The 144,179-nt window shown below is 39.8% G+C and overlaps 5 protein-coding genes across 5 annotated transcripts in view; 1 reads left to right on the top strand and 4 right to left on the bottom strand.

The window, feature by feature from the left end:
• The window catches only part of Gp6 (glycoprotein VI platelet), a 15,562-nt gene extending 13,652 nt beyond the window's left edge, over positions 1-1,910 (top strand). Inside the window, 4 exon segments of the mRNA XM_041654994.1 lie at positions 152-202; positions 1,009-1,010; positions 1,190-1,238; positions 1,738-1,910. Coding sequence (XP_041510928.1) covers positions 152-202; positions 1,009-1,010; positions 1,190-1,238; positions 1,738-1,910 — 275 coding nt within the window.
• A 26,194-nt stretch (positions 1,911-28,104) lies between these two features.
• On the bottom strand, positions 28,105-42,762 carry Ncr1 (natural cytotoxicity triggering receptor 1). The gene is made up of 7 exons (XM_041654504.1): positions 42,729-42,762; positions 42,617-42,652; positions 42,149-42,433; positions 30,837-31,115; positions 30,588-30,635; positions 28,485-28,535; positions 28,105-28,355 (listed from the first exon to the last, which is right to left on the bottom strand). The coding sequence occupies exons 1-7, from the start codon at positions 42,760-42,762 to the stop codon at positions 28,105-28,107; spliced, it is 984 nt and encodes a 327-aa protein (XP_041510438.1).
• An 8,989-nt stretch (positions 42,763-51,751) lies between these two features.
• On the bottom strand, positions 51,752-71,115 carry LOC121449831 (immunoglobulin alpha Fc receptor-like). Its single transcript, XM_041654502.1, has 5 exons — positions 71,082-71,115; positions 70,293-70,328; positions 67,399-67,680; positions 53,722-54,003; positions 51,752-51,936 (listed from the first exon to the last, which is right to left on the bottom strand). The coding sequence occupies exons 1-5, from the start codon at positions 71,113-71,115 to the stop codon at positions 51,752-51,754; spliced, it is 819 nt and encodes a 272-aa protein (XP_041510436.1).
• A 5,121-nt stretch (positions 71,116-76,236) lies between these two features.
• LOC121449830 (killer cell immunoglobulin-like receptor 3DL1) lies at positions 76,237-82,752 on the bottom strand. Its single transcript, XM_041654501.1, has 7 exons — positions 82,380-82,752; positions 81,753-82,058; positions 79,072-79,365; positions 78,329-78,367; positions 77,003-77,170; positions 76,483-76,529; positions 76,237-76,383 (listed from the first exon to the last, which is right to left on the bottom strand). The coding sequence occupies exons 1-7, from the start codon at positions 82,750-82,752 to the stop codon at positions 76,237-76,239; spliced, it is 1,374 nt and encodes a 457-aa protein (XP_041510435.1).
• A 155-nt stretch (positions 82,753-82,907) lies between these two features.
• LOC121449829 (killer cell immunoglobulin-like receptor 3DL1) lies at positions 82,908-121,563 on the bottom strand. The gene is made up of 6 exons (XM_041654500.1): positions 121,515-121,563; positions 121,190-121,474; positions 120,563-120,868; positions 118,062-118,355; positions 114,935-115,067; positions 82,908-83,112 (listed from the first exon to the last, which is right to left on the bottom strand). Exons 1-6 carry the CDS (start codon positions 121,561-121,563, stop codon positions 82,908-82,910), a joined length of 1,272 nt encoding a protein of 423 aa, XP_041510434.1.
• Between the last annotated feature and the right edge of the window lie 22,616 nt (positions 121,564-144,179).

Here is a 144,179-nt window from a genome sequence, read left to right as displayed (position 1 = left end):
GGCTGTGTAATCTCAGTAGTAGGGCAATGCATGTTAGTTGAGAGAACTTTAGAGAACTCAGTTATCTCAGAAGGGGTCTGGAGAGTGGGACCACTTGGGATGAACGGTTATTATTCTATTTCCTTATAACATTCCTGCTTATAACTCTTAGAATCCCCCAGGAGATCTTCTTCCTTACCCTCAACCAAGGTATCTACAGCTGGTAAGTAGCCTTTTAAAGCTTAATGCAAAAGGAGCATGAGGATGGGTTTTTGTTTCCCATCAGCAGAATCTATAGACATTTTTCTTTGATACAGAATTTTATGTAGCTAGTCTAACCTTAAGCCCACTATCTGGCAGAGGATGACCTTGAACTTCTGTTTCTCTTGCTTTCAACCCTTGAGTCCTGGGAGTAAAGGCATGTGCCATTACGCTCCTTTTATGTGGTGCTGCTTATGAAACTCAGGGCTTAATGTGTGCTAGGCAAAGCACTTAACCAGCTGAGTTATCTTTCTGACCCCCATATATATTTTTAATTTTTTTGTGGCAGAGGCCCACTATGTAACCCTGACTGGCTTCAAAGTTGCTATGTGGACCAGGGTGGCCCCAGATTCACAGATTTATAGGCCTCTGCTTCTTAAGAGCTGGGATTAAAGATGAGCACTACCACACCAGGCCCAAATTTATATTTTATATACACATTATATATAGCCTAAAGGCGATTTTACATAATAATTTTTTATCTAAAAATTGTATATACAGTATGTTATGATCATGCTCTTTTGTCTCCCCAATTCCTCTGGGTTTTGATTGCAATCTGTCCTATGAAGATTAGGTATGTATTTTCCTCACTTGTGGCATCATGTCAGTGCTTGGAAATGTAAAATTTTGTAGTATTTCATATTTTGGATTTCCAGATTAGCAATGCTGAACCTGTACTATTATGTATAAGTCAACCCATTGTATTATAGTATCGATTCCACTTGATAGATGATAAAATCGACTCACAGATGTTGAGATACTTTTTAGAGGTTCCTTATATAATAAGTGCTGTACAGGGAAGTCAAATCTGGGCAGCCTGACTCTATGGTTTATGTTCTTGTTAAATGTCACGAACTTCTGCCTCACAAGCACATGAGAACACATGTTTATATCCAACAGCGGCAATGCTTCCACTTCTTTATACTCGGCCCTTTCTTCATTCTTGAAGAAGTCTATGAATATCATTGTCTCTCCAGAGGAGTAAAGTCCTCCATTTGGTAAATGGTCCTGTCTATACCCACTTCACTTGTATCCCATCTCTTCATTAAGAGATTTTCCCTGTACATGGAATATATAGATCTATTATCTCAGGACCTGGTGCATAAAACATCAAGGGAAGTAGAATATTAGCATATAGAATTCAGAAATGATCAAGAAGGTTAAATGGGAAGGGTGAAAATTTCCCAATAGTCAAGTAAGGACATTCCCACTCTCCCTATTCTCTTAGAGTTTTCTTCTCTTATAAGCCATCAATATAACCAGGTGTTGATTGTCTGAGGAGGGATCATACTGGGATTCTAGGAAGGGATTGGTGAGAACATCACTCGATAGAGAACTGGGCTTCTTCACTTCTGACTCTTGATGGGGGATGGGGACCCTATGGGAATGTGATGAACATCATAGCTGATGGAAGATAATAGAATCTCAATCAGGGATATGGAGTTAGTCCTGGAGAAGAGCCTTTTTAGTCATTTTCAACTTTCTTCTTTTGTTTAGGGTTTTCCCACCAGCACTATGGCAATGGGAATCTGGTTCGGATATGCCTTGGTGCCATGATTATAATATTCCTGGTGGGGCTTCTGGCAGAGGATTGGCACAGTCGGAGGAAACGTCCATCACCCAGAATCAGAGCTGTGCAAAGACCACTCCCACCCCTCCCACTGGCCTAGAAATAACATGACTTGTAGGATAGAGGTTGATCAGATGTTCATAACCATGGACACCACCATTAGAACCTCAGACATGGATATAATCAAAAATGGGGAGGTTTTATAAAGAATGTGTATGGAGAATGACTCAGTTAACAAGGTAGGATGGAGGGCCATACACCTTCTTGGTGTTCAATCAAACAGTGGAGCCACTGTCTTCTTTGCTCTAAGAATTTGTTATGTTATGGGAAAATCTAGGGAAGGTCTATCTTTTTTATATCTTGCACATTGTAGACCTCATAATAGACCTTTGTAATGGCATTTCTTCAACTTTATCTAACATGGATTCTAGATTGATTTATCTATCTTATACAACTGACCTATTCCATTCTTTATATATCCAGTGTTCTCTGGCAGTCTGTGTTCCTCTATGGTAGTCCATAGATTTAGTCTTTACCCTAATCTCATCTTAAGTCACAGTTGGATAAATCTTTTACGTTTTAGAATGGAAACCTGTTCTCCAGAAAGTAGGCTAGCGTGTTACTTTTTGTTAATATATAATAATCTATATGATTTCCTTTTGTTTATAGCAGATATATTTCAAGACTCTAAATGGATACCTAAAAGTACCAAATCCTGTACACATCATGTTTTTCCTATATATATTACTACATTCTGAGACCATTAAATAAGAGGTGTGTGATCAGGATCTCTGTGACAGTTGATCTGTTAAACAATATGGCTATGACATCCTCATGAGAAGCCAGGCAGTGAATACACCTCCCAAAGTTTGATTAATCCTGGAATGTGATGGTGTAGGATGGCATGCGAGTGTATCCTGCTACACACAATTTAAATAGTATAATTTGTCTATTTTTAGAATTTCTCCACTTCATATTTTCAACCTAAGATTGATCACATGTGATGGAAACCATATAAATCAAAACCATACATCAGGAGACACTCCCTCCAACAACAACAACATCAACAAAATAAACCATGTCTGTGGCTCCCTTCATATTAGAAAGAGTCCTAACCTTATCTGAAAGGCTAGAATAGTTAAATCCAGAGAGACTGGAAATAATTATTTCTGGAAGCTGAGAAGGGTAGTGGAAGGGAATGCTGGGATTACTACTTGATGAGTTTAGGACAATAAATTTTTAGTGTCATTGTTTTGGAATTAGAGGTGATGGTTTCCCCACATTGTCAGTGTGCTAAGAGCCATGAAATGGTTCACTTAAAAAAATCCAGTAAGGCAGCTGAGCAAAGTAGGGAGCGTCTATAATCCTAGTACTTGAGAGGAGAGGTAGGAAGCCCTTGAGTTCAAGACCAGCTTGCACTAATATGAGTCCCTGTCTCTGAAACAGATGCAGTCTTGTGACCTCAGACAACCATAATGCACTGCGTATTAAAAGAGCACAGAATGATTTTAAATGTTGTCAACATAAAAGATATATTATTAAATGTACATATGTATACCTCATAAAATGTGAATTTTTCCTTTATGTTTGTCAAATGTTGATTTAGAAAGAGAATAATTTATATTATATGACTTATACACCCAAAAATATTAAAAGAAAAATCTTTCTCTTTGTGGGGTTATATTGGAAATGTTTACCACTTGGCTGTTATCAAGTCCTGACATCCAGCTAATAGCTGGTACCTTCCTGGAAACTGAAACTTTTATTTTGTTGGTATTTTCAGTCTTCAGATTATAGTATGTGTCACTTAGGGACAATGGAAAGGGTGTCTGGCTAGTTATTAGTGGATATATATATATATACACAAATATATATGGAATCTTTTGGGCTTGTTTGCATATTTATTTTGTGGTGTTTTAGTTGAAACTTGAGACATCCCACATGTTAGGCACATATTCTACCACTGAATTAGGGCATTCTGCTCTAGAATTGTTAAAGTAGGTTGATCTATATATTTATAATAAGATAAATTGATGAAAACACATCTTTTATGGGGTATATTCTGTTAGTAAGGAGAACTAAGGACAGAAAAATCCTTAAAAATTAGCTTCTAAAAGAGTTTTGAAAAAAGATTTGTTTTAAAAACAAGTGTTGTGTCTCATAGATGCCCAAAGTTAGGGCTTCAGTCATTCCCACCTGAGTAGCCAGTCCCTCCACCTAGAGGAAGGAAGTTGACCTGGCTCAAGCAGCTTCTGAGGGCCATGTTTGGGTCCGTGGTCCAGCTACAGCTGGGGTCTGTGTGGCTGTCTGTGTCACATCAGGAGGTCTTAGGAACCATGCAAGATGAAATCAGAGGGCCATTTTGACATGGCTATGCCCCTTGCAGGCTCTGGGAAGGCTGGACTTGCCTCTCACTGGACACTACAGCAATAGAGTTGGTCCCTGCATGCTGGAGATATGGCCCCAGCCATCATCACAGCAAGGATGAACCAACCCTGAGGGCATGTATATAGGGGAACTGTCTCTACCCCCTCTCCTAAGGCAGGTTGCCCCAGGGGTCTAGATTGACCATGTTGGCTACCATCGAAGTCCACAGCTGGGCTGTGGGTTGACCCACCTTAGCATCTATACCATCTAGTACCTAGTACCTGCTGGAGCTGATGAAGGAATTGACTGCTTCTGTGGAATAATACCCACAAGATCTCCAAGACTCATGGCTGTAGCAGGATATCCCAGAGGAGTTCCCTTGAAGACCAAGTGATGATGGTGTACTTGTGTGGAACAATTGTATTCTTTCAATTATATTTTAAATAAACTCTGATTGGTCAGTAGCCGGGTAGGAAGTATAGGCAGGACAACCAGACAGGAAATAGAGGTGGGTCAATGAGAATTCTGGGCAGAGGAAAGCTTGGTGTGCAGTTGTGAGCTGGCTACAGAAGAAGCAAGATGTGACTGTCTTGCTGAAAAAGGTACCAAGCCATGTGGCTAGCATAGACAAGAATAATGGGCTAATATAAGTTATAAGAGTTAATAAGAAGCCTGAGCTAATGGGCCAATCAGTTTATAGTTAATGTAGACCTCTGTTTGATTTCTTTGGGACTTGACTGCAGGAACTGGGTAACAACAGTGTACCAGAAACCAGAGGCCTTGAACCTGACCAGTGACTCTTTGCAATAAACATTTGCCAGTAAAAACTGATGGGACAAAGAGGTATACAGTATGGCACACTGAAACCTCCATTGCTACCAGGAGGAATGGAGAGGTGTTGGAGAAGCAGGAAAGGAAAAGCAAGGAGGTTTTTCTGTTGGTGTGGTTTTGTTTTGTTTTTATTCTTTGATTTGTTTCCTTTGCTAGGGGGCATGACAGGGATGAGGGGAGGATAGAGCAGAACTGGGAAGAGAGCAGAATTGGGGTTCATGATGTGAAGCTTCCAAAGAGTCAATAAAGAAGTTAAAAATGAAAAAAAAATATTTTAGGGGTTTTGGAAAAAATCTTCCTGAATATGGTCTGGCAAAGTTCTTTCTTAGCTGATTCTGATGTTTTAATAAAATATGTACTTAAAGACTTAAGAAAATCAAGTGTGTCTCTTTGTGAGTCTGTGCACATGTGTGCAGTGTCTACAGAGGCCAGAAGAGGGAGTAAGATACTCTGGAGCTAATGTTCATGCAGTTGTGAGCTACCTGATGTCCGTGTTGGGAGCTGAACTTGGGCCTTTTGGAAGAGCAGCACTTGCTCTTAAGTGCTCAGCCACCTCTCTAACCCTCTTTCTAGGACAGACAAAAATCTTAATATTATTTTCCTCAAGGGCAAGGACTTATCAATGGAGAAGAGTTCTACTGCACATGCTCGTTCTTACATCACACACCCACTTGTACTTAAAAAAGATTATATGCCAACTTCAAAGTATCCAAATAACTGTTATGATAACAAGTAAATATTACAATACAACAAAACTGTAGGTAATCTTGAGTGGAACCACTGAGGCTACAGGCATTTAGAGATTAATAGTCAAGTTACCAAATTACAACACAGTAATTCAGCCACTCAGTCTGGGGATCCCATCTTCACAAATAAAAGAATCAGTAAAGAAAGTGAAGAGGAGTTAAAAAGAGATTATTATTACCTCAGGACATCCCAAGACCAAGTTCTCAGCCCAAAAGAGATTTATTTGCCCCAGAGGGACAGATGGCAGGGAATAAGAGACAAAGACAGGAGACAGAGGACAAAAGGAAAGGGGAAGAAAAAAAAAGAGAGGGGTGGGGGTATCTGTTTCCCTGGGATTAATGACTGCCTCTGGATAGAGAGGAGACAGCCGTGGGCCATCAGCAAATGGTGGTTTTTTTTTTAAAGGTATAAGGTGAAACCCTATGTTAAGATGAGGTGTTTAATTGGACATGTGTGTTCTTCTTAAGGTCTTCCTTTTTTACCTAACTTCCCTGGGGCTGAGGACTGTAATCTTGTTATCCTTTGCTTTACATCTATGTTTGTCTTCCTGGGTCTGGGTTACCTCACTTGGGATTTTTTTTTCTAGTTCCATCCATTTGCCTGAAAATTTCAAGAGATCAAGGCAACTCTTGCTAAAGGAAGCATTTAATTAGGAGCTTACTTATAGTCTGAAGGGCTTAGTCCATTATCATTATGACAGAGACGATGGTACTGCAAAGAAAGTTAAGTGTTGGAGTATTACCTGAGATCTTTACATTCTGATCCAGAGAGAGAGAGAGAGAGAGAGAGAGAGAGAGAGAGAGAGAGAGAGAGAGAGAGGAGAGACCCTAGGCTTTATGTGAGCTTTTGAAACCTCAAAGCCCACCCCAATTGACACTTCCTCCAACAAAGCTACCCCTCTTAATCCTTCAAATCCTTTCAAATAGTTTCACTCCCTGGTGACTAGACATTTAAATATATGAATGAGCCTGTGGGGGCCATCCCACCAAGAGTGGTATCAGTAGATCTTGAGATAGATCAATTCTTAGGTTTTTAAGGAAACTCCACACTGATTTCTATAGTGTTTGTACCAGTTTGCATTCACACCGGCAATGAACAAATGTTCCCTTACTCTGCATCCTCACCAGCAATGAACAATTGTCCCCTTCCCCTGCATCCTTACCAGAACCTCCTGTCTTTTATTTTATTGATATTGGCCATTCTGACTTGGATGAAGTGAAATCTCAAAGTAGTGTAATTTGCAATTTCCTGATGGCTTAGGATGCTGAACATTTCTTTAAAGTGTTTCTCAGCCATTTTTGTTTTATCTGTTGAAAACTGTTTGGGTCAGTACCCCCTTTTTTAACTGGGTTATTTATTTTCTTTAGCTCTTTATTCTAGGTATGAACACTTATGTAATTGGTGAGATCTTTTCACACTCCGTAGCCTACTGTTTTGTCTGAATAATAGTGTCGTTTGCTGCACAGTAGTTTTTCGGCTTTGTGAAGTCACGTTTATTGTTAGTCTTATTCCCGTGCTGTCAGCGTTCTATTCAGAAAGTCCTTTTGTGTGCCAGTGAGGTCAAACCTATTCCCTACTTTTTCCAGTTATCTGGTCTTTTTTTTTTAACAATATCTTTTTATTTTACATACCAATCTCCCTCCTCTCCTTCCACCTTCCCCCACCCCACTCCCCATCCACTCCTCAGAGAGGGTGAGGTCTCTCATGGGGAGTCCACAAAGTCTGTCACATCGCTTGAGGCAGGACCAAGGCCCTCTGCCCTGAATGTAGATTGAACAAGGTAGCCCTCCTCAGGGAATGGGCTCCAAAAACCCAGTTTATGCCTTAGGGATAAATCCTGGTTCCACTGTTAGTGGCCCCACAAACTGCCCTCTAAGCTTTAAAGTTTATTCTTGTAGACCCAGGCTGCTCTTAACCTGGGTCAGAGAAGCTTCTTGGACAGCAAAAATAAAACAAAATCACAACTCGGTGGGCCTGCAACCTCAGTGCTGGAGTGGTGGAGACAGGCTCACAGGACAGTTAGTTTCATCAAATCGGGGAGTTCCAAGTTTAGTGAGAGACCCTGTTTTGATATGGTAAAGACACCAAACATTGACCTCTGGTCTCAACATGCACATGAATGAACACACATGCACACCCCTCCACACCAGGATCATAACTCAATGACAAAGTCCTTAGTTACTGTGACTTATATAGCCTGGATCTTAAAACTCTGACTGGGGTGGCAAGAGGATGAAGAAAGGACAGATACACACACATACAAAATATCTGGGATCACGTGAATGTCTGCTACCACTGGAGGGCAAAAATTACTTCCAGCCACCCCGGTCATCAGTACGGGGATAGGTTAGCAAGATTTGATAAGCAGTCTCTGTAGGCAAGCAGTCTATGGTTATAAATGCCATGGTTAACATTAGAGATTTTAGTAACTATGTTTGAGAAATGGCAAAATGCAAAAAATTTATCTAAAATGTAAGCCTATAGTTTGTACAAACTTGAATCTAGCAGCCCATCTCCTATTTTCCCAAGACATTAAAGACTGTTTTTAAAATTGACTGATCTGGTAAAATTGGTGTTCTTGCAAGACAGTAGGTCAGAAGGTTAACTGCTATTTCTGATTTTGTGATCAAGCTTGTTTACTCTGCAGAATACATGTAATCTTGTAGATTTTGCCCAAGGCCAAGGCTGATACAATTTAAGGCTACATTTTTAGAGCACTCTCAGGGGCATCAATCAGTCCAGGTACCAGTATCTAAATAAAAAGCCTTGTATGAAAATTTATTCTCTGAGCAATCCCAGCTTCATAACAGTAAAGACCCAGGAGGAGGAAACTGCAGCTTCTAGTCTCTACACACACTTGCCACCCAACTGCACTTGGATTCTATAGGAAAGCTTGGCCATCCTTCTTGCACCTAACCCGGGCAAGCCGTGACCAATCCTGTGGGGCTGAGGCACTGGAGTCCTGGACGTGGCCATGCTTAGGTCAATAATACACACTCAGTCAGGCCTTTAATCTCTCAGGGTCTCCTCTACTCCCTACACCTAGTTAGCTGTGCAAGGCCTTGGCTTGGTCCCAGAGCTGCACACTAAAGCATACACTGGCAGGTCTATAGAAGTAGGTGCAATCAAACAATTGCCTCTGCACTCTCTGTTGTAGAGCAATTTCTTCTGAGATAAAAATCCTTCCGTCTTGGAGGGAAGCTCTTTAAGGTCCAGGGTGTTCTAAAGGAGGTGAAACATTCTGCCCTGTGTGGCAGATCCTTAAGCCCAGAAAGTAAGCAACTCAGTGCTTCAGAAAGGCCCTGAAACTGACCAGATATACTAGGGCCCTTCCTCCCCAAGCATGCATAAGTAGTAAAGCTGCTAAGTGGTACTCTCAGACCAGACCAGACCAGACCAGATCAGACCAGCGACCTGGTGGAGAGTCTCCAACCTGTTGAACTATCAGCAAGTTGTGTAGCATGCTCCAGGTTGTCAGTTTTCTTGAGCAACACCCATTCTGGGGTGGACTTTGGTGATGCAACCGTCTTTGCAAGTAATCCCAACAAAGCTCATTGACTCACCAAGTTGGATTTTCCTGGTATTCATACTTTGGTCTGTTTTTGGTTCCCTATATGGGGTGTATATCTTGCATATACCTGGGAATAGTGTCACATTATAACCTAAGATCTCTTCAGTTTTGTGGGACTCCATTAGTAAACACAGCTGTTCATGAATGTTTTCATCATTATTTCTCAATATACCCGTGATTATAAACATTTCACACATAACATTTTTTTTTCAGTGACTTGTATGGTTTATACAGAGACATGGGTGGAATGAAGGATAAAACATTTATCCCAGCTACCAAAAGATCAGACAGGGTAGCCAGAGGGCCTTCACCCTCACCTTCAAGGCCCATTACTCCTTTGGAGAGTAATGATGCCAGGTGGCATCAAGAAATGAAATGAGGGAAAGAAAGTTCCTTTTTCTTAGGATCCGGTTGGTTACTGTTAATGGTCAATTGTGGATGGCTTGTCTTCATTTCTTGAATCAGATTTTGGATTCTGAGGTCAGTGTTATCAAATTTCAACCTAGGTAACAAACAGGGGAGAAAAATAGTTTCTTGTAGCTTACGGAAAATTCATTTAAATTTCCTACATACCTTAAATATTTTATGGGTCACTTTAACACTATACTGCAAAGTAGAATTGCATATTGATATTTTAGATTTTATTTGGTATATGGTACATGCATATGTGCCCGTGTGTGTTGGTAGAATACACTTCTGGACTACATATAGAGGCCAGATGTTGTTATAGGGATGGCTTTCTCAATCAATTCATTACCATACTGCTCCCACCTGAATTTTTGTGTGTGTGTCTATGAATGTTTTGCCTACATGTATGTATGTGCCCCACATGTGTGCCCGGTGACTGTGGGAGCTCAGAAGAGGGCATTAGAGCCCCAGAACTGGAGTTACAGATGGCTGTGAGCCACCATACCGGTGCTAAAAACAAAATCTAGGTCCCCTGCAAGAGAAGCAAGTACTTTTAACTGCTGAAACCTCTGTCCATACCCCCACTATCTTGCTTTTCTTAGTCAAGATCCCTCACTGACACCCTGGAACTCACCATTTTGGTTAAACTGACTGGCCAAAAGCTCCCTGAATCTTCCTGATTCTATTCCCAAATACTGGGTTTATAGACCTGTATGGTCTGTAGCTTTTATTTAGGTATTAGTGATTCAAACTAAAGTCCTCATGTTAGCACAGCAAGAGTTTTACACACTAAGCTAACTTCCTAGCCACAGCATATTGGGTCTCCTTAGCCTATGCCAACCTCAAACTCACTGTGTAGCTGGTGATGGCCTTGAATTTCTAATCTTCCTACCTCCGTCTTCCACATTCACCACCACACCCAGTTTTATGCAGTTCTTAGGATCAGATTCAAGACACACATTAGGTAAGCACACTACTGACTGAATCCCACACTTAGCCCTGCATATTGATTTAATAGGGCAAAGGTATCTGTAGTAATAGAGAACTGCATATCTGCACATCCTTCAGTCTTGATCACACTGTATTTTGAATCAGGGTTTCTGACTGCAACAAGAGCTCATTGATGGGCAAAGTTAAGTTGTGTATCAAGTATTTGGGACCTACCTGCCTCTGTAATTACAGCTTTCGAGAGGCAAAAAAAAAAACCCTATTTTTTTCCTCTCTTGCCTCCAGGATCCTGACCTGTTTGAGCTCCTGTCCCGACTTTTCTCAATAATAAAAAGCAATACAGAAGTATAAGTCAGATAAACCCTTTCCTCCCCTACTTGCTTTGTGGTCATTGCGTTTTGTCACAGCATTAGAAATCTTAAAATAGCATAACCTGTTAGCCAAATTAGCTATGAGAAAAGGGCCACATCTCAACTCAAGGGGACAGCTGCTTGATCATGGGAAAAGAACGTTGTTTCTAAGGCAGTCTACTGAAGATAGTGTGAAATGCAGCAAAAAAGACTAAAAGAACCAACATCTGATTTAAAGGAGACAGTTTTGGGGAATGGCTCCATAGAAGGGTATGTGGGACTGGTTAATATACCTGGGTCTGCTCTCTGGTATAGCTCTCCTTTCTTAAAACCTTAGCTTGCTTACTCTTCTGGATGATGGGTATCTCCCAGAATACAGGTCATTAAGCTACAGATGGGCAAACATATAAAGCCTGGCATTCATGTGCACGCTGGGGTTCTTGTGTTTGAGTTCAGTCACTTTACTAAGCAAGCTCTCTCCCTACCATTGTGAAAATTTGTGCTCTTTGAAAGAACACCTCTTGTTGAAGTCTAGGAATGCTTATGTGAGAGAACATGGAAGACCTATGCTCTCCTGCCATGTGTGGCAGCATTGGTCTGTAATGGAGGCAGGTGGATAATCGGAAGTCTGAGCCAACTTAGTCTATAGAGGAGTCATGGGAAAGCCATGGCTACACAGTGAGACCCTGTCTCTAAACCACCCTCTCCAACTCACCCCGACTCTTTTCAGCAAGGATGGACTATGTATCATGATATTGCCACTATAGTGACATTAGAGTAGATGCTACTTTCTAGACCTCATTCATCTCAACTAAAGCTTTCTTCCCATTGACCAAAAGTTCTCTTTAGGAACTATCTGAAATCCTGGTTTCTTAAGTCGTTTCCAACACCTACGAAAAGAGAGTTATCATCCACACAAAAGCCATCTCTCTCTCTCCTCTCTCTCTCTCTCTCTCTCTCTCTCTCTCTCTCTCTCTCTCTGATGGAGATGAATCAAAGAGCTAACATTGATTCTCTCTGAAGTGTTACCAGAGGGCACCTTTACACAGACACTGTGTCTTATGGAAGACTGTAAGGTGCTCTACTGTATTTAAAATAAGACTGCACATCCAATGCAATCCTTATTGGATGAGGGCTTTTATTCTGATACACCAAGAAAGAAGAAGAAATGTCAGAGAGATGGCTCAGTGGTTACGAAACTTGTCACTCTTGCAGAGGGCCCAGGTTTGGTTCCTAGTACTCACAGGGTGGCTCAGTACTGTCTGTCACTTTAGTTTCAGGGGATCTGACATCTTCTGAACTCCAATTGGCACCAGGCATGCACATGGTGCAGGGAAAAACTCTGTATGGACACAGAAAATTTTTCTGAAACCCTTGTGACTCACATCTTTCTAGATTTAAGCCTTCTAGCCATATAATCCACAGAAGAACATCAAGGAAGACCGAAAGTTTTCCACACTCTGCACTCATTCATTTACATTACATATTTATCTTTCTCCTGCTGTTATTTTTACCTGACACCTTTCATCCCAATCTCATTCATTTGTGTACATTTTCGGTCATGGATGTGCACACCTTGCCCAGTTGACTTTCCATGCTCAAGCCTTAGGCACACTGCTCTCAATCTCTACACCAGTGTTTTCCAGCCTGTTATGGTGCTACATTCCCTGGGGCATTAGATGATACTTGCAGATACTAAGGTATCTCATGACTGAAGGAAGGAAATGCTGTTGGTATCTGGCATGTGGAGGTCAGAGGCACCGCTCACTATTCTACAATGCACAGGCCAACATTTCTTTCTCCAACAAAAAATCCAAATAGCTCAAGTGTCCAAAGAGGTTGGGGGACTCTGTTCTATTTAAAGACCAATGGTTGCCACAGTAGGACTCAGGCTGCCTAGGGATCTTGATTATTTTTATTATGGTATTTGTGGACATCAGAAATGTATCCTGCATTATACTGAAGTTATTGTAGGATCCTTTTCAAGGTAAAATTAAGGTTAGGGTCAACTAAATTCCCTGTATCTTGGTACCTGGTTAGATTCTAGGATACAAGTCTGAGGATTTCTTCTAGTATTAAAATGTAAGTGCTTTGGTCAAAGGCTAGGGGGACCTTCTCCGGAGATCAGGTCCTACCTACACCACTTTCTGGAGATGACGGGGAGCAGAGGACAGTTTGTAATAAAGGATCTTCAGTGAGGAACTGCTGAAGTAGCTATCGCTGATGTCCAGAAAGACCATTTTCTCATTTGAATGAAACATGTCACAAAGGTCTGTCCAGAAAGGTAACAGGTGTTGGTTGTCTTGAGGTTGGTTGTCCTGAGACCTACAAAAATAAGAGAGAGGCTGATTTTAATTTCTACATGTATCCATGTATGCTCACATGCCTCTATAAATCCTCAGGCACTTTCTACCTTTTGCCTGAGGCAGAATTTTTCATAGGTTTGGCTTTTCACTGAGTAGACCAGGTCAGCAGGACGCAAACTTCCAGGAATCCACCTGTCTCCACTTTACCATCGCTGAGATTACAGGTATGCACTACCTTGGCTTTGGGTAAGCTCTGAGATCTGAGACTCAGGTCTTTCCCTTTGCCTCTATTTAAGTGATTTAAGGATTGAGCTCTAAGGACTGAGCCATCTCCACACTTTCTACAAATGGTTTTGAAACTCGTCTTTCATATCAGCCTCCAAAGGGACTGTTGTCATGGCATTTTCCTATTCTTCATTCTTGTCGGTCTACTCTACTCACCTGCCTGTTTCTTTTTGGTTCCTTTTGTTTCTAAATAGTTCCTTTATGTTTTCATGCAACATATATGACCTGCATTTCTTCTGATGAGATATCTGCCCATCTCATGGTATGTGGTGGTCTACTTTGCTTCTCTGCTGCTGTGATTAAACACCATGACCCATAGCAATTTGTGGAATGAAGCGTTTACCTGCCTTTTTCTTCCTTATCACAGTCCGTGACCGTGGGCAGGATCCCAAGGCAGGAGCAGGCCACAGAAGAACACTGCTTACCGTCTTGTGCAATCTGCTTTCTAATACCACCCAAGACCACCAGCTCAGTCATGAAACCACCCAAAGTGGGCTGTGCCCTCCCACAAATATCAACCAAAATAAAATGTCCCACAGACTGGCTTATAAAGCTTATAAAGCCAGTCTGATGGAGGCATTCCCTTAATTTTATGTTCTCTTTCCCCAGGTGACTATAATTTGTGTTCACTTGGCATAAAACAGTAGTCTTTGGTACTTCCATCACCTATGTGTATATACACACATAAAAATGAAAATCTAGCTGGGTGGTGGTGGCGCACGCCTTTAATCCGGAGGCAGAGGCAGGTGGATATCTATGAGTTCGAGGCCAGCCTTGTCTAGAAGAGTTAATTCCAGGACAGGAACCAAAAGCTATGGAGAAACCCTGTCTGGAAAAATCAAAAAAAAAAAAAAGTGAAAATCTAGAATTAGTTTGTTAGAGAGAACACAGTATTTGTCTGAATCTTGATTCTTGGCCTGGTAATTTTCAATTCCATTCATTTGCCTGCAGCTCTTATGATTTAATTTTTTTTTACAGAACAATACTATATAGTCATTTGCAGTAACACAAGGAACTAGAAGACATTATGTAAAGTGAAGTAAGATGATCCAGAAGGACAAATATTGAATGTTTTACATATATAGCAAGTTGAAAAAGGCAACTTTAGTAATGAAATAGTGCTTGATGCTGAAAAAGGTATAAGGTGAAGGCAATTAAGGCAAAACGTACGGATCTGAAGATTTATGATTCATGTGTGTGAATGTTCTGCCTACATTTATGTCTAGGCATGTCTATGTACATGCCTAGCACCCATGGAGGCCCAAAGAGGACACCAGATCCCCTGGAACTGGAGTTTTAGATAGCTGTAAGCACCATGAAGGTGTTACGGATTGAACTCAGTTCCTCTGGAAGTGCTCCTAACTGCAGAACCATCTCTCCAGGCCCTCAATATACCTTTCATTTCTGCTTCCATGATGGATAGTGATGTTGCATACTTAGGAAAACCACAAAAAGACCTATGAGTGGAGAAAACAAGAAAGGCTTTAAGAGAGAGGATAAGAGAGTACTTGTAATAGGAGGACAGGCAAGATGATTCACTGGGAAAGACAGTTTGCTGCCAAGCCTGATGATACTCATGGCTCAAGTAGAGAACTGGTCTCATTTAAGAAGCTGTCCTTTGACTTCTGCACAAAAATACATAGTAAGTTTAATAAAGACACATGTGCTATAAAAGTGGAAGTGGGGATACCCAGGAGGAAAAGGGCTTAAACACAGAGAGTGGACAGGGAGTTGAAGGGATCCAGGCAGGAGAATCAAGTAAAATTCTGTATGAATATGCCATGAGGAAATAATATGAGAATTGGTCACCAAAAGAGAGGAGACTATAGGTTTTATGATGTTTTCCTTTTAGCTTGGCATCCTTAATCATACAATTATTTTCACTTTTATTATTAAGTAGGAAGAAGTCCAGTAGGTATAAAATGTCCTACCTTGAGCTACAGAGAATGAGCGATTTCAACCTCTTACTGTCAAACATGCGGTGAGATGGAGGATACAAACATCATTAAGAAGCCTGAAAGGAAAATAGAGGTTTTGCCTTTGATCCTGAGCTGTGGATCCCAACGCAGCATCATTCTCTGGGAAGATCCCCTTTGCTACTTGTAGGGATATTGTTTGCAAATTTTGAGAATTCTTGAGGCAAAAGGAAGCATGTATGAGGTCTGTGTTGGTTTTCAAAGGCTAGGAGATTTCCTCAAAGAGGGCCATGACTTCCTTCACAAGCCCCTTCTCCTGAGATTCATAGAGACAGGACAAAATTTCTTGTAGATCCATCAGTAATAGGAACGGTTTATTTTCCCCTGACTCACACTCCAGGAATTTCCTCTTGGCTGCAATTCATATTTGGCAGTCAAAAACTGCCACCAACTCTTTAATTCGAGTCTCATTCAAGATGCCAAATGCAAATAGTAGCACTCCCGACAGGTTGGGTTTCTTTAACCTTGTCTCCCTAGAAAGCATATTCTGCATACTATATTTTGAGACACCCTTGTTCCTTCAAAAAGGGAATCAAAACCACTTTCAAGAAATTATGTACCCTGGCCGCTGATAGTCTGTTGGAACAACTGCCCATACTCTGTGTAGAAGACATCTTGAAATTACAACTGAACCTGAAAGAATTGCACCCTTTTGTGTGCAGGAACGTCCTGGATATGGACTGTTTCAGTGACTCTCCTCCACATGGCCCTCTTCCTCCTTGCCCTCTTCATCTTTAAATTTGCTCAGTGGCAGGATCTTGTTAAATCAGACTATTTTCAGGGAACTTGACTGACAGTTGGGATGCTTGCAAAGGTCTATTGTGGGATGTGGTATCTTTGAAGTTCAGCCAATAGAAATGCACGTGTATGTCAAACAGACGTCTGAGTGAACTCTGGGGACACACAACTTGGTCACCAAGGTATACGGTGATCGTTGGATGTTTTCCCTTTCTGAGACCTCATGACTTTTGACTAACATCTCCTTTCCTCACTCTAAAGAAGTTAAACTCATAGAATAATCTTCCATGCTAATTATATTATAAAGGTGGTCTGATTAGAAAAATTCCTGTCATATTCATATGAAATGTATGTCAACCTCTCCTGTTACTTTGAGGCAGGGTCTCAATAAATTTCCCTGACTGGCCTCAAACCTGCCTCTGCCTCTCTTGAGTGTTGAGATTAAAGGCAAACACCACCACACTTTGCCTTTTCAAACCTCTTAAAATTTCACAGACATGCTAGTTATTAGGTAAATTTCTTAATTTATTTTTGAGACTTTCATTCATACATAGAATATATATTTGTTCACACACATATTATGATGTGAGGTGAAAGGTTAGGATATTAAGTTCTAATTGATAGAGAAGCCTAGAATAGTAACAAAAAGGCTATTTTTAGGTATCAGGGTATTGTGAGGGTTAAGATTATTTTATATATATATAAAATTATATATAATTAAGATAATATATACATACACACATATAAAAATGATGATTATATTCACCATCAAGCTAACTCCTATCCCGCTTGACATGTTACCTTTCAATTAATGTAATTTTTATTTTTGATAATCCATGAAGTCCAATTAGTGTTGCCCATATATGTCCATGTATGGGTATGGGACATGGGGACTGGAGCCTGCTAGTGCCCACATCCTCAAAAAAGTTCCCCCTCAACAACTATGAACTGCTAATAACTTTTCAGTAAGAACTGTGGTCTGGAGATAATCTATCCCATCTAGGTTGTGATTTTGGCTGGCAGGTCTTGTGTAGGCCTTGTGCTGGTAACCACAGCTGCTGTGAGTTCACAGTTGTACAGTCATGCTGTGCCATGCCAAGTCCAGAAGATGGCACCCAACAGCACTTCCCATTCTTTGACTCTTACAGCCTTCCTACCTTTCTTTGTGATGTTTCCTGAGCTTTGGTGTGGTGGAGTTAATACAGATGCCGCATTCAGGGCCAAGCATCCAATTTTATTCTTAGTATTTTAACTCATTATGGAAAGGAAGTTTCTCTTACCAAAATTGTGAGCATCCCATATGAGAGCAAAATACAAACATAAAATATTTAGAAGGTAAGTTGACAGCATGATCATTTAGAAAAATAACAGTATCAGGTTATGACTTCCCCAACCATGGGCTTTTGACTAGGATTACAGTACCAGGCATGGCATTCTCTCCTATGAATAGACCTCAAATCCATTCTTTTTTTTTTAAACTTGTAAACAATTATTCATTTTAGTTAAACATCTTTAAATAATAGGCATTTCTCTGTATAGTCCACTAGACAGTACAAGGCACACTTCACACATCAGAACCCAGAGGGACAGAAACCACACAAGGTGCCTCCTTCACTCTGCCCATGGGAGTAACCAAGCCGGGGCTCTGGAGTCAGGTGCCCATCCTCTGCTCAGCTCCTGGAGAACTGGAAGTCCACAGGCATGCACTGCCAACGACGCCGCTCTGTGCTCTCTACTCACGTTATGAGATGGTACCCTTTCTTTTTTTTTTCTTTTTTTTTTTGAGAAAAGGAGAAAAAAAAACAAGTTTCCACCTCCTCCCAGCCTCCCATTTCCCTCCCCCTCCTCCCCCCCTACGCCCCCTCCTCCCACCCTTCTCCCCCTCCCCCCACTCCTTTCCCCCTCTCTCTCCAGTCCAAAGAGCAGTCAGGGTTTTCTGCCCTGTGGTAAGACCTAGGACCTCCCACCTCCGTCCATATCTAGGAAGGTGAACATCCAAACTGGCTGGGCTCCCACAAAGCCATCACATTACGTAGGATCAAACCCCCGTGCCATTGTCCTTTGCGTCTCATCAGCCCTCATAGTTCGCCATGTTCAGAGAGTCCAGTTTTATCCCATGCTTTTTCAGTCACAGTCCAGCTGGTCCTCAAATCCATTCTTACCCTAGAACACTACAATGGTGGACAGATTGTTATTGTGTCATGCAATGTTCAGCACTGGATAAGAGCATTGGTGTCTTTCCCTGCTAGTAGCCTACACAGCAACTTCTGTAGCTATGAAGGTGAACCAGCAGAGATGAGCCAGAAAGGATGATGTTTAGGGAAACTTTCTAATTAAACATTTTTATTAATGGGCCTGGAGAGATGGCTTAACAGTTTAGACTACTGCCTACTCTTGCAGAGGACACAGGTTTCAATTTCCAGCACCCACATGACAGATCACAACTGTCTGTAACTCTAGTCACAGAGGATCCAACACCTCTTAGATCAAGAATGCATCTAGTGAACACATGTAGAAAAAACATCATCGCACATAGAGCAAAATAGAAAAATTATTGGTATGTGTTCATTGCCCAAAGTAGGTTTCACAATGACATTCCCATTAGAATATCTCATGCACTTTGTCCCCATTCACCCCCGTTAACTTCGACTGTGCTCCTTTGTCTTCTAGTTCCCATTATAACCCCAAATAATCCCCTTCTACTCTCATGTGTGCATTCGTATAAAATCCTAACTCCACACATTTCAGAAATCAAGACATTTATCTCTGAATAACAGAGACAGAATTCCATATGTTTTATCTTCTAAGATTAGAGCTGTCCCTCCTATGACCACTTACCGGGATATCTGTCTAGCTCTCATTGGTAAGAACACACTGACTTGACACCCAACATGGTCTGCTAAGTGTTGCAGGAGAATTGTCTGTATTCTGTCAATCATGTTTTAAATAAATGCTGATTGGCCAGGCAGAAAGTATAGGCGGGTCAACTAGACAGAAAGTAGAGGCGGGGCCATGAGAACAGGAGTATTCTGGAAATAAAAAAGCTCTTTCCACTCCAGAGTTCCTGCCCAGACCACCGAAGAAACAGGATGTGACCTACCCCACTAAGAAAGGTACTGAGCCATGTGGCTAACATAGATAAGAATAATGGGTTAATGTAAGCTACAAGAGCTAATAAAAAGACTGAGCTAATGGGCCAATCAGTTTTATAACTTATGTAAACCTCTGTGTGATTTTCTTTGGGGTTAAATGGCTACAAAACCCAGACAGAACAAAACCCCCCAACAAACAGCCTCTTCCACTACACTGACTCACTTGACCTTGGCAGGCTCTGTCTAGGAGAAGACACCATATCTGATGCTTCTGGGTGAGATGCGCAAGAGATGTAACCTGCAGCTCCTGAGGTAAGTTGCACAGTCACTGCTGTCCTCATGATGCTCTATGGGAGAATACATGGTATTTCCTGTTCTCTGAGGAAGAACTCTTGGTGGGTGTTGTTCCCTGGAGTAGAACCCAAGGTTGTTGTTGTCTCTTGTGGGTATGTCACGTGATCAGTGCTGTTCCCCCCCCCCCCCCCCGGGAGTAGAACCCATGATTAGTGTTGCCCCTGGTGGTAGAACCCATGGTTCTGCCCCTGGGGATAGAACCCCTGGTCAGTGCTGCCCCCTGAAGGTAGAACCCATGGTTGGTATTGCCCCCTGGGAGTGGAACCCATGGTCAGTGCTGCCCCTTGGGAATAAAACCCATGGTTGAGACATGGTGAGACAAATCTAAATTTAACATTTAAGAAGACTGTAGGTGCCCATATGCCTTTCCATCCAGACAGTATCTTACACTATTCCAATTTCAGGCTGTTCTGGAACTTGCTGTGTAGCTAGTGAGGGTGGCTTTGAACTTTTGGTGATCATCTCACTTCAACCACCCAAGAGCTGACATGACAGCTATGAATCATCATGCTTGGCTTTAAAATTTCTAAACCAGACAGTAAAGAAAATAGGCTACTTCACAGGCAATATGTGAGTACTGTGTTTTAATAAAGTTTTTCACAAGAACAAAACAGGTAGATGACTGGTTTTTACCAGTCTGCAACAACTTGCTGACCTCTGCTCTGGTCCTTCATTTATCACCTCTGCTGAAGGCGTAAGTCACAAACAATGCCACACCAATTCGGGGTTATGATTATTAGGGTAGTATTTATTTAAAGGGGAAAAAACTTACAGATCACTGTCCCAGGCAACAGCCCTCTACGCAACCAGGAAAGGAGTCTAGTCGCAGGCGGAGCAGGAAGTGAAGAGAGCGAGGAGAGGAGGAGAGGGAAGTGGCCGCTTTTTTTTTTTATTTTTTTTTTAATTTTTTTTATTAAGAAAAGAAGAAAAAAAACATAAACAAAAAACAAGTTTCCACCTCCTCCCAGCCTCCCATTTCCCTCCCCCTCCTCCCACCCTTCTCCCCCTCCTCCCACCCTTCTACCCCTCCCCCCACTCCTCTCCCCCTCCCTCTCCAGTCCACAGAGCAGTTCGGGTTCCCTGCCCTGTGGTAAGTCCGGATAGGGGTTTGTCAATCTTGTTGATTTTCTCCAGGAACCAGCTTTTTGTTTCATTGATTCTTTGGATTGCTTTCTGTGTTTCTATTTTGTTGATTTTCGCCCTCAGTTTGATTATTTCCAGTCTTCTACTCCTCCTAGGGGAGTCTGCTTCTTTTTTTTCTAGAGCTTTCAGGTGGGCTGTTAAGTCTCCAATGTGAGCTTTCTCTGTTTTCTTTAAGTGGGCACTTAGTGCTATGAACTTTCCTCTTAGGACTGCTTTCATAGTGTCCCATAAGTTTGAGTATGTTGTTTCTTTATTTTCATTGAATTCCAGGAAGACTTTAATTTCTTTCTTAATTTCTTCCTTAATCCAGGTATGGTTCAGTAGTTGACTGTTCAGTTTCCATGAATTTGTAGGCTTTCTGGGCGTAGCATTGTTGTTGAATTCTAACTTTAATCCATGGTGATCTGATAAGACACAGGTGGTTACTAATATTCTTTTGTAACTGTGGATGTTTGCTTTGTTACCGACTATGTGGTCGATTTTTGAGAAAGTTCCATGAGCTGCAGAGAAGAAGGTATATTCTTTCCTATTTGGGTGGAATGTTCTATAGATGTCTGTTAAGTCCATTTGATTCATTACCTCCATTAATTCTCTTATTTCTCTGTTAGGTTTCTGTCTGATTGACCTGTCCATTGGTGAGAGAGGAGTGTTGAAGTCTCCTAATATTAGTGTGTGTGGTTTGATGGCTGCCTTGAGTTTTAGCAATGTTTCTTTATGTACGTGGGTGCTTTTATATTAGGGGCATACATATTCAAGATTGAGACTTCATCCTGATGAATTGTTCCTGTTATGAGTATAAAATGCCCCTCTCCATCTCTTCTGATTGATTTAAGTTTGAAGTCAACTTTGTTAGAGATTAGTATGGCCACACCTGCTTGTTTCTTATTTCCATTTGCTTGATAAGCCTTTTCCCAGCCCTTTACTGTGAGTAGGTGCCTGTCTTTGTGGTTGAGGTGTGTTTCTTGTAAATAGCAGAATGTTGGATCCTGTTTTTTTATCCAATCTCTTAGCCTGTGCCTTTTTATAGGTGAGTTGAGTCCATTGACATTAAGTGATATTAATGACCAGTGGTTTTTAACTCCGGTCACTTTTTTAGTTGTAGGGTTTGTGTGTTTCCCTTCTTTGAGTTGTGCTGTTGAAGGTCTCTAGATGTCTGAGTTATTGATGTCATTGTTGGAATCCTTGGTTAGTGATTTTCCTTCTGTTACTTTCTGTAAAGCTCGATTTGTGTCTGCGTATTATTTAATTTTTTTTTTATCCTGGAAAATTTTATTTTCTCCATTTATAGTGAACGAAAGTTGGCTGGGTATAGTAATCTGGGCTTGCATCCATGATCTCTCAGTTTCTGCAGTACATCTATCCAGGACCTTCTGGCTTTCATGGTTTCCATGGAGAAGTCAGGTGTAAGTCTGATAGGTTTACCTTTATAAGTAATTTGGCCTTTTTCCTTTTGCAGCTCTTAATATTCTTTCCTTATTCTGTTTGCTTTGTGTTTTTATAATTATATGGCGGGGGGGGGTTTTTTTTTTTTGATCCAGCCTATTCGGTGTTCTCTATGCTTCTTGAACCTTCATAGGTATATCTTTCTTTAGGTTGGGAAAGTTTTCTTCTATAATTTTATTCAATATATTTTCTGGACCATTGAGCTGCCCTTCTTCTCTTTCCTCTACTTCTATTATTCTTAGGTTTGGTCTTTTTATTGTGTCCCAGATTTCGTGAATGTTTTGTGATGAGAGTTTGTTGGACTTGCTTTTTCTTTGATCAGTGTGTTTATTTTCTCTATGGTATCTTCAGAATCTGAGATTCTCTCTTCTAACTCTTGTATTGTGTTGGTTACTCTTGTTTCTGTAGACTCTGTTTGTTTACTTAAATTTTCCATGTCCAGCCGGCCCTCTGTTTGTGTTTTCTTCTTTGCCTCCATTTCAGTTTTCCAGTCTTGAACTCTTTCCATTATCTGTTTGACTGTTTTTCCTTGGTTTTCTAGGGTATCATTCGCTGATTTATTCAATTCTTCAAACTTTCTGTAATATTTCTCATCTATTTCTATAAGGGCGTTTTTTACATGCTGTTAAAGGGCGTCAATCACTTTCATGAAGTCAATCTTTTCTACTTCTTCTTGATTAAGGTGTTCATGTCCTCCTGTTGTGAGGTCGCTGGTTTCTGGTGGCTTCATGTTGCTTTTCAGCTTGTTGGGCGAATTCTTGCCTTGGCGTCTGCCCATCTCTTCTTCCAAATGCTCCCTTATGGATCTTCTTTTACTGGATCAGGTCTCCTTGCCTACCCAAAGCTGGCTCTCCCCAATGTTGGCTCTCCCCAATGCTGGCTCTCCTGGTGCCCCAATGCTGGCTCTCCCCAACGCTGGCTATCCTGGCGCCGAGAGGTCAGGCCTCTGTGCTGGTTGGGTAGCTTGTAAAACAAAGCGCCTACCTTGCTTGGTGCAGGCAGGTGATCGAAGCAAAGGAACTCCCACCCGCTTGGGTGCCCCGAGGATTCTTACCCAGTGCCCAGACATTCTGGTCTGGGTAATGTTATGTGCCAAAAGAGGGCGGTGGGGCCGAAGTGGGGAGGGTTCTGGATGGAAGCTTGGTGGGCTAGGAAGAATGAGGCGGTATGCAGGGAGGAGAGGCCCTGCAGAGAGACCAGGAAGGATAGGGGGCCAAGGAACCTCTGAGCTCCCTGTCCCAGGCTGGCGCGGGGAGAGGGGGCAGAAACTCACCGCAATGCTGGCTCTCCTGGCGCAGAGAGATCAGGCCTTCGTGCTGATGGGGCAGCTTGCAAACAAAGCGCCTACCCTGCTTGGTGCAGGCAGGCCATAGAAGCAAAGGAACTCTCACCCCCTTGGGTGCCCCGAGGATTCAGACCCAGTGCCCAGACAGGCTGGGCTGGGTGATGTTATGTGCTGAAAGAGGGCGGTGGGGCCAAAGTCTAAGAAATAATTTTTACAAAAATTTTCACAAGGGCTAATGAAATAGTTCAGTGGGCAAAGGTGATTGCAGACAAGCCTGATGCCCTGAGTTAGGTCCTACATGGTGGTAGAAGAGAACCAACTCCTGCAGGTTGTCTTCTGACATCTACATGTGTGATGTGGAGTGTGTGTGTGCACACACATTTAATAAAAGAAATAAAAACTGCATAAAATCATTTTAAGTGTTTGTATGAGTTTTTCAGTTAGTATACAGGAGATCTGGAGAGATAAATTGGTGGAAAAAAAAGTGTGTATTGCCCTTCCAAATGACCTGGGTTCAGTCCCTAGCAACCATATCATGTAGTTAGCAATTACCTGTAGCTCCAGTTTGGAGAGGTCTGATACCCTCTTCTGGATTCCACAAGTACTTCATGCATGCAGTGCACATATAAACTTATAGGTACCCTCCCTTCCCCCACATATTAAAGTTAGCATACAATTAATGGGTTTCATTATGGTCTTTTTATTCATCGTTTTTTTTTCAGTGGCCCATATCCCCTATCTCTTCTCCATAGAGTTTGTTGATATGGCTAGTCTTCCATCTGATTGCTCTAGGGACTTTCTATGTCCACCTTCTGAGGCTGAAATTATAGGTGGGCTTCTATGTACATCTGGCATTTGCGTGGGTTCTGAAGTTTTGTATATAATTTAACTTAGCAACTGAAGGTGTTTTCTCTGTATCCTTCATTTTTATGTTTAAGATATCATGTTCAGTATATTACAAAATTTAAATACGGTAGAGCTCTTGGGTATTGCTTGTGATAAGTTTGAGAGATTTTTATTAGGATGAGTTAAGAGCACAGGGTTAGGGCTGGTCAGGACCACCATCTTCATTCCCTTGAGGAGGCTGTTTTACCAAAACCAAGTTCTGATTCTAGGTAGAGGGCTATAAAATATTCCTAACTTACATACTATTTTGTTTAAGATGACTGGTTCCTTGACATAAACTAGAATAGGGAAATTTTAACATGTCATAAACTCACTCCAAACCAATCCATTTAATCTTGGGTTGAATAGGGTGTTGGGAGATTATAATTTGATCTATATAAGTTAGAAAGTTCTACCAATAGGGAGAAGAAAATTTAATTTGGAATCCCCCTGGTAATGGATACAAACAACCATCAGTTGCCTACAGTGCAGTGAGTGACATGTACGCCAGAGTTTAGGCTACTTTCTAAATATCACTCCTCATTACATCTTTGTATCAAACCAGGAATAGTGGCACATGTTTGTAATCCCAACTCTTGGGAGGCCGAGGATGGAGGATCAAGAATTTGAGGGCATCTTTTTTTTTATATTTTTATTTTTCCATTAAAAATTTCCACTTCCTCCCCTCCTCCCATTCCCCTCCTATTCCCCCACTTACCTCCCTCCCTCCCCCTCCAGTCTTAAGTGAGGGTAGGGTACTCTGCCCTGTGGGAAGTCCAAGGCCCTCCCCGCATTTGAGGGCATCTTGAACCACATAGTGAGATTGTGTCTCAAAAAACAAAACAAAACAAAACAAAACAAAATAAAACAAAATAGCCTAAACCAATCAACCAACTAACCAACCAATCAGAAAAGAATAACAATAAAGCACCTTATAGCATTTCTTTGGGTTTAGGAATATCCTTAACAGTAAACTTAGCTTTAGAGATGGGTTTTACATGCCTGATGTGTCTGTATAGTAGGGAATGATGATCCATATTAGTATATTATTGGAGTAGTCAAATAGTTCAAGAAGGAAAGAGCTGTGGGACCCTCTACCTCATATCAAGATGCAGGAGTCTCAAGTTCCATGTTGTATTCATGTGCCCACTCACTCAGTGTGTTTCCTGGTATCTTCTTGAGGACTGATAATATAATCACCAAATTGATCAACTCATTTCACATGAAACCTATACTACAGATGGGATCATGGACATTTTGAGCACTAACAGGGTTCTGGTGCTATAATATCAAGGGAAGGTGCAGTGGCTCAGATGGAAAAGTCACTTGACAGGCTGGAGAGATGGCTCAGAGGTTAAGAGCACTGACTGCTCTTCCAGAGGTCCTGAGTTCAATTCCCAGCAACCACATGGTGGCTCACAACGATCTGTAATGAGAACTGGTGCCCTCTTCTGGTCTGCAGCATATATCTAGGGAAAATGCTGTATACATAATTAATAAATAAATCTTAAAAAAAAAAGAAGCCAGGCGGTGGTGGCGCACTCCTGTAATCCCAGCACTTGGGAGGCAGAGACAGGCGGATCTCTGTGAGTTCGAGGCCAGCCTGGTCTACCAAGGGAGTTCCAGGACAGGCTCCAAAGCTACAGAGAAACCCTGTCTCGAAAAACAAAAAAAAAAAAAAAAAAGAAAAGTCACTTGACACCAAGGGTGATCACAAGTTCAATCCCTAGGACCCACATGGTATATAGGTGGGGGAAACCAAGGATTGGGTGAGAATCAGCTAGGACACACCTTTATCTCGGAATTATTTGTTCTTACTTTGCTTTTCTAATTGTATGTTGTGGTTGCAATAGTTTTTGAAACATTTCATACATGTTTAGTTGGGGTTTCTGGTGCTGTGATAAAATACCATGACCAAAAGTAACTTGGGGAGAAAAGGGTTTATTTCATTTTTCAATTCCATACCACAGATCATTGTTGAGATAAATCAACACAGGAACCCGAAGGCAGGAGCTGATGCAGAGGCCAGGGAGGAGTGGTACTTACTGTCTTTTTTCTCATTTTTCAGCCTGCTTTTTTACAGAACCCAGGACTGCCAGTCTAGGAATGACACTGCCCACAGTGGGCTGGGCCCTCTACATCTCTCATCATCCAAGAAAATGCACTGTAGGCTTTCCTACAAGCCAATATTGTGGGGACATTTTCTCAACTGAGGTTCCCTCTTTCAGAATGACTCTAACTTGTATCAAGTTGACATAATTTTAGCTAGGACAGTATATGTCTACTTATTGGTATTGTTGTTCAGTACTTATTTTGAAAGGAATTCTTGCAGACAAAAGAAAGAAGAAAGAAATAATGATAGATTAGCAAGGCGAAAGCTCAGTAGGTTAAAAACACTTGCTGTATATGTCTAACAGTCTGTGTTCAAGCATTGGAACCCACAAAAATCTTATGTATTTAGGAACATGTATGTATATACATATATATGTAGCAACAATTAATGAAAAAAAGAGGTCATGAATTTGAAATAGAGCAAGGAGGGATGTGAGGGTTTGAAGGGAGGAAGGGGGAGATATAATTGTATTACATCAGAAAACAAAAGAAATAATGTTTTAAAATAATTGGAAGGAGAAAACTGCACAAAGGTGTCCTCTGACCTCATATGAGTGACGTAACATATGTGTGCACCCATGTACCTCACACATGGACACACAATACAAAAGTTGAATTGAGGATGGAGATGGAGATAAGGCCCAGTATAGCTAGTCTTTCTTTGGATTGCTAGTTAACAAATAACAACATGGAGACTTATTATTTAATTATGAAAGCTTTGCCTTACCTTAGGCTTTTTTTTCCAACTAGCTCTTATAACTTAAAATTATCCTGCTTTTACTAATCTATGCTTTGCCAGGTGGCTTTTATCTCTCTTCCATTCTGTATGTCTGATTTGTTCCGTGTCTTCCTGGTGTTTCTTATGCACAGAGATTCATCTCAAACTTTTCTCTTTGTCCAGAAGTCCCGCCTATTCTCTCCTGCCTAGCTATTGAGCTCTTTTTAAAACCAATTACAGTGAAACATCTTTACACAGTGTAAACAAATACGCTGCAACAGCTTGGTTGTTCAGGACACTTGTTGCTCTACCAGAGGACTTGTGTTCCATTCCCAGCACCCACAGAGCAGCTCACAGACATCTGTAACTTGAGTCCCTGGGGATCTGACACTAGCTACATTACATGGTTCACAAACATACATGGACAAATATACCAGTACACATTAATAAATAAAATTAGAAAAAATGCTAAAGACAAAGTAGTAAGGAAATATTCCCATGGCCAACATTTTTTTTTTTTTGGAAGGTAGTTTTTTTCTAGGAAAGACCAGAGTATTTAAAAGTATAGCTTGAAGTAAATAAACTTTAAGCTTAATATTTAACAGAGACAGAGAATTTGTCTATAGTAGAAACTTAGACATTTCATCTCACCACGCCCTTTTAGGATGTTTTTGCCTGACTCTACCCCTTCATTCGTGCAATGATGCCTTCCTTCCTCCAGGGGCAGCATAGAGCTCATATGGCCCCAGGTCCAGGAGTTGCCTTCAGTTCCCGCATTGAAATTGCATTCCTTTGTTCCTCTTCAAGGGAATGTTGGACTCTCCATCTTCTCTTGTACTCCCGACTTGGTGATCTGTTGGCCCCCTCTTTATCCCTCTTCCTGCTGAGCCAGTCTTCAACCAAAAGCCATACTAGAGTCATCAGGACTATGCATGCCAGACCAATCCGAATGAGATTTTGGGCTGTATGATCCCAGAAGGCAAAGTCTGGAGTCAGAAGACAGAGTCACTGTTGGCAGAGGCTACACACCCACCCCATCCTCCCTCTTCTTCTTTGACATTCCTGCTTTTCCCTGTGCCTTTCTTCAGAATCTATGCTTCTAGATATTCACTTACCCTTCTGTAATCCTGATTCTTCTTCGGCTGAAAGGCTGTACTCCCAATAATCTGAGGATAAGGAAAAGAAGAAGGGATGAATGAACAATGGTGTTGGATCCTTCCTTTGAAACATTTCTTTTTCTGTATAGGCCTCATGGCATCTCATGGCTTTGCAACGTTGGTTTCCACCTAGAAACCCAAGTCCTCAGAGCTTCATCTGGAAATAGAGTAGACTAGTAAAGGAATGGATGTACTTAAGTATGGGTTCACACAGAGTACTAATGTATGGTCATGCTAGACAGAAACTCTGGGGAAGCCTCATTTTCATCATTCATTCAATATAAATCTCCTTTTCACATGAGACAAATTCACACATGACATTTTTTTCACCATCTGAAGTAAGCTCCACCCCTTCTCCATCACCACTCCTATGATGCTCTGTTTTAAATGTCAATTCGCCACAATCTAGAACTGTCTGAAAAGATAGCTGAAGTGAGGATTTATCTAGATCAGTTTGGCCTGTGGGCATGTCTCTGTGGTATTGCTTTTATTAATAATCGAAGTGTGAAGACCCAGTCTATTGTGGACATCACCATTCCCTGGGCAGGGTTGTATGAGTGACATAGGACAGGAGAATGCTGGGTGAAAGCAGAAACAGGTAGCATGGAAGTATTTGTTTCTTTCTGTGCTTTGTTGTGGATGTAATGTAACTAGTTGCCTGAGTTCTTGCTGTGACTTTCTCTCAGAGATGACCAAATAAATCTTTCTTTTTTCAGAGTTGCTTTTAACCAGGGTGTCTTATCACAGCAACAGAAATGAATTTTCCACCAGAGAAGAAGGTAACTAAAATAGAGACCCGTAGTTGCTCAAGGAGCAGGGACTAAGAGAGACTGTGGAATTCTCAGCCCTAAATGAGCTTTATCACATCCCTTCTCCCAAGGATTAGGGATTATTGTGGAAGAGGGGGTGGAAAGACTATAAGAGCCATAGGTAGTGGATGATTACAAGGAAATAGTGTCTTCTGATCACATAGGGCAGATGCACATGCGAACTCATGGTATTATGTTAGCATTTATGCAGTCTGTGCAAGCTCAAGCTAGACCAAATCTCAACATGGAAAGAGGAGATAGGTGTGAAGTCTCACCCCCAGAGGGGGAGCCATTAGCATTTGATAGCTGCTAAGCAAGGGAAGAGTAGGTTTCTTTAGAGTTTTTGTCCCCTGGTAGACTGACCATACTTTTGTGGAAGGCTACACACACAAGATATTCATGAGTTTTAAAAAAAGTGAAGGTACAAAAGTTGGGTAGTGAGGGGGTGAATCTGGTAGGAGTTGAGTATGATCAAAACATCACATGAAATTCTCAAAAAATTAATACAAATTTAAAAACTGAGATGAAACTAGCCCACACAACTGTTTTTTTGCCCCAGTGCCTCACAGGAGTTCTGTATCATCTTCCACATGGTTATGCATCTCTCTCCCTTTGTACCTCCAAGTAGTTTCCCTGTGGCTTTTATCTCAGATGCTTTCCACTCTGGGAAACCATCTTTCATATGGTTGCCTTCCTCCCCGATCAATTTCATGCATTATCTTTTCCTATATCACTGCTTCCCTCTTTATGTGCTAGAGAACACATTTATTTATTTTTTTCTGACTTGTCTTTTGGTTTGCTTCCTATTGCTACAATATAAGTTTCACAAAGGTAAGGATATTTGGCTGACTGACTCTGCAGCAGCTGCTAGCTGGGTGATGTACATTAAATGGATGTTATGAGTAAATACCTCATTTTAGTGTCATTAGAAAAGTTTGATCTTTCCCATGGTGTGTGTGTGTGTGTGTGTGTGTGTGTGAGTGAGTAGGCCAGAGGTCAACATTGGATACCTTTTTCAAATCCTCTCCATCTTAGTTTTTGAGACAGGGTCTTTTAATAAACCTTGAAATCACTGATTCAACTAGACTGGCTTGACACTGATTCCCCCCTCTATAGCATCAGGATTACAGATGTGGGGTACCATGCCTGGATTTTACATGGGTGTTGTAAATCCAACTTGGGTTCTCAGACTAAGTACTTTACCAATAGCTAATTCTCCAGCTCTTTTCTGGTGAATTTGGAAGTGACTCACCAAGAGAAGTAGGATCTGTGGGTGCAAGGCTGGTGTTATCAACATCTCCTAGAAATGGAAAACAATTTTAAAAGGTGAGAATTTTATGTCTCCTCCTATATCCTTTATTCCTTCACCTTTCTCTGCCCCTCTGGGGTTCCCGATTGGCCAGCTGTATCTCTATAAAGCAAAGAACTCTTTGTCATCTTTTTAATCTCTGTCAAGGGCATCCCCTAGGGCTGGTTAAGACACAGGTGGGAGTGTCCTTACCTGGGATGAGTAGTGTCACAGGTTTACTGGGGAAAGACCACACATGGTCATTGTAAGAGCCAAAACATCTGTATGTCCCTCTGTGGGCTCTGGTCATAGGGCCCATGGGAAACTCTGCTTTGATGTTCCCAAGTTTGTGCTGGACATGGTTGGATCTTCCCTCCTTGAGCAGAAAGAATTTGCTTGTCCCAGAATCCAGATGACAGAAGAAGGTCACATTCTCTCCCAAGGTTACTTCAGGTCCTGGATGAACCCAGAGGTTGGGTGTGTCATACAGACCTGTCGGGGGGAAGCAGGGATGGTATATACAGTGCATTATCTTACGGCAATTCCTCAATCCACTGCTTTCCTTTCCCTATGACCATGTATCACTCTTTGGAGTCGTGCTCATTCTGCTTCCTAAACTTGTGGCTGTCACAGATCGAGCTAGGTTAAATTTGAGAGCCGTGTGCGTGGCTACATTTTCTAATGAAACTTCATTATGTGCCAACCTCTTCTTGCCCAGGTTTGATTCTCCTGTCCATCAGTTCTTAGACATACCCTGACCCACAGTGTCTACTATAGACAGCTTGTTCAGAGATCATGACCTAAGATGCCTTTGATGCCAGGAGAGAAAGCTGACCCTGAAGTTTAATCCTGCAGAATGTTGCTATGATTAGATACATCGCCTGACTTTCAGTCAAGATAAGCAGTGTCAGAGTGAGGCATAAAGAGTTTTCTGTAGTAATAAGAGCGGCAGGGCTACGTCCCCAGCACCCTAGCCGCCTGCTCAGCTAGCTTATGTCCCGAAATAATTACACGGACACTGTATTCTTTTAGACACTGCCTGGCCCTTTAGCTCTAGCACTTATAGGCTAATTCTCATTCCGATCAACCCATCTCTAATAATCTGTGAGAACCGGTCTTACTGGGAAGATTCTAGCCTATTCCATCCTGGGTCGGAGCTTCATGGCGTGTGTCTGCCCAGGAGCGGGGCATGGCTTTTCTCTGAGGTGTCTGCTCCCGAGAGGACAGCTGTGGAGTCTGAGCTCACTTCCTCTTCCTCCCAGCGTTCTGTTCTGTTTACTCCTCCCACCTATCTTCTAACCAATGAGGGCCAAGCAGTTTCTTTTTATTTAACCAATGACCTTCCTCCATCAGTTTTCAGTGAGTGGGACTCTGAAATACAGCCCACTACTACACAGAGAGGACCAAGAGGTGAGTGCTCAGCCACTAGGCATGACACCCCACTCTTTAGGCCCTCCATACAGGAGCAAAACCTGGGCCCCTCCCCCACCTGCCTCTGCTTTTCTAGCCAGCCAGCAGGGGACTTTCCTTCAGGTAGGCTGTTCCAAATTCTCCATCCCATCCATTGGACCCTGAAAGCTCCAAGTCTCACTTGGCCTCTAAACCTTCCAAAATGGCCCCACCCTGCAACCTTGGAGGAATGCTGAAACACAAGCTGCAACTACACAAAGATGACCGAGAGAGAGGACCAAGAGACAAGCTCTGAAGCACAAGCTGTGACTACACAGAGTGGACCAAGAGAGTGAACCAGGAGAGAAGATCAAGGGAGAAGGCCAAGAGAGAGGGCCGAGAGAGACCTCAGTGGCTCCCTGAGACACAGACAGTGACAGTACAGAGAAGACTAAGAATAGTTCCCAAGACACAGACAGCCACTGCAGGGATTGGACCAAGACACAAAGATACTGCCAGCATCAATTGAAGGAAGAGATGGACAGGCGCCAATGCAAGAATTCATCCAACAACCTAAAAAGCAACATGGTAACACCAGAACCCAGTGGTCATACAACAGGAAGACTTGATCATCCTAACCAAGAAGTAGAATAAAACGATTTTAAACTTAACTTTATGAAGATCATTGAGACCTTTAAAGAGGAAATAAAAAACTCCCTTAAAGAAATGGAGGAAAAGACAAACAAAAATTGGAAGAAATTAATAAATCTCTCAAAGAAACCCAAGAAAACCAAGAAAAAACAATCAAACAGGTGAAGAAAACTGTTCAAGACTTGAAGAATGAAATAGGGACAATAAAGAAAACATAAAGCAAGGGAATTTTGGATATAAAAAATCTGGGTAAATGAATAGGAACTATAGAGGCAAGCATAAACAACAGAATACAAAAGATGGAAGAGAGAATCTCAGATGTTGAAGATACTATAGAGGAAATAGATTCATCAGTAAAAGAAAACATTAAATTGAGTAAATTCTCAACACAAAACATCTTGGAACTCTGGGACACCATAAAAAGACCTATACTAAGAATAATAGGGGTAGAAGGAGAAAAACTCCAGCTCAAAGGCACAGAAAATATAGTCAATGAAATCATAAAAGAAAACTTTCCTAATCTAAAGAAGGATATCCCCATGAAGGTAAAAGAAATTTACAAAACACAAAATAGATAAAAAAGGCTTCTCACCATATAAAAATAAAAAAGCAAAACATGCAAAATAAAGAAAGAATATTAAAATGTGCAAATAAAAAAACGGTCAATTACATATAAAGGTAGACCTATCAGAATTACACCCAGCTTCTCAATGGAAACCATGAAAGTCAGAAGATCCTGGACAGATATGTTGCAGAAATTATAGACCATGGATGCAAGCCCAGACTACTATATCCAGCACAGCTTTTAATCACCATTTATAGGGAAAACAAGATATTCCATGACAAAACCAGATTTAAACAATACCTATCCACAAATCCAGACCTACAGAAAGTACTAGAAGGAAAAGCCCAACCCAAGGAAGCTAACTTCACCCACAAAAACAGATAACTCTCCACCATAAAGTCCCAAAGAAGGGAAACACATGACTACTACCACTGAAAAATAACAGGAACTAATAATTACTGGCCATTAATATCTCTTAATATCAATAGACTCAATTTGCCTATAAAAAGACACAGGCTAAGAGAATGGATATGAAAAAACAGGATTCATCCTTCTGCTATTTACAGGAAACACACCTCAACCTCAAAGACAAACAATACCTCAGACAGAGTAAAGGGTTGGGAAAAGATTTTCCAATCAAATGGACTTAAGAAACAAGCATATGTAGCTATCCTAACATCTAACAAAATAGATTTCAAATTAAAATCAACCAAAAGGGATGGAGAAGAATACTTTATAGTCACAGCAGGAACAATCCATCAAGATGAAGTCTCAATCCTGAACATCTATGACTCAAATATAAAAAAAAACCTCACATATGTAAAAGAAACATTACTAAAGCTGAAATCGACATCAAACCACACATATTAATAGTAGGAGACTTAAACACCTTTCAAGCCAACTCTCCCCAATGGACAGGTCAACCAGATAGAAACTTACAAGAGAAATAAAATAACTAACAGATGTCATGAATTAAATGGACTTAACATATCTACAGAACATTCCACACAAACACAAAAGAATACACGTTCTTCTCAGCACCTCATAGAACCTTCTTTAAAATTGATCACATACTTGGAAACAAAGTAAACCTCCACAGATACAAAAAACTGGAGTAACCCCTTGTATCTTTTTGGATCACCATGGTTTAAAATTAGAATTCAACAGCAACACTAACTTCAGAAAGCCCACAAACTCACAAAAATTAAACAGTGCTCTATTGAACCACCCCTGGGTCAAGGAAGAAATAAAGAACAAATTAAAGACTTCTTAGAATTTAACAAAAATGAAGACACAACATACCCAAACGTATGGGACACTATGAAAGTAGTGCTAAGAGGAAAGTTCATAGCACTAAGTGCCCACATAAAGAAAATGGAGAAAGCTCACATTAGTGACTTAATAGCACATCTGAACGCTCTAGAACAAATAAAACAGACTCACCCAGGAGGAGTAGAAGATAGGAAATAACCAAATTGAGGACTGAAATCAATAAAATAGAAACAAAGAAAACAATACAAAGAATCAATGAAACAATGGGTTGAATCTTTGAGAAAATCAACAAGGTAGACAAACCCTTAATCAAAATAATCAAAAGACACAGAGAGAACATCCAAATTAACAAAATCAGAAAAGAAAAAGGGACATAACAAAAGCACTGAGGAAATTCAGAGAACTATTAGGTCATACTACATCAACCTGTACTCCACAAAATTGCAAAATGTTAGAAAATTGGACAATTTTCTGGATAGGTACCACATTCCAAAATTAAATCAAGACCAAGCAGATAATTTAAATAGATCTAAACCTGCATGGAAATAGAAGCAGTCATCAAAAGCCTCCCAACCAAAAAAAAAAAAGCCCAGGGTCCAATGGTTTCAGTACAGAATTCTACCAGAATATCAAAGAAGAACTAATATCTATACTCCTCAAACTGTTTCACATAATAGAAACAGAAGGAGCAATGCCAAACTCTTTTTATGAGGCTACAGTTACCCTGATACTAAAACCACACAAAGACTCAACCAAGAAAGAGAATTAGACCAATCTCACTCATAAACATAGATGCAAAAATATTCAATAAAATACTGGAAAACCGAATCCAAGAAAACCTCAAAAAAACTGTCCAACATGATGAAGTCAGCTTCATCCCAGAGGTGTAGGGATGGTTCAACATATGAAAATCTACCAGTGTAATCCACCATATAAACAAACTGAAAGATAAATACCACTTGATCATCTCATTAGATGCTGAAAAAGCATTTGACAAAATCTAACACCCCTTCATGATAAAGGTCTTGGAGAGATCAGGGAAACAATCAACATATCTAAACATAATAAAATCAATATACAGCAAGCTAACAATCAACCTCAAATTAAATTGAGAGAAACCCAAAGTAATTCCACTAAAATCAGGAGCAAGACAAGACTCTGGACTCTCTCCATATCTATTCAGCATGGTTCTTGAAGTTCTGGCTAGATCAATAAGACAACAAAAGGAGGTCATGGGAATTAAAATTAGAAAGGAAGAAATCAAACTTTTGTTATTTGCAGATGATATGATAGTATACATAAGAGACCCCAAAAACTCTACTAAGGAATTCCTACAGCTGATAAATACCTTCAGTAATGTGGGAGGATACAATATCAACTGAAAAAAATCAGTAACCGTCCTATATACAAATGATAAAGAAGCCAAGAAAGAAATCAAAGAAACATCACCCTTGGTGTGCCCAACCAGCGGCCAGCCAGCCACCCCCCCAGAAAGGGAGCTCAGCTTGCCCCTCAAGCATCCTTTTTCTATCTGCAGGGTCATAGGATCCCCCAACTCAGCCTGCTCTGGGGCTGAGGGTATGGGGACAAAGTGGTGAAGACAACTGCTGCAGGAGTTTCTTTGTCCCACTGAGCCTGCACCCAGCAAGCACACACTTTTGTCTGCGAGGTCCCTGGCCAGCAAGTGGCCCAGATCCTGTACCAGAAGATCCATTCTGGAGGGCATTTGAAGGAAGAGATGGGCAAGTGCCAATACAAGAATTCCTTCAACAATCTGAAAAGCAACATGATAACACCAGCATCCAGCAAACATATAACAGGAAGACTTGAACGCCCTAATCCAGAAGACGTACAAGAAATAGACTTTAAATGTAACATTATGAAAGTGATAGAGTCCCTTAAACAGGATGTGAAAAACTACCTTAAAGAAATGGATGAGAAGAATAACAAAAAGTTTGAAGAAATGAAAAAAAATCCCTCAAAGATACCCTAAAGGAAACCAAAAAGCAATCAAACAGGTAATGGAAACAGTTTAAGACTTCAAAACTTTCTGCAGTACCTCTATCCAGGACCTTCTTTACAGCAAGCAGATAGCCAACATTAAACGGAGAAAAACTCAAAGCCATCCCACTAAAATCAGGAACACAACAAGGCTGTCCACTCTCGCCATACCTCTTCAATATAGTGCTTGAAGTTCTAGCAATAGCAATAAGACAACATAAGGGGATCAAGAGGATTCATATTGGAAAGGAAGAAGTATAACTTTTGCTATTTGCAGATGATATAATAGTGTACATAAGCGACCCCAAAAACACTACCAAAGAATTCCTACAGCTGATAAACACCTTTAGTAACGTGGCTAGATACAAGATCAACTCCAAAAAATCAGTTGCTCTCCTATACACAAAGGATAAAGAAGCAGAGAGGGAAATCAGAGAGGCATCACATTTCACGATAGCCACAAATAGCATAAAATATCTTGAGGTAACTCTAACCAAGGAAGTGAAAGATCTATTTGACAAGAACTTTAAGTCTTTGAAGAAAGAAATTGAAGAGGACACCAGAAAATGGAAGAATCTCCCTTGCTCTTGGATTGGGAGGATCAACATAGTAAAAATGGGAATTCTAACAAAAGCAATCTATAGATTCAATGCAATCTCATGAAAATCCCATCAAAATCCTTCACAGACTTTGAGAAGACAATAATCAACTTTATATGGAAAAACAAATAACCCAGGATAGCCAAACAATCTTATACAATAAAGGATTGTCTGGAGGCATTACCATCCCTGACTTCAAACTCTATTACAGAGCTACAGTATTGAAAACAGCTTAGTATTGGCATAAAAACAGAGAAGTCGACCAATGGAACCGAATAGAAGACCCAGACTTTAACTCACAAACCTATGAACACCTGATTGTTGATAAAGGAGCTAAAAGTATACAATGGAAAAAAGAGAGCATTTTCAACAAATTGTGCTGGCACAACTTGATGTCAACCTGTAGAAGAATGAAAATAGACCCATATCTATCACCATGCACAAAACTCAAGTCCAAATGGATTAAAGTCCTCAATATCAGCCCGAACACACTGAACCTGATAGAAGAGAAAGTGGGAAGTACCCTACAGGAGATGGGCACAGGAGATCGCTTCTTTGTATAACCCCAGCAGCACAGACATTAAGGGCAACATTGAATAAATGGGACCTCCTTAAACTGAGAAGCTTCTGTAAAGCAAATGACACTGTCACTAAGACAAAAAGGCAACCTACTGACTGGGAGAAGATCTTCACCAACCCCGCAACAGACAAAGGTCTGGTCTCCAAAATATATAAAGAACTCAAGAAACTAGACTGTAAAAGGCTAATCAACCCAATTATAAAATGGGGCAATGAGCTGAACAGAGAATTCTCAACAGAAGAAGTTCAAATGGCCAAAAGACACTTAAGGTCATGCTCAACTTCCTTAGTGATCAGGGAAATGCAAATCAAGACAACTTTAAGATACCATCTTACACTTGTCAGAATGGCTAAAATCAAAAACACCAAGGATAGCCTTTGCTGGAGAGGTTGTGGAGAAAGGGGTACACTCATCCATTGCTGGCGGGAATGGAAACTTGTGCAACCACTTTGGAAAGCAGTGTGGTGGTTTCTCAGGAAATTTGGGATCAACCTACCCCTAGACGCAGCAATACCACTCTTGGGAATATACCCAAGAGATGCCCTATCATACAACAAAAGTATATGCTCAACTATGTTCATAGCAGCAATGTTTGTAATAGCCAGAACCTGGAAACAACCTAGATGCCCTTCAATCGAAGAACGGATGAAGAAAGTATGGAATATATATGTATTAGAGTACTACTCAGCAGTAAAAAAACATGACTTCTTGAATTTTGCATGCAAATGGACGGAAATAGAAAACACTATCCTGATTGAGGTAAGCTAGACCCAAAAAGAGGAACATGGGATGTACTCACTCATATTTGGTTTCTATCCATAAATAAAGGACATTGAGCCTATAGTTCGTGATCCTAGAAAAGCTAAATAAGAAGGTGAACCCAAAGAAAAACATATAGTCATCCTCCTGGATATTAACCTTCATCATGCAATGAAAGGAGACAGAGACAGAGTTCCACATTGGAGCACCAGACTGAAACCCCAAGGTCCAAATCAGGAGCAGAAGGTGAGAGAGCACGAGCAAGGAACTCAGGACCGCGAGGGTTGCACCCACACACTGAGACAATGGGGATGTTCTATCGGGAACTCACCAAGGCCAGCTGGCCTGGGTCTGAAAAAGCATGGGATAAAACTGGACTTGCTGAACATAGCAGACAATGAGGACTGCTGAGAAGTCAAGATCAATGGCATTGTGTTTTGATCCTACTGCACGTACTGGCTTTGTGGGAGCCTAGGCTGTTTAGAGGTTCACCTTACTAGACTTGGAAGGAGCTGGGAGGTCCTTGGACTCCCCACAGGGCAGGGAACCCTGACTGCTCTTCAGGCTGATGAGAGAGGGGGAGTTGATTGGGGGAGCAGAGGGAAATGGGAGGCAGTGGCGGGGAGGAGACAGAAATCTTCAATAAATAAATAAATTAATTAAAAAAAAGAAAAAAAAAGACTTGAAAACTGAAATGGAGGTAACGAAGAAAACACAAACTGAGGGACAGCTGGATATGGAAAATCTGGGTAAATGAACAGGGATTATAGAGACAAGTATAACCAACAGAATTCAAGATAATGAAGAAATAATCTCAGACACTGAAGATACTATAGAGGAAATAAACTCATTGATCAAAGAAAACAGCAAATTCAACAAATTCTTAACACAAAACATCCAGGATATCTTGGATACCATGAAAAGACCAAACCTAAGACTAATAGGGGTAGAAGGAAAAGAATTACAGCTCAAAGGCACAGAAAATATATTCAACAAAATTATAGAAGAAAACTTTCCCAACCTAAAGAAGGATATTGCTATGAAGGTACAAGAAGCATACCGAACACCAAATAGACTGGATCAAAAAAAATTCCCTCACCATATAATAATCAAAACACAAAACATACAGAATAAAGAAAGAATATTAAGAGCTGCAAAGGAAGAAGGTCAAGTAATTTATAAAGGTAAACCTATCAGAATTACACCAGACTTCTCTATGGAAACCATGAAAGCCAGAAGTTCTTGGATAGATATGCTGCAGAAACTAAGAGAACATGGATGTAAGCCTTGACTGCTATACTCAGCCAAGCTTTCTTTCACCATCAATGGAGAAAACAAGGTACACCTGGATAAAAACAAATTTAAACAATATGTAGCCACAAATCCAGCCTTACAGAAAGTAATAGAAGGAATATCACAACCCAAGGAACCCAACAACACCCACAATAACTTAGACATCTAACAACCCTCCACAAGCACAAGAAAAAGAATGGAAACACACAAACTCTACCACCAAAAAAAAAAATTGGAGTTAACAACCACTGGTCATTAATATCACTTAATATAAATGGTCTCAATTCACCTATAAAAAGACACAGGTTAAGAGAATGGATGCGAAAGCAGGATCCAACATTCTGATGTTTACAAGAAACACACCACAACCATAAAGACAGACATTTATTCAGAGTAAAGGATTGGGAAAAGGTTTTTCAATCAAACTGACCCAGGAAACAAGCAGGTGTGACTATACTAATATCTAAGAAAATTGACTTCAAACTAAAATCAATCAGAAGAGATGGAGATGGACACTTTATACTCATAACAGGAACAATTCATCAGGATGAAGTCTCAATCCTGAATATCTATGCCCCTAATATAAAAGCACCCACATATGTAAAAGAAACATTGCTTGAACTCAAAGCACACATCAAACCCCACACACTAATAGTAGAGACTTCAACACTCCTCTCTCACCAATGGACAGGTCAATCAGACAGAAACCTAACAGAGAAATAAGAGAATTAATAGAGGTAATGAATCAAATGGACTCAACAGACATCTACATAACATTCCACCCAAATAGGAAAGAATATACCTTCTTCTCAGTATCTCATGGAACCTTCTTAAAAATTGATCACATACTCAGGAACAAAGCAAAAAAAAATTAGTAACCACCTGTGTCTTATTGAATCACCATGGAATAAAGTTAGAATTTAACAAAAATTCTACCCCCATAAAGCCTACAAGCTCATGGAAACTGAACAGTCAACTACTGAACCACCCCTGCATCAGGGAAATAATAAAGAAAGAAATTAAAGTCTTGAATTCAACGAACATAAAGACACTACATACCCAAACCTATGGGGCACTATGAAAGCAGTGCTAAGAGGAAAGTTCATAGCAGTAAGTGCCCACATTAAAAAAATGGAGAAGCTCACATTAGAAACTTAACAGCACACCTTAAAGCTCTAGAAAAAAAGAAGCAGACTCACCCAGGAGGAGTAGAAGACTGGAAATAATCAAACTGAGGGCTGAAATCAACAATATAGAAACACAGAAAACAGTCTAAAGAATCAATGAAACAAAGAGCTGGTTCTTGGAGAAGAATAAACAAGATTGACACGGTATGTTCTCACTTATAAGTGGATACTAGCTGTAAAGGTTATTGAGTTTAGAGAAGGTAACTAACACAGTGAACCCTAAGAGAAACATATACAGATTTGCCTTGGAAGGGGAAACAGTCAAGATTACCTGATAAAATTGGGAGTATGGGGTTGGGGGAAGTAGGGAGGATGGAAGGGGAAGATGACAGGAGAAGGGGAGGGAGGAGAAGAACTTGAGGGAATGGGATAGTCAAGATGGAGGAAGGACAGAGACAAGAGCAAGGAAAGAGGATCTTGATTAAGGGAGCCATTATGGGGCTAGCAAAAAACCTGGCACTTGAGAAATAACCAGGAATCCTCAAGAATGACCCCAGCTAAGACTCTAAGCAATAGAGGAGTGAATGCCCAAACTGGCCTTGCCCTGTAGTCAGACTGATGAATATCTTAAATATCACCATAGAACTTTTATCCAGCAACTGATGGATACAGAGGCAGAGATCTGCATCAGAGCATTGGACTGAGCTCCCAACGTTCAGTTGAAGAGTGGGAAGTGTGCGAATATGAACAAAGAGGTCAAGATCATAATGGAGGCGTCCACTGAAACAGTTTACCTGAGCTAATGGGAGCTCACCAACTCTAGCCATACAGGGAAGGAAACAGCATAGGACCAAACTAGTCCCTTTGTGGTTGACAGTTGCATGACTGGGGCAGACTGAGGGGCTACTGGCAGTGGCACCAGTATTTATCCATACTGCTTGTACTGGCTTTTTGGGAACCTATTTTCTTTGGATGTATGCCTTGCTAAACCTAAATATGGTAGGGGGGGCCTTGGAACTTTTCCAAACAATGTGCCTTACCCTCTCTGAGGAGTGGATGGGGGGTGTGGTGGCAGATAGGTAGAGAGAATTGGAGGATGGGAGGGAGTGGGAACTGGGATTGGCATGCAAAATGAAAAAAAAATACAATTTGTTTTCTTTTTAAAAAATAAAAAAAGTTAATAAAAAAGAATGGCAAGGGGAAATAAAAGAGTTTTCAGTATTTATGAACACTGGCATTCTCCATGATTCATACCAAGCTGACTTTACATCTAATAACAAGACACTCACCGGTAACTATTAGATTCAGGCCTTTGCTGCTCTTTGATTGACGCTCCCCACTCTGATAGCAGCAGGTGTATTTCCCTGCGGTATGTGAGGTCATTTGTGGAATGGTGAAGTTGACTTTATTTGTTGCTCTACTTGGCTTAGGTCTCTCCAAGGCTGAAAAGCTTCCTTCAAAATACAGTTGATAATGGGTAGCAGTGTGATGTCCCTTGCACCAGATGGTCACAGCATTTCCATTTGTGACCCTGGTACTGGGTTCGGCCCAGATGATAGGTTTCTGGAGACTCTCTGAAAAGGAACCAGGGGCATGAGTCCCAGATGAGCCATTACTTATCTTCCCCACTTTCCCGCAGCCACCAGATTGTGGCCATCAGAGTGAGGCAGAATGCTCGCCTGTCTCTCGATGCTCTCAGATGGACCCTTGAAATGAAAGCATGAGACCAATCCTGAGGCTCTCAAGGAAGCACTTACGTTTCTCTGTGTTGATCCTCTGGCTCAGACATAGCCCTAGAAAACAACAATAATGATACAATGCCTCCCCGACTCCTGCTCTGGTTCCATCCCCCTTTCCTGAAGGACTCACCCAGGCCCAGCAGGGCAGTGAGTATCCGCAGCATTCCACTGGCAAGACCAATGCTGACCTGTGTGTGGACTGAGTCCAGTGGCTGAGGGAGATGCACAGGATGTGGTGGGTGAGCCCCAACACCACCCATCATGGGACTTTCACACATTTTTTAAACAGAAAGATTCACAGCTTTTCCCTCACCACTAACCTTGGGCTTCAAGGCAGAGATGTTGTTCACACAACACGTTTAACCACATTTTGAATCTAAAAGTTTCCCTTGACCATTATCTGCCCAGTCTGAAATACATTTCTAGGTCAACCTATAAATTCATCTGGGGAAGTCATGGGGGAGATTTACAGAGCAAAAAGTCTGAGTATTTCCTAAATTAACCTTTGTATTCCTGTGTGTAGCATGCATGTTTGAATTTGATCATTGGTTTAATCAGAAAGCAACACCAATGCAATATTAAAATATTTGTTATTTTATTCAAGAAAAATGCTATTATTATTTTTTATTTTCAGGTGCATGTGTGTGGCATGCATGTGTAAGTGTATGTGTTTGCCTATGTATAGACACATCTGTGTGCACGTCTGCATGTGGAGGCCTGCGGTTGATGTCATAGATCAACTTTGATTTCTCTACCATTTTATTCACTGAGTCAGGGGCTCTCAATCAAACTCAGAGCTCACCAATATGATGAATCTTCCTAGACAACGTGTTCTGGAGATCCCTTGTCTGCATTCTCAGGCTGGAATTACAAGTGGGCTTTGATGTCCATCCGATATTTTATGTGGGTGTTAGGGAGCTGGACTCAGGTCTTCATTCTAGCATTGTAAACATTTCAATCACTGAGCTATCTCTACAACCCTTACTAAGTTTGTGTGTGCGTGTGCACACATCCACATATTTTTGTATACAACAACCCTCCAGAGCCAGAAACTTGCAAAGTAGATTAGGTCAGCTGATATCTAAGTCCTAGGTACCCACATGTCTATCCTTCCTAGCACAGCGATCATAAGCATGTATTGTTACACTTGGCTTTTATGTTTTAAAGATTTCATTTTTAATTTTGTGTGTTTGTGTGTGGGTATGTGCACATGAGTATAGTGCTGGTAGAGGCCAGAAGAGGGAGTAAGATTCCCTAGAGCTGGACTTACAGGTGATTGTGAGCCTCCTCATGTGGGTGATCTTAATTGCTGAGCCATCTTCCCAGCTTCTGCCTGGCTCTATTATCTATGTGGGTTTTGGGGACTGAACTGAGGTCTTTATACTTAAGAGACAAGTGTTTTACTGGCCTGTTGTCAGATGTTTTGCTCTTTCTTTCTCCTCCATTATTGTTGAGGTTTTCTGGTTTATTATGTTGAACACCAATGGATTCCTTCCTCTCTTGTATATCTCTTCTTCTAGTAAAATTTGTTATTTCCCATACCCTTGTGACCGAGAGCATCTTTCTTTCTCCTATGTCGTCGTCATCATCATCCATGCCTTTGCAATGCTTAAGCATGCATGGGCAGCTCATTTATGGTGGTTCTACAGTTATTCCTAGCCTGGGCAGTCCTAGCTGCTTGTATTATTGTCATACCCAAGGTTCCACAGTATTCCTTTATGCTGTCTATCCAGAGTTTTTTTTGGGAGGGGGAGGTGGGGAGGCCTTCCTCTTTGCCTTATCCTGTGCACTCCTCCAAGCAGGTATCTGCCATCATTTATTCTCATAACATGGCCAAAGTATCTCACGTGCCTTGTCTGTATCCAGTAGTTTACTTCCTTCTGTAGATGGAGATGTGTCTTTTTTTTCTTTTCTTTTTTTTGTGTTCTTTTTTTAAATTTATTTATTTATTAAAGATTTCTGGAGATGTGTCTTAATGTTATCACTGTGTAGCCTATCTTCTTGTGACACCTAGAATCCTCCTGAGACATGCCATCTCAAACACATTCAACTGCTGTTCTGAGGAGCGTTTCGTTGTCCCGCTTTCAGAGTTGTGAAGAAGGCAGCTCAAGACTAGTGTCTCATAGAATTATAATTTTGTTGTTGTCATTATGTCTCTTGCTGCTGACTAAACTTTTTCTAGTGCCTGGAATGCAGCCCTCACATCCCTCTTGATGTCCGAAATAAGTCCCTCCTTTGAATTGAGGTTTCCTCCCGGATAGACAAAGTTGACTGAGGTTCTGATTCTTTATTACAATGTTAAAACCCTGTATGCACTTCCCATGTGTTGTATCTCAGTCTTCTCAATGTTTACTTTCATGCCAAGGTTTTTCATTTACTTCCACCACTCTATTTACTGTGGCCTGTAGCTCATTTGGACTTTCAGCAAGTAGTGCGGTATCATCAGTGGAATGCAAGTTATTGATTCGCACAACTGTCTGCATGCCTATCTCCTCATCCTCCAGGGTTGTTGCTATTATTAATTCCAGGAATATATTAAAGAGGAGTGGTGAGAGGATGCATCCCTGCAACACTCCTATGATTGGCTTAAACTGATTGCTTAGTTCTCCACAGATTTGACCAATGCAAAAATATGTTTATAGGCATTCTCTAGGATTCTTATGATTTTTCTCGGGTTATCTGTAGAACCTCATTGTTTCCCAAAGTCCTTTCCCCCAAATGCTATCAAATGCCTTCCTGAAGTCAATGTAACAGGCATATGTCTTTCCCAGATTCTTTGTATTTTTCTGCCAGTTGCCTTAAAGGGAAGATCTGATCAATTGTGCTCCTGTTAGTTCTAAATCCGCACTGGGCCTCTGCTAGGATTTTCTCTGTTCTGCCCTTGATCCTTTGCAGGATAATGGAGGAGAAGATCTTGCTGCTATGGCACAACAAACTAATGCCCCTGTAATTTGAGCACTCAGCTTGTCCTTCTTGTGTGTGGGAATTATGACTGAGTGCTTCCATTCCATAGGAATTGGTTCATGTTCCCATATCTCCCTGAAGAGTTTTGAGAAGCACCTCAGCCTAGCTCTTGAATCTATTGTAGCTGCCTCCAGCTCCTCCACTGTCATGCCATCCATTCCCGAGATTTTCCTGAATTTTGCTCTCTTGATAGCTTCCTCTATCTTGCTCCTGTCAATATTTAATATTTTCATCATCTCTGGTGTTGGAGTGGCTGCTGATGTGTTTCTCATTCTAGTCTATGTTGGCAGCATTAGAGCCATTGTATAGGATGTCAAAGTATTGTCTCCATCTTTGCTTTACTTTCCCTGGTTCTGTTAATAAATGACCTTGCCGATCTTTAATCATAAAGTCTGAGAAGCCTATCTGGCAGCTATTCGTCTGATAACTTTGTAAACAAGATGTGTTTTATTATAGAGTCTAGCCTCTTTGACCTCTTTGCATAGACTTTGTATCCACAGCTCTCTATCCTTCTTTGCTCTTCTTTTGATGTCCCTGCATAGTTGTGGTGTTTTGCTGCCTGTGGTTTGCCTCTCTGTTTGCTTTTTAGCTTCCTTCTTTCTTCTGCCAGATTGATCATCTTTGCAGAAAGCCATTCTACTGGTGTTGTCCTTTTCGCATAACAAATGTCTCCTTTGAAGCCTCCCGTATAGCTCTTTTGATTTTCTCCCATTTGCTTTCTATATCTGTAAAGGATTGTTTAGTGATTTCCCTCATCTTTTTCTCAGTGGTTCTTTTATACTCTCTCCGTATAGCTCGGTTCATCAGTTGTTTACTGTCTATCTCTGTCTTGCCTGGCATGCCTCTCCTGAGTTGAATGTTGGCTATAACAAGTTGGTGATCTGACCCTAAGACAGCACTAGGGAATGATCTGCTGTTTTGGATACTAGATATGAGTTTCCTGATGACCAGGAAACCAAATGTAGTCAATTTGGCTGTATGTACATTTGTCAGGTGATTCCCATGTCCAGAATCTTGATGGTTTGGCCTGCTTGAATTTTGTGTTGGCTATGGACAAATCATTTGCATAGCATAGGTCAAGCAGTTGTTGCCTCTAACGTTCCATTGTCCCAATCCATATGTTTCCATGACACAATAATCCATTCTTTCTCCAGATCCAACTCTTGCATTGAAGGCACCCATAATGATTAGTTTTCCATTCTTATTCTTATATGCCCTGCTAACCTCGATTTGTAGATCTGTGTAGAAACTGTTGATGTCTTCCTCTTCTGCTTCCACTGTGTGCGGGTATACCTGTATGATAGTGACTGTATGTGTCATTGTCTGAAATCTGACTGATAAAACTTGTTCATTTACAGGTCTGTACCTGAGTGTGCATTTTTGGGTCCAACTGGATATCACTAAAGCTACACCTGCTGTATGTTTTCCCTCTCCATCTTAGTTTTAATATTAGGTCCACTTACTATGAGTTCTTGTGTTCCTGTCCAATGTGTTTCTGCCAGTTCAGTGACTTCCCACCTGAGGTGACCGAGCTCAAGCCTGAGCAAGCTGGTTCTTACAGCTCTGTTTAGTGTTCACATTCCAGGCCCCTGTTGTGGTAACTCTTTTCAGCATAAGGAAGTGCCTTTCTTGTCCATTTCTATCAGCTTCCCTCCCTGCTTTCAGCTTTAAGAGGGAAGCATCATCTGTCCTGTGCTTAGGACTTGGAGGTACCAGGGCACTGTCAGATTCTGGGAATTAGCCCAGGTGTTTCTGTTGAACTTGTCCATATTGATGAGGACAACAACCCAAGTCATTTCCTCTTCATGTGGTAGCCTTTATCTGGCCAGATGGACCTCTTTCCACTCACGTACTAAATTCTCCAGGTTTCTAGAGAACCTAGCTGGTTATTTACAGTCTTGCCATTGAGGAGGCACTTACCAGGAGACCTTCCTCCTGTGTACATTATATTAATTTCGTTATCTTCTTTGGTGGTCATGACCAGGCTTAGTTTGTATTTATCTTGAAATGTCCTTACTTCCTTGCCAACTTCACAGCACAACTCTCCTGGAAATAGCAGCACTAGTTGAGTTAATTGCTTTCAAGTCTTGAAATATATCATCCCACATTTTTATACCTTTTAGGGTTGCTTGGAGAGCTGACATTATTCTGATTTATGTGCCTTTATAAGTGAGTTGATGTCTTCCCCTTATGGCTTTAAATGTTCTTTCTTTGTTTTGTATTTTTTCTTTAAGATTTATTTATTATGTATACAGTATTCTCATTATTCTGTCTGCATGTATGCCTGCAGGCCAGAAGAGGGCACCAGATCTCATTAACAGATGGTTGTGAGCCACCATGCAGTTGCTGGGAATTGAACTCAGGACCTCTGGAAGAGGAAGCAGTGCTCTTAACCACTGAGCCATCTCTCCAGCCCTGTTTTGTATTTTTGATATCTTGACTGTATTATGTCATGCAGAATTCTACTCTGATCATGTCTACTTGGAGTTCAAGACAACACTTGAGTTTGGATGTCTAGGTTTTTCTCTAGACTTGGGAGATTTTCTGCTATAATTTGATTTTACAGATTAACTAGACATTTGATGTTTTTTGACAACATTCTTATCATCTGGTGGATTCTTGAGTTTTGTCTTTTAATCACTGTCTAGTGTCACTTTCATTGCTGTGGTAAGTTACTCTGGCAAAGGAATACTAGGGGAGAAATTAATTAATTAATTTATTTATGTGTGTATTTATTTTTGGATAACAGTTCCACATTAAAGTCCATCGCTACTGGAGCATCAAGGCAGGAATTCACATCCTATTTTCTCAAATTCAGAATTTCTTGCTTTTGGTTGTGAGTCTAGCTTTTAATAGCTGAGCCATCTTTCCAGTCCCATGATTTCTTTAATGGTATAAATTTTCAATTAATTTCTTGGAGATTTTCTCCAGTTTTACTGGTATGTATTAATTTCTTTTGGTTTGGCATTTCCATACATGTGCACACTACTCTGTGGTTCTAAAGATACCCATCCTCTCCATTACTTTTTGTCACCTTTCCCATTTTCTCCTTCCACATCTCTAATAATCCCCATTATACTTTTATGTCCTTCTTCCACCCCAAATTACATATACAATAAAAAATGCATGTTACTAGTGTTTGTTAGTCTGGTTTATTTCTTTGAACTTTTTGAGATATACAATTACTGGTTCAATAGTGTGAAATACATTAGTACTGTTAAAAGACAAAATTGTATCCATCTTTTAAAGTTGTAAATGTAAACTCTGTGCCTCAAATAAAGTTGTCATTTAATATGGTTTCATATTTCCCAAATAGGATTGTGACCTTCATTTGCTCCTGTGTTTATTCATTTAATTTACATTTAGACAAAACCAATACCTTAAGGTCAAAGCAGGGGACTTGCTATCACAGCAAGCCTACTAGTTTTTTTTTTATAATTGGTGGATACACATTTAAAAAATCCAAATCCCAGTGTAGATGGGGAATGGGGTCACAAAGTTCCACCCCTAGTTGAGGAACTATTTTGGTAACTGACAGGTGCTGGAAGACGGGGCCACTTTTTCCCCCTAGGGTACAGTCACTGAGAGGATGCCCATGTTCCAGCGTATGGCCCTATAGCCATGCACATACTGGCAGTACTAACTAGGCTCAGTGAGTTTTAAAATGCAGTATATGAAGTAAGGGTGGGAGTGGTGGTGTGGTTAGGGAGTAAATAGAAGGGGAGGAGATGGGAGTGGATTCCATCAAAATATATTCACACATGGAATTCTTGAACAATAAAAATGAGACTATAAAAAAGAAACAAAGAATAAAGAAGAAAACCTAAGAAGAAAAAGAGGTTTGAGCCTGCTGGAGCAGACCTGTCATCCTATCTACTCAAGAGGCTGAGGCAGGAAGATTGTGATGATGCCACATAGAAGAAGAAAGACTCTTGGTTTTGGGTACTCAGGCATGGGCTGGATATATTCAGAAGAGTTTTGGTCTTTCCTGTTCTAGTATTTGTCTAATCTAAAACATGTCTACTATAAAAGCGAATGGTTTAATCTAAGAAGCAGTGTGAATAAAGGCCCTGCTCTCTGTGTATCAAATGACACAGCAAATACGGCTGCAAAAAGGAAAGAGAACCTGTTTTCTTAATTTACAGGAGTCTGTGAGTTAGAAAATTGTGCTCCTGGCCCTACTTACTCAGAATAGCATGCAAAGCCATAATCACATATCATCATTCTATACCCAAATGTTGCTTCCAACATATTTTGCATGTGGGTCATTGCTTTCAACCCCTCGATGATTCCAGCACATAGTCTTTTTAATTATTTTATTTAACTAACATTTTGTCATTTATTTTGAATACTAATCAGTTTCCCCTCCTTGCTCTCCTCCTGTCCTATCCCCTCTCCTATTTACCCCCTCCCCATCCATCCCTCCTTTATCTCCATTCAGAAAGGGACAGGCCTTCCATGGGATTGCCCAAAGCAAGTTGAGGCAGGATCAAGCCAGGTAATCCAGCATGGAGAACAGGTTACCCAAAGCTACCAAAAACAAGCTAAGTGCCAGGGAAAGATCCTTCTCTCACTGTTAGAAGTCTACATGATTGTCACACACATGCAGGGGACCTACATCGGTCTCATACAGGCTCCCTGACTGTTGGTCTAGCATCCATGAGCTCCCGTGAGCTCGGATCAGCTGTCTCTGTCAGCACACATAGTCTTAGATCTATTCACCATATCTCCCTTCTCTCTCTCTCTCTCTCTCTCTCTCTCTCTCTCTCTCACACACACACACACACACAAACACACACACACACACACACAATTCAGGGCGTGAATGTATCATGAAGTGAAATGGGGAATGTGGTACAATTGAGCCTGTGTATTCTGCCGAGCTTGGAGAAGTTACTTACATTGGAAGTCCAAAGAACAATAAGTTTGACCGCAAGGTTATCTCAGAGTTCAGCTAATTTCAGACAGGCTGAGCCTATATTTTGTCAGAAGAATTAGTACATAGCTATAAGGATCTCAAAGCACATTATTGACTTGATTATGAGTTGGATGAAAGTTTAATTTGTAAAGGCAAACTTTAAATGGCATTTCTCAAAAATCATTCGCACAGTGGACCACAAGTTTGAGGTCAGTCTGTGCCACAAGGTGAGTTCAAGGCCAGCCTGGACAACTCTATGAAAACTTGTCTTAAAATGAAAAGAGGGCTGGGATGTAAGGCAATTGTAGAAAACTCATCTAGCATGCATGAGAACTTCAGTTAAATCCCCTGTACCACAAAAGGAGGAACATAAAAAGGTTGTAAAATGATGGAAATTATAATCAATGTTCTTAGTTTGTTTTCTACAGCTATGGTCAAACACCATGACCAAAGAAACTTTGGAAGGAAAAAATTTATTTGGCTTGCAGGTTACAGTCTGTTATGAAAAGTCATTGTAGGAACTCAAGGGAGGAACACAGAGGCAGGAACTGAAACGGAGGTCATGGAAGAGTTTGCTTTTCATAAAACTCAGAACCACCTGTCCAAGGTGGCACCACCCACAGTGAGCTGGACCCTCTCATGACAAATGTTAATCAAGAAAATATTCCACAGAATTGCCTACAGGGCAATCTGATTGAGACATTTTCTCAGTTGAGGTCTCCTCTTCCCACATGACCCTCACTTGTGTTGAGTTGAAAAACAAAAAGACCTAACCAAGGGATGTAGTTATATTATAATCTCACAAATAAAAGAAAAATGTAATTATAACTAACCTGAATACTAACCAGGAGAAAAGATCCACCTAGGACCACACCGTGTGATAACTCTGTGTACTAGTCAATTTATTTTTGTCTTGAAAGAAAAGAAGGCAAGGCTAATTCTGGCTCATGTTTTCAGAGGGAGTATTCTATTGTGGCAGGAAAGCATGAAATAGGAGCAGCTCCACAGGAGTATACAGTGGCAGAGAGCTAGATGGGAACCTGAAGTGAGTATAACATTTAAATAGTAGCCCCAGTGACCTACTTATAGCTCATCTTAAAGTTTACACATCCTCATAAACAGTACCATCTGCTGGGGAGCCAGGGTTCAAACACATGGGTGGTGGATACTTTACACCCATGCCTTGCACTCTGCAAATGGATCTGAGCCTCTAATTGCTTTTCCTTTTTGCAAGAAGCCTCCCCACCTATAGCTCCCATCCCCACCCACAGTCACTGTCTGCTCCATCTTGGTGTAGTCAATTCCTGACAGTCTTCCTTGTGTGATATCCTGTGGCTGTTCCAGTCTTCAGCTAGTATCACCAAGAGGACCACAAGCACCATCCCTGCCATACTCATCCGGACTGAATTCTCCATCATGTAACCTTGCTTCTTGGAGTCTAGAGACATAAGGGAAAGAAATAGGTAATTGTTGGCCATGATCCATTCTATCCTAATCCTTTTTAATGAGCTCATATATTCTCAGTCACCACACTTCTAGGGTATATAAGATAGAGGGAGGCCAAGGGTGTGAAACTGTGGTTCCTAGAAAAGGAAGTGATTATGGGGAGTTTGTACTTTGTCTTTCTCACCTCTCTTAACGGTTTCATTGCTCACCCAACTGTTTTTTCAACACCGCCCTGTGTCAGGAGCTCTAAAATTTTTTCTTCATACTTTTGTCACTCTACATGACAATTTATATTACTCTCAAATGTGGCAAAATAGACACTCAGCCACCGCTGTCTTGGACGTATATGGTAGAATTTAAGATAAATTTAGCTAAAACTCATCTCTACTTAAAAATAACCCATGTGATGAGGATGGGACCAATTGCTGTATGCATGATAGGCAGGTGATCTGTTGCTCAACTTCATTGTAACTTCTCATCACCAATTATTGTGTGACATTTTATAGACAATGATGCTCAGTGAATAACGTATTTTTATTTTTATGTATTAGACAATCTTTACCATTGTTAACCTGTTTCCTCCTCCATTGGCTGAAATGTAATATGTGAGCCTACAATGTTTAGAAAAATTAAATGTTCAGTACCATTTTCCTGGTAAAAGAGGGTTTGTCTAGCATGCATGAGTTTGTGAGAATCTATCTCAGAAAACCATGGTGATTCTATTACCTAGTCAATTACGCGAAGTGTATTTTTCTCTTTTTATTATTATCATGAACATGCATTTTAGGATTTAGTTGGGTTGAGTTCATTAGTCCTTTGCTATAGAGCAGGCAGGTCCTGCATTTTGTTTTAGAAACCATCTTCTATGTCAGGGTCAAGGTAATTCTCTTCTGTGGTCTCCCACAGGATATATTTTGCTGCTAGGCCTCTAATCCATCAGAAATGTGTTCTTGTTTAATTGTACTTTGATTCTTCTGCATGGAAATTCAGTTGTCCCCATGCCACTCATCGGAAAGATCTACCCAGCTTTGCAGCAGTGCGATGCACAGCTACCACGCTGCAGAGCTTATTGCATGACTGGGGTGATGACACCTTATTCAGAAGATGGGCATGAGGTATGGATTGTGGTCAGCCCACTCAGCTACCAGCAACTGATTTCCTGCCTGAAGTCTGACCTTTTTCTCATTCCTTCAAGCACAATGGTATATGCAAACCACATAAAAAATGACTCCTACAATTCAGTCTTTATATTCAACCACTCCCAGTGGATTCTGTAATGAAAAATTATGCAAATGAAAAAAGATGCACCAGACTAGACTGTGTTTGGATCTTCTGTCTCAACACAGATCCCTCATAAGTGATTCTGAATGCGGACCTTTCCTTTATCGATAAACTAGGAGGCTGAAGGGATGATGCAGTGGTTAGAACCATTCGCTGCACTTGCATAGGTCCTGAGTTTAGCTTCTAGCATCCACAATGGGTGACTCAGAATCATCTGTAAATTCAGCTCCAGGGAATCTGTCACACTCTCTGGTCCCTGCCAGCACTGTGCATGCACCCCCCCCCAAACACCCTGAAAAATATATCATAGGTTTCTGAAGGGTATGCTGGAAGACTTCAGAAAATGTATGAAAGATGAGTGTGGAGTAAGTGTAGAAGCCCCTTTCTCTTCATGCGCCTCAGGAGAGTGAGTCTACTGCCACGCTCATGGATCTCAGAGCACCTCTTCCCACTCCCGCCTAGACACCGGGATGGTGGAGAACAAAGAACTGGGATGTGATGCCTCTACCTGTGACAATGAGCTCCAGGGCATTGCTAGGGGCTGACCACACATAGGGTCTGCTGTTGTGCCAGCCGTAGCAACTGTAGTTCCCAGCAAAGTTAGGGTTCACGGGACCAAGAGTGAATTTGCCTTGGTACCCTTCATGTTGGTGCTGTGGCAAAGAAGCATCTCCCTCCTTGACCAGTGAAAATCTGTTGAACAGGTCATGTGCTGAACTACACTGGAAGGAAATGCTTTCTCCTGCTATCAGCACACGGCTTTGATCTGTGGAGAGGACAGGTTTGTTGTATAAGCCTGAAAGAGAAGACAGTGAGCTGTTAGCATAATTTTGCTCTTTAAAAAATTATTTTCAGGGGCTGGGGCCAAGGGTCAGCATTTAAAAACACTAGCCAGAGACACAACTGTTTGTAACTCCAGTTCTTGGGGATTTGATTCCCTCTTCTGACCTCTACGAGTACTGTATTCACATGGTTCACAGACAAACATGCAAGGAAAAATCCATTTACAGAAAATAAAAAAAAATCAGTTGATGGTGGTGGAGAGATGGCTCAGCAGTTAAGAGCACTGGCTGCTCTTTCAGTGATCCTGAGTTCAATTCCCAGAATGCATATGGTGGCTCACAAGCATCTATAACTGTAGTCCTATGGAATATGTTACCATCTTCTGATGTGATGTGCAGACATACTTTCAGACAAAACACTCATAGACATAAATAATAAATATTTTAAGGAGAAAATATTCAGTTGAGTAAGTTGACTAAAAGATGTTCTCTTTTTGGTGTTTAAGAAATTATTTACACCCAGGCATTATGGTTTGTGAGTATAATCTCAGCACTTGGGAAGTGAGGTAGGAACATCACAAGTGAAGAGTAGCATGGGACATGGAGTGATGCTTGTTCTCACAAGTAGAAAAAAGTTACGGAATCAACTCTATATCTGTCTGGGGCATGTGATGTACAATGGGGTTGTTTCCAAAATTATGTCACTGGTAGGAAAATGGATTTAACTAGGGATTATTATATTAGGTAAGTTAAGTCAGACTCAGAAAAAGTATCACATGTTTTCTCTTATTTGTGGATCATAGACTTTTACATTGATATATAAATTAATGTATGGCTATATGACATGGAAAGAGAAGCAACACTATACACACACACATACACACAAAAACAAAAAACCCTACAAGAACAAAAACAAATTTATTATTATTATGGAGTTTGAATCCAGCGCCTCATGTATAAGAGGCAAACACCGTACTACTTGTTATGTATTAACATATTAATTTTTGAAGAAAGAGTAATTTTTAATGGTTCTTTGGGAAATTCACATCATGCATCTTAATCCCACTCATTTCCCAGTCCCCCCATATCTGCTCTTTCCCTTGTAGCTCCCCAAAAGAAAATAAAAAATAAAAATATTAATGAACAAACAACAAAGAACCCCCCCCTAACAATTCATTCCTTTGTCTTTCCTGCTTCTCCATCACCTGTTCATTCATCTTAGCGGCACTGGTAGTTGTGGTGTGCCGTGCGGCAGACCCTTCTGTCCGAACAGCTTTACTTGCAATTGTTCATTATAATCAGTTGTTGGCCTGGTTCAAGGCCTCTGGCTTGCAGTACACCAACAATACTGGCCCTGCACTGTAATGGCGTAAACGAATGCAGACAGATTGTAAAAATATATATACAGCTTTAATGGCGAAATAGACTTACAGAACCACTGTTCCCACGGAGACCAGGAAAGCAGAAGGGACGGCTGGGAGCATGCTCACCAAATTTATAGGCAAACATTAGCCCGAGGCGAACACGCCCCCCAAGGGGCGGGACTTATCCCTACATCTCCCCTTTTTGTCTAAATAAGACAGAACCAAACCAAATACAACTATATACAATAACAACAAATAATAAATATAACAAACAATATTGAGAACAAAAGCTTTGCTAAACATTCTATCTCAAGGAGTCCAAATAATGTAGAGAGTAACTACAATTATATAATCTTCAACTCCGTCAAAGATCTGAGAAGGGAATAAATACTACTCAACAAACAAGATATATCCAAAATGTGCAACAATTGACAGAGACAACTGACTACCTGGGCAATCACCCAAAGTCTCATTTGCAATGTTGAGTCAACCAATTTTGGCTAAGGCCTAACATAACTGACATACCATTATTAAAGGCAAGGAACTTTTCAAAACTATCTTACCCTGTCTTGGCAGGATATGACAGTCCTGTTTTATCCACTGATGCACGCTCTGTGTCTCTGTCAGTGGTTGAGGTATGGGCATTTCTTTGCCCCAAGGCCAGTTCTGCCAAAAAGAAGGCTCCAGGTGGAGTGTCTTTGGTGCTCAACATTCTCTCGGGAATAGAGTGGTGTTGCCAGGAGCAATTGTGTCTCACTATCACGAAACTCTGAGTTAGATTAAAGGCCATTTTCTACAGCTCTTTGAAGAGGTCGAAGATTATCTATCTATACTGAGTATAATCTCTATATATCTAGAGAACCTGATTAGTCTAATTATAAATGACAAACTTAGATGACTATTAGTCTATATAATTCTCAATATCTATCTAACTTAAAGACTAAGACAATAAACAACTGTGTAACAAATGAGGATAATGACCTCCAAATATAAACACTGTACAAATATACATTGCAATATGGTAAATATATATCAATACACAAACATTATATTGAGATATCATCTTACACCTGTCAGAATGGCTAAAATAAAAAACTCCAATGATAGCCTTTGCTGGAGAGGCTGTGGAGGAAGGGGAACACTCATCCATTGCTGGTGGGAATGCAATCTTGTGCAACCACTTTGGAAATCGGTGTTTCGCTTTCTCAGGAAATTCGGGATCAACTTACCCCTGGACCCAGCAATACCACTCCTGGGAATATACCCAAGAGATGCCCTATCACATGACAAGAGCATTTGTTCAACTATGTTCATAGCAGTATTATTTGTAATAGCCAGAACCTGGAAACAACCTAGATGCCCTTCAATGGAAGAATGGATGAAGAAAGTGTGGAATATCTACACATTAGAGTACTATGCTGCGGTAAAAAACAATGACTTCTCGAATTTTGCATGCAAATGGATGGAAATAGAAAACACTATCCTGAGTGAGGTATCCCAGAGCCAAAAAGATGAACATGGGATGTACTCACTCATAATTGGTTTCTAGCCATAAACAAGGGTCATGGAGTCTACACTTGGTGATCCCAAAGAAGCTAAGTAAGAAGGTGAACCAAAGGAAAAGCATGTAGTTGTCCTCTTGACTATGGGAAGTAGACAAAATTGCCGGGGAGAAAATTGAGATCTTGGGGGTGGGGTGGGATGGGGGTAAGGGGAGATGGGGAGAGAAAAGGGAGAAGGGGAGAATGGGGGGAGCTTGGGAAAGGGGGAGGATTGGGATGAAGGAAGGTTGGATGGGGGAGCACGGAAGCACGGTTCTTAGTTAAGGGAGCCACCTTAGGGTTGGCAAGAGACTTGAACCTAGAGTGGCTCCCAGATACCCAAGCCGAGGTCCCCAGTTAGTTCCTTGGGCAGCTGAGGATGGGGAACCTGAAATGACCCTATCCTAGAGCAATACTGACGAATATCTTGCATATCATCATAGAACCTTCATCTGGTGATGGATGGAGACAGAGACAGAGACCCACACTGGAGCACTGGACTGAGCTCCCAAGGTCCCGATGAGGAGCAGAAGGAGGGAGAACATGAGCAAAGAAGTCGGGACCACGAGGGGAGCACCCACCCACTGAGACAGTGGAGCTGATCTATTGGGAGCTCACCAAGGCCAGCTGGACTGTGACTGAAAAAGCATGGGATAAAACTGGACTCTCTGAGCATGCTGAACAATGAGGGCTGATGAGAACCCAAGGACAATGGCACGGGGTTTTGAACCTACGTAATGTGCTGGCTTTGTGGGAGCCTAGCCAGTTTGGATGTTCACCTTCCTAGAAATGCACGGAGGGGGGAGGACCTAGGACTTACCACAGGGCAGGGAAATCTGACTGCTCTTTGGGCTGGTGAGGGAGGGGGAGAGGAGTGGGAGGAGGGGGAGAAGGGTGGGAGGAGGGGGAGCGAAATGGGTGGCTGGGAGGAGGAGGAAATTTGTTTTTTTTTCTCTTTTCTCAATAAAAAAAAAGTTAAAAAAAAAGAACCTTAATCAGAGGTAGAAATGTACACTGCAATATGGTAAATATGTACAATATATATTTATCAATACAATATATGTCAATACATAAAAAATGTTTTAAACAGAGATAGAAACATGCATGTATACAATAGTCAATATAATTTAATTTTGTATCAGTATACAAGAATGTATACCAATATATTTGTCTAAAAGCAGTAACTCACAATTATAAATCTATTATCTCATCATTCCCTCTTTTTTTTCAAAATGATCCCTGAGCTTATAAAATTCCTCCCCCAACCTCCCAACCCCTAAATGATGTCCCTAAACCCAGGGGTAAACTTTACTGGGAGACGGGACGTCGTCCTCTAGAATTACTTCCAGCTGTCATGGGGGCGACGTTTTTTCTGTGGATCCTGTGAAAGTAAAATGATGGTTAAATTTCAAGATCAATATCTTTTAAAATTGCAAATAGTCTCTGAGTATTTTGTGGAGGTCTGGCCAGAATGTTGTACAAGATGTGCACCATTTCAGCTAACCAAGTTGGGATCGTCTTGTGCAGCTGGTATCCAAAACAGGTCTTGTAGTAGGACTATCAGTATCATGACGTCATATCAACCAGGTAGAGTTGTTGTTGTGGGGCCCCATCTTCTTCCTGGAAACTTCAAATGTCACTTCAGGAAAAACTCATTGTTCATTATGAAAAACTTAAACATTAATCATATAGACATACATATATATATTCAATGAAAGGCATGATAGATATATTCAATGAAAAGTATGATAGATATGGAGAAAAGCAAAGATGTTTTCTAAACTCATATTTCTTTCTGTCCCATATCATGGCTCTTGACATGAGACAGAAACTTCAGAAACTCTGGGTTTTCTCTTACTAACAGGCTTGGAATTGGAGAGGGACTGAGCCAGAGTCCAACTTCAAAACCAGCTCTATATATTTATAAAGAAATGTTTAATAAGACATATATATATATATATATATATATATATATATATATAAATTAATACTTACAAAATGTGTCCATCCATCAGCAATTAAATATTCAAGGTCCCTTAATTTCTTTGAAGATGAGTATTTTCCTGTGGAGATAAGAAAAGAACCCTGCCTCCAACCTATCTGTATTTCTTACCATCAGTATGCTCGCCATCCTTATGAAAGAATTGTTATTTATCTTTTCCAAGTGGCTTCTCTTCTTCAAACCAAACCTTTATTAATTTTGACGGTATCCACAATTTTTCCTCACCTGTGGAGATAAGAGCAAAACCCCTTCCCCAACGTAGCACATCTCCTGGCTTCCATTGTGAGGTCAGCACATCCTTGAAATAAACTGGTTGATTTAGTTCAGAAGACTTTTCCATTATCCAATGTCTTTCTGCAGCCGTTGATCCCTTCTCATTAGCGTTGAGAAAATTCAAGGTTAACAAAGCATATGTAACCTATTTCTGGGGGTGTTTTCCACCCCTTTCTGTTTGTTCAACATATCCTTTATAGTTCGATTTGATCTTTCTATGACTGCCTGACCTGTAGGATTGTGTGGTATACCTGTAACATGCTTGATATTGTAATAATCAAAAAACCGTTTCATTTTCCTAGAGACATAAGCAGGACCATTATCCATCTTTATATGTGTAGGTATACCCATGATAGCCATGACTTCTAATAAATGAGCGATTACTGAATCAGCTTTTTCTGAACTTAAAGCAGTTGCCCACTGAAAGCCTGAATAAGTGTCAATGGTGTGATGAACATATTTTAATTTGCCAAATTCTGCAAAGTGGAACACATCCATCTGCCAGATTTCATTCCTTTGGGTGCCCTTTGGATTAGCCCCTGCAGACAGTGGCGTTTGGTTATAGAAAGAGCAAATAGGGCATTTCTTTACAATCTCCTTAGCTTGTTGCCATGTAATTGAAAACTCTTTCTTCAAACCTTTGCTATTAACATGATGTTTTTTATGAAATTCAGAGGCTTGTAGCACACTACCAATCAATAATTGATCAATTTCTGCATTACCTTGTGCTAGAGGACCTGGCAGACCCGTATGGGATCGGATGTGTGTTATGTACATAGGGCAAAGCCTGTTCCTGATCAAATCTTGAACCTGGATAAACAATGAGGTTAGTTCTGTATCATCAGGTATAAATTCAGCAGTTTCAATATGTAAAATAAGTCTTTCTGCGTATTGTGAATCAGTGACTATATTAATAGGTTCTTTAAAATCCCTTAGCACCATAAGAATGGCATATAATTCCGCCTTCTGGACAGAATTATACGGACTTTGTTCCACCTTACCCAAGTCTTCTGATTTGTAACCTGCCTTCCCTGATTTATTGGCATCAGTATAGAATGTACGGGCTTCAGTTATTGGAGCATCACGGACGATTCGAGGAAGAATCCAAGAGGTTCTCTTTATGAAGTTAAGCCTCTTGCTTTTTGGATAGTTGTTATTAATGTCTCCCAAAAAATTAGCACAAGCTCTTTGCCATGGTTCATTATCTTCCCATAATTTCTTTAGTTCATCAGCAGTGAAAGGCACTATAATTTCTGCTGGGTCTATGCCTGCTAGTTGACGAAGTCTCAGCTTGCCTTTTATAATTAACTCAGAGACTTTTTCCACATAAGCTTTCAGTTTCTTACTTGGTTTATGTGGTAAAAAGATCCATTCCAAAATAATATCATCTCTCTGCATTAAAATTCCTGTAGGAGAAATTTTTGATGGTAGTATGACGAGAATACAGTCGAGCTCTGGATTCACCCTGTCCACATGTGCCTGTTGTAATTTTTCCTCAATCATTGTCAGTTCCTTTTCTGCTTCAGCTGTTAATTCTCTGGGACTGTTTAAATCTTTATCACCATCCAAGGTTTTGTTCAAATGAATTATTAGATCAGGTGTTATTCCAATAGCTGGTCGTAGACTGGAAATGTCTCCTAACAGTCTTTGAAAGTCATTAAGAGTCCGTAGGCAATCTCTCCTAATTTGTGCTTTTTGTGTCTTAATTTTTTGCAAACCTATTTTATAACCTAAATAATTAACAAAATCTCCCTTCTGAATCTTTTCAGGAGCTATTTGCAATCCCCATTTAGGTAAAAGTATCTTTATTTCTTCAAACAGTCTGTTCAAGGTATCCATGTTTGAATCGGATAACAAGATGTCGTCCATGTAATGGTATACTATAGATTTGGAAAATTTCTTGCGTATTACTTGCAATGGTTGGTTCACAAAATATTGGCACAGGGAGGGGCTATTTAACATACCCTGGGGGAGAACGGTCCAGTGGTACCTCCTCGAAGGTTGAGAATTGTTATAAGTAGGCACTGTGAAGGCAAATTTTTCTCTATCTTCTTTTTGCAAAGGTGTAGTGAAAAAACAATCCTTTAAATCAATAACTATGAGAGGCCATCCTTTTGGTAATAAAGAGGGCAAAGGAATTCCAGGTTGCATAGGGCCCATAGGTTGAATAACCTTGTTGATGGCCCTGAGATCTGTCACCATTCTCCATTTACCTGATTTTTTCTTAACCACAAATACAGGAGAATTCCAAGGGCTGGTAGATTTTTCTATATGTCCAGCATCTAATTGTTCTTGTACCAGCTGTTCTAAAGCCTGTAACTTTTCCTCAGCTAAAGGCCATTGCTTTGTCCATATTGGTTTCTCAGTCAACCATTTTAGAGGCAATGCTGTTGGTATCTCTGAAGGGACATCAATTGCTTGTTCTTGTAGAGCCCGAATGGCCGGTTTTCTCCGTTTGTAATATCTTTTAATATTATTCTCAGAAATATAGGCTCTAGATTTAGCAGGAATGTTAATTTCGGTATTCCATTGTTGTAATAGGTCACGACCCCATAAATTCATTGCGATATTGGCTACATATGGCTTTAATTTTCCTATTTGTCCCTCTGGCCCTATACATTCAACCCATCTCGTGCTCTGCCTTACTCGAGATAGGGTTCCAATTCCCAGGAGCTGAACATTTACATTCTGAAGAGGCCAATACAGATGCCAAGATTCTGGGGTAATGATACTTACATCAGCATCTGTGTCCAGCAGGCCAGTAATAAAAATGCCATTTACACACACTCTCAGTTTAGGTCTTTGATCATTTATAGAAGTTTGCCACAACACACGTAACTTATCTTTCTGATCATTATTGCTTGTAACAGTAGGCATGGGGCTTCCTAATTGTCCTGATGAGGCATGTTCTCTGCAGAAACTGGAAATGACTGAACCATGTTTGCCATGGGGGCCTGTGAGGCCCCCCTCTCACGTTTCCCGGCTGTATCAGGTTGCCTTGTCTAGCTCTTGTAGACCTGCATTCATTCGTCCAATGTCTGCCCTTTCCACATCTTCTACATAAACCTAAGGGCTGAGTCCTCCTATTTCTGTTATTTCTAGAAGATGCATTATCATTATTACTATTTCTGAAAGATGCATCATTATTATTATTATTATTTTTGAAAATCCGTTGTCTACAATTCCTTTTCATATGACCCATTTTGCCACAATTAAAACATTTGGTATTCTGGTGTCTCCTTTAACCATTGGAAATTGCTTCTTCTACCCATGCTTCAGTGCCATAATCAAATGTATCAACATTGAGTGTATGCAAGATCCATTCTTCCAAGGGCGCTGATCTGAGCTTTAAAGGCCCCCAAATCCTTTTGCATTCCACATTTGCATTTTCGTAAGCCAAAGACTCAATCATTATACGTCTTGCTTCTGGGTCAGATATCCCTATTTGTACAGCCTTAGTTAATCTTTGTAAAAAGTCACTAAAGGGTTCTCTCTGACCCTGTTTAACTCTGACAAATGATTCCATTCTCTGTCCTGGGTCTTGTACCCTGTCCCAAGCCCTTAAGGCTGCTGTAGTACACATGGAGAGTGTGTTTTCATCCAAATTAGCTTGTTCCTGAGGGTCAGAAAAGAGCCCTTCACCTAGAATTTTATCTAGGGAAATGTCAATTCCCTTCACTTTTTTCTGCTGTTCTAAGAGTCTAGCCTCTTGCCTGAATAAGCATTTCCATTTCCTTTGCGGTCCACTCTCAAGTACCGCAGAGCTCAGCAGGAGCCAGTCCGAGGGGGTTGCTCTGCTTGTCATAGCCCAAGTTCTTAGCATCTCTTTAACAAAAGAGGCTTGCATCCCAAAGGCATGACAGCCTGTTTTATTTCCTTGAGATCATTCGTACGGACAGGCTCCCATGTATCTACCTTGATGACCCTAGGGTTTTTGGAACCAATCACCTTCTCTGTTGTTATTACTGGAAAGGCAGGTAGAGCTGTAGGTAGAGCTTTGTGGAAATTGTCCCGGAGAGATTTACCCACAGATGTAGTTAAAATTTGCCTTTCTACCCTTTGCTCTTCTTCATCAGAATTTAGAAATTCCTCAATATTTTCAATTCTATTCACCATTGCCTCCTGCAATGTCTGAATCTCCTGTCCAGATTTATGTTCCAAAGCCTTCATTGAGGATTCTAAAGTAAGAAGTTTGTCCATTAGAGATAACATCTCATCTTTGGACATAATTTTTATGGCATAAACCGTGCCTTCTTGTATTGACAATCTTTCCGTCAATCTGTCATAAGCTTTAGACAAAATCCTATCATCACATTCAGCAGTTTTGATTCTCTCAGTTAATGTTTCAGTTCTTACAGAAAGGGACTGAAGCTTACAATCCAAATCAGCTGTTCCCTCTTCCATAGTAATGAATTTTTCCTTAACATCAGCCTGGAGAACTTCAAACTGATTCTTGAGAAGATTGTTGTCATTCTCAATTGTTTTTAAGCATTCAATCTCTGCCTTAAGAATCCTGGATTCATCTCGTAAAGACTTTATCATATTTCTATTATCAAACCATTTAGTGCCAATGAAAATTATGAATCCCAGAAGGATCCATAGATGTGGGGTGATAGACACCTCTTGTAAAATCTCCCACATGGTACAATTAAAAAAACTGTTAAATTCTTGAACAGTAATGTGTTCAGACATTTTATTTATAAAAGAAATTTTTTTTTACCTGCAATGATCGGTTCCTGCCAGTGGTGGTCTCTGTGTTTTTGGAGCCTGTCCTAGAACTAGCTCTTGTAGACTAGGCTGGCCTCAAACTCACAGAGATCTGCCTGCCTCTGCTTCCCAAGTGCTGGGATTAAAGGCGTGCACCACCACCGCCTGGCCAAGTCACTTTGTATCAGACCAAATCTGCCGCTGTGGAAGCTTTTGTTGCAAAACCGCAGGTACTTGAGTTTCTGCTAATTCAGGCAGTGGGGTTCCGCTCCAAACTTAGCCAAGGCAGGCAGGGAGGGGTTAATTGCTCTGGCGAGCAGGCGGGGCAGAATGGGCCTGTGTGGCCGAGTGTGTCTCGGACTCGGCACTGGGGCCCGAGTCACAACTAAAAAACATCACCCAGGAGGGTGCTGTGTTAGCTAGAGGGCTATGTAATGGCGTAAACGAATGCAGACAGATTGTAAAAAATATATATACAGCTTTAATGGCGAAATAGACTTACAGAACCACTGTTCCGCGGAGACCAGGAAAGCAGAAGGGAGGGCTGGGAGCATGCTCACCAAATTTATAGGCAAACATTAGCCCGAGGCGAACACGCCCCCCAAGGGGCGGGACTTATCCCTACACTGCACTGATACTCTGCTTAGGCATCCTATTGTTGTCCGGAGTCAAGGAGATCCTGCAGCCATGGTTCCACAGGACCAGTTCCTTTATGTGCTCCATAGATGGGGTGGGCAAACACAGAGCGCTGGATATGATACTTGCATAGTAGCTGAGCTGGTCAGTCTGGGCCTCCCCTGGGACAGTCCCCCTCAGGTGACTGCATCCCCACCATCAATGGCAGCTCTCCTGTGTCCATGGTGAGGAATGTGGCCAGATCTTCCAGGGTCAGGGTCATTAGAGCCAGCTCTCCCATGTGGGATGGGGGCATGTTCTCATGCTGCAGCAACAGCCAGCGAGGGTCAGGGCCAGATCTTCTAGAGACAGGCAAGGGTGGGGCCAACTCATGGTGGCCATAGGATTTCTACATGAATGGTTTACATTTCCCCCTCCTCTCCAAGGTCGTAACATGGGCCACAAAAATTAATACAGACCCCAACTACAGCAGGACCATAAACCCAGATATCATCCTTGTGAGTCCAGGCCTGGTCGTCACCCTGCTCCTGGGGTACAGTGCAGGCCACTCATATCAGTAAAGGCTCTGGCAACAGCATGGCACTTGGGTACCAACATGGTCCAAAGTGGCAGCACAGATCCCTGGCACCTGTATAGCCTTTTATAGTAACAGGAGCCACAGACAACAACACAGACCCTGGCAGAGGCAGGCCACAGACTCAGCCATGGCTCTCTGTGGCATCTTGGGCTTGAATGTCACCATGACTCTGGGTGGCAGCGCAGGCCACTCAGATCAGTATGGTCCTTAGGCACCAGCATGGTCTCAGGTAGCGACCCACTACCTGAGCTTCCACATGGTCTTCAGTGGTAACAGAAGCCATGGATATCCACACAGACCCTGGCTGCTGTAGGGCCACAGACCCAGACATGGCCCTTGGTAGAAGCCCAGCCAAATATCACCATGGGTTTGGGTGGCAGTTCAGGTCACCCACATCAGTGTCTTTCTCACTGCCTTAACTTTTTCATCTCTGCCTCTCTCCCAGTACTTGAACTGCTCTGCTCCTCTTTCTCTCCCATTTTTCCTCCATACCATTGTCTTGAGCTGCTGGGAGGGCCCATGGGTGTCTTCCACCTGCCCAGGCTGAGCAGGGCCAGAGCCCGTGGGTGTCTTCCACCTGCCCAGGCTGAGCAGGGCCAGGGCCCATGGGTGTCTTCCACCTGCCCAGGCTGAGCAGGGCCAGGGCCCGTGGGTGTCTTCCAACTGCCCAGGCTGAGCAGGGCCAGGGCCCATGGGTGTCATCCAACTGCCCAGGCTGGGCAGGGCCAGATGGTATTGTGGGTAGATTTTCTTTTTAATTTACTTAGGTTTTGAGATAGGATCTTGAACTCATGATCCTCCTGTCTCAGCTTCTTGAGAGCTGGGATCACTGATGTGTACCAACACACCCAATTTCTCCTCCCCTCCCCTCCCTTTCCTTCCCCTCCCATGTCCACTCCTCTCTCCTCACCTATCATCTTCTTCTCTTTCCTTTCCTTCCTTTGCCCTCCCCCACCCCATTTCTTTCAAAACACTCTCATGTAGTTGGGACTAACCTCAAATTAATTATGAAACAATGGATGACCTAGAACCTTTGTTTCTCCTGCCTCTACCTCTGGGATTATTGGATTACTAGTGTGCCTCATCAGACATGGCCTAGTTTTTAAACTAAAAAGGTTTTGTGTATTTATCATGTATACTATGATATTTATCACATGTATACATTGTATAATGGTTAATTAGAGTGAATAGCATATATATCACCTCACACAGTTTTTTTTTTTGGTGGTAAGAACATTCAAAATACAGCATTAGTCACCTCTGTTTTTCTTGTAATGAACTATGACCCAGTGTAGTCATGAGGAAAATATCAGTCAATTTCCAAGAATGGGAAGTCCCAGAAAATGCTTGCCTGTACTTTTCAAAACTGTCAAAACTATCAAAAAACAATAGAGAACCAAATGCAATGTAAGATCTTAGAAGTGGTCCTGGAGTAGATAAGGACCATAGATACCAGCCAAGGAACTCTGAATATGTTTTAGATACCAACTAAGAGAGATATGCCAATATTTGTTCATTCATTCTTGGTCTTCTGAGTCTTCAACAACTCAATTTTTCTATGAACCTAAAGCTATTCTAAAAATACGGGAGGTGGGGAGGATCTGGGAAGAATTGGGGGAGAGAAAGGAATGTGCTAAAAATACACTATGTGAAAACAATTTAAATAAAAACTAAAAGAGGAACATCATTGAATGCAGAGACTCACAGCTGCCCAAGATGCACAGAATAAAGACAGTTGTAGGCCCAGACATAAACAAGATGTTTGTGCTATCTCTGTCTAAGACCTAGGCAGCACTGCCCAAAGGTGAACAGGAATTATGTAAGAGGTGGAAGACAGGGTGGGGCCTACTAAATGTCACTCTCTAGACTTGAAAGAACCACCACAATTATTAACATTCAGTTGTAATTGCCTACAAGAGCAATCCTGTCAATAATAAGTCAAGGAAGTAGGGGAGATGGTGGATGAGGGAGTAATCAAGGGGTCCTACCTTTTGTGATGGAGTTACTGGCTATTGAAAGACTCTGGGAGAGGGGGAATCATTGCCTGTAGTTGTATACCTACTGCTGAGCCCACATAAGATACCTTCAAACCCTTAGTAATAGGAATGGCCCTGGTTAATCTCAGTGGGTCACAAAACGAAATGAGCAGAAGTGGGGGTGAGAGCGGTCAGTATGTATTGTGTACATTGTATGAAGTTATCTACTAACAAATGTAATTAACAAAAAGCAAATACAAAAACAAAACAAAGTCTGATAAAATTAAAACAAAATAACTATCAGAAGACAAGGCTCCCAAAGTACCTCCTTACCTGTCACCACCAGCTCCAGGGGTTTGCTATACTCTGACCAGTGGTCCTTAATCCTGTACTGACACTGATAACATCCTGCTGTGGTTGTATTCATGTGGTTGATGATGAATTTGGCCTCTTTCTGAAATCCAAGTTTCTTCTCTATAACTGTGTGTGTGGAGTTTTTCATCAGAGACAACTGGTACAGGAAGGCTTCAGGAATTCCCTGGCAGAGGATCCTCACAGACCCATTCCAGGGAACCACAGGTCTTGTGGCAGCAGATATGGTAGGAATGGGAAATTCTGAAAGGAAACAGCCTAGGCTCAGATGGCTTGCAGAAGCTATTTTACTCCATTAGTGTTGAGGGACATGAGTTAACTACAAAGAACCTATGACCATTTCATTTAAAAATAGTATTGTGTGTCTCTGGAGATAAATCTCTGTTGATAAAGTGTTTGACTTTTAAGCTTCTTCTTAAAAATTTATTTTATTTTATGTGCATTGGCATTTTTCCTGCATGTATGTCTGTGCGAGGGTGTGAAATCTTGGAGTTTCAGACATGTTGGTGCTGGGAATTGAACCTGGGTACTTTGGAAGAACAGCCAGTACTCTTAATCACTGAACCATTTCTCCAGCCCTCTTGACTTTTAAGAATGAGCACCTAACTTTGTCACCCCCAAACCCCCACAAACAGCCAGGAGTGGTGAGGTGCACTCACAAACCCAGTGCAGAGGCAGAGACAAGCAGATTAGAGGCAAACTTATTTCTGGGCTTTCGGGTCAGTCAGGCTACTCGAATCAGTGAGCCCCAGGCTAGTGAGAGACACTGCTTCAAGCAACAGCAGTGAAGACAAAGACTCATGGTTTCCTGGATCTGGAAATGGGCAGATCATGGTGCAGATCCAGGACCTCAGAGGGAGCCAGAATATGTTACTTATCTTCTTGGCTTTCCTAATTACTGTTGATTTGCCTTGATCAAGTGATTTGTGCATCTGGAAGACTTCATTCTCAGCTTTTATTCATTATACGGAACAGGCAAAAAGCACTGAAACCCCTCGGGTTCCCTTCATCTGTTCTGTGGGAGCAGCTCATTTGGTGAACACTTCCTACCATACGGAAAGTTCTGGGTTTGACCTTTGGTATCACAAAGCCAAGCCAAAACAAAAATACAAGTACTGTATGTTCACTCTCATATGTGGATGTTTAGAAAGGCTATTTTAAAACACCCTTTTGTTCTCAAATATGCATACAATAAATTTTTGCCATTTTTGCCATCCTCCATTTCCCTCTGTTCTTGCTCTGTTGCTGAGTCTACTCTTGTCCAGAAGCCCATTTATACTTTAATGTGTTCTTTTGACCCACCAAATGCCACCAGAGTTTCCTGGACATGCGTGGTATGTTGTTATTTAATGGTATGTGGGTATTTAGCAGAGACTACACTACTGAAGAAAATGACATCCCTTCCCCAGAACCCATTAATTGTCCTAGACCCACAATGAGGTTTATGAATACATCCATGATTTTGTATGGTTAAAACAGCTGAGTAATTTTATAGCTGATCCTAACAGTCAATAAATCAATCATTTAGAATAATTTATACCTGACATAACTGTCCTGTAGAAAAAGGTTAAATAAACAATAATTGATGATGACAATAAATTTGACATGAATATAGAATAGTGATCACTAGAGGCTGGGAAGTATGAGAGAGTGGGGACAGGTAGAAGTTTAATAATGTTCAATAAATGCTCTCCTTTACAGCACAACTAGAAAATTATAATTTTCAATAATCTATTATATATTTTGTGAATAAACAGGTGAGAGGAATTTGAAAGTCTCTAAACACATATAATACCAGGGTAAAAGGCAAGGACAGATATCCAAGTTTGTCTTATGATCTTCACATGCATGTTGTGGTATTTCCATGTACTGAGATGGAAATATTAATTTACCTGGTTTGATTGGCACATGTGGCTTGATTCCATTGTGTGTTACATTGCGTTGTGCCCTGTAAATTTGTGCAGTTTAACATTCCAAGTACACACGTATGACTCTGTGATCAACAGTGTTATTACAGAAAGAAGATCAGGTGACTGGTGTGGAAGTTCAGAAAGGGAAGTGGAGGAGCTGCCAAGAAGGTGTGCATGGGGGGATGGAGAACCACAGAGGGAAGGAACCATTACAGGAAAGACTGAGACTTGATACATGCAAAAAGTGAATGATAAGCTGAATGAATGTTAGTGTAGGAGAAGAGAAGACACTATGGAGGAGTAGATACAAGCCAGGAAGTGGAAGGTGGGTTCCATAGACATAAGACATATCTGAGGAGCTATAAGCAGGAGATACCTAGAATTTTATCATAAGCATACAAACAACCCAGTCTTTGGAAGGACGCTAAAGAGAAAAGACATGATAGGTGAGGGTTCACATGCACTAGGCGGTCATAACAGGAGCTAGAGGGACAGAGTATGTAGAATTTAACACCATTAATGCTTCCGTTAGTTTATGTTGATGCTTCCCTCAGTACTACTTAGGTCTCAACATTGTGGTAGAGTACATGAATGTACAGTAGAGCTAGGAGAGATTGACTTCCTCTCAATAGGTGAAGTAAATAAACTTGGAGAAAAAAGGGAATCAACAATCAGAAAGACAACTCATGACTTCCTCTTATGAATAGTCAGTAAAACACAGGTCTTTGTTAGACACCCCGCTAGCAGATTCCAAGGCTGTAGCTCCAGAGGGCTCTGGGGTCCCCTTAATGAGATAACACAGTGATGTAAACAGAAGGCACTAGGATGAGAGTAGAGGGGGAATTTACCTGATCTTAAGACCATCTTTCCATTCATTATCCTACTCCACAGAAGTTGTGAGTAGTGCCTAAGTATTGCGAAGGAGAAGACTTAGGGGGCACTTACCTTTTTGTGCCCAAATTGTCTGTCCCAGGAAGACTGCTGGAAGAGAATCATTGGTGAAAATTTAACCTCCAGTATCCAACCTCTGGTGCAGATCTCCCTGCATAATGAGTTATGGAGTAAATCTATGTGTGTATGTGTGTGTGTGTGTGTGTGTGTGTGTGTATGCATTGTTTGTTTGTCTATTTATTTATCTACCACCTATTTATTATCTATAGTAGTTTCTGGTATCTCTTTATATCTATTATCTGTCTATTATGCATGTGTGTATATATGTATGTGTCAATCATCTGTCTCTACACGTATTGCCATTATTTATTAATTGATCATCTTTTGTCTATAATCTGAAATCTATCAATCAATCTACAAGTCAGTTTCAATCATTTATTTATCACCTTTCTTCTGTAGATCATATAGTTTTGTCTGTGATGTATCATTTCTTCTATCTAGCTCTTGTTTTGAAATGTATGTCTATTTATTCATAAGAGTATTTTTCCCAAAATAACCAGTCTTGAGGGTCACCCTTACATTTTTAGTCCCTCTCCCTCTCCTCTCACAAAGCCCAGCAATGGTCATGAAACCCAGACAGTATGTCATGAATTGAATAGAGGCAAGCAAGTCCCACAGCTCAGATTCTAACAGAGACCCAGTTACTACCATCTGAGCAGAATGCTGGGAGACTAGACTACTTTTGGCTGCCAGTAAAGTCCCCTATCTTTCGTGTTAAGAGAGGTGCTAGCTTTTGTGGGAACCCTGCCTGTCTTGCTAACCCACTTTCAGTGCAGGACTCACCGAGACATAGATAGGTGGTGTCCTGTGGAGCCATGATGCTGATATGGCCTCAGCCCAATTATCGTCCCGTCTGTGTGCATTCAGACAACAGATACTTGTGAGACAGTAGGACACACAGGATGTTTGAGGTCTGAGTTCCTGACCACAGGATTTCTACATCTTTTCCTCCATAGGCAAAAGGAACAGTTCCTTTTTGAAAGTTCTCAGTTGCTCTTGGGTGGACTCTTAGAAGAGACCGAGAATCCTTCTTTTTATATTTCAGACACGAAGGAGGGTTTTCCTCAATGCAATGGCTAGTGATGTTCAAATTCCTTTTTTTTTGTCAGAAATTTCTTTTTATTTTTCCTGGCAGTCTCTATTATGCAACACAGTGTATTCCAGAATTCACTATGAGGTCCAGGCTATACTTAAACTGAGTTCCTTCTTCAGCTTGACAAATGCTGGAAACACAGGTGTGAACTACCACCATGCTTGTTTTAATAATTTTTATTTCTAATTTTTTCTTTCCATTTTTCTTCATTTTACATACCAACCCCAGTTTCCACTTCTTTTCCTTCTCCTATTCCCCAACTCTTCGCACCACTATCCACTCAAAGGGGTAAGCCTTCCTTAGGGAGTCAACAAAATCTGACAAAGTTGAGATAGGACCAACCTCACAACCCCCAGTTTGTATCAAGGTTGAGCAAGGTGAATGGGCTCCAAAAAGCCAATTCATGTACCTGGGATAATTCCTGATCCCATTGTCAGGCCCCCTAACAGATCAAATCATGTAGTTGTCACCCACATGCAGAAGGCCTAGTTTGGTCCCATGTAGGTTCCCCAGCTGTCAATCCAGAGTTCTTGAGCTCCCATTAACTTAAGTAGGGTGCCTCTGTGATTTTCCCCATCATGATCTTGACCCCCCTCACATGCTCATATGATTTCTCCCACTTCTCTTTAACTGAACTCCAGGAGCTCAGTCCAGTGTCTAACTGTGAGCCATTGTATCTGCTTCCATTAGTTACCGGATGTAGCTTTTATGATAACTGTGAACCATTGCATCTGCTTCCATAAGTTACCGGATGTAGGTTTTATGATAACAATTAGGGTAGTCACTAATCTGTTTCTAGGGGAATCAGTTCAGGCACCCTCTTCATTATTGTTAGGAGTCTTCGTTAGGATCATCCTTGTGGATTCTTGGGAATTTCTCCATAATCCCATAATGTCTCCCTCTATCAAGGTATCTCATTCTCTGCCCTCCCTCTCCATCCCTCTTCCAACTTGGCCATCTCAATCCCTTATCTCCCATCCCCTCTCGTCTATCCCATCCCAGTTTACTCAGAGTATCTTAACTTCTTCCCCTTCCTGGGGCCCTCCATGTGTTTCCTTCTTCAGGTCTTCTTCTTTTTTTTTTTTAAAGGAAGAAAAGGTTTATTTGACTAACAGTGTTACAGAGACAGTCACTTGAGACAGACATAGTGAGAAAGCAGAGATCAAGGAATGTATTCTTATGCTCAGCTAGTTTACTTCACTTTTTTTTAAATTTTATTTATTTATTTTTTTGTTTCTTTTTTTCTTTTTTTATTGAGAAAAGGAGAAAAAAAACAAGTTTCCACCTCCTCCCAGCCTCCCATTTCCCTCCCCCTCCTCCCACCCTACGCCCCCTCCTCCCACCCTTCTCCAAAATATATAGAGAACTCAAGAAACTAGACTTTAAAATGCTAATTAACCATGGGGCTGGAGAGATGGCTCAGTGGTTAAGAGCACTGCCTGCTCTTCCAAAGGTTCTGAGTTCAATTCCCGGCAACCACATGGTGGCTCACAACCATCTGTAATGAGGTCTGGTGCCCTCTTCTGGCCTGCAGACATACACACAGACAGAATATTGTATACATAATAAATAAATAAATAAATATTTAAAAAATGCTAATTAACCCAATTAAAAAATGGGGCACTGATCTGAACAGAGAATTCTCAACAGAAGAAGTTCAAATAGCCAAAAGACACTTAAGGTCATGCTCAACTTCCTTAGCAATCAGGGAAATGCAAATCAAAACAACTTTGAGATATCATCTTACACCTGTCAGAATGGCTAAAGTCAAAAACACCAACGATAACCTTTGCTGGAGAGGCTGTGGAGGAAGGGGTACCCTCATCCATTGCTGGTGGGAATGCAATCTTGTGCAACCACTATGGAAGTCAGTGTTTCGGTTTCTCAGGAAATTCGGGATCAACCTACCCCTGGACCCAGCAATACCACTCTTGGGAATATACCCAAGAGATGCCCTATCATATGACAAAAGCATTTGTTCAACTATGTTCATAGCAGGATTATTTGTAATAGCCAGAACCTGGAAACAACCTAGATGCCCTTCAATGGAAGAATGGATGAAGAAAGTATGGAATATTTACTTCACTCTTAAACAGTCCAGGATATTTTGCTTAGGAAATGGTGTCATTTCCTAACTTGTGGTTAAGTTTCCTCATACCAATTAAACTAAACAGGAAAAAATTTCCCAGACATGCCCATAGGCCAATTATCTCTTATTTAGACAAACTTTCTTTGAGATTCTATTTTGAAGTGATTCTAGATTGTGTCAGGGTGACATTTAGAACTAAAATTCAAAACAGCAGTAACACCAAGATAACACTGACATTTGCAATTGCCTACATATTTAGAAAGGAGTCTCAGCACTTTATCCTACTACACCACTGTTGAGAATATACCTGAAGGGCTTTTATTCACCACGCCATTGGAGACTTCTGCATATTCATATTTATTGATAAACTAGGTAATAACACCTGCTGTGAGTTCATGTGTGTAATAGCTATACTCAGAGGCTCACATTTCACAGCGTTCCTTCCTGTTCTCTGGCTCTCATGTTCATTTCACTGCCCCTTATTTTGTGATGTTCCCTGAGCCCTGGAAAAGGGTGACCTACACTTTATGAAACAGCCATTTGCGGGATTGCAGTGAGCATCGAATATGATCAAAACACATTTCATGCACATATGAAACTTTCTCCAAATTAAAAAACTTACTTTAAGAGAACTCTTCATTTATTCCCATGATACTTTTTCTAGTTCTTTCTCTCTCTCCCTCCTTCTCTCTTCTCTCTCTGTTTCCCTGTCTCTCTCTGTCTCTCTCTGTTTCTCTGTCTCTTTCTCTTTTTCTCTTTCTCTCACACACACATACACACAGTAAGATAAATATGTATAAAGATGTCATGTTGAAATACCATATGTTGTATGCCAATCTAAAAGTTATTACAAAACTAAAAAGTAAAAATCTAATTTAAAATCTATTTTACACATAAATGTATACATGTATTTATCTTCCTGAATCCAGCTTATTTTGCTACACATAATGGTTTTAAGTTGCATCCATTTTCCTGCAGATGTTCTATTTGATTTTTTGCTATAACTGTGTTGATAGAGCTTTCTGTCCAACCCAGTCCCTCAGCTGTTCAGTTCCAAAGAAACACACAGAGGTCTAAATTAATTATAAACTAGTTGGCCTATTAGCTCAGGCTTCTTATTAACTAATTCTTACATCTTAAATTGGCCCATTATTCTTGTCTATGTTAGCCACGTGGCTTGGTATCTTATATCAGTGAGGCGTTCTCATCTTGTTTGCTCTGTGTCTGGCTTTTTCTGTGATGACTCTAGACTGAGCTTTCTTCTTCCCAGAATTCTCCTGTTCTTGTTGCCCCACCTCTACTTCCTGTCTGGCTACTGGCCAGTCAGTGTTTTATTAAAAATAATACAAGTGACAGGATAAAAGATTATTGTCCCACAGCATAACTGGATTAAAAAAATTATGTCACCTGGGCCTGAAAGCATCTCTCTGCTGAATTCTAGAAACACTTTTGGAAGGGAACTTGGATTAAAGAGACTTCAAATAAAATTCCTTCTTCAGGGAGCTCACAGTCCCTGTAACATTATCTCTTGGGAGGTTGAGGCAGATAGATCTGAAATTGGAGGCTATCTAGCAAGTCCCTGTTTCAAAAGAGCAAAGAATCAGACAGACAGACAAAGATGCGTCTCATAGTAGATGCAGGAAAATTCAAAAGAGAACCTTTGGGATAGTGAAATAGTGGTGGTTTTGACCAATGTGACACAAGCTGTAGTCACTAGACAAGTGGGACTTTCAACTGAGAAATGCATTCATATGATTAGCCTATAGGCAAGTCTGTTTGGCATTTCTTGATTCATGTGGGGAGGCCTAGACTACCTTGAGTGGTGCCTCTCCTCATGAGGTCATTCCAGGTGTACAAGAAAGCAGGCTGAGCAAGGCATAGGGAACAATTCAGTATCAGTTCTGCTTCAGTTTCTGTCTCCAGGTTCCTGACTTGACTTCCCTCAATGGAGTGTGGCCTAGGATTGTGCAAGATATGTAATCCAAAGGAACTCTTTACCCCATTTAGTTTGGTCAAAGAGCTGTGGTCTCCACAGAAGACTTCTTCAGATGTTTCTTTTTTATTTTATTTTTTAAGAACAATCTTTTCTTACTTTACATATCAATCCCAGTTCCCCTTCCCTCCCTTCCTCCTGCTCCTCCCACATTATCCCCCCCACCATCCACTTTTCAGAGAGATAAGCCCTCTGGCATAACTGGATGTAGACACATAGAAGAATGCAAGTAGATACATGTCTACACCCATGCATAAAACTCAAGGACAAATGAATCAAAGACCACAATGTAAATCCAGCTATAACGAACCTCATAGAAAGGAAAGTGAGAAGTAGCCTTGAACACATTGGCACAGGAGACCACTTACTAAATATAGCACCAGTAGCACAGACACTGAGAACAACAACTAATAAATGGGGCCTTCTAAGACTAAGAAGCTTCTGTAAGGCATAGGACACAGACAACAGTACAAAAATGGCAGCCTACTGAATGGGGAAAGATCTTCATAAATCCCAAATGATCTCCAAAATATATGAAGAACTGAAGAAACTAGATATCAAAATCCCAAATAATCCAATTAAAAAATTCTCAACAGAGAAAGCTGAAATGGCTGAAAGACATTTAAAGGTTGCTCAACATCTCTAGTTATCAGAGAAATGCAAATCAAAATGACTCGGAGATACCATCTTTCACTGATCAGAATGGCTAAGATCAGAGGTTTCCTTGAGAACTCATGAGGTAAAGAAGATATTTCATCTCGGCTTAACATTTCCTGAATTCCACGTACACAGTGGGATCTGTGGAAAATTCCTTTGGAATCTGAGAAATGGCAGTGGGTAATTTCTGTTTGAAGATCAACTGATCAAATTCCAAGTATGCCACCTCCTGCACTTCTTGTCTTTCAGGGTTCTAAAAAGAGGTAAATATTAAGGGATATATATATACATTGTCTTGCAGATTATGAAGGAATATTAGACTTTAGGAAGAGGCAGTCTCAGAAGGACCTACCTGTCTGTTCAGTGTTGTTTTCGATTCACACTCTTGGTCCATGGTAGCTGTAATTTTAGTGTACAGAAGTAAACAAACATATATAATAAAGTACTTCTGCACTCTCATTTCAAATACAAAGTACTAGTGAGAGATAGAGTAAAACACAAGGTTGTTCACCTGCTATCAATTAGATTCAGAAGTTTTGCCAATCTATGTTTATAGCCCCATCCCACAATGCTGTACCCTAGTAATTCTTTTTTAGTATATTCTCTCTCCTTTCCTTCCTGCTTCCCTCACTCCGTCCTTCAATTCCTCTTTCCTTTCCTTTCTCCATCTCTCCTTTCATCTCTCCCTCCCTCTCGCTCTTGTAAAACCTTCTCCTAGGTGTATGCTTTGGAGGTGAAGATGCAAAAGTGCATTGAGGAATTAGTGTCTGAGAAATAAGGTGAAGTGCAAGACTTTCTTTCCTGCTTAGAAAGCCCTGCCTCAGTTTCCCTGTATTATTCCAACTATCCTTTTGTAAATGAGGAACACATACCTGTATTTTTCCAGTCTTGGTTTCTCACACTACTCAGATGACACTTACGGGCTTGTTTCTGAGATTTACTCTTTTTGGCCGAGCAATAAGAATAAAGGAGGATGATAAGGAAAACAGACATCATGGTAACTGACAGCCCGATCAGAATATTCATGATCCTGTGGTTATCTAGAGGGAGATGTAAACCCAATAAGAGGTAAAACTTTGGATCCCCATTTTTATAGACTGCATAGTATTCATTAATTGGAGGATAATTAATATAATAGTTTTTTAGAAAAAGCATCTTGATGGAGAACCTACTAATAATATTCTGCTCTATGGAAATAGTACTAAACTGACTTCTAAAGAATCAACTCTCAGGAGCAGATTCTATATTTGTGAGAGGTGGTGATTAACACAGATACCCACAACTGGGCAAGCTGTGGAGAATAAGAGACCATAGAATTCGTTGTCCTAAATGAGATGTTTACATCTCATTTCCTTCTCCAAATATTCAGCATCATTGTTAAAGAGATGGAAGAAGAGATTTAAAAAAGATGCTCTGGATAACTATAAGGAAATTGTCTTCTATACACTGAGGGCAGCTTAGTATGGGAACTTCACAAGAGGGCAAGATAACATGCCAAAGAGCAGGGCAAGATCAAGCTAGACAAAAATCCCATCATGGAGAAGGGAGGTGGACATGAAGTCCCACCCCTAGTCAAGTGGTGATAGGTAATTGATAACTGTTGGCAAAGGTGTGTCAGTTATAGCAGTGTTGTTGCTAGTAAGTTGTCCATGCACCAGCAGAAGTCCACACATGCAAGAATATATGGACATTCTTCCTGTGGCAGAAAACTGCAGGACACTGGGTAAAGGTCATGTGCTCATTATTTTAAGCTGAGATTTATACCGGTGCTCACTTAATCTGGTTAGCAACTTCTACATCTACAACCCTCTTGAATCAAACTATTAATTCTTCCAAAGGGCTAAAGTAAAGTCTAGTGTAGTCTATCACAGGTAATATCTTTTTATAAAACTGTCCTTTCTGCTTGCTTGCTTCCTTTTTCAGGCTCTATGATCTTCTTTCCAGGAAAAACTGAGCTAGAAAGAGCACTTCATTGTTCCTGGAAGTGGGCTAAATCTGTTTTTCCTTTTACTTGTAGGAGATCTCAGGTACAGTTCCCATGATGCTCCTAAAAACTTCTGGAGTTGTAGAGTTTAAGAATAAGAGAGAGGAGATGATGATGTTAAGACTACTAAGATGTGAAGAAGGCAAGTCAAAATATGAGTCCAAGAGCATTTGGTCCCCAAGTTTCCACAATAGAGAAGGGGAAAATTACTCACTAGTTTTGGAGTCTGGTTCAGTGTATGAAGTGAAATTTCTTGATGAGTTTACTAGGGAAGAGGAGAGGAGAGGGTAATAGTTTATCAAAAGGCTATGTGCATTCCCCACATGCAAAGTCCTTTAAATTTGAGAGTAAGCAGCACCTACTCCACCTCTTAGCGCTGAGCCTTTAGAATCATAGGATGCCATTATGTGATTTGCTTTGAGGTGTTTATTTCACATTGTGATGAGTCAATAGGAATACTGTGGAGAGAGCTATGTGAGGGAGAGAACAGGAGGCTGCTCCTTCTGTGATCTGTCCAAACTGATTGCAATCTTATCCTTAATGAGTCTGTCCTGACCTTTTTCTTATTCTCTATGGATACATACACATCTCAGTGTGGCTGACCGATCAGGATAAGGATTGTTTGAGAGGCTTCTTATCTATTATTTTGTAATTTGATATTCATTCTTAAACTCTATATCTTTTAAAAAACTTCTTAAATGAAATGTAATTGTATCTCTTTTCTTATTCTTTTAATCTCTTCAGCACATCTCAGGTATCCTTCCTCCAGGTTTTTCCATACACCCCTTACATTGATAGCCTTTTTGTCTGATTAATATTTTTTTGTATACACACACATATTATGTATATGTGTATGTTACTGAGTCTCTCTATCACCAGTAAATGGTTCTCAGACATGGCTTCATTAGGATCTCCTTAGTCACAAGATACGAGATACATATAAGATGACTTTCTTACCTGAGACAGAAAGGTACAATGGGTCACTTGGGGATGACCACACATGGGAAGAGTTCCTGAAGGAACCATAGCATCTATACGTTTCTGCCTGGATCAAAGGAACAGAAAGGAAGTTGGCCTGGAATGTTCCACTGTGGCTCTGCTCTGCAGGTAACCCATGTCCCAGAGGCACCCCTTCCCTGGACAGATGGAACACGTCAAACTGATGTTCAGAGATGCAGGACAAGGTCATGTTCTCTCCTGATGTCACCACAGTTCCCATCAGGGCAGACAAGGAAGGTTTCTTGTACAAACCTAGAAGGAAGGAGGTAGAGACAGTGGAGGAGGAGTTCCTTACCAGTGTTCAGTCACTCCTCAGTGATCTATCTCCCTGCTTCTATTTCTGTGATCTCTCATTTATCTTTCCCTTCACTACATCCCTTTCTTTCCCATCTCCTTCTTTTCTTCTAAATTACCTTACTCATCTCTGACTGCAATCCTATACCGATATATTTTATTTCAGTTCTCACTTTTTGACCGTTTCTGCCTTGATATTCATTAGTTCATATCATCTTTCTTTTTAAGTTTGTTTTTATAAAACAGATATTTAATTTATGTAGTAATTGGATTTATTATGAAACATTCAACTAGTGCATTTTATATTTGTTTTCATTAAAAATTTGAAGTTAACGTATAATTACATAATTTTGTCACTTCTTTTTTTAAGTGTTGTTACATGTTTATATATGTAATCTTGGTCATATTTATGCTATCATTCCTTCTTCTCTATCGATTTCCACTGATTTCATTCCTTTTCCCATTGTTCTTTATACTTTCAGTTTTTCCAAATGTTTTGTCAATCACTGGGTTAATTAGAGATACTTATTATTTTGTTTTAATTAAGATATAAAGCAATGAACTTCATTAAGACATTCTCAGACAGTTCATTTTGTACATTTTCTTCCTAATCGCTTCCCTTATACAACCTTAGCTGGTCCTTCCCCCTCATTTCCCCTTCCATGTCGTGTGTATTTCTTCTCTTTTCCATTCCACTTTCTTAATATCCTTCCCCTTCTCATGGTTTGTTCCCAATTTCATGACTTATAACTTCCTCATCCTATGTATATTAAAAATGTAGAATCTGACTTCATTCTAAGTAATTAATTTTATATCTTGCCTTTCCCCCCATATCTGTGTTAATGGATCTCTCTTTTCAAAGGACATAATATCCCATGAATGTGTTTGTTTCCTTGAACAGGGGCCATGATGAACTTCCCTCCCTTGGTTCTCATAGTGTGTTTACTGCTCAAGTGTATTGTACCATTTGCTCCCTATTTCTGCTTTGAAATACCCAATATTAAGCTTAAAACATTTTGCAGATTTTTTTCTTCCCACACATGCCATGCTTACTATTTCCTCAGTATTTGAATCTTTCTCTCAGTCTGCCTGTTTGTATATATTTCTGTTGCAAGGAGAGAGGGCCTGTTTTTCACCCCTCCTGGCTAGTTTACACCAGAAAGAACCACACAGAAATTGTATTAATTAAATTACTGCCTGACCCATTAGCTTTAGCCTCTTATTGGCTAACCCTCACGTCTTGATTAACCCATTTCTTTTTTTTTTTTTTTGGATTTTTCGAGACAGGGTTTCTCTGTGGTTTTGGAGCCTGTCCTGGAACTAGCTCTTGTAGACCAGGCTGGTCTCGAACTCACAGAGATCCGCCTGCCTCTGCCTCCCGAGTGCTGGGATTAAAGGCGTGCGCCACCACCGCCCGGCTTGATTAACCCATTTCTATTAAATCTGTGTATCACCATGTGACTATGGCTTACTGGCCAGATTCTAACCTATGTCGGTCTCAGGCCAGAGATTCATAGCATCTGCCACTCTGCCCTTCTTCCCAGAATTTTGTTCTGTCTTCCCCGACTACCTGAGTTCTGCCCTATCAACTAGGCCAAGGCAGTTTCTTTAATAACCAAGGAAAGCAATACAAATACAAAAGGACCTCCTACACCATAGGGGCCCCTTTCCCTACAACATATGTTCATGCCTCTATATTATTTGCATATGTCTATTCCAGGGGGGAACCACTATAGGATTTTTTCACCAATCCTAGAATGTGTGAATGAATTTGAAACATGGGCTGACAACATTTTGGAAATATAGAGAACAGACAGACTGGTGGTCTACTTAATTACCTAGGGTTATGCTATTCTTTGATGAATAGTTAGTCAAATACAAGCATGGAAGAACTGTCAAACCAGACAGAAATTCTATGGGTGCCTTCTGTACCAAGACCTCAGGACCCATGAAGAATCAACCGCATTTGGCACATGAATACAGATCAGACTTATATGTCTAGGTCTTCTGACAGATGCCTTTTAGAGGGAGAAGCCTAACAAAATTATAAACTTCTAGGCCTTTGAACATTAGTAGAAGGATGCCATTGTTTCTGATACATATTAGTCTCAAAGAGCTGTTCCATTCTATTTATCTCTAGGTATGATTCCTTTGACATCCCTGTATCTGTGCTTTATGTTACAACCAATGGTTTGTTCTTGTATCTCTGTTTTTATCATCTATGTCAGTAATATGCTCTCCAAGTCTGCCTTTCTCTAAGCTTCTCATACTCATCTAGGACATGCTGTCTATATAATAACTGTTCTCATCACAGAGAGGCTGGTGACCAGGTAACACCCTCTTACCTGTGATCTTTATGTCAACAGGGTCACTGGATTCAGACCACTCATATGGTGTATGCTTGTAAGAACCATAGCATGTGTAAGTCCCAGCATGCTCAGGTGTCATGGGTCCTATTGGGAAGTTGGCATTGGATCCTCCAAAATGATATTCTGCAGAGAGCTGATAAGAGTCCTTGTTTATTCCCATTCTATGTGAAGTCAAAATGAAAATGTCAAACATAATCTCTGAGTGGCACTTCAATGTGGTCTTCTCTCCTAATTTTACCAGAGGAGTTGGTAGGACCAAGAGGAAAGGTTTCTTGTAGATTCCTAGGAATAAAAAGTTTGTGAGCACGAACCTACTATCAATCTATGTATCCCAGAAATCCTATGCTATTTTCCCCTTAATCTGTTCTTTTTATCAGTATCCCAGTGTCCTTTTCATTTTTTATGTCTGCTCGTACACAGACTCCTCCATCTTTCTATGGACCATTTCCCACTTATTTGACCCTGGTAACAGCACAATATTTTCCAATTGCATGTGTAGCATATTCCTTTATAATGCTGAGATTCTGACTAGAACTCATTTTAAAAATTCTCCTATGGGGAGGTTTGGGAGAATGAAAAGGCACAGCAAACATGATCTCTGACCTGAAATTATGATCTTCAGAGGCTCACTGTGTGATGAGAGTTCAGTATGGTATTGATGTTTATAACTATAGCATCTGTAGGTTCCTCCAAATGCTGGTGTCACAGGCCCCAAGAGAAGACTCCTCCGGAACATTTTTTTATGGACCTGAAGGTTTGGATCCCCATGCTCTTTGTACAGCATGACTATGTTAAACTTGTTGTGAGTGTCACAAGTGAGGGTCACATTCTGTCCCTGAGGAACAACATTGCTTGGCCAGGCAGACAGTGAAGGTTTGGCATTAATTCCTGTAGAAGATACACAGAGTAAAATATTTAGTGATTCACCTTCATTCCTGAGATCAGTGTCTCCAAATTTTACTTCTTCAGGGTCCATCGTTTGACTCTTTTCTCTGAACTGAAACATCTCTGTTTCAATGTTAGAGCTTTAAAGGCACAGGGAACTCAAGAGGTAAACAAACATTAATATATTTGAGGGCTGAAACTTGCAAGATTCACCAGTGGCCCTTCCTGCTCGATAGAAACTGTAAGTTACTTTTCCTGCTGAATTCTAAAAGGAGATATCCAAGACCCATTCAGCTGCCAGAAAGTTGTGCAGGGAGCTCCATGGTTTTGTCTTTCATAAAAATCACCCATATTGAGATGTGTTTTCAGTAATGCTTTTGAGTCATCCCTTGTTTCAGCGATTAAACCCGTATCCATACTGCTATTAGTAATCTCAATAGATGTACAAGTCCTTCAGAGAAAAAAAAACAAGTTCAAAGATTTGGATATTGATGCAATCATTGTTTGGTCTGTCCTGGGTTTCCTTTACGGGGTTACCAGAATTGCCTGTGTTATATCTTTCCAAGGAAAGTCTCAAACAAAAAGTGTCATTTTCATGTCTTGTGTGTCACCCAGCTACCATGTACATATGGAATATCTTTCTATGCTATGATATGTTAATTGAGAATTTTGAGTAAGTATTAAATAATGAAGTAGATTTAGTTGTGAAAAAATGTAATTTAAGAGGAAATTATATCAGAGGATTTGAGGAAAAGATTCATTTGTGAAAAGGCAGATTGGAATTATGGCCAAGAAGTTATAAAAAAGGAGTGTTTTTGACTCACCTTCATAGACTCTAGAAACTTAACAATACTGAATTAGAAATACATTGTGAATGTTCAATATCTCAGCCGTGAGGGAAGTCAGTCCCCAGGACCACCGAACCGAGAAAATTAACAACAAACAGGAGGAATGAATCCTTTGTACTACTCAGAGCTTCATTCACAGAGGTCACATCGGCTCATGTTTCTACACTGAGTGACAAGTTAGACACAGACATTTAGTTTCTTAACCATTTCAGGCTCCTGGCATGTGGAACATTGAGAGAACAGCATTGTTCTGCCTCTTCAGTCACTTGTTGATAAAAATTATTTGGACTCATGATTGCCAGCCCATGAATCTTGGTCATTCTTTTGCATCCACATGGGAGATGTTTCTGAGAAAAGAGACAGTAGACCATATAGACACCAACCTGTGTGGACATCTTGAAACACTGCGCAGGCAGAGGCTTTCAAGTACCCCAGTGAAAACCTGTTCCTGATTGTGATAAGTGGCCAGTAATTTACTGTACCAGGAAACCCAGCTACCAAAAGCATCTGATCTGAAAACTGAGGAAGCGAGATAGTGAAACATGGGAAACTGACATCAATGCTATCCTGTCCAGGGTTGCATCCAATTTACCCAAATCTATTCTCAGGTGAGAATTAATAGTAAACATCTATTAACATCCATAGAACATCTGCATGTGACAGAAGTAATAGTTCTCTTTAATATGAAGGTTCTTTGTGTAAATACTTGCGTATGAAAATCAGAGAAGTCAAACATGCCAGAGAACAATGCTGAGGCTTTGGTAGTAAATACAGCGGAAAGGAAGATTTATGAAGCCCATAACAGATAATTCACTGTAGCATTTTTAAAACAATTACAGAATTATGAGATATCATGAATAAAGTTTCGGAGCTAGGAACATGACATAAGAGAGAAAATGTGGCATTTTTTATGGTCTATGTAATCTTACTCAGTAAAATACTTTCTAATCATTTATATTTCTAAAAATTTCATGGTTTTGTTATTACTTACCATTGACTAGTATTACAGAGTGTGTATGTGACACATTTTTATTAGCCATTCATCATTTGAAATACATCTAGATAGTTTCCTTGTCTTAGTTCTTGAGAATAGAACAGCAAGAAACATTACTGGGGAAGTATCCATGGCATAGGGTATCAAGTTCTTTGGATATATTCAAATGGGTAGAAATGATGCAAATAAACTACTCATGTATGAAAGTCTCAAGAAATTAAATTAAAGAGAACAGTCTTTTATAAAACAAAAAGGTGGTATCTAACTATAAAAAATTAACTCTGATTAAAATGTTTTATAAAATTTGGAAGCAAATCATTGAACAACATAAAAATTTTGGCAACATCTCTCTTAAGCAAAACATACAACTACTGAATTGGACAAACTTGTAGACCAGCTTGATGTTTAAGGAGGTAAAGCTGTTGCTGCCATGCCTGACTCTCTGGTTTCCATTGCTGGGACCCACATGGTGAAAAGAGAAACTGATTCCAGAAGTTTTCCTTCACTTTCACAGTTGTGTCATAGCAAATGCACACCCAACACACACATACAGACGCAGACACATACACACACACAAACATAAACACACAGGCACACACAAAAACGTGAGTTATGTGCGCATGGGTAAAACTCAGATAAATGCAAAAATTTACAAAGTTAATAGATTATTTCAATAGTAAATATGATAAGAGAATGAATGTGCTTAGGTCAGGCTTTATGAAATCTGATGGGCAAATGCAGAAATGAATGAAAATTCAATAAAGAAAAATGTCAGGATATTTTTGAGTGAATCTCAATACCAAATTATCAGTCAGAAGTTCAAGAAAGAGTAAAGGAACACAGAGGTTCTCTTTAGTGTCTAGTGGAGTGAAACTAGGATGATGTTACACCGGAGGATGCATATAATTAAATACATTGTATTAAATTATCAAAGAATTAACAAAAGAAAGGAAAAACAGCTAATTAAAATAAACAAAAATGTAGAGAAGAAAGAATAGAAAACTCTTGAACTTGGAGTAAAATTAACATGGTCAGGTCCAAGAAGGTCAAATGGTAAAAAAGAAATTCAATCCAAACGATCATGATCACAGAACATATTATTATCATAAGAGATCCTGAAATCACAATAATAAGAGAAGCAAAGAACCTATAAGGAACTTCTAATTACAGCTAATGGAAGACCTACAATTCACAAGAGTTCATGATGATGTATTCAACGAAGTCAGTAGAGAAAAGAAAAACCCTACCTATAAATATAAGCAACACTGTCTTTCAGAAATCAAGATAATGATTTTCTCAGAAAAACAGTAGCAGACAAGAGTTCATCATTATAAACATTGGAAATGCTGTGAAGATCGTCAAGCAGAAAGAAAGGCTGGTAATGGGTGACCTGACATCCTCATGTGGAGAAAGTAACAGTAGCTCAGTAAAGCAGGCAAAAATGAGATGTGTCAACAGTGTGCTGGTGATACACAAATTCTATCTGTAGCAAAGTTGTTTGAAGACAAAAATAACTTCAATGGCTTGTCAAGTGACACACATATTTAAAAGGTAATAAATTATAGCATTATAATATCAAAAATAAGTGGTGATGGTCAGGTAAGAGTGTAGAAAGGGGAAGACTATTTTTTATTTAAAAGTATTGATTATTCTTCAGGATTATGGCCCACTCTTTTAATATTTTTATTTTGATTTTTCAAGACAGGGTTTGTAGCTTTCAAGCCTGTCCTGGAACTAGCTGTTGTAGACCATGCTGGCCTCGAACTCACAGAGATCTGCCTGCCTTTGTCTCCCAAGTGCTGGAATTAAAGAAGTGGCCACCACTGCCCAGTTATATACACTCTTTTAATCCCAGCACTTGGGTGGCAGAGACAGGTGAATATATGAGTTCATGGGCAGCCTGGTCTTCAAAGTGAGTTCTAGGATGGTAAGAGCTACATAGAGAAACCCTGTCTTAAAAAAACCCAAAAATGTTTGTCTGATCAAAATTGATGCCTAACTGAGCCAGGGGCAGTGTCCGGTACAATCTGGAACAGGACTGAGAGGTGTGTTTTCAAGGTACTAACTTCACAGTTCAGGAGACTAACCAAAGAATCACTCACAGATTCCACGAGACAACACACCGTGATGCCTACTCTCCTGTTAGAATGAATCTTCTCTATTGGCATGGGTAATAGTATCTCATGGCTGAGGCTGGACTCACCTGCTTGTGCCAAAGTCCTCAGGAGTAGGATGAAGCCTGGAAAGAAAATCTCATGATGGATGATCTATCTCATTCCAACAGCCTAGCGATCTGATACCCCTGTCCCTGTTGGATCTCTGTACAGTAGAGTCAGAGCTCACTTCATTACGATGAACTCATACACCAATATCAACCACGGAAGCCAGTGTTTCTTCTGTGGAAAGATCTAGCCTCCCATGAGATATTTCCACCCTGTTATTGCACCCCCTTCATTCCCAGCAGGACTCACCAGTACACATATGATTTAGGTGCACAGACAGCATGGTGCTGCTTCAGTTATCAAGAGGCAAAGCCAGAATAAAACTTACAGGATGTTGTAGGAGGCTCGATGCATCTACCTGACCACAGCACGGAAAGCTGAGCAAGAAAGCATATCCGCCAAAGACAGTTTCTCTGTAGCCATGACTGCCCTGACATGCACTTTGGGGGCCAGGTTGACTTTGAATTCAAAGAACTACCTTCTAGTGCTTTGATTAAGCATTTGAGGGTTCATAGATGCTTTCCCTTTTACGATGTTTTATGATTATCTTTCTAAAGGTTTGCATGTTTTGCTTTTTAAATCTGAGACTCAGTGTCTCCTTTGGTGTTCTGTGCAACATGTCCATGAATATTCATGGTATAACAGCAATCCTAATGTGCCAATCAAAATGATTACTCTGTTAAAATTCCATTGTCAGCTTTCAATTATTTAATTTCCTTGCTTATTAGTTCTATATGTTTTTTATTTATTGTTTTACAGAAGAATAATTTAATTGAGTTATATGAAGGGAAAAGATTACTTTACAGACCCCAACTTATCTAGAAAAGCACTCAAAATTACAAACAACTGTTATTAAATTATATCCAATGGTTTTTAAAATTTATTTACTTATTAAAAATTTTCACCCCCTCACTTCCTCCTATTTCCCTCCCTCTCTCACCGCTCCCCCTCCCCCTCTAGTCCTAAGAGAAACCAGTGTGCCCTGCCCTGTGGGAAGTCAAAGGCCCTCCCCACTTCATCCAAATCTAGGAAGGGATATGGTATGTACTCACTCATAAGTGGATTCTAGCCATAAACAAAGGACATTGAGCCTATAATTTGGGATCCTAGAGAAGCTAAATAATAAGGTGAACCCAAAGAAAAACATATATTTATTCTGCTGGATATTGGAAGTAGACAAGATTGCCAGACAAAAGTGGGGAGCATAGGGGCGGGGATTTGGTGGGGGTGAGGGGAGATGGGGAGAGAGAATAGAGAAGGGGATGATTGGGGAGAGCTTGGGAGAATGAGATGGTTGAGATGGAGGAAGAGGGGATATGGGAGCAGGGAAGAAGATATCTTAATTAAGAAATCCATTTTAGGGTTGACAAGAGAAATGGCTCTAGAGCGGTTCGCAGGTGTCCAAGGGGATGTCCCCAGGTAGGTCCTTGGGAAGCAGAGGAGAGGGTGCCTGAACTGGCCTTCTCCCATAGCCACACTGATGAATATCTTACATATCACCATAGAACCTTCATCCGGAGATGGATGGAGATAGAGACAGAAACCTACATTGGAGCACTGGACTGAGCTGCCAAGGTCCAGATGAATAGCAGAAGGAGGAGGGAGAGCGTGAGAAAGGAAGTCAGGACCACGAGGGGTGTGTCCGCCCACGGAGACAGTGGGGCTGATCTAATGGGAGCTCGCCAAGGCCAGCTGGACTGGGACTAAACGAGCATGTGATCAGACTGGACTCTCTGAATGTGGCTGACAATGAAGGCTGACTGAGAAGCCAACGATAATGGCCCTGGGTTTTGATTCTACTGCATGTCCTGGCTTTTTGGGTGGCTAGTCTGTTTGTATATTTATTTAGAAGAAAAATACCCCACTTATTTTATAAAATCAAAGAAACAAAGAAAATATAGTTTTCTTTCAACTGAAATTTGTTTTAAGTACTAGCATTCATATTTAAAAAAATTTCACTTTAAATTATGTGTAAATAGGTGCATGTGATTGCTGGTGCTTCATTTGGCCATAAGAGGGCACTGATCAGATCCCCTGGAGCTGGAGTCACAGGCAGTTGTGAACTTCCTGCTGTGTGTACTGGGTACTCTGCAAGTGCAGAATACTCCCAACTTCTGAAAGATCTCTCAAGCACTATGTACTTACCATTTTTAACCAAATATTCCAGATATATACTTACTATGATGTGTTGTTTCCCTTCATTGTTGAATGGTTGACATAGAAATATCTGAGAATGTTTAATATGTATAATTGAGCAAGTTGTTTTACATTTTTGACATGTCTAATTTGCAAGACTCTTTCCTGACTACATAGCACTAGTTCTTTATTTCAATAGGACACATTAAGTAAATGACAATGGACCTAGATAAGACACATCAATGTTTTTATAATATATTTATAGAACAATCTGTCAGAGGCCAAAAAGCTACAAGACACTGCAAAAATTGTGAACATTTGAAAAGGGACTGACTATTGTTGAGTGTGGTATGCATTTAATGCATTTATTATTTGCTATGTTTGTTACATTGTTGGAATTTTTCTCATATATTGTTCTATATTATTAAAGTTAAAATTTTATTAATACATTTTTCAAATAAATTATAATTAAATTGTTTATCTTTCTTTTACTCTTCTCAATAACTCATGCATAGCTATTTTGTTTTCTCAAATACATATTTATCTTAAATTATCTATATATGGTTCATCAGTTAAGAGCACTGCCTACTCTTCCAAAGGTCCTGGGTTCAATTTCCAACAACCACATGGTGACTCACAACCATCTGTAATGGGATCTGGTGCCCTCTTGAGGAAAAGACCTGGTCAGTTGTACTCATCAACTTAGACCATGAAATCCAATATGGGAATGGACAACTTCAACAGAACCACTGTAGACAGGCTGCCCATCCATAATATTTAAAAAAAATGTACAAACACAGACAATACATATTTATATTCATAAGTATATAAATAAAACTTGATTAATAAATTTTCATTTATTAAGAAATATATGTATTTATTAACTATATACATATATATTATTAGGGCTGACATGACTACATTCCCAAGAGAATCAGTCTCATAGCAACTTCCTGTTCCTTAATTTCTTGCAATTTTTATCCCACTCTTGCATGATGTTTCCTGAGCGTTAGGTGCAGGAATTCTGGTATAGATATATCAGTTAAGGCTGGGAATCACACAATAATCTGTTATCTGTGTTTTATCAGTTTATGCTTAAGTAATGGTGTCTGTCTGAGGTATAAGGGCATATTAATTTGTACGAAGAAGGATAAATATTTAGTTTGCAATTAGAAATTATGCTTATTTAGTAAAGTTGTAGCTATAGATTTCTTCACGATCAATAATCACACTAGCTCTAGATAGTTGTTTAGATCTCCCGACTCTTAAAGATAAATGGTCCAATGCATCAACATACTACCTTTAAAAATAATTACATATCTATTGGAGAGATGATTCTGTGATTGTAAGACCTGCCATCTAAGTCAGATGATATGGGATCTATCCCAGGAATCCACTTACAGGTGTAGGACAAGTACTGACTCCACATAAAGGCACACTGACTTTCACATATGTTGTAGAATTATCCCCACTAAGTAATGAATAAATAAAATGGAATACAATTGATAATAGTCTAGTAACTTTATTATTGCTTTAAGATGCCATGGGGAGGTAAGTGAACATCCTTGTGACAATAACATTTACATTTTCTTTTCTTTTTCTTTTTCATTTTATTGAAAATAGATTTTTTCTCATAAATATATCTTGATTACGGTGTTTCTTTGCTCCAATGATCCAAGTTCCTCCACACCTCACCACCAATCTGGATCATTCCCTTTCTGTCTATTCTTAGCAAATAAACAGGATTCTAAGTGATAATAATAAAATATGATAAAATAAAATACACTAATAGAAAAAAAACTATCATATCAGACTTGGACAAGACAAAGAAACAGGAAGAAAACAGGCTAAGAAAAGATACAAGAAACAGAGACCCACTTATTTGTACACTCAGGAATCCCACTGAAAATCCTAAGTTGGAAGCCATACCATACATGCACAGGACACTTGCAGGCCATGTGCAGGCTTCTCTCCAGTCTCTGAGTTCATATGAGATTTGATAATGTTGAATAAAAGCAGTAGTTCTCAACCTGTGACTCAGTACCCCTTTGTGATCAAATGACATTTTTACTTGTGTTGCATTATCAGATATCCTGAATATAATATATTTAAATTACAATCTATAACATAATCAAATTACAGTCATGAAGTAGCAACAAAAATAATTTTATGGTTTGTGGCCACCACAAGATGAGGAACATGTTGCAGCATCAGGAAGGTTGAAAAACACTGACTAAGATGGTCTTGCTGACTTGGTGTCCTCCATCCTGTCTGGCTCTTACATTCTTTCTGCTTCCTCTTCCTCTGTGTTCACTGAGCTCCATGAGAAGTGCAGGCCTCTATTTACGGTTTGGTGTTCAGGTACTCTTCTGAGCATAGGAGAATGTCATTCGATATCATTGTATTGCTAATTTTATTTTTAAAGCACAGTAGTATTTTTTTATCCCTAGGTTCCTGGGATATCTTGTCTCTGCTTCTTCATCACCCAAGCTGTGTTGGGCATGTGTCCCATCCTATGTAATGGGCCTTAAGTCAAACCACAAATTGATTACTTTCACAAACTTGTGTTGCAAAAGCCCTATTATAGCTTGTGGTCATGACACCAACGTATTAGTAGTGTTTAGGCTGGGCTGGTGTTTACTTAGGGAGTGTGCAGAGTAACTTTGTGTACCTCAGATTCTAGCACATAGGAGTGAAGGCTCTATGTAGGCTCCAGATTGACTCCTTCTGTTCAATAAGTTGTGTTTTCTTTAGCACTAGGGCTTTGTCATTATTTTGTGAAGAGCATCTATGCTATTGGCAACATTTGGGGTTGTTTGGATTCCCACGGGAACCCTTTGACCAACATCTTAATTAGATGTACCCCATTCTCAGTGCTGGAACCTTCTTTTGGTAGCAAGAATTATCCTGTTAGAACTGTCTCCTCCATGTTTAGACAATTGAGGTCTTTGACCCTTTTGAAGTTGAGTTTTATAGAAGGTAATAAGTATGGATATATTTGCATTTTTCTATATCTATATTTTTTGACAACGACTGTTAATAATACTATTTTTTCCAGTGTCTGTTTTTTGCTTCTTTAGCCAAGATCAAATATACGTAGCTGCCTGCACTTATGTTTGGGCCTACATGTTTGTCTTTGTCCATTGATGAACATGTCTGCCTTTGTACCATGCTGTGCTTTTCACTGTAGCTCTGTTGTGCAACTTGAAAGCAGGAAAGTTTAGACCTCCAGCAGTTCTTCCATTGTTCAGCATTGTTTTAGCTATTATGTTATTCTCTCTCTCTCTCTCTCTCTCTCTCTCTCTCTCTCTCTGTGTGTGTGTGTGTGTGTGTGTGTGTGGTGTGTGTGTGTGTGTGTGTGTGTGTGTGTGTGTTGTGTGTTCCATTTGAAGTTGAAATTTGTCCTCTTAAGATCTTTGTAGAATTGTATTGGAATTTTGATGGGGATTGCATTGAGTCTGTAGATGACAGTTGGTAGAATGTCCATTTCCCCATGTTTATCCTATTGATCCATGAACATGACTAATGTGGGATTCCCCTCTGTATGCTGCGAATATGTTTTATTAGCATCAGTTAATAAAGAAGCTGCTTTCAGTCAATGGCTTAAGAGAGTAAAGTCAGGTGGGAAATCTGAACACAGATATAAAGAGAAATTGGGTGGAATCAGAGAGCCACTATGTAGCTGTCAAAGGAGAAAGATGCCAGCCACAAGCCAGAACCTTACCAGAAGGCCACAGCTTTGTGATGAGTTACAGGTTAATAAAAATGAGTTAATTTAAGATGTAAGAGTTAGCTAGTAATATGCATAAGCTATCGACCAAACAGTGTTGTAATTAATACAGTTTCTGTCTGGTTTTTCAGGTCTGGGCAGCTGGAAAATGAACGAGCAATCTCACACAACAAATGGTGCACAACGTGGGGCTTTAGGATTAACTTAGCAGCCCCCAGAATCAAATCATCTCTGAAGTCAAAAAGTACAAAGAAAACACAATAATATGCATAATCTTGACTGTCTGTGTACCTTCCATCTCTACTTGACTTATTTTTATTTACTCCTTTAATCTATGACTGAATGTACTCTTTTCTATTACTTTTATTGTATCTTTAATGACTTTACTTTTTTGTATAACTGTCTAAACACTTTTTCCTCTCTCGTCCAAGTGTATGTGTATTTTTATTTATTTATTTTTATTTTTTCTTTTAGTTTTTTAAATTAATTTATTTCTTTATTTTTTAAAAAAATCAATCTATTTTTATTTGACATACCAGTTCTAGTACTGAGTTCCTCCCCTCCTCCCCTTACCTCAACCTAACCTCCATAACCCAAACCCCCATTCAATCCTCAGATAGGCTAAGGCACATTACTTTATGGAAGGTCCAAGGCCCTCTCCACTAGGCTTAGCATTGTATCCATTTAAAGAGAATAGGTTCCAAAAAGACAGTACAAGCAGTAGAGATAAATCCTGGTGCCACTACCAGAGGTCCTGCAGTTTGCGTCAACCATACAACTGTCACCCACATTCAGAGGGACTAGTTTAAACCTATGCTGTTTCCTTCCCTGTTTTGCTGGAGTTGGTGAACTCCTAATAGTTCAGTCAAACTGTTTCAGTGGGTGTCCCCATCATGGTCTTGACCTCTTTGCTCATAGTTTCACTCCTTCCACTTTTCAACTAGACTTTGAAAGCTCCGTCCAGGGCACCAATGCAAGTCTCTGACTCTGTTTCCATCAGTTGCTGGATGAAGGTTCTATGGTAATATTTAAAATATTCATCAGTCTGACTACAGGGCAAGGGCAGTTTGGGAACCCTATCCTCTATTACCCAGGGTCTTAGTTGGGTGTTAGAGGACGGGCTGCTTTTTCTTCTGGCTGCCTGGCTATCTTAGACCTGAAATAACCACACAGAAATTGTATTAATTAAATCACTGCTTGGTCCATTAGCTCTAGCTTCTTATTGGCTAACTCTTATATTAATTTAACCCATTTCTAGTAAGCCATATATTGCCACATTGCAGGGGCTTATCGGCAATTATTCAGCATGTTTGACTCTGGTGGCTCCATGTCGGCTCCCTGACTCTGCCTTTTTCCACCCATTATTTAGTTCCATCTTCCCTGCCTACCTAAGTTCTGCCCTGTTATAGTTCCAAAGCAGTTTCTTTATCCATTAACCAATAAAAGCAACACATAGACAAAAGGACCTCCCACACCATTTCCCCTTTTCTGTTTAAACAAAAAAGGAGGGCTTTGTATTTAACATAGTAAAATTACATATAACAAAACAGGTATGAAACAAGAATTACAGTTAAAATATTTATATCTACTTTATCTTTTATTATAACTAAGGAAAACTATAACTATACTATTTATTCTTCAACTTCATCAAATACTTCAGAAGGATGTAATATTACCTAAATAAATAGAAAGTGTATTGTAAGCAATGTCCAAAACTGTAAAATTGACAGAGACATCTGGCTACCTGGACAGTCACCCAAAGTTCTTTTGTGCATTTGAGGCATCAATCCTCAGCCTACTGGCCCATAGTATCCAGCAGACTTTCCCACAAAGCATGGAAATTTAAAGACAGTTCCACCGATACTGGAAGTTTGTCAGTAGCTTTCTTCTGTGTCCTGCTGTGTCTAGCAGACTCTTTCACGTAGGAGGAACCCCAAAGGACCATTTCACCGTTAGGCAAGTTCAGCAGGTCATTTCTCTATGGGTCTTGCATGTCTAGTCCAGCAGTCTAGGTAGGAGCAGATTTTGCCCAAATGGCTAGCAAACAACATAAGGAGCATCTTTGATGCCTATCATCCTCTTGAAGTAGCTGGTGCTGCCAGGAGCAGATGTCTCTCACAGAAGGACCTCCCATACCAGTTGGAGTCATCCTTGTGGACTCCTGGTAATTTCTCTAGTGCCAGGTTTCTTGGTAGCTCTATAATTTCTCCCTCAATCAAAATATCTCTTTCCTTGCTCTCATCATTGTCTTTCTTCCATGTCAATTATCCCATTTCCTCAAGTTCTTCTCCACCCTTTCCTTCTCCCCTCATCTTCCCTTTCCATCCTCCCTAATCTTCCCCAACCCCATGTTCCCAATTTTGTCAGACGATCTTATCTGTTTCCACTTTCCAAGTGGATCTATGTATGTTTTATTAGGGTTTATCTTGTTACTTAGCTTCTCTAGGATCATGGACTATAGGCTCAATAGCCATTGCTTTACAGTTAGTATCCACTTATGAGTGAATACACACTATGTTCATCTTTCTGGGTCTGGGTTACCTCACTCAGGATATTTTTCTAGTTCCATCCATTTGCATGGAAATTTCTAGATGTCATTGCTTTTTTACTGCTGAGTAGTACTCTAATGTGTAAATGTGCCATATTTTCTTTATTTATTCTTTGGTTGAGGGGCATCTAGGTTGTTTCCAGGTTCTGGCTATACAAATAATTCTAAGAACATTGATGAACAAGTGTCCTTGTAATATGATTGAGCATCTGCCCCTTAATTCACATCCTCTCCAGTATAAGGTATCATTGGTGTTTTTGATCTTAGCCATTTTGACTGGTGTAACATGGTATTTCATGTTACATCTCAAAATCAGAGTTGTTTTGATTTGTATTTCCTTTAAGTGTCTTTCAGCCACTTGAGATTCTTCTGTTGAGAATTCTCTGTTTAGTTCTATACCCCATTTTTTAATTGGGTTATTTGTATTCCTGATGTCTAATTTCTTGAGTTCTTTATATATTTTGGAGGTCAGTTTGTTGTCTGATGTCGAGTTGGTGAAGATCTTTCCCATTCAGTAAGCTGCCTTTTCATCTTTAGGAAGGAGTTATAATATGAGCAAAGGAGTCAAGACCACGATGGGGAAATTCACAGAAATAGCTGAACTAGTGGGAGCTCACTGATTCCAGATTGACAGTGGAAGAACCTTTCTAGGACCAAATTAGGACCACTGAATATGGGAGGCAGTTGTGTGGCTTGGACAGTTTGTGGGGTCAATCTCTGTGGAACCAGTATTTATCCATTCTGCATGAGTTGACTTTTTGGAGTTCATTCCATGTGGAGGGATACCTTGTTCAGTCTAGTTATTGGGAGGGGGCCTTGTCCTGCCTCAAATGATGTGACAGACTTTGTTGCCTCTCTACCTGCTCTGAGGAAAGGATGGGGATTGGGATGCAGGGAAGGTGGGATGAGTAGTAGGAGGGGAGATAGAGGGAACTGGGATTGGTATGTAAAAATAAAAAAAGATTGTATAAAAAAATCAGATGTCAAAGAATTCATGCTCATTCTTAGCTTGTTTTCTTTACGTTAAAATATTTGAAGACATCCTATTAAGGGAATGGTGACACTCCCTAAATAGTGGCAGTCAGGTTTTCTCATAACACCTAAACTAAACAGGAAAATACTGCCCAGACATTTCCATAGACCACCACTTTGATTTAGAAGAACTCTCAGACTCTATCTTGAAGTGAGTATAGATTGTGGCAAGTTGATATTTAAATAATCACACTAGGAGAACTACCAAGATAACACTGCCATTTTCAATTGCCTAAAAATTTTACAAACAAATGTTACTACTTTATCTAGCTATACTAATCACTTTTGAGAATGTGAAAGACATTTAGTTGTCAGCACACCATGGATACAGTTGCATATTCATGTGTATTGGTCCACTAGGCAATCATAGGTGCCATCAGAGACCAGTCTGTCACAGAACTCCTTCCCATCCTTTAGCCTTTATGTTATTTTCACTGGTTATCTTTTGTGATGTTCCCCGTATCCTTGGAAGGGGTGGTGCAGATGTTCTAAGGTTGGTGTGTGTTTCTGTACTTTGTTTAGACCATTGGGCTAATGTGTCTAAGAAATGACTGAATTTGTTTTTGGAAGACTTCAGGTCATAACCTCCCCTGATCCTGCTGGTTTCCTTTCTTCTCCTAGGTGGTTCTCTCTTCTGCTTTCCTATTACATGGATTCTGTTACCCACCCTTTTTACTCTCCAGTCTACTTATTATCTCCCTTCCTCTCTATATTGCACCTGTCTCTACTAGTTCAGAAGTCATAAAAAGATAAGGCTTTAGTTTTTTCTATCTCTCTTTTCCACATACACAGTATGACACATATGTATAAATATGTCATATGAACTCTATCCTTCGTTAACTAACCTAAAAGATAATGAACCTTAAACTATTATAGGTAGCCTATCTCTTGAGCCTATGTTCTTGGAAGAAATGACATGTACTTTGTATTGAGTTTTGATTTAATTTACTTCCTTTTTTTACTGGTGAATGTATTTCACCAGGAAACTCTTCATCAATATGTACTCTTTTTGAAGGTGCTTTAAATAAACTGCTTGAGATTAGGCGGAAGAAGTTTGTAACAACCAGGCTAACTAAGTCATGCTGAACTGTGCTTCCTCATTGCCTCTTGAGGCAGCAATTTATTTCTCTGCTAACAATAGCATTTTCAGGTTTTCCCACAGATAGCAACCAGTGTGAAGAGCTAAGTACTTAGAGAAGGGTAGAAAATTTTCTTTAAATAGAGATTAAGGGATAATGTAATTTTGGTTTCTCACAAAAGAGTTCATTGTGAAGGTCCAAAAATGTGAGGTTATTTCTACCTTGTCTGAAGGTCAGAGACCTTAGGTTGCTCAAAATTGTTGACAACCACCGGGGCTACACATCCTGACCAATGATGTGGTTACTTGGTTCTTTTGACATTAAGATGGCTCATACTGGTAGATCCACTCCACCCTGACATATGGTCAGGATGTGCAAGCATATTTCTGTTCCTTCTTTTGAAGTAGGAGTTTTGACCTTGGAAGTGACTGCCTTCAGGATACTTGGTTGAGGGTGGATTCACTGCCTAAACAACAGAATGTTTTTCTCATGGATTAATTGCTTGATGGCTCAAAGTATTGAAGCAAAGAACTGTTCAAGTTGTCCTTTGTATCATGTTAAATAAGTCTTTTGTTGCCTTCTTCCCCTTTTTGTGATGGGGTATAAAATGTATGGAAAATTAAGTGTGGGGATTTCAGTATTTACTGGAACTCCCTCCTGATACTATCTTATGCTTTCTGTTTTAATATTTTCACTCATGTCTTCATATTCTTTACTAATTTTCTTATCTCCATACCTCTACTCTGGCAAGTAGTATTTTTGTTGAAGTTTCTCTGACAGTTCCTCACCATAAATTGGAGTGGAATTAACACAGATTTTAATCAGTGTTATAAGACAAATCATCTTGCATAATCATTGGATGTTTGCTAAGATTCAAAGTAAATGTAACTAAATATTTTGCCCAACTTCCCTCTAACTTTATTCACACAGGAAGAAGTGTATGGAGAGCTTATAAAGGGAGAGAAAAATTCTTGTCAATTATTTTGTAAGCCAGAGTATAGTATTATTTTTCTTTGAACCTCTTATGTAGATTAAATGCAAAAAAATAAATAAAGAGAAAAGGGGGAAAGAGGTGGATTAGGGTGTAAATATTCTTATGAATACATTTTGGCAGGTCTCAGCAGAGTGGACAAATGGACTTTGTAGTTGCTCAGATTCCAGAACAGCCATACATATTCAGGCCTACCTTCCCAAGCAATCTGATTGAAACACTTTATAAGCTACACCAGTCTTGATTATGGGCCTGAAGGAATGTAAGTCCACAAACCCTGCAAACAGTAGCATATTCATTTGTACTGATCTACCAGGTAATCACAGTTGCTGCTAGTTTCTGTGTGCAATAGTCATGCCTTGTACAGTGGCCAGTCTCTCACAGCACACTTCCCAATTCTCTGGCTCTTATATTCTTTGTACTTTCTTTCTTATGAGGCTTAATGAGACCTTCAAGGTTGTGATGTAGATTTGCTAATAGTTTGTGGGAGGAGTTAGGGAGATAAGTCATCATTGAATATGATTAGAATATATTATTGGCATGTATTAAAAATAAAATTTGCTGACAAATGGACAATGGAGCTTGAAAAGTTCACCTCTCCTGAGTAACCAAGACCCAGGAAGAAAAGCCTGGTATATACTTTCTTATAAGTGGTATTAGCCATAAAGAATAACTAATTAACAAGGCGGTTTTAAGAAAGGACACATGGATCTTTATGTGAAGGGGGGAATAGATTAGATTATTACACATAGGTACAGAGCAGGGGTCTAGATGGGGAAGTGGGCATGGGAACAGGGGAGATCAGGTGGATGGAGGTTGGATGGGGAGAGTACTGGGAAAAACAAATGGAATCAGGGGCATCTTGGATATGTTCTCTAAACCTAGTGCAATGGAAACTCCCAGGAATCTAAGAGGGTGACAGTAGCTAAGAATCCTGGCAATGGGAAATTCACAACCTGAGCTGGCCATCTCTTATACTCAGGGAAGACTTATAATGAAGAAAATGTATCCCAACCCAGCTACACAGCCTCTGACCTACAAGTTGCCCTGTCTCCCTATATGATGTGGTAATGAGGGACTCTGAAATTATGGCCAACAAATGAATGGTTTAACTTTAGAACCACACAACAGAGGAAGCCCACTCCTGACACTGCCTGGGGTGTCAGGATCCAGAGGCTGGATATCCAAGAGACCTAGGATAGAACCAAACATTACATGCCAAAACAATTCAATGAATTGATTCCTAGTGATATTCTGCTATACTCGTAGATTGTTGCCTAGCCCAGTTACTACCAGAGAGGGTTCACCCAGTAGCAGATGGAAACAGATGCAGAAATCTACAGCCAAATGTTAGAAAGACCTTGGGAAATCCTGTTAAAGATGGATAGAAAGATTTGTGAAAGCCAGAGGGGCCAATAGCACCACAGGAAAACCACAGAATCAACTAACCTGAGGTCATAGGGGCTCACAGAGAATGAACTTCAAACCAGACAGCTTGCATGGTACTGACCTAGGACATCTGCGCATATATTACAATTATGTAGCTTGGTATTCTTGTGGCAAATCTAACAGTGGCAGCAGGGGAGTATCTGACTCTGCTATGTGTTTTTAGGACCCTTTCCTTCTACTGGGTTGCCTCTTCCAGCTTCAAAGGGAAAGGAGATGCCTGGTCTCACTGCAAATTTATATACCATTGCAGACTGATATCTATGGAAGGCCTGCCCTATTCAGAAGAGAAAGGAGGAGGAATGGAAGGGTGGAGGGGATTTTGGAGGAAGGACCGGGAGGAGAGGTGTGCCGGAGAAGAGGGAAACTTTGACTGGGCTGTAAAATTTAATTAATTAACTAGCAAAAACCATATAAAAGGAAAATTTCTACAAATTTAAAAGTCTTATGTTAAGAAGATGTCCTTCTTCATTCTCATGTTCTTCTTTCTAGATTTCTTTGTTTCTCTCTAAATATGGATTATTTTTATAAAAATAATAATTTTTATTTGCATTCATTTTCTTGATTTGACTTTTTATTCTGCATAAAAATTCAAGTCTCATGACCCTTGAAAGCACCTCTCTGCTGCATTCTTGGTAAGGAACTTCAAATAAAATTACAACTTCTGGATTTTCACAGTCCCCGTAATCTTAACTCTTAGGATTTCTCAGCAGAAATCTGCCAAGTTAGAGGGTGCTTAGGCCATCCCTGTTTCATATTAACAGACGGGCATACAGACACACAAACTAACAAAGATTCGTCTCATGGTCCTGCCAGGAAAATGTAAAAGAGAACATATCAGGTAGTGCCCTAGTTGCATTTTTTGTTAATTAGAAATAAGTTATAGTCATTGGGGAAGTGAGGCTCCTCACTCAGAAAACTCATCCATATGATTAGCCTATAGGTAAGCCTCTTGGGCATTTTCTTGAGTCATGGCGATGTGCCTTGACCACTATATGTGATGCCACTCCTTGGCATGCCATCCTAATTGTACAAGAAAGAAGACTGAGAAACTCATGGGGAACATTCTAGCATGTGATGAATCTTCATGGCTTCTGCTTCAGTTCCTTCCTCCAGGTTCTTGCCTTGTCTTCTCTCAATGAACTGTGACCTGGGATATTTCAGATATGTAAACCAAAGAAACCCTTTATCCTCAATTAGCTTTTGGTCATGGGGTTTTATTACAGCAATAGAAACCATATTTAAGATTGGTAGCATGTACGAAAGTTGTATGAATCTTTCTAATATGACATGAGCAAGTATATGTTGATCTCAGATAGGACACCAATGACAGATCCAATAAATAATCCAGACAGGTCTATTAACCTGAACTAATAAATTATTAGGATTGCTTACAGGATCATGGTGCTATGGGTGTGATATTATTCATAGATTCACGTGTCTGACATTTAATTAAATTTTAACAAAGCAGATGTTTTTATTCATATACTGAATTAGCTATATACCTCGGACGTGGGATTCCCAAAGGAAGCCCCAAGACACCTGAGACAGGGATTTTAAAGGCAAAGTATCTAGTGTTATATGCTATTCACATGCAAAGAGAAGGTAATCTGGTACAAGGCTAGCTTTTATTTACAAAAGCAGACGCAGCAATTTTGTTAAAGTGGTTCAGGCAATTAAAAAAATGAATCCTTAGGAGGCTTTACAATTTCAAGTCTGATTCTGCTTTAAACACAGAAAATGTAAACTTGTAAATACATAATTAGGCCACAAATATAACATTAGTCATCCCAATGCATGAAGAGATAATTTTGGGAACATGGTGACTCAAAGGTGACTGTACTTCCTTAAACCCATGCCAGCCTGTGTGATGCTACAAGAATACTGTATCTCTTGAGCTTCCTGTATGCCTTTCAGGCAACTTGGTTAACTGAAGGGTCTCCTCTGCTTTGCTATTACTCATAAAATCTTAGGGAGGGCACTTGTGAAACTGTGAGTCTTGTATGTTTCACGGTCTTCCTGATACTTGCAAAGTTTACTTCCTGAGTCTTAATGATTCCACTTTTAAAAGGCAATGCTTCAATTCAGAGGAATTACCTTCTCAGGAGCATAGCAATGGAAACTTGGCCTTACCCCAATCACATTTTAGAAAACTTTTATCAATAGAGAAGTCTACATTTAAGGTTAAGGAAATACATGGATGCTTCTGATGAGAGATGACTTTGACAGAACATTTTGGATGCACAAAACAACATATGTTTAAGACACTCAGTGGCTTCTGCCTGACTCTTATTCATTTCCATGGAGAACCAAGAATGAATCAGGAAGATGAGGAAGGAAAATATCATGAAAACTGACGTTCTAATCCAAATATGCAGGATCCTGTTCTCATCTGATGGAAGACACGAATCCAATAATATGTGAATCTTAGAATCCCTGTAAGATATTGCCTAACATTTATTGAAATATGTGTAATCAATGGACTGTTAATCTTTAGGACAATATTCTTGATGAAGAATCTACTATTCTTATTCTACTAAATGTATACAGTATTAAACTGACTCCTAATGACTTTTCTTTAGACTCCTACATTAATGAGTCTTTTACCCCTCAGCAGAGAATCTTTCATCTGCAATAGATAGTGACCAATACAAATACCCACAACTAACCAAAGTAGAGGATACAAGACTTTGGGATACTTGGCTCTAAATGGGATATTAGCTTCATGTATATATCTACAATGTTCAGTATTCATTGTGAAAAAGATGGACCAAAAATGGCTAAAAGAGGTTGATAATAACTACCAAGAAGTGTATCTCCTGACCACAGGAGGACAATGGCATATATGGACTCAAAAGTAGTTGTGACTGCATGCCCAAGATCAGTACATGCTTAAGTAGACCACATTCCAGCATGCAGTAGGGATGTGGACATCAAGTCCCACCCCTAGTCAAGGAGTTATAGGCAAATAACAGCTGTTTGGAGAGTCAGGTTCAAGGGTGTTGCTATAAATGAGTTCATGCTTCGTTATAAGCTGCACATTCATGAATATGTGGGCATCACAAAGTGAACTTCATGGATAAAAATGATAACAGAGTTTGGTAGGTAGGTCCAGAAGAAGTTGAGTAAGGGTCTGAATATAATCAAAGCATATTGCTTGATATTATCAAAGAACTAATGCAAATAAAATTATATGAAATAAGGACTTTATGTTCTGTATTTTCCCATGAAATTATAAAGATAAATATAATATGTGCTAAAAATGGTATGAATGGAGGTAAGTAGGAACCTTCCAGAACACCCTGGGATCTGTTCCTATTAACACTACAAAATGCCTTATGGTTTTATCTATATGTTCCTGAGGCTTTAGCACATAAAATTCAAGATGAGCAGTCCTTCATCTTCCATGAAAAACTGTGCAAGGGAAAGATATTGATGCAATTTAATTACCAGTCTGCATCATTCCTTACCCTTGACAGACTGGAATTCTATGAAAAATTTCATTTTAAATTATGTGAGAATATGTACATGGGAGTGCTTGTACCTCGTTTGGCCAGAAGAGGGCACTAGCAGATCCTCTGGAGCTGGAGTCACAGGCAGTTGTAAACTTCCTGGTGTGGGCATTAGGCACTGAACTGGGTCATCTGAAAGTGCGGAATCACTCAACTTCTGACAGATCTCCCCAACCCTATACGCTTACCATTTGTTTTAACCAAAAATTTCACATATACTTACTGTGATGTGTTGTTTCTCTTTATTGTTGAGTGGTTGATATTGAAGTTTCTGAGAATGTTTAAATGTACAATTTGACAAGTTGTTTTGCATTTTCCCTGAGATTTTTATTTTGCAAGGCTCATTCCTGACTCAATAGCACTTGTTCTTTATTTCAGTAGGGCATATTAAATAAATGACCATGAACCAATATAAGAAACATCAATATTCTTTTTTAAAAAATTCTTTTTTTAAAAAAATTGATTTATTTAACATTTCTACCTCCTCCCATACTCCCCTTTCCATCCCCTCCCCCACTTATCCTTCCCCCACTCTCCTTTTCCCCACTACAACTTCCCCACTCCTCCTCCCCTCCCTCTCCAGTCCTAAGAGGAGTCAGCGTTCCCTGCCTGGAGAGAAGTCCAACATCCCCCACTCCATCCAGGTCTAGGAAGATGTGCATCTAAACAGAATAGGCTCCCAAAAAGATAGTACATGCAGTAGAATCAAAATCCAGTGTCATCTTGGGTTCTCTGTCCACCCTCATTGTCAGCCACATTCATAGAGTCCGGTTGGATCACATGCTCGTTCAGACCCAGTACAGCTGGCCTTCGTGAGCTCCCATTAGAAAAAAAGAAGCAGACTCACCCAGGAGGAGTAGAAGACTGGAAATAATCAAACTGAGGGCTAAAATCAACAAAACAGAAACACAGAAAACAATCTAAAGAATCAATGAAACAAAGAGCTGGTTCTTTGAGAAAGTCAGCAAGATTGACAAACTGTTATCCAAACTAATCAAAAGGCAGAGAGAGAACATGCAAATTAACAAGATCAGAAAGGAAAAGGGGGACATAACAACAGACACTGAGGAAATTCAGAGAATCATTAGGTCTTACTACAAAAGCTTATATGCCACAAAGTTGGAAAATGTAAAAGAAATGGACTCGTTTTTAGATAAGTACCATTTACCAAAATTAAATCAAGACCAGGTGAACAATTTAAATAGACCTATAAATCATGAGGAAATAGAAGCTGTCATAAAAACCTTCCAACCAAAAAAAAAAAAAGCCCAGGATCTGATGGTTTTAATGCAGAATTTTATCAGAACTTCCAAGAAGAACTGATACCTATACTCCTTAATGTGTTTCACATAAGGAGTCATTGCCAAACTCTTTTTATGAAGCTGCAGTCTCCCTGATTCCAAAACCACACAAAGACCCAACCAAGAAAGAGAATTACAGACCAATCTCACTCATGAACATCGATGGAAAAATTCTCAATAAAATTCTGGCAAACAGAATCCAAGAACACAATAAAAAAATTATCCAATACGACCAAGTAGGCTTCATCCCAGAGATGCAGGGCTAGTTCAACATACGAAAATCTATCAATTTAATTCATCATATAAATAAACTAAAAGAAAAAAAACACATGATCATTTCATTAGATGTGGAAAAAGTATTTGACAAAATTTTACACCCCTTTATTATAAAGGTTTTGGAGAGGTTATGGATACAAGGATCATACCGAAATATAATAAAAACAATATATAGCAAGCCAACAGCTAATATCAAATTAAATGGAGAGAAACTCAAAGCCATTTCACTAAAATCAGGAACAAGACAAGGCTGTCCATTCTCATCATATCTCTTCAACATAGCTCTTGAAGTTCTAGCAATAACAACAAGACAACATAAGGAGATCAAGGGGATTCAAATTGGAAAGGAAGAAGTCAAACTTTCGTTATTTGCAGATGATATGATAGTGTACATCAGTGACTCCAAAAACTCTACCAAAGAACTCCTACAGCTGATAAATAACTTCAGTGATGTGGCAGGTTACAAGATCATCAGTAGCCCTCCTATAAGCAAAGGATAGAGAAGCAGAGATGGAATTCAGAGAAACTTCACCTTTTACGACAGCCACAAATAGCATAACGTATCTTGGGTTAACTCTAACCAAGGATATGAAAGAATTATTTGACAAGAACTTTAAGTCTTTGAAGAAAAAAAATTGATGAGGCCACCAGAAAATGAAAGGATCTCCCATTCTCTTGGATGGGTAGAATCAAAATAGTAAAAATGGCAATTCTACCAAAGGCAATCTATAAATTCAACACAATTCCCATTAAAATCCCAAGAAAATTCTTCACAGACCTTGAGAGAACAGTAATCAAATTTATATGGAAAAACAAAAACCCAGGACAGCCAAAACAATTTTATACAATAAAGGAACTTCTGGAGGCATTACCATCCCTGACTTCAAACTCTATTACAGAGCTACAGTATTGAAAGCTTCAACATTCTTATAATATATTTCTACTACAGTCTCTCAGAGGATAAGAAACTACTACAGGACACTGCAAAGAAATAGGAACATTTGAAATGGGACTGACTATTGGCCACACAAAACCTGGAAATGTACTATGCATTTATAGTATTTGTTATCTGCTATATTTTATTACATTATAGGTTTTCCTTATTATTTATTACTTTACATTTCCTTTTTTTTGTTTTTTTTTCTGACACAGGGTTTCTCTGCATAAGCAGTTCTGACTGTCCTGGAACTAGCTCTTGTAGACAAGGCTGGCCTCGAACTCATAGAGATCTGCCTGCCTCTTCCTCCCATGTGCTGGGATTAAAAGCACGCGCCACCACTGCCCAGCTTTTACTCTACATTTCTAAAGTTAAAATTTTAATATTTTTTCAAATGAATTATAATTATACCATTTCTTCTTCCCTTACTGCTCTCAATCTCTCTTATATAGCTCTTTATTCTCTCAATTCACCTTTATCTTTAATTATCTTTATATATTTCTCCATCACCACACACATACACACATACATTTATATTCCTAAATATATAAATACAACTTGATAATCTGTTTGATGTTATTTATTTGTGTGCCATTTTAGGGATGACTAAATATCTATAAGATGCAATCTGACAGCAAACTTCCTGTTCCTCTGGATTGACAATATTTTTTATCACATTTGCATGATGTTCTCTGGGCCTCGGATGCAGGAAGTTTTAGAGAGATTGACTAAGGCTGGGGAGGGTACAATAACCTGTTATCTGTATTTTTAATGGTTTCTGTTGTTGTAGTGGTGATTGTCTGAGGCTAATAGAAATTTTATTTTTGATGATGTGTGAGAACTATATTTATCTCTGGGTACAAGAATAAATATTTATATATTTATATTACAATTAGTGGCTATGTATATTTAGTAAAATTATATATATATATATATATATATATATATATATATATATATATATTTCAAGATAACTAACAATACTAGCCCTGGAGAGTTGATTAGGTTTTCAGAACCAGGCAATATTTCCTTGCATTTGAGATGACCTTCAGTCCAATTAGATGGCTATTATCTACCACTAAAATATATGTGCCCCTACTGTACCCTTATGGTTATTGTGCCATCCTGGTCATGAAGAGACTAAACAAGACTTCAATCCTTCATCTTCAGAAATACTGAAGCATCAGCAATAGATTCCTGGTAATGCTACTTGAAGATAAATGGTCCAATGCGTCTACAAGACTAGATTGAAAAAAATCACTGCTTATATATTAGAGAGATGGGTCAGTGATTGAAAGGTCTGACATATAAGCCTGCCAAAATAGGATCGAACTGAAGAAGCTAATTAAAACTGTAGGACAAGTTCTGACTCCACAAAGTGGTCCACTGACCTCCACATGTGTTGTAGAAAGCACTGCACCTTTATCCTATCCATACTATCTTGTGATGGAGGAAGGTCATTGGTTAAGTAATAAAGAAACTGCTTGGCCTCATAGGTTAAAACATAGGTGGGAGGAGTAAACAGAACAGAATGCTGGGAGGAAGAGGATGAGCTCAGAGGCTATGCTCCCCTCTCACGGGCCGACGCCATGAAGCAAGCTTCCAGGTCAGACATGCTAAATCTTTCCCGGTAAGACTGATGCTACACAGATTATTAGAAATGGGCTAGTCCAGGTGCGAGAGTTAGCCGAGAAGAGGCTAGATATAATGGGCCAAGCAGTGTTTAAAAGAATACAATTTGTGTGTTGTTATTTCGGGTAAAGCTAGCAGGTGGTGGGAGCTGGATGGCAGAATGCAACCCGCAGCTCCTACTACAATCTTGAAGTGAGTATAGACTGTGGAAAGTGGACATTTTAAAATAAAGATCATACTAGCAGAGATACCAAGATAATATTGCCATTTACAATTGCCTAAAATTTTTAGAAATGAGTGCCACCACGGTATGTAGCTATACTAACCACTCTAGAGAACATGCCTGAAGGACATTTGTCATAGCACACCATGGATATAGTTGCATACTCATGTTTATTGATCTACTAGGTAATCACAGATGCTATGAATTCATTTTTGTAATAGCCACGTCATTAGAGACCAACCTCTCACAGCACTCCTTCCCATCTTTTAGCTCTTATGTTCTTTCCTCTGGTCCTCTTTCGTGATGTTACCCAATTCTTGGAATGTATTGATTTTGTCTTGGAAGATCAGATCACTGCTTCCCCTGACCCTTCTGATTTTCTTCCTTCTTGTTGGTTCTCTCTTCTGCTTTCTTATTACATGGATTCTGTTACCCACCATTCTTTATTCTCTACCTTACTTATGCTCCCTTCATCTCTATATCACACCCATCTATAAGTATCAGGAACCATCATAAAAGATAAGGCATTGGTTTTCTTTGTCATTTTCATATACATAGCATGACACATATGTATAAATATACCATAAAGCTCTATATTTTGTTTGTTAACCTGTAGGGATAGGTTCTCCCCCTTGGGGGGGCGTGTTCGCCTTGGGCTAATGTCTACCTATAAATTTGGCGAGCGTGCTCCCAGCCGCCACTTCTGCTTTCCTGGTCTCTGCAGGAACGGTGGTTCTGTAAGTCTATTTCTACATTAAAGCTATAGATATATATATATTTACAATCTGTCTGCATTCGTTTACGCCGTTACATTGACCTAAAAATTTAATCAGCTTTAAGATAATACAGGTAGCTTATTTCTAGAGCCTATATTCTTGGAAGAAACGACATGTAATTTATATTAAGTTCTGATGTCACTATACAGTTTTTTTCCACTGGGGACTGTATTATATTAGGAAACTTCCTTCAAAGTATACTGTTTTCATTGTGCTTAAGATAAAGTGCTTGGGATTAGACTGAAGAAGTTTGTAACATCCAGGCTAACTAAGTCATACAGAGCTGTGTTTCCTCATTGCCCCTTGAGGTTTGTTCCTCTGCCATTCATAGCATTTGCATGGAATTCCCAGAGCTGGCAACCAGTATGAAGAGCCAAGTTCTCAGAGAAGGGTAGAAAAATTTTCTTTAAATAGGAATTAAGGGTTCATGAAACCCTGGCCTCTCATAGAAGGGTTCATCACCATAAGTGAGAGAGGAATTAACATAGGCTTAGTCAGTAGTATAGGTCAAATTATTTTGTACAGTTATCAGATGTTTGCTAAGATTCAAAGTAAAAGTAACAAAATACTCAGAACAATAGCTCTGCACCTTTATTTACATAGGAACCAGTGTGTGGAGAGCTCATAAAGGGGAAACAAAATTCTGAGAGAGAGAGAGAGAGAGAGAGAGAGAGAGAGAGAGAGAGAGATTGAGATTTTCTGCTGGACTGATCTTGTCAGGTCTCAGTAGGGTGAATGAAATGGACTCTACAGTTGCTGAGACTTCAGAACTGCCATATCCATTTAGATATCACTTTCCCAAGCAATAAGAGCGGAACTACATTCTCCAGTTAAAGCACTCTTGATTATGTGCCTGAAGGACTGTAAGTTGACAAATCCTGTATTCATTTTTATTGATTCACTAGGAGGTAATCATTGTCTCTGTGCGTTTATGTCTTCAATAGCCATGACATGTACAGTGGCTAGCACCTCACAGCACACTTCTCCATTCTCTGGGTCTTAGGTTTTTTTCACTGCCTCTTCTTTAGCACTGTATCTTGAGACCTACAAGGGGCTGCTGTAGATCACTAAGATGCCAGTTTTTTGGGAGGAGTTTGGTAAATAAGTCAGTAAAGAATATGATCAAAATATATTGTATGAATGTATGAAACATGCAACTTGCTGGCAAATGGATGGAATTGAAAAGATAATCCATCCTGATTGAGATAACCCAGACCCAGGAAGAAAAGCATGGTATATACTCACATATAAGTGGATATTAGCCATAAAGTAAAGGATAACCATGCTGCAATTTACAGAATTTACCAAGAACTTAAGTAAGGATGAGGGTTTGGCGGGGGGGGGGGGCACAACCATGAATCTTTCTGGGAAGGGAGAATAGAATAAATTACAGGTAGATTTGGGGGAGGGGTCTAGATGGGGAAATGAGCATGGGAACAGGAGAGACCAGGTGGAGGTTGGATGGAGAGAGAACTGGGAAAGACAAATGGGATCAGGATCGTCTTTGGGATGAGCTTGAAATCTAGTGCAACAGAAAATCTTAAGTATCTATGAGTATGATCTTAGTTAAGAATCTTAGTGATTCCCATCCCACCCCAACCCCAAGATCTCAATTTTCTCCCTGGCAATTTTGTCTACTTCCCATAGCCAAGAGGGGAGATGGGGAGAGAAAAGGGAGAAGGGGAGAATGGGGGGAACTTGGGGAAAAAGGAGGATTGGGATAAAGGAAGGTTAGATAGGGGAGCACGGAAGCACAATTCTTAGTTAAGGGAGCCACCTTAGAGTTGGCAAGAGACTTGAACCTAGAGTGGCTCCCAGATGCCCAAACCGAGGTCCCCAGTTAGTTCCTTGGGCAGCTGAGGATAGGGAACCTGAAATGACCCTATCCTAGAGCAATACTGACGAATATCTTGCATATCATCATAGAACCTTCATCTGGTGATGGATGGAGATAGAGACAGAGACCCACACTGGAGCACTGGACTGAGCTCCCAAGGTCCCAATGAGGAGCAGAAGGAGGGAGATCATGAGCAAAGAAGTCGGGACCACGAGGGGTGCACCCACCCACGGAGACAGTGGAGCTGATCTATTGGAAGCTCACCAAGGCCAGCTGGACTGTGACTGAAAAAGCATGGGATAAAACCGGACTCTCTGAGCATGGCGAACAATGAGGGCTGATGAGAAGCCAAGGACAATGGTACGGGGTTTTGAACCTACGTAATGTGCTGGCTTTGTGGGAGCCTAGCCAGTTTGGATGTTCACCTTCCTAGAAATGGACGGAGAGGGGAGGACCTAGGACTTACCACAGGGCAGAAAACCCTGACTGCTCTTTGGACTGGAGAAGGAGGGGGAGTGGAGTGGGGGGAGTGGGAGAAGGATGGGAGGAGGGGGAGGGAAATGGGAGGCTGGGAGGAGGTGGAAACTTGTTTTTTTTTTCTCCTTTTCTCAATAAAAAAAATGGAAAAAAAAAAGAAAAAAAAAAGAATCCTAGTGATTGAGGTCAGAGCCTGATCCAGCCATGTCCTCTAACCAGGCAAGACCAGTGGAGGGATTGCGGGCCAAACCAGCACATAACCTTTCACATAAAATTTGCTCTACTTTCAAGTTATGGTGGAGGAATGTTGGTATGAAATGTGGGAGTGGCCAACCAACAACTGATCCAGCTGGTGACCCATACCATGAGAGGGAGTCCATCCCTAACACTGCCTGGAGTGCCAGACCCAGAGGCCGGACAGCCCAGAGATTTAGAATAGAACCAAACATGACTGGCACAAATTGTCAATTAAATGATTATTAATGATATTCTGCTATATTCACACACTGTTGCTTAGCTTAATTATCATCAGAGAGGTTTCATTCAGCAATAGACGAAAACAGATGCAGAGACCTACATCCAAACAGAAGGTGAACCTCAGGGAAGCCTGCTGAAGAGAGGGAGAAAGAATTGTAAGAGCCAGAAGAGTCAAGGACAGCACTAGAAAATCACAGAATCAACTAACCTGGGCTCATAAGGGCTCAGATACTGAACCGACAATCAGTGAACTTGCATTTGACTGGCCTAGGCCCTCTCCATGTGCTACAGTTGTAAAGCTTGGTCTTGTGGGTCTCATAAGGCTCTTTCTGACTGTGTTAACCCATTTTTGGGACCCTTCCCTCATACTGAGTTGCCTTGTTCAGTCTCAATAGGAGAGGAGGTTCTAGTTCTTATTGTAACTCGATATACTATGGCTGGTTATGTTTATGGGAGACTTGCCCTTTCCTGATAAGAAAGGAGGAGGAGTGGAAGGGGGAAAGTCAGCTGGGAGGAGGGAAGAGGAGGAGAGGAGGAATAGAGAGTAAATTGTAATTGGACTACAAAATATTAATTTTTAAAAATAAAGAGAAAACAAAATTTCCTCAAATAAAAAATCTTACCTTAAGAAGGTCTCTTTCTTCATTTTCTTGTCTTACTTTCTAGATTCTCCCTCTGTCTCTGTCTCTGTCTCTGTCTCTGTCTCTCTCTCTCTCTCTCTCTCTCACACACACACACACACAATATTATACATATGTATACAGATGAAACCCAATACTGTGCATGCTAAACTAAAAAGATAATTAAAGTAAAAAAGTAAAAATGTAATTTTATATCTAGTTTACACATATAAAATGTGTAGTATTTACCTATCAGAATCTAGCTTATTTTGCTAAATGTGAGTTCTAGGTGTATTCACTTTCATGCTTTTGATTTTTTTTTACTGCCTAAAATTTTCAAGTCACATGGCACTCAAAAACCTCTCTGCTGCATTCTTGAAAGGAATTTAGATTAAAGATACTTAAAATAAAATTCCAACTTCTGAATTCTCACAGCCCCTGTACCTTTAACTCTTGGGAGGATAAAGTAAGACTACCCTAAGTTGAGGGTACTTATCAAGTTCCGGTTTCAAATCAACAGTCAGACAGAGGGGCACACAAACAAAGATGTATTTTACAATACTAGCATGGACATGCAGAAGAGAATAGAGGGGTAATGTTCTAGCTGATTATTTTTCACTTCACACAAGTTGTAGTTATTTGGGAATTGGAACTCTCATTTGAGAAAATGCATCCACATGATTTGTCTATAGGCAAGTCTGCTGGGCATTTTCTTGATTCATGGTTGAAGTGAGATGGCTTAGACCACTGTGATGATGCCACTGCTTGGCAGGTCATCTGAAGTTGTATATAATAAAGTAGGCTGAGCAAGGCATGAGGAATGATCCAGTGTGTGATGAACTTTGTTCCATCTGCTTCAGTTGTTGCCTCCAGTTTCCTGGCCTTGGCTTCACTGAATGGATTGTGATCTGGGGTATGTTAGATATGTAATCCAAATATATACTTTGCATCAATTAGCTTTTGGTCAGGGTTTATCCCAGCAAGAGAAACCATATCTAAAATTGTTACTGTGTACATAGATTGTGTGATTCTTTATTGTGAGATGTGAGCAGACATCTGTTGATACCAGATAGGTCACCTATGACAGATGCAATAAATGATCCACCCAGGACTATTTTACTGAACTCAGGAGTTTAGTAGGGTAGCTTACAGGATCATGGTTCTACGGACAAGCATGTTTGTTTAGAGATTCAACACTCTGACAATTAATACATTCTAATAAAGCAGAGGCTTTTATTCATATCCCGACACCAGGCATACATCTAGAATTCCAAATGGCAGCTTCGAGATACCTCAGTCAGGTGATTTATAAAGGCAATGACCTAAAGTTATATTCTGTCTAGAAGAAAACAGGTCATCTGGTACAAAGCAAGGTTTCATTTGTAGAAACAGAAAGAGCAGTTTTGTTAAAGTTGTACAAGACCAGTCAACTACAAAAAGAACTGTTAGCAGGCTTTAACATTCAAGTCCAATTTTGCTCTATAATTCTCTTGAGCTCAGAAATTTTAAACTTTTAAAAGTAAAGTTAGCCATCCATGTGACATTAGCCATGGCACTGTATGAGGAGATAATAATGGGAGCACAGGTGACTCAAAAATGTCTGTATCTCCACACGCTTGTGAGAAAATGGGTGATGCTACAGGAAAGCGGCTCACCTGGTGCTCCCTTGCTGCCTTGCAGGTGGTTTGGTTAACTGGAGAGTCTTCTATGCTCTGTGATTGTTATTACTCATAAAATCTTAGGAGGGCACATTTAAGTTTTGTTTGTTTTAGGATCTTGCTGATACTTGTAAGGTTTTGTTTACCTCCTGAGCCTTAATGATCTTTCTTCCAAAAGACTTAGACTCAGAGGAACTAACTTCTCAGGTGCAGAGTAACAGACTTGGCAGAACTAGATGGTGCCTTACTTCAATCATATTTAAAAAAAAAACTTTTCTCAATAGAGGAGTCTACATTGAAAGATTAAAGAAACACATGGATGCATCTGATGAGAGACAACCTTGACAAAGAGCAAAGATGCAGCACAGCATATGCTAAAGCCCTATGTTAAGTGTGGGACTCTGGAAGGACATTAGAAGGAGTATTGAAAAGCCAATATAGGATAACTGGGTTTGATAATGATCAAAATACAGATTCATATAAGAAAATGTCTTGAGACTCAATGTGTTGTATAGCATTATTACATATTAGTAATATATACTAATAAAAGAGTGAGACTGTTGCTGATATGAAAGTGTGATATACTCAAATGATTACAGTTTCAAGTAGGTCTAGAATATGCAGCTATTTAGGTTTTACAGGTTGGTAGAAGTGAAAAGAAATAAATACCAATAGATTGAGGAAAAGGTTTTGATTTCTATCTAAGGAAAAGTGAGAGTCCTAATATTTTTAAATGAAAGAAAGCCACATTCAGATGCAGACCAGAATAATGATGGATGATTCTGAAGTTAGAGACCTCTGTTATGATTTCAATAATTGTTTCATTGCTTCTGTTCTTTTGTGCTGCCAAATGTGCTGTGGTCTCCACAGAGGAATTCTTCAGAACTTTATTTGAGAACTCATGAGCTACAGATAATCTTTGTTCTTAGATTATTGTTTCATAACTACCATGTACACACTGATCTCTGCAAAATTCCTGGGGCTGCTCGGTATCGGGCATGGTCAATTGTTTGAATGTCCACTGTTCAAATTCTGTGTATGTCACCTCCAGCATTTCTTTTCTTTCATGTTCCTAGAAAGAGGTAAATGTTAAGTGATGTTGTATGCACATATTCTAGACAGTATGAGGGAATGTGGGACCCATCATATATGGAACAAGCTAAGTTCATGAGAATCTATTTCTTTCATGTTCTTTTAACTTCATACCCTTGGTCATTTATGACTGTAGTTTTTGGGGGACAGAAGTAGTTAAAGACACCTAAAACGCACTTCTGCAAGCTCATTTCTAATATTGATGTTTTATTGAGAGATACGGTAAACTCCAAGGTGGCTCTTCTTCCCTAGAGCAGAGTCAGCTGTTCTGCATCTCTATGTTCTAAGCCCCATCTTATCATTTGCTATGCTACTCATTCTCATGTTAGCTTTCTGTCTTTCATAAGACCTTCTCCTAGATATTAGTCTGCTTTGATTGTGAAGAATTAGTCCCTACTTTGAAGGCTTAGGGAAAGAATAAGGACTTACCTTTTCTCTTTGTAAAGCCCTAACTCAGTGGCCCTGTCCTGGCCTAAGTGAATGAAGATCACATACCTGTTTTCCTCCAAGTTCAGTTTCTCTGGCTCCTTAGATGTCTCTTTCTGGCTTCTTTTTAATATTCCTTTTGGCAGAGGTCCAAGAATGAATGATGAAGATGAGGAAGACAGCAATCATGAAAAGTGACAGTCTAATCAGAATATGCAGGAGCCCATGATTATCTGATGGAAGATATGAATCGATAAGATGTCAGTTTTAGGATATCTGTAACAGATTGCTTAATATTTAATGATAGATGGATAAGTAATGGACTATTAATCTTCAGGATTTTTTTGTTGAAGAACCTAGTATTCTTTTTTTCTGCTAAATGCACACAGTATTAAAATGACATCTAATGACATTTCTTTAAACTCTATATTAATGCATCTCTCAAACCTCAGCAGGGAACTTTATACTCACAATAGGTGGTGATCAATACAGATACCCACAATTAGTCAAACTGCAGAGAATAAAAGACTGTAGAATTCTTGGCTCTAAATGGGACATTTATACCACTTCCACCTATGTAATGTTCAGTGTTCATAGAGCTCAGCTGGTCAGAGTCTACTCAAGGGGTTGTTTACTGCCTCTGGAGCTGTGTGGCCAGGTCTTGTAATTCTGGCTCCACTCTGTGATTCTTGTACACTTCAGCTTTCCCAGGCTTGTGAAGCCTATTTACTCCCTGAGTCTCAGAAGCTTTGCTTCAGGATGAAAAGTCCCAATATTGAAGAACTTGCTATGCAACTCAATCATTCTCAAATGGTGTTGCATTGCTTGAAATATAGACATATGAAAAGATGCCTCCGTGAATAAATTTATTCATAAGTGGGATTATAATAGAAGTTTTAGTAATGTGTTTTCATGTGGCATTAAAAAATGGCTTGCTTTGACAGTAGGCTATCATACTGACGGTGAGTTTGATCACTTTTTAATCACAGGGCCTAATCGTCTGTGTAGGTTCTCTGGTGTTCAACAACAAGAAAATTATTATTCCATCTTAAAACAGAACTTACATATAAAAATCAGTGCTTTTTTCCCTGATTATCATAGTTTTACTGTAAAGCTGATGTGACTTCCAATAAATCTTTTTTACATACTTAAGAAAAAAAAAGCTAGACCAAGAATGCTGAATGAGGTTGATAATAACAACCAAGAAAAGTGTCTCCTGGACACAGGAGGGCAGTTGCATATATGAACTCAAAAGCAGTTGTGTCTACATGTACAAAATCATTACATACTCAAGTAAACCAAATTCCATCATGCCCTGGGAATGTGGACATGAAGTCTCAACCCTAGTCAAGAAGCTGTGGGTTAATGATAGCTGTTGTGAGGATCAGTTTCAAGAATATTCATGTATGTAAATTAACCTTGCTTCAGTATTAGACCAACATCCCCTAATTTTTGGTCATCATAAATTAAACTTAACGGACAAAAAGAGATAACAGAGTTGAGTGGGTAAATTCAGGAAGAGTTAAGAAAGAGGGTAAATTTGATCAAAACTTGATATTCTCAAATAACTAATACAAATAAAATAAAAGAATCTAGAGGGCATATATTGGTGTGGGAAGTCCTTTTGCATATGTGTTGCTCTTATTGGTTAATGAATAAAGGTGTTTCACCAAGTAGCTTAACAGAATAGAGCAAGGTGGGAATTCCAAGCAGATAGAGGAGGAAAAAAGTCAGAGTCAGATAGAAGCCATGTAGCCACAGCAGGAGACAGACCCCTGATGCTAGCTGGAACCTCGCCAGTAAACCATAAGTCCATGATAGAATGTAAAGTAATAGAAATGGGTGAATCTAAGATGTAAGACCTAGTTAGAAATATGCTAAGCTATTGACCAAACAGTTGCATTTAATATAGTTTCTGTGTAACTATTTAAGGTCTTGGCAGCTGGGAAGCAAACAAACAGCATCTAACTGCTTCAAGGGTATTGACTACGTGTTCAACACCCTTAAACCAAACTACTAATTCTTCCAAAGGGCTAAAGCAGAGTCTAGTGTAGTCTGTCACAAGCAATATTTTTATAAAATTGTCCTTTCTGCTTGCTTGCTTCCTTTTTTAGACTCTATGATCTTCTCTCCAGAAAAAACTGAGATATAAAGAGCACTTCATTGATCCTGGAAGGGGGCTAAATCTGCTTTCCCTTTTACATGTAGGAGATCTCAGGTACAGTTCCCATGATGCTCCTAAAACGTTCTGGAGTAGCAGAGTTTAAGAATAAGAGAGAGGAGATGATGATGTTAAAACTACTGAGATGTGAGGAAGTTGAGTCAAAATATGAGCCCAAGAGCATTTGGTCCCCAAGTTCCCACAATAGAGAAGGGGAAAAATTACTCACTAGTTTTGGAGTCTGGTTCAGTGGATGAAGTGAAATTTCTTGATGAGTTTACTAGGGAAGAGGAGAGGAGAGGGTAAAAGTTCACCAAAAGACTATGTGACTTCCCCACATGCAAAGTCCTTTAAATTTGGAGAGTAAGCAGCACCTACTCCACCTCTTAGTGCTGAGCCTTTAGAATCTTAGGATGCCATTATGTGATTTTCTTTGAGGTGTTTATTTCACATTGTGATGAGTCAATAGGAATACTGTGGAGAGCTATGTGAGGGAGAGATCAGGAGGCTGCTCCTTCTGTGATCTGTCCAAACTGATTGCAATCTTATCCTTAATGAATCTGTCCTGACCTTTTTCTTATTCTCTATGGATACATACACATCCCAGTGTGGCTGACCGATCAGGATAAGGATTATTTGAGAGGCTCCTTATCTATTATTTTGTAATTTGATATTCATTCTTAAACTCTATATCTTTTAAAAAACTTCTTAAATGAAATATAATTGTATCTCTTTTCTTATTCTTTTAATCTCTTCAGCACATCTCAGGTATCCTTCCTCCAGGTTTTTCCATACACCCCTTACATTGATAGCCTTTTTGTCTTTGATTAATATTTTTTGTATACTCAGACATATTATGTATATGTGTATGTTACTGAGTCTCTCTATCACCAATAAATTGTTCTCAGACATGGCTTCTTTAGGATCTCCTTAGTCACAAGATATGAGATACTTATAAGACTTTCTTACCTGTGATCGAAAGGTACAATGGATCACTTGGAGATGACCACACATGGGAAGAGTTCCTGAAGGAACCATAGCATCTATACGTTTCTGCCTGGATCAAAGGAACAGAAAGGAAGTTGGCCTGGAATGTTCCACTGTGGCTCTCCTCTGCAGGCAACCCATGTCCCAGAGGCAACCCTTTCATGGACAGATGGAACACGTCAAACTGATAGTCAGAGATGCAGGACAAGGTCATGTTCTCTCCTGATGTCACCACAGTTCCCATCAGGGCAGACAGAGAAGGTTTCTTGTACAAACCTAGAAGGAAGGAGGTAGAGACAGTGGAGGAGCAGTTCCTTACCAGTGTTCAGTCACTCCTCAGTGATCTATCTCCATGCTTCTATTTCTGTGATCTCTCATTTATCTTTCCCTTCACAACATCCCTTTCTTTCCCATCTCCTTCTTTTCTTCTAAATTACCTTACTCATCTCTGGCTTCAATCCTATACCAACATATTTTATTTCAGTTCTCACTTTTTGACAGTTTCTGCCTTGATATTCATTAGTTCATACCATCTTTCTTTTTAAGTTTGATTTTATAAAACAGATATTTAATTTATGTAGTAATTGGATTTATTATGAAACATTCAACTAGTGCATTTTATATTTGTTTTCATTAAAAATCTGAAGTTAAAGTATAATTACATCATTTTTGTCACTTCTTTTTCTTTAAGTGTTGTTACATATGTTTATATATGTAATCTTGATCATATTTATGCTATCATTCTTTCTTCTCTATCGATTTCCACTGATTCCGTTCCTTTTCCCATTGTTCTTTATACTTTCAGTTTTTCCAAATGTTTTGTCAATCATTGGGTTAATTAGAGATACTTATTATTTTGTTTTAATTAAGATATAAAGCAAAGAACTTCATTAAGACATTCTCAGACAGTTCATTTTGTACATTTTCTTCCTAATCGCTTCACTTATACAACCTTTGCTGGTCCTTCCCCCTCATTTCCCCTTCTATGTCGTGTGTATTTCTTCTCTTTTCCATTCCACTTTCTTAATATCCTTCTCCTTCTTATGGTTTGTTCCCAATTTCATGACTTATAACTTCCCCATCCTATGTATATTAAAAATGTAGAATCTGACTTCATTCTAAGTAATTAATTTTATATCTGGCCTTTCCCCCCATGTCTGTGTTAATGGATCTCTCTTTTCAAAGGACATAATATCCCATGAATGTGGTTATTTCCTTGGACAGGGGCCATGATGAACTTCCCTCCCTTGGTTCTCGTAGTGTGTTTACTGCTCAAGTGTAATGTACCATCTGCTCCCTATTTCTGCATTGAAATACCCAATATTAAGCTTAAAACTTTTTGCAGATTTTTTTCTTCCCACACATGCCATCCTTACTATTTCCTCAGTATTTGAATCTTTCTCTCAGTCTGCCTGTTTGTATATATTTCTGTTGCAAGGAGAGAGAGCCTGCTTTTTCACCCCTCCTGGCTAGTTTACACCAGAAATAACCACACAGAAATTATATTAATTAAATTACTGCCTGACCCATAGCTCTAGCCTCTTATTGGCTAACTCTCACATCTTGATTAACCCATTTCTATTAAATCTGTGTATCACCACGTGACTATGGCTTACTGGCAAGATTCTAACCTATGTCGATTTCAGGTCAGAGATTCATAGCATCTGCCACTCTGCCCTTCTTCCCAGAATTTTGTTCTGTCTTCCCCAACTACCTGAGTCCCACCCTATCAACCAGGCCAAGGCAGTTTCTTTAATAACCAATGAAAGCAACACAAATAGAGAAGGACCTCCTATACCATAGGGGCCCCTCTCCCTACAACATATTTCCATGCTTCTGTATTCATGTCTATTCCAGGGTGAACCACTATAGGATTTTTTCACCAATCCTAGAATGTGTGAATGAATTTGGAACATGGGCTCACAACAGTTTGGAAATATAGAGAACAGACAGCGACTGGTGATCTATTCAATTACCTAGGGTTATGTTATTCTTTGATGAATAATTGTTCAAACACAAGCATGGAAGAACTGTCAAACTTGACAGAAATTCTATGGGTGCCATCTGTACCAAGACCTCAGGACCCATGAAGAATGAACCATATTTGGCACATGAATACAGATCAGACTTATATGTCTAGGTCTTCTGACAGATGTCTTTTAGAGGGAGAAGCCAAACAAAATCATAAACTTCTAGGCCTTTGAACATTAGTAGAAGGGTGTCATTGTCTCTGATACATATTAGTCTCACAAAGCTGCTCAGTTCTCTTTATCTCTAGGTATGATTCCTTTGACATCCCTGTATCTGTGCTTTATGTTACAACCAATGGTTTGTTCTTGTATCTCTGTTTTCATCATCTATGTCAGTAATATACTCTCTAAGTCTGTCTTTCTCTAAGCTTCTCATACTCATCTAGGACATGCTGTCTATATAATAACTGTTCTCATCACAGAGAGGCTGGTGACCAGGTAACACCCTCTTACCTGTGATCTTTATGTCAACAGGGTCACTGGATTCAGACCACTCATATGGTGTATTCTTGTAAGAACCGTAGCATGTGTAAGTCCCAGTATGCTCAGGTGTTACTGGTCCTATTGGGAAGTTGGCATTGGATCCTCCAAAATGATATTCTGCAGAGAGCTGATAAGAGTCCTTGTTTATTCCCATTCTATGTGAAGTCAAAATGAAAATGTCAAACATAATCTCTGAGTGACACTTCAATGTCGTCTTCTCTCCTAATTTTACCAGAGGAGTTGGTAGGGCCAGTAGGATAGGTTTCCTGTAGATTCCTAGAAATAAATAGATTGTGAGTATGAACCTGCTATCAATCTATGTATCCCAGAAATCCTATGCTATTTTCCCCTTAATCTGTTCTTTTGATCAGTATCCCAGTGTCCTTTTCATTTTTTATGTCCCCTAGTACACAGACTCCTCCATCTTTCTATGGACCATTTCCAACTTATTTGACCCTGGTAACAGCACAATATTTTCCAATTGCCTGTGTAGCATATTCCTTTATAATGCTGAGATTCTGACTAGAACTCATTTTAAAAATTCTCCTGTGGGGAGGTTTGGCAGAATGAAAAGGCACAGCAAACATGATCTCTGACCTGAAATTATGATCTTCAGAGGCTCACTGTGTGATGAGAGTTCATTATGGTATTGATGTTTATAACTATAGCATCTGTAGGTTCCTCCAAATGCTGGGGTCACAGGCCCCAAGAGAAGACTCTGCCGGAACATTCTGTTATAGACATGAAGCATAGTATCCCCATGCTCTTTGTACAGCTTGACTAAGTTAAACTCACTGTGAGTGTCACAAAAGAGGGTCACATACTGTCCCTGAGGAACAACATGGCTTGGCCAGGCAGACAGTGAAGGTTTGTTATTAATTCCTGTAGAAAGATACACAGGGTAAAATATTTAGTGATTCACCATCATTCCTGGGATCAGTGTCTCCAAATTTTACTTCTTCAGGGTTCATCGTTTGACTCATTTTTCTGAACTGAAAAATCTCTGCTTCAATGTTAGAGCTTTAAAGACACAGGGGACTCAAGAGGTAAACAAACATTAATATATTTGAGGGCTGAAACTTGCAAGATTCACCAGTGGCCCTTCCTGCTCGATAGAAACTGTAAGTTACTTTTCCTGCTGAATTCTAAAAGGAGTTATCCAAGACCCATTCAACTGCCAGCAAGTTGTGCAGGGAGCTCCATAGTTTTGGCTTTCATGAAAATTATCCATATTGAGATGTGTTTTCAGTAATGATTTTGAGTCATCCCTTGTTTCAGCGAATAAACTCGTATCCATACTGCTATTAGTAATCTCAATAGATGTACAAGTTCAAAGATTTGGACATTGATGCAATCATTGTTTGGTCTGTCCTGGGTTTCCTTTATGGGGTTACCAGAATTGCCTGTGTTATATCTTTCCAAGGAAAGTCTCAAACAAAAAAGTGTCATTTTCATGTCTTGTGTGTCACCCAGCTACCATGTACATATGGAATATCTTTTTATGCTAAGATATGTTAATTGAGAATTTTGAGTGAGTATTAAATAATAAAGTAGATTTAGTTGTGAAAAAATGTAATTTAAGGGGAAATTATATCAGAGGATTTGAGGAAAAGATTCATTTGTGAAAAGACAGATTGAAATTATGGCCAAGAAGTTATAAAAAAGGAATGTTTTTGACTCACCTTCATAGACTCTAGAAACTTAACAATACTGGATTAGAAATACATTGTGAATGTTCAATATCTCAGCAGTGAGGGAAGTCAGCCCCCAGGACCACCGAACCGAGAAAATTAACAACAAACAGGAGGAATGAATCCTTTGTACTACTCTGTCTCTTAAGTACTCTTGTACAGAGCTTCATTCACAGAGGTCACATTGGCTAATGTTTCTATAATGAGTGACAAGTTAGATACAGAAATATAGTTTCTTAACCTTTTTAGGCTCCTTGCATGTGGAACATTGAGAGAATAGCATTGTTCTGCCTCGTTAGTCACTTGTTGATAAAATTATTAGGAATCATGATTCCAGCTCATGAATCTTGGTAATTCTTTTGTATCCACATGGGAGGTGTTTCTGAGAAAAGAGACAGTAGACCATATAGACCTGTGTGGACATCTTGAAACACTTCTCAGGCAGAGGCTTTCAAGTACCCCAGTGAAAAACTGTTCCTGATTGTGATAAGTGGCCAGTAATTTACTGTACCAGGAAACCCAGCTACCAAAAGCATCTGATCTGAAAACTGAGGAAGCGAGTTAGTGAAACATGGGAAACTGACATCAATGCTATCCTGTCCAGGGTTGCATCCAATTTACCCAAATCTATTCTCAGGTGAGAATTAATAGTAAACATCTATTAACATCCATAGAACATCTGCATGTGACAGAAGTAATAGTTCTCTTTAGTATGAAGGTTCTTTGTGTAAATACTTGCGTATGAAAATCAGAGAAGTCAAACATGCCAGAGAGCAATGCTGAGGCTCTGGTAGTAAATACAGCGGAAAGGAAGATTTATGAAGCCCATAACAGAGAATTCACTGTAGCATTTTTAAAACAATTACAGAATTATGAGATATCATGAATAAAGTTTCGGAGCTAGGAACATTACATAAGAGAGAAAATGTGGCATTTTTTATGGTCTATGTAATCTTACTCAGTAAAATATTTTCTAATTATTTATATTTCTAAAAATTTCATGGTTTTTTTATTACTTACCATTGACTAGTATTACAGAGTGTGTATGTGACACATTTTTATTAGCCATTCATCATTTGAAATACATCTAGATAGTTTCCTTGTCTTAGTTCTTGAGAATAGAACAGCAAGAAACATTACTGGGGAAGTATCCATGGCATAGGGTATCAAGTTCTTTGGATATATTCAAATGGGTAGAAATGATGCAAATAAACTACTCATGTATGAAAGTCTCAAGAAATTAAATTAAAGAGAACAGTCTTTTATAAAAGAAAAAGGTGGTATCTAACTATAAAAAATTAACTCTGATTAAAATGTTTTATAAAATTTGGAAGCAAATCATTGAACAACATAAAAATTTTGGCAACATCTCTCTTAAGCAAAACATACAACTACTGAATTGGACAAACTTGTAGACCAGCTTGATGTTTAAGGAGGTAAAGCTGTTGCTGCCATGCCTGACTCTCTGGTTTCCATTGCTGGGACCCACATGGTGAAAAGAGAAACTGATTCCAGAAGTTTTCCTTCACTTTCACAGTTGTGTCATAGCAAATGCACACCCAACACACACATACAGATGCAGACACATACACACACACAAACATAAGCACACAGGCACACACAAAAACGTGAGTTATGGGCGCATGGGTAAAACTCAGATAAATGCAAAAATTTACAAAGTTAATAGATTATTTCAATAGTAAATATGATAAGAGAATGAATGTGCTTAGGTCAGGCTTTATGAAATCTGATGGGCAAATGCAGAAATGAATGAAAATTCAATAAAGAAAAATGTCAGGATATTTTTGAGTGAATCTCAATACCAAATTATCAGTCAGAAGTTCAAGAAAGAGTAAAGGAACACAGAGGTTCTCTTTAGTGTCTAGTGGAGTGAAACTAGGATGATGTTACACCGGAGGATGCATATAATTAAATACATTGTATTAAATTATCAAAGAATTAACAAAAGAAAGGAAAAACAGCTAATTAAAATAAACAAAAATGTAGAGAACAAAGAATAGAAAACTCTTGAACTTGGAGTAAAATTAACATGGTCAGGTCCAAGAAGGTCAAATGGTAAAAAAGAAATTCAATCCAAACGATCATGATCACAGAACATATTATTATCATAAGAGATCCTGAAATCACAATAATAAGAGAAGCAAAGAACCTATAAGGAACTTCTAATTACAGCTAATGGAAGGCCTACAATTCACAAGAGTTCATGATGATGTATTCAACGAAGTCAGTAGAGAAAAGAAAAACCCTACCTATAAATATAAGCAACACTGTCTTTCAGAAATCAAGATAATGATTTTCTCAGAAAAACAGTAGCAGACAAGAGTTCATCATTATAAACATTGGAAATGCTGTGAAGATCGTCAAGCAGAAAGAAAGGCTGGTAATGGGTGACCTGACATCCTCATGTGGAGAAAGTAACAGTAGCTCAGTAAAGCAGGCAAAAATGAGATGTGTCAACAGTGTGCTGGTGATACACAAATTCTATCTGTAGCAAAGTTGTTTGAAGACAAAAATAACTTCAATGGCTTGTCAAGTGACACACATATTTAAAAGGTAATAAATTATAGCATTATAATATCAAAAATAAGTGGTGATGGTCAGGTAAGAGTGTAGAAAGGGGAAGACTATTTTTTATTTAAAAGTATTGATTATTCTTCAGGATTATGGCCCACTCTTTTAATATTTTTATTTTGATTTTTCAAGACAGGGTTTGTAGCTTTCAAGCCTGTCCTGGAACTAGCTGTTGTAGACCATGCTGGCCTCGAACTCACAGAGATCTGCCTGCCTTTGTCTCCCAAGTGCTGGAATTAAAGAAGTGGCCACCACTGCCCAGTTATATACACTCTTTTAATCCCAGCACTTGGGTGGCAGAGACAGGTGAATATATGAGTTCATGGGCAGCCTGGTCTTCAAAGTGAGTTCTAGGATGGTAAGAGCTACATAGAGAAACCCTGTCTTAAAAAAACCCAAAAATGTTTGTCTGATCAAAATTGATGCCTAACTGAGCCAGGGGCAGTGTCCGGTACAACCTGGAACAGGACTGAGAGGTGTGTTTTCAAGGTACTAACTTCACAGTTCAGGAGACTAACCAAAGAATCACTCACAGATTCCACGAGACAACACACCGTGATGCCTACTCTCCTGTTAGAATGAATCTTCTCTATTGGCACGGGTAGTAGTATCTCATGACTGAGGCTGGACTCACCTGCTTGTGCCAAAGTCCTCAGGAGTAGGATGAAGCCTGGAAAGAAAAGCTCGTGATGGATGATCTATCTCCTTCCAACAGCCTAGCGATCTGATACCCCGGTCCCTGTTGGATCTCTGTACAGTAGAGTCAGAGCTCACTTCATTACGATGAACTCATGCACCAATATCAACCACGGAAGCCAGTGTTCCTTCTGTGGAAAGATCCAGCCTCCCATGAGATATTTCCACCCTGTTATTGCACCCCCTTCATTCCCAGCAGGACTCACCAGTACACACAAGATTTAGGTGCACAGACAGCATGGTGCTGCTTCAGTTGACAAGAGGCAAAGCCAGAATAAAATTTACAGGATGTTGTAGGAGGCTCGATGCATCTACCTGACCACAGCACGGAAAGCTGAGCAAGAGAGCATATCCGCCAAAGACAGTTTCTCTGTAGCCATGGCTGCCCTGACACGCACTTTGGGGGCCAGGTTGACTTTGAATTCAAAGATCTACCTTCTAGTGCTTTGATTAAGCATTTGAGGGTTCATAGAAGCTTCCCCTTTTATGATGTTTTATGATTATCTTTCTTTTTTTTTGCATTTTTTTGCATTTTTTTTATTGCGAAAAGAAGAAAAAAAAACATAAACAAAAAACAAGTTTCCACCTCCTCCCAGCCTCCCATTTCCCTTCCCCTCCTCCCACCCTTCTTCCCCTCCTCCCACCCTTCTCCCCCTCCTCCCACCCTTCTCCTTCTCCCCCCACTCCTCTCCCCCTCCCTCTCCAGTCCACAGAGCTGTCCGGGTTCCCTTCCCTGTGTTAAGTCCTAGGTCCTCTCCGTCCATATCTAGGAAGGTGAACATCCAAACTGGCTAGGCTCCCACAAAGCCAGCACATTAAGTAGGATCAAAACCCCCTGCCATTGTCCTTGGTGTCTCATCAGCCCTCATTGTTCGCCATGTTCAGAGAGTCCGGTTTTATCCCATGCTTTTTCGTTCACAGTCCAGCTGGCCTTGGTGAGCTCCCCGTAGATCAGCTCCTCTGTCTCAGTGGGTGGATGCACGCCTCGTGGTCCCGAATTCTTTGCTCATGTTCTCCCTATTTCTGCTCCTCCTTGGGACCTTGGGAGCTCAGTCCAGTGCTCCTGTGTGGGTCACTGTCTCGATCGCTATCCATCACCAGATGAAGATTCTATGATGATATGCAAGATATTCGTCAGTATTGCTCTAGGATAGGGTCATTTCAGGTTCCTAATCCTCAGCTGCCCAAGAAACTAACTGGGAACCTCATCTTGGGCACTAGGGAGCCCCTCTAGGGTCAAGTCGCTTGCCCACCCTAAAGTGGCTCCCTTAACTAAGAATTGTGGTTCCGTGCTCCCCTATACACCTTTCCTTTATCCCAATTCTCCCGTTTCCCAGGTCCCCCCTCCTTCCCTTCTACCTTTTCTCTCCCCATCTCCCCTTACCCCCATCCCACCCCCCCCCCAAGATCCCATTTTCTCCCCGGAAATTTGGTCTATTTCCCTTAGCGAAGAGGACAACTATATGTTTTTCCTTCTGTTCACCTTCTTCCTTAGCTTCTTTAGGTTCACCTATTGTAGACTCCGTGGTCCTTATTTATGGCTAGAAAACAATTATGAGTGAGTACATCCCATATTCATCTTTTTGCGTCTGGGACACCTCACTCAGGATAGTGTTTTCTATTTCCATCCATTTGCATGCAAAATTCGAGAAGTCATTGTTTTTTACCGCAGCGTAGTACTCTAGCGTGTATATATTCCATACTTTCTTCATCCATTCTTCCATTGAAGGGCATCTAGGTTGTTTCCAGGTTCTGGCTATTACAAATAATACTGCTATGAACATAGTTGAACAAATGCTTTTGTCATTTGATAGAGCATCTCTTGGGTATATTCCCAAGAGTGGTATTGCTGGGTCCAGGGGTAAGTTGATCCCGAATTTCCTGAGAAACTGAAACACTGACTTCCATAGTGGTTGCACAAGATTGCATTCCCACCAGCAATGGATGAGGGTACCCGTTCTTCCACAGCCTCTCCAGCAAAGGTTATCCTTGGTGTTTTTGAGTTTAGCCATTCTGACAGGTGTAAGATGATATCTCAAAGTTGTTTTGATTTGCATTTCCCTGATTGCTAAGGAAGTTGAGCACGACCTTAAGTGTCTTTTGGCCATTTGAACTTCTTCTGTTGAGAATTCTCTGTTCAGTTCAGTGCCCCATTTTTTAATTGGGTTAATTAGCATTTTAAAGTCTAGTTTCTTGAGTTCTCTATATATTTTGGAGATCAGACCTTTGTCTGTTGCGGGGTTGGTGAAGATCTTCTCCCAGTCAGTAGGTTGCCTTTGTGTCTTAGTGACAGTGTCCTTTGCTTTACAGAAGCTTCTCAGTTTAAGTAGGTCCCATTTATTCAATGTTGCCCTTAATGTCTGTGCTTCTGGGGTTATACATAGGAAGCGATCTCCTGTGCCCATCTGTTGTAGGGTATTTCCCGCTTTCTCTTCTATCAGGTTCAGTGTGTTCGGACTGATATTGAGGTCTTTAATCCATTTGGACTTGAGTTTTGTGCACGGTGAGAGATATGGGTCTATTTTCATTCTTCTAGAGGTTGACATCCAGTTGTGCCAGCACCATGTGTTGAAGATGCTTTCTTTCTTCCATTGCATACTTTTAGCTCCTTTATCAAAAATGAGGTGTTCATAGGTTTGTGGGATAAAATCCGAGTCTTCTATACGATTCCATTAGTCGACTTCTCTGTTTTTATGCCAGTACCACACTGTTTTCATTACTGTAGCTCTGTAATAGAGTTTGAAGTCAGGGATGGTAATGCCTCCAGACCATCCTTTATTGTATAGGATTGTTTTGGCTATCCTGGGTTTTTTGTTTTTCCATATAAAGTTGGTTATTGTCTTCTTCAGATCTGTGAAGAATTTTGATGGGATCTTGATGGGGATTGCATTGAATCTATAAATTGCCTTTGGTAGAATTGCCATTTTTACTATGTTGATCCTCCCAATCCAAGAGCAAGGGAGGTCCATCCATTTTTTGGTATCCTCTTCAATTTCTTTCTTCAATGCCTTAAAGTTCTTGTCAAATAGATCTTTCACTTCCTTGGTTAGATTTACCCCCAGATATTTTATGCTGTTTGTGGCTATCGTGAATGGTGAAGCTTCTCTGATTTCCCTCTCTGCTTCCCTATCCTTTGTGTATAAGAGGGCAACTGATTTTTTGGAGTTGATCTTGTATCCTGCCACATTACTAAAGCTGTTTATCAGCTGTATAAGTTCTTTGGTGGAGTTTTGGGGGTCGCTTATGTACACTATCATATCATATGCAAATAACGAAAGTTTAACTTCTTCCTTTCCAATTCGAATCCCCTTGATCCCATTATGTTGTCTTATTGCTATTGCTAGAACTTCAAGCACTATATTGAAGAGGTATGGTGAGAGTGGACAGCCTTGCCGTGTTCCTGAGTTAAGCGGGATGGCTTTAAGTTTCTCTCCGTTTAATTTGATGTTAGCTGTCGGCTTGCTGTATATAGCTTTTATTATATTTAGGTATGACCCTTGTATCCCTAATCTCTCCAAGACTTTTAACATAAATGGATGTTGAATTTTGTCAAATGCTTTTTCTGCATCTAATGAAATGATCATATGTTTTTTTTCTTTCAGTTTATTTATATGCTGGATTACATTGATAGATTTTCGTATGTTGAACTAGCCCTGCATCTGAGGAATGAAGCCTACTTGATCATAATGGATAATTTTTCAGATGTGTTCTTGGATTCGATTTGCCAGTATTTTGTTGAGGATTTTTGCGTCGATATTCATGAGTGAGATTGGCCTGTAGTTCTCTTTCCTGGTTGAGTCTTTGAGTGGTTTTGGTATCAGAGTAATTGTGGCTTCATAAAAGGAATTTGGTAATGACCCTTCTGATTCTATATTGTGGAATACATTAAGGAGTATAGGTATTAGGTCTTCTTGGAAGTTCTGGTAGAATTCTGCATTGAAACCATCTGGTCCTGGGATTTTTTTGGTAGGGAGGTTTTTGATAACAGCTTCTAATTCTTCGCGACTTACAGGTCTGTTTAGATTGTTCACCTGGTCCTGGTTTAGTTTTGGTAAATGGTATTTATCTAAAAAAGCGTCCATTTCTTTTACATTTTCCAGTTTTGTGGCATATAGGCTTTTGTAGTAAGATCTAATGACTCTCTGAATTTCCTCTGTGTCTGTGGTTATGTTCCCCTTTTCATTTCTGATCTTATTAATTTGCGTGTTGTCTCTCTTTCGTTTGATTAGTTTGGATAGGGGTTTATCTATCTTGTTGATTTTCTCCAGGAACCAGCTTTTTGTTTCATTGATTCTTTGGATTGTTTTCTGTGTTTCTATTTTGTTGATTTCAGCCCTCAATTTGATTATTTTCAGTCTTCTACTCCTCCTAGGTGAGTCTGCTTCTTTTTTTTTCTAGAGCTTTCAAGTGGGCTGTTAAGTCTCCAATATGTGCTTTCTCTGTTTTCTTTAGGTGGGCACTTAGTGCTATGAACTTTCCTCTCAGTACTGCTTTCATAGTGTCCCATAAGTTCGAGTATGTTGTTTCTTTATTTTCATTGAATTCAAGGAAGACTTTAATTTCTTTCTTTATTTCTTCCTTAATCCAGGTATGGTTCAGTAGATGACTGTTCAGTTTCCATGAGTTTGTAGGCTTTCTGGGGGTAGCATTGTTGTTGAATTCTAACTTTAATCCATGGTGATCTGATAAGACACAGGTGGTTACTAATATTTTCTTTGTAACTGTGTAAGTTCGCTTTGTTACCAAGTATGTGGTCAATTTTCGAGAAGGTTCCATGAGCTGCAGAGAAGAAGGTATATTCTTTCCTCTTTGGGTGGAATAATCTATAGATGTCTGTTAAGTCCATTTGCTTCATTACCTCCATTAATTCTCTAATTTCTCTGTTAGGTTTCTGTCTGATTGACCTGTCCATTGGTGAGAGAGGAGTGTTGAAGTCTCCTACTATTAGTGTGTGCGGTTTGATGGCTGCCTTGAGTTTTAGTAATGTTTCTTTTACGTACGTGGGTGCTTTTATATTAGGGGCATAGATATTCAGGATTGAGACTTCTTCCTGATGAGTTGTTCCTGTTATGAGTATAAAATGTGCCTCTCCATCTCTTCTGATTGATTTAAGTTTGAAGTCAACTTTGTTAGAAATTAGTATGGCCACACCTGCTTGTTTCTTAGGTCCATTTGCTTGATAAGCCTTTTCCCAGCCCTTTACTCTGAGTAGGTGCCTGTCTTTGTGGTTGAGGTGTGTTTCTTGTAGAGAGCAGAATGTTGGATCCTGTTTTCTTATCCAATCTCTTAGCCTGTGCCCTTTTATAGGTGAGTTGAGCCCATTGATATTAAGTGATATTAATGACCAGTGGTTGTTAACTCCGGTCACTTTTTAAGTAGTAGGGTTTGTGTGTTTTCCTTCTTTGATTTGCGCTGGTGAAGAGTCTCTAGATGTCTGAGTTATTGTGGTCATTGTTGGACTCCTTGGTTAGTGATTTTCCTTCTATTATTTTCTGTAAGGCTGGATTTGTGGCTACGTATTGTTTAAATTTGTTTTTATCCTGGAAAATTTTGTTTTCTCCATTTATAGTGAATGAAAGTTTGGCTGGATATAGTAGTCTGGGCTTGCATCCGTGGTCTCTTAGTTTTTGGAGAACATTTATCCAGGACCTTCTGGCTTTCATGGTTTCCATAGAGAAGTCAGGTGTAAGTCTGATAGGTTTACCTTTATAAGTAACTTGGCCTTTTTCCTTTGCGGCTCTTAATATTCTTTCTTTATTCTGTATATTTTGTGTTTTGATTATTATATGGCGAGGGGATGTTTTCTTTTTATCCAGCCTATTTGGTGTTCTGTATGCTTCTTGAACCTTCATAGGTACATCTGTCTTCAGGTTGGGAAAGTTTTCTTCTATAATTTTATTAAGTATATTTTCTGTACCGTTGAGCTGCACTTCTTCTCCTTCTTCTACTCCAATTATTCTTAGGTTTGGTCTTTTTATTGTGTCCCATATTTCCTGAATGTTTTGTGATGAGAGTTTGTTGGACTTGCTGTTTTCTTTGATCAGAGTGTTCATTTTCTCTATGTTATCCTCAGAATCTGAGATTCTTTCTTCTTTCTCTTGTATTCTGCTGGTTATACTTGATTCTGTAGTCTCTATTCGTTTACCTAGATTTTCCATGTCCAGCGGGCCCTCTGTTTGTGTTTTCTTCTTTGCCTCCATTTCAGTTTTCAAGTCATGAACTGTTTCCTTTATCTGCTTGATTGTTTTTCCTTGGTTTCCTAGGGTATCATTCACTGACTTACTCAATTCCTCGAACTTTCTATTATACTTCTCATCCATTTCTATAAGGGCGTTTTTTATATGCTGTTTAAGGGTGTCAATCACTTTCATGAAGTCAGTTTTTTCTACTTCTTCTTGATTAAGGTGTTCATGTCCTTCTGTTGTGGGGTCACTGGCTTCTGGTGGTTTCGTGTTGTTTTTCAGATTGTTGGGAGAATTCCTGCATTGGCGTCTGCCCATCTCTTCCTCCCAATACTCCCCTTTGGATCTTCTTTTATAGGATCAGGTCTTCTTGCCCACTGATGTACCTTCCCAGTGATGTCACTCCCCAGAGATGTTTCTCCACAATGATGTTTCACTCGGTGCCCAGAACGAAACTCCACGCTGCTTGGTTAGCTCGCGAACAAAGGGCCCACCCTGCTCGCTGCAGGCAGGCTATGGGAACAAATGAGCTACCGGCCACCCCTATGTCCTCCCGGTTCAGATTCGGTCCCAGCGCCCTAGCAGGCTGGGCAGGGAGGCGCTATGCCCCAAAGGAGGGAGGGAGACAGGGGGTGTGGGGATCTGGATGTAAGCTGAGTGGGATAGGAAGAGAGAGGGGGTTTGGGCAGGATAGCCCCTGTAGGATGGCCAGGAAGTGTGGGCGGGCTGAGGTATGATCCCAGTTGCCACAGCACTCACTCACCACAATGATGTTTCACTCGGTGCCCCTTATGATTATCTTTCTAAAGGTTTGCATCTTTTGCTTTTTAAATCTGAGACTCAGTGTCTCCTTTGGTGTTCTGTGCAACATGTCCATGAATATTCATGGTATAACAGCAATCCTAATGTGCCAATCAAAATGATTACTCTGTTAAAATTCCATTGTCAGCTTTCAATTGTTTAATTTCCTTGCTTATTAGTTCTGTATGGTTTTTATTTATTTATTTTTTTACAGAAGAATAATTTAATTGAGTTATATGAAGGGAAAAGATTACTTTACAGACCCCAACTTATCTAGAAAAGCACTCAAAATTACAAACAGCTGTTATTAAATTATATCCAATGGTTTTTAAAATTTATTTACTTATTAAAAATTTCCACCCCCTCACTTCCTCCTATTTCCCTCCCTCTCTCACCGCTCCCCCTCCCCCTCTAGTCCTAAGAGAAGCCAGTGTGCCCTGCCCTGTGGGAAGTCAAAGGCCCTCCCCACTTCATCCAGGTCTAGGAAGGGATATGGTATGTACTCACTCATAAGTGGATTCTAGCCATAAACAAAGGACATTGAGCCTATAATTTGGGATCCTAGAGAAGCTAAATAATAAGGTGAACCCAAAGAAAAACATATATTTATTCTGCTGGATATTGGAAGTAGACAAGATTGCCAGACAAAAGTGGGGAGCATAGGGGCGGGGATTTGGTGGGGGTGAGGGGAGATGGGGAGAGAGAATAGAGAAGGGGATGATTGGGGAGAGCTTGGGAGAATGAGATGGTTGAGATGGAGGAAGAGGGGATATGGGAGCAGGGAAGAAGATATCTTAATTAAGAAATCCATTTTAGGGTTGACAAGAGAAATGGCTCTAGAGCGGTTCGCAGGTGTCCAAGGGGATGTCCCCAGGTAGGTCCTTGGGAAGCAGAGGAGAGGGTGCCTGAACTGGCCTTCTCCCATAGCCACACTGATGAATATCTTACATATCACCATAGAACCTTCATCCGGAGATGGATGGAGATAGAGACAGAAACCTATATTGGAGCACTGGAGTGAGCTCCCAAGGTCCAGATGAATAGCAGAAGGAGGAGGGAGAGCGTGAGAAAGGAAGTCAGGACCACGAGGGGTGTGTCCGCCCACGGAGACAGTGGGCCTGATCTAATGGGAGCTCGCCAAGGCCAGCTGGACTGGGACTAAACGAGCATGTGATCAGACTGGACTCTCTGAATGTGGCTGACAATGAAGGCTGACTGAGAAGCCAATGATAATGGCCCTGGGTTTTGATTCTACTGCATGTACTGGCTTTTTGGGAGGCTAGTCTGTTTGTATATTTATTTAGAAGAAAAATACCCCACTTATTTTATAAAATCAAAGAAACAAAGAAAATATAGTTTTCTTTCAACTGAAATTTGTTTTAAGTACTAGCATTCATATTTAAAAAAAATTCACTTTAAATTATGTGTAAATAGGTGCATGTGATTGCTGGTGCTTCATTTGGCCATAAGAGGGCACTGATCAGATCCCCTGGAGCTGGAGTCACAGGTAGTTGTGAACTTCCTGCTGTGTGTACTGGGTACTCTGCAAGTGCAGAATACTCCCAACTTCTGAAAGATCTCTCAAGCACTATGTACTTACCATTTTTAACCAAATGTTCCAGATATATACTTACTATGATGTGTTGTTTCCCTTCATTGTTGAATGGTTGACATAGAAATATCTGAGAATGTTTAATATGTACAATTGAACAAGTTGTTTTACATTTTTGACATGTCTAATTTGCAAGACTCTTTCCTGACTACATAGCACTAGTTCTTTATTTCAATAGGACACATTAAGTAAATGACAATGGACCTAGATAAGACACATCAATGTTTTTATAATATATTTATAGAACAATCTGTCAGAGGCCAAAAAGCTACAAGACACTGCAAAAAATTGTGAACATTTGAAAAGGGACTGACTATTGTTGAGTGTGGTATGCATTTAATGCATTTATTATTTGCTATGTTTGTTACATTGTTGGAATTTTTCTCATATATTGTTCTATATTATTAAAGTTAAAATTTTATTAATACATTTTTCAAATAAATTATAATTAAATTGTTTATCTTTCTTTTACTCTTCTCAATCACTCATGCATAGCTATTTTGTTTTCTCAAATACATATTTATCTTAAATTATCTATATATGGTTCATCAGTTAAGAGCACTGCCTACTCTTCCAAAGGTCCTGGGTTCAATTTCCAACAACCACATGGTGACTCACAACCATCTGTAATGGGATCTGGTGCCCTCTTGAGGAAGAGATCTGGTCAGTTGTCCTCATCAACTTAGACCATGAAATCCAATATGGGAATGGACAAGTTCAACAGAACCACTGTAGACAGGCTGCCCATCCATAATATTTTAAAAAAATGTACAAACACAGACAATACATATTTATATTCATAAGTATATAAATAAAACTTGATTAATAAAGTTTTATTTATTAATAAATATATGTATTTATTAATAATATATGTATTTATTAATAAAATATATCTATTATTAGGGCTGACATGACTACATTCACAAGAGAGTCAGTCTCATAGCAAACTTCCTGTTCCTTAATTTCTTGCAATCTTTATCCCACTCTTGCATGATGTTTCCTGAGCGTTAGGTGCAGGAATTCTGGTATAGATATATCAGTTAAGGCTGGGAATCACACAATAATCTGTTATCTGTGTTTTATCAGTTTATGCTTAAGTAATGGTGTCTGTCTGAGGTATAAGGGCATATTAATTTGTACGAAGAAGGATAAATATTTAGTTTGCAATTAGAAATTCTGCTTATTTAGTAAAGTTGTAGCTATAGATTTCTTCAAGATCAATAACCACACTAGCCCTAGATAGTTGTTTAGATCTCCCTACTCTTAAAGATAAATGGTCCAATGCATCAACATACTACCTTTAAAAATAATTACATATCTATTGGAGAGATGATTCTGTGATTGTAAGACCTGCCATCTAAGTCAGATGATATGGGATATATCCCAGGAATCCACTTATAGGTGTAGGACAAGTACTGAATCCACATAAAGGCACACTGACCTTCACATATGTTGTAGAATTATCCCCACTAAGTAATAAATAAATAATAAATAAATAAAATGGAATACAATTGATAATAGTCTAGTAACTTTATTATTGCTTTAAGATGCCATGGGGAGGTAAGTGAACATCCTTGTGACAATAACATTTACATTTTCTTTTCTTTTTCTTTTTCATTTTATTGAAAATAGATTTTTTTCTCATAAATATATCTTGATTACGGTGTTTCTTTGCTCCAATGATCCAAGTTCCTCCACACCTCACCACCAATCTGGATCATTCCCTTTCTGTCTATTCTTCGCAAATAAACAGGATTCTAAGTGATAATAATAAAATATGATAAAATAAAATACACTAATAGAAAAAAAACTATCATATCAGACTTGGACAAGACAAAGAAACAGGAAGAAAACAGCCTAAGAAAAGATACAAGAAACAGAGACCCACTTATTTGTACACTCAGGAATCCCACTGAAAATCCTAAGTTGGAAGCCATACCATACATGCACAGGACACTTGCAGGCCGTGTGCAGGCTTCTCTCTAGTCTCTGAGTTCATATGAGATTTGATAATGTTGAATAAAAGCAGTGGTTCTCAACCTGTGACTCAGTACCCCTTTGTGATCAAATGACATTTTTACTTGTGTTGCATTATCAGATATCCTGAATATAATATATTTAAATTACAATCTATAACATAATCAAATTACAGTCATGAAGTAGCAACAAAAATAATTTTATGGTTTGTGGCCACCACAAGATGAAGAACATGTTGCAGCATCAGGAAGGTTGAAAAACACTGACTAAGATGGTCTTGCTAACTTGGTGTCCTCCATCCTCTCTGGCTCTTACATTCTTTCTGCTTCCTCTTCCTCTGTGTTCACTGAGCTCCATGAGAAGTGCAGGCCTCTATTTACGGTTTGGTGTTCAGGTACTCTTCTGAGCATAGGAGAATATGTCATTCGATATCATTGTATTGCTAATTTTATTTTTAAAGCACAGTAGTACTTTTTTATTCTTAGGTTCCTGGGATATCTTGTCTCTGCTTCTTCATCACCCAAGCTGTGTTGGGCATGTGTCCCATCCTATGTAATGGGCCTTAAGTCAAACCACAAATTGATTACTTTCACAAACTTGTGTTGCAAAAGCCCTAGCATAGCTTTTGGTCATGACACCAACGTATTAGTAGTGTTTAGGCTGGGCTGGTGTTTACTTAGGGAGTGTGCAGAGTAACTTTGTGTACCTCAGATGCTAGCACATAGGAATGAAGGCTCTATGTAGGCTCCAGATTGACTCCTTCTGTTCAATAAGTTGTGTTTTCTTTAGCACTAGGGCTTTGTCATTATTTTGTGAAGAGCATCTATGCTATTGGCAACATTTGGGGTTGTTTGGATTCCCACGGGAACCCTTTGACCAACATCTTAATTAGATGTACCCCATTCTCAGTGCTGGAACCTTCTTTTGGTAGCAAGAATTATCCTGTTAGAACTGTCTCCTCCATGTTTAGACAATTGAGGTCTTTGACCCTTTTGAAGTTGAGTTTTATAGAAGGTAATAAGTATGGATATATTTGCATTTTTCTATATCTATATTTTTTGACAACGACTGTTAATAATACTATTTTTTCCAGTGTCTGTTTTTTGCTTCTTTAGCCAAGATCAAATATACGTAGCTGCCTGCACTTATGTTTGGGCCTACATGTTTGTCTTTGTCCATTGATGAACATGTCTGCCTTTGTACCATGCTGTGCTTTTCACTGTAGCTCTGTTGTGCAACTTGAAAGCAGGAAAGTTTAGACCTCCAGCAGTTCTTCCATTGTTCAGCATTGTTTTAGCTATTATGTTATTCTCTCTCTCTCTCTCTCTCTCTCTCTCTCTCTCTCTCTCCCTCTCTGTGTGTGTGTGTTTGTGTGTTCCATTTGAAGTTGAAATTTGTCCTCTTAAGATCTATGTAGAATTTCTGTCTCTTCTCCGCCACCGCCTCCCATTTCCTTCCCCCTCCCCCAATTAAGTCCCCCCCAGCCCGAAAAGCAATCAGGGTTCTCTGTCCTGTGAGAAATCCAAGGAACCCCCACCTCCATCCAGGTCTAGTAAGTGGAGCATACAAACTGCCTAGGCTCCCACAAAGCCAGGGAAGAGACAGAAATCTTTAATACTTAAATAAATTTAAAAAAAATAATTATTATAATTATAATGGCACAATTCTAGGCATTTTGGTATAGAACCAAAGATAATTAAAGTCCTCTAACTCTGCTGGAAAAAAAATCTGTGTAGAATTGTATTGGAATTTTGATGGGGATTGCATTGAGTCTGTAGATGACAGTTGGTAGAATGTCCATTTCCCCATGTTTATCCTATTGATCCATGAACATCACTAATGTGGGATTCCCCTCTGTATGCTGTGAATGTGTTTTATTAGCATCAGTTAATAAAGAAGCTGCTTTCAGTCAATGGCTTAAGAGAGTAAAGTCAGGTGGGAAATCTGAACACAGATATAAAGAGAAATTGGGTGGAATCAGAGAGCCACTATGTAGCTGTCAAAGGAGAAAGATGCCAGCCACAAGCCAGAACCTTACCAGAAGGCCACAGCTTTGTGATGAGTTACAGGTTAATAAAAATGAGTTAATTTAAGATGTAAGAGTTAGCTAGTAATATGCATAAGCTATGGACTAACCAGTGTTGTAATTAATACAGTTTCTGTCTGGTTTTTCAGGTTTGGGCAGCTGGAAAATGAACGAGCAATCTCACACAACAAATGGTGCCCAACGTGGGGCTTTAGGATTAACTTAGCAGCCCTCAGAATCAAATCATCTCTGAAGTCAAAAAGTACAAAGAAAACACAATAATATGCATAATCTAGACTGTCTGTGTACCTTCCATCTTTATTTGGCTTATTTTTATTTACTCCTTTAATATATAACTAAATGTACTCTTTTCCATTACTTTTATTGTCTCTTTAATGACTTTACTTTTTTGTATAACTGTCTAAACACTTTTTCCTCTCTCGTCCAAGTGTATGTGTATTTTTATTTATTTATTTTTGGTTTTTCTTTTAGTTTTTTAAATTAATTTATTTCTTTATTTTAAAAGAAAACAATCTTATTTTTATTTGACATTCCAGTCCTAATACTGAGTTCTTCCCCTCCTCCCCTTACCTCAACCTAACCTCCCTAACCCAAACCCTCATTCAATCCTCAGATAGGCTAAGGTACATTGCTTTATGGAAGGTCCAAGGCCCTCTCCACTAGGCTTAGCATTGTATCCATTTAAAGAAAATAGGTTCCAAAAAGACAGTACAAGCAGTAGAGATAAATCCTGGTGCCACTACCAGAGGCCCTGCAGTTTGCTTCAACCATACAACTGTCACCCACATCCAGAGGGACTAGTTTAAACCTATGCTGTTTCCTTCCCTGTTTTGCTGGAGTTGGTGAACTCCCAATAGTTCAGTCAAACTCTTTCAGTAGGTGTCTCCATCATGGTCTTGACCTCTTTGCTCATATTTTCACTCCTTCCACTTTTCAACTAGACTTTGAAAGCTCCGTCCAGGGTGCCAATGCAAGTCTCTGACTCTGTTTCCCTCAGTTACTGGATGAAGGTTCTATGGTAATATTTAAAATATTCATCAGTCTGACTACAAGGCAGTTTGGGAACCTTATCCTCTATTACCCAGGGGTCTTAGTTGGGTGTTAGAGGAAAGGCTGCTTTTTCTTCTGGCTGCCTGGCTATCTTAGACCTGAAATAATCACACAGAAATTGTATTAATTAAATCACTGCTTGGTCCATTAGTTCTAGCTTCTTATTGGCTAACTCTTATATTAATTTAACCCATTTCTAGTAAGCCATATATTGCCACATGGCAGTGGCTTATTGGCAAATATTCAGCATGTTTGACTCTGGTGGCTCCATGTCGGCTCCCTGACTCTGCCTTTTTCCACCCATTATTCAGTTCCATCTTCCCTGCCTACCCAAGTTGTGCCCTGCTATAGTTCCAAAGCAGTTTCTTTATCCATTAACCAATAAAGGCAACACATTTAAGAAGGACCTCCCACACCATTTCCCCTTTTCTGTTTAAACAAAAAAGGAGGACTTTGTATTTAACATAGTAAAATTACATATAACAAAACAGGTATGAAACAAGAATTACAGTTAAAATATTTATATATACTTTATCTTTTATCATAACTAAGGAAAACTATAACTATGCTATTTATTCTTCAACTCCATCAAATACTTCAGAAGGATGTAATATTACCTAAATAAACAGAAAGTGCATTGTAAGCAACTTCCAAAACTGTAAAATTGACAGAGACATCTGGCTACCTGGACAGTCACATAAAGTTCTTTTGTGCCTTTAGGGCATCAATGCTCAGCCTACTGGCCCATAGTATCCAGCAGACTTTTCCACAAAGCAGGGAAATTTAAAGACAGTTTCACCTATAGTGGAAGTTTGTCAGTAACTTTCTTCTGAGTCCTGCTGAATGTCTAGCAGACCCTTTCATGTAGGAGGAACCCCAAAGGACCATCTCACTGTTAGGAAAGTTCAGAAGTTCATTTCTCTATGGGTCTTGAATGTCTAGTCCAGCAGTCTAGGTAGGAGCAGATTTTGCCCAAATGGCTAGCAAACAACATAAGGAGCATCTTTGATGCCCATCATCCTCTTGAAGTAGCTGGTGCTGACAGGAGCAGATGTCTCTCACAGAAGGACCTCCCATACCAGTTGGAGTCATCCTTGTAGATTCCTGGTAATTTTTCTAGTGCCAGGTTTCTTGGTAGCTCTATAATTTCTCCCTCAATCAAAATATCTCTTTCCTTGCTCTCATCATTGTCTTTCTTCCATCTCAATTATCCCATTTCCTCAAGTTCTTCTTTACCCTTTCTTTCTCCCCTCATCTTCCCTTTCCATCCTCCCTACTCTTCCCCAACCCCATGTTCCCAATTTTGTCAGACGATCTTATCTGTTTCCACTTTCCAGGTGGATCTATATATGTTTTATTAGGGTTCATCTTGTTACTTAGCTTCTCTAGGATCATGGACTATAGGCTCAATATCCATTGCTTTACAGTTAGTATCCACTTATGAGTGAATACATATCATGTTCATCTTTCTGGGTCTGGGTTACCTCACTCAGGATATTTTTCTAGTTCCATCCATTTGCATGGAAATTTCTAGATGTCATTTTTTTTTACTGCTGAGTAGTACTCTAATGTGTAAATGTGACATATTTTCTTTATCTATTCTTTGGTTGAGGGGCATCTAGGTTGTTTCCAGGTTCTGGCTATACAAATAATTCTAAGAATATTGATGAACAAGTGTCCTTGTAATATGATTGTGCATCTGCCCCTTACTTCACATCCTCTCCAGTATAAGGTATCATTGGTGTTTTTGATCTTAGCCATTTTGACTGGTGTAACATGGTATTTCAGAGTTGTTTTGATTTGTATTTCCTTTAAGTGTCTTTCAGCCATTTGAGATTCTTCTTTTGAGAATTCTCTGTTTAGTTCTATACCCCATTTTTAAATTGGGTTATTTTTATTCCTGATATCTAATTTCTTGAGTTCTTTATATATTTTAGAGGTCAGTTTGCTGTCTGTTGTCTGGTTGGTGAAGATCTTTTCCCATTCAGTAAGCTGCCTTTTCATCTTTAGGAAGGAGTTATAATATGAGCAAAGGAGTCAAGACTATGATGGGGAAATTCACATAAATAGCTGAATTATGGGAGCTTACTGATTTCAGACTGACAGTGGCAGAACCTTTCCAGGACCACTGAATATGGGAGGCAGTTGTGTGGCTTGAACAGTTTGTGGGGCCAATCTCTGTGGAACCAGTATTTATTCATACTGCATGAGTTGACTTTTTGGAGTTCATTCCCTGTGGAGGGATACCCTGTTCAGTCTAGTTATTGGGAGGGGGCCTTGTCCTGCCTCAAATGATGTGACAGACTTTGTTGCCTCTCTACCTGCTCTGAGGAAAGAATGGAGATTGGAATGCAGGGAAGGTGGGATGAGTAGTAGGAGGGGAGAGAGGGAACTGGGATTGGTATGTAAAAATAACAAAGACTGTATGAAAAAAAGAAAAAAATCACATGTCAAAGAATACATGCTCATTCTTAGCTTTTTTTTTTTACGTTAAAATATTTGAAGACATCCTATTAAGGGAATGGTGACACTCCCTAAATAGTGGCAGTCAGGTCTTCTCATAACACCTAAACTAAACAGGAAAATACTGCCCAGACATGTCCATAGGCCACCACTTTGATTTAGAAGAATTCTCAGACTCCATCTTGAAGTGAGTATAGATTGTGGCAAGTTGACATTTAAATAATCACACTAGGAGAACTACCAAGATAACACTGCCATTTTTAATTGCCTAAAAATTTTACAAACAAGTGTTACTATTTTATCTAGCTATACTAACCACTTTTGAGAATGTGAAAGACATTTAGTTATCAGCACACCATGGATACAGTTGCATATTCATGTGTATTGGTCCACTAGGCAATCAGGTGCTGTGAGTTCACTTGTGTAATAGCCTTGCCATCAGAGACCAGTCTGTCACAGAACTCCTTCCGATGCTTTAGCCTTTTTGTTATTTTCACTGGTCATCTTTTGTGATGTTCTCTGTATCCTTGGAAGGGGTGGTGCAGATGTTCTAAGGTTGGTGTGTGTCTCTGTACTTTGTTTAGATCACTTGGGCTAATGTGTCTGAGAAATGACTGAATTTGTTTTTGGAAGACTTCAGGTCATAACCTCCCCTGATCCTGCTGGTTTCCTTTCTTCTCCTAGGTGGTTCTCTCTTTTGCTTTCCTATTACATGGATTCTGTTACCTACCCTACTTATTCTCCAGTCTACTTATTATCTCCCTTCCTCTCTAGATTGAACCTGTCTCTACCAGTTCAGGAGTCATAAAAAAGATAAGGCATTAGTTTTTTTCTGTCTCTCTTTTTCACACACACAGTATGACACATATGTATAAATATGTCATATGAACTCTATCCTTTGTTAGCTAACCTAAAAGATAATGAACCTTAAACTATTACAGGTAGCCTATCTCTTGAGCCTATGTTCTTGGAAGAAGTGACATGTACTTTGTATTCAGTTTTGATTTCATTGTACTTCCCTTTTTTTACTGGTGAATGAATTACACCAGGAAACTCTTCATCAAAATGTACTCTTTTTTGAAGGTGCTTTAAATAAACTGTTTGAGATTAGGCGGAAGAAGTTTGTAACAACCAGGCTAACTAAGTCATGCTGAACTGTGCTTCCTCATTGCCTCTTGAGGCAGGCAATTTATTTCTCTGCCAACAATAGCATTTTCAGGTTTTCCCACTGCTAGCAACCAGTGCGAAGAGCTAAGTACTCAGAGAAGGGTAGAAAATTTTCTTTAAATAGAGATTAAGGGTTAATGTAATCCTGGTTTCTCACAGAAGAGTTCATTGTGAAGGTCCAAAAATGTGAGGTTATTTCTACCTTGTCTGAAGGTCAGAGACCTTACGTTGCTCAAAATTGTTGACAACCACCAGGGCTACACATCCTGACCAATGATGTGGTTACTTGGTTCTTTTGACATTAAGATGGCTCATACTGGTAGATCCACTCCACCCTGACTTATGGTCAGGATGTGCAAGCAGACTTCTGCTCCTTCTTTTGAAGTAGGAGTTTTGACCTTGAAAGTGACTGCCTTCAGGATACTTGGTTGAGGGTGGATTCACTGCCTAAACAACAGAATGTTTTTCTCATGGATTAATTGCTTGATGGCTCAAAGTATTGAAGCAAAGAACTGTTCAAGTTGTCCTTTGTATCATGTTAAATAAGTCTTTTGTTGCCTTCTTCCCCTTTTTGTGATGGGGTATAAAATGTATGGAAAATTAAGTGTGGGGATTTTAGTATTTACTGGAACTCCCTCCTGATACTATCTTATGCTTTCTGTTTTATTATTTTCACTCATGTCTTCATATTCTTTACTAATTTTCTTATCCCCATACCCCTACTCTGGCAAGTAGTATTTTTGTTGAAGTTTCTCTGACAGTTCATCACCATAAGTTGGAGTGGAATTAACACAGATTTTAATCAGTGTTATAAGACAAATCATCTTGCATAATCATTGGATGTTTGCTAAGATTCAAAGTAAATGTAACTAAATATTTGCCCAACTTCCCTCTAACTTTATTCACACAGGAAGAAGTGTATGGAGAGCTTATAAAGGGAGAGAAAAATTCTTGTCAATTATTTTGCAAGCCGGAGTATAGTATTATTTTTCTTTGAACCTCTCATGTAGATTAAATGCAAAAAAATAAATAAAGAGAAAAGGGGGAAAGAGGTGGATTAGGGTGTAAACATTCTTATGAATACATTTTGGCAGGTCTCAGCAGAGTGGACAAATGGACTTTGTAGTTGCTCAGATTCCAGAACAGCCATACCTATTCAGGCCTACCTTCCCAAGCAATCTGATTGAAACACTTTATAAGCTACACCAATCTTGATTATGTGCATGAAGGAATGTAAGTCCACAAGCCCTGGAAACAGTAGCATATTCATTTGTACTGATCTACCAGGTAATCACAGTTGCTGTGAGTT

This window comes from Microtus oregoni, unplaced genomic scaffold (genome assembly GCF_018167655.1).
Source record: "Microtus oregoni isolate MIOR12 unplaced genomic scaffold, Mior012 000006F_ref0000085, whole genome shotgun sequence".
NCBI lineage: Eukaryota > Metazoa > Chordata > Mammalia > Rodentia > Cricetidae > Microtus > Microtus oregoni.
Note: the sequence above shows the minus strand (reverse complement) of the source record. Positions and strands in the feature narration are given on the sequence as shown.

Bases quoted from the DNA above. Each gene is read 5' to 3' on its own strand.
- LOC121449830 (XM_041654501.1), bottom strand. From the start codon at position 82,752: ATGGACCCTGAAGAAGTAAAATTTGGAGACACTGATCTCAGGAATGAA. The intron at 82,059-82,379 runs GTCAGAGATCAT...TTTTATTCCTAG, and splicing joins TCTGAAGATCATAATTTCAG to GAATCTACAAGAAACCTTTC. The intron at 78,368-79,071 runs GTAAGAAAGTCA...TAAACTCATCAA, and splicing joins ATTGTACCTTTCTGTCTCAG to GAAATTTCACTTCATACACT.
- Ncr1 (XM_041654504.1), bottom strand. From the start codon at position 42,762: ATGCTGCGGATACTCACTGCCCTGCTGGGCCTGG. The intron at 31,116-42,148 runs GTGAGTGTCTTG...TCCCCCCGACAG, and splicing joins CCTGAATCTAATAGTTACCG to GTCTGTATGACACACCCAAC. The intron at 28,356-28,484 runs GTAAGTGAATAT...TTCTGACTCCAG, and splicing joins AGAATCAGGATTACAGAAGG to ACTTTGCCTTCTGGGATCAT.
- LOC121449831 (XM_041654502.1), bottom strand. From the start codon at position 71,115: ATGGCTCCACAGGACACCACCTATCTATGTCTCG. The intron at 70,329-71,081 runs GTGAGTCCTGCA...ATTCTCTTCCAG, and splicing joins CACCACCTATCTATGTCTCG to CAGTCTTCCTGGGACAGACA. The intron at 67,681-70,292 runs GTAAGTGCCCCC...GTTTCCTTTCAG, and splicing joins GACAATTTGGGCACAAAAAG to AATTTCCCATTCCTACCATA.
- LOC121449829 (XM_041654500.1), bottom strand. From the start codon at position 121,563: ATGAACCCTGAAGAAGTAAAATTTGGAGACACTGATCCCAGGAATGAT. The intron at 120,869-121,189 runs GTCAGAGATCAT...ATTTATTTCTAG, and splicing joins TCTGAAGATCATAATTTCAG to GAATCTACAGGAAACCTATC. The intron at 115,068-118,061 runs GTAAGAAAGTCT...CTCTGCCAAAAG, and splicing joins ATTGTACCTTTCGATCACAG to GAATATTAAAAAGAAGCCAG.